Source organism: Eurosta solidaginis, chromosome X, assembly GCF_040869045.1.
Source record: "Eurosta solidaginis isolate ZX-2024a chromosome X, ASM4086904v1, whole genome shotgun sequence".
Taxonomy (NCBI): Eukaryota; Metazoa; Arthropoda; class Insecta; order Diptera; family Tephritidae; genus Eurosta; species Eurosta solidaginis.
Genome location: NC_090324.1, coordinates 90,130,930 through 90,252,825, shown reverse-complemented (window position 1 = coordinate 90,252,825; position 121,896 = coordinate 90,130,930). Strand labels below are relative to the sequence as shown.

At 31.0% G+C, this 121,896-nt stretch overlaps 14 pseudogenes; 13 read left to right on the top strand and 1 right to left on the bottom strand.

The window, feature by feature from the left end:
* Positions 1–13,182: 13,182 nt before the first annotated feature.
* LOC137235049 (NADH-ubiquinone oxidoreductase chain 2-like) lies at positions 13,183–15,208 on the top strand (annotated as a pseudogene).
* An 8,194-nt stretch (positions 15,209–23,402) lies between these two features.
* On the top strand, positions 23,403–27,058 carry LOC137234668 (ATP synthase subunit a-like; annotated as a pseudogene).
* Positions 27,059–28,341: 1,283 nt separating this feature from the next.
* Positions 28,342–35,894, top strand: LOC137235048 (NADH-ubiquinone oxidoreductase chain 2-like; annotated as a pseudogene).
* A 1,094-nt stretch (positions 35,895–36,988) lies between these two features.
* On the top strand, positions 36,989–48,106 carry LOC137235047 (NADH-ubiquinone oxidoreductase chain 2-like; annotated as a pseudogene).
* Positions 48,107–49,388: 1,282 nt separating this feature from the next.
* LOC137235046 (NADH-ubiquinone oxidoreductase chain 2-like) lies at positions 49,389–53,788 on the top strand (annotated as a pseudogene).
* A 1,282-nt stretch (positions 53,789–55,070) lies between these two features.
* Positions 55,071–59,461, top strand: LOC137235045 (NADH-ubiquinone oxidoreductase chain 2-like; annotated as a pseudogene).
* Positions 59,462–64,049: 4,588 nt separating this feature from the next.
* LOC137235044 (NADH-ubiquinone oxidoreductase chain 2-like) lies at positions 64,050–65,280 on the top strand (annotated as a pseudogene).
* Positions 65,281–67,877: 2,597 nt separating this feature from the next.
* LOC137235043 (NADH-ubiquinone oxidoreductase chain 2-like) lies at positions 67,878–68,976 on the top strand (annotated as a pseudogene).
* A 704-nt stretch (positions 68,977–69,680) lies between these two features.
* LOC137235042 (NADH-ubiquinone oxidoreductase chain 2-like) lies at positions 69,681–70,597 on the top strand (annotated as a pseudogene).
* A 774-nt stretch (positions 70,598–71,371) lies between these two features.
* LOC137235041 (NADH-ubiquinone oxidoreductase chain 2-like) lies at positions 71,372–74,277 on the top strand (annotated as a pseudogene).
* A 533-nt stretch (positions 74,278–74,810) lies between these two features.
* LOC137235040 (NADH-ubiquinone oxidoreductase chain 2-like) lies at positions 74,811–76,119 on the top strand (annotated as a pseudogene).
* A 5,714-nt stretch (positions 76,120–81,833) lies between these two features.
* LOC137234476 (NADH-ubiquinone oxidoreductase chain 2-like) lies at positions 81,834–90,292 on the top strand (annotated as a pseudogene).
* Positions 90,293–93,579: 3,287 nt separating this feature from the next.
* LOC137234475 (NADH-ubiquinone oxidoreductase chain 2-like) lies at positions 93,580–101,473 on the top strand (annotated as a pseudogene).
* A 9,824-nt stretch (positions 101,474–111,297) lies between these two features.
* On the bottom strand, positions 111,298–112,257 carry LOC137234473 (NADH-ubiquinone oxidoreductase chain 4-like; annotated as a pseudogene).
* Positions 112,258–121,896: the final 9,639 nt, after the last annotated feature.

Here is a 121,896-nt window from a genome sequence, read left to right as displayed (position 1 = left end):
GCTTATAAAAAAACTAAAGCTTTTGAATGGAAGAAGGAGCAAGAATTGGCTTTCCAAACATTGAAAGAGCGTTTGTGCACTGCCCCAATGTTGGCATATCCGATTCCAGGAGCAACGTTTATTCTAGATACAGATGCGAGCGGATATGCTATAGGAGGCGTTTTATCACAACTGTTCGATGGACAGCAGAAGGTAGTTGCCTATTACAGCCGATCAATTAGAAAACCAGAGAGGAACTATTGCGTTACACGGAGAGAGCTGTTGGCATTGGTAGAGTGCATTAAACCTTTTCACAAGTACCTCTACGTGCAGCGATTCCGCGTCAGGACAGACCACGCAGCGGTAAAATGGCTCTTGCAGTTCCGTAATCCAGAAGGACAATTGGCACGGTAGATCGAGCGACTACAAAGCTATGAGTTCTCCATTGAGCATCGAAAAGATAGTACCCATCGAAATGCTGATGCAATGTCACGAAGACCATGTAGTTTGGAATGCAAGCACTGTTCAAAGGCCGAGACTAAAGAATACATTATAGATGTCCGGCTAATGACTATAACATGTATGGATGAATGGGACAAGGAACACCTAAGGAAGTGTCAGCTAGAAGATACTGATCTGTCGCATGTTATGCAAGGGCTCGAACGAAACGAAAGACAAAATAGAGAGGAGATGTCAGCAGAGAGTCCTATTGCGAAGTCATATTGGGCACAGTGGAACAGTCTAGAATTGACATCCGGTTGCTTGCATCGAGTATGGGAGAGTGAGGATGGTCAATGCAAGAAGAAACTGATAGTTGTTCCCAGAAAGAGGATTCCTGACGGGCTCAGCGAGCTGCATCATGGTCCAAGCGGAGGTCATCTTGAATCACGAAGACGCTCGAGAAAATTAGACAGAAATCCTAAGGGTTGGGTGCGGTCACTGAGTGGATTGCGAACTGCGAGGTTTGCAACAGAGCGAAAGGACCCAAAACCCGAAGTCATGGCCAGATGAAGCAATATAACTCAGGTGCGGCCTTTGAAAGGATCGCTATGGATGTTGCAGGTCCATTTCCTACTAGCAACTGCGGAAACAATTATGTATTGCTGGTTATGGATTACTTCAGCAAATGGCCAGAGGTATACCCAATCCCAAACCAAGAAGCGGAAACAGTAGCAGAAGTGTTTATAAACAATTGGGTTGCAAGGTATGGGGTACCAATGGAGTTACACTCTGACCAAGGCAGGAATTTCGAATCAGCTGTGTTCCAGGAAATGTGTAAATCATTGGGCATTTGAAAACACGGACAACTGCATTGCATCCTCAGTCCGATGGTATGGTGGAACGATGCAATAGAACATTGGAGGAGCACTTAACGAAAGTAGTGGACAAGTTCCATAAAGAGTGGGATACCCGCATACCATTATTCTTGATGGCTTACCGATCAGCAGTGCATGAGACAACGAGCCAAACCCCTTCAAAAGTAATTTTTGTCAATGACCTTCGACTGCCAGCTGATTTGAAGTTTGTTATATATGCCGATGCGGAGATAAATTTCAAGAAATCCACTGGTGTTTTGGAAGAAGAGCTGAGAGAAATACACGATCTGATAAGGCAACGAACAAAGATTATGAGTGACAAGATGAAAGCCAGATACGATAAAGCAATTAATTCGGAAAGTTTTCAGGAAGGAGATTTGGTGCTCTTGTACAACCCACAACGGAAAAAAGGTTTGTCCCCGAAATTGCAGTGTAACTGGAAAGGCCCATACAAAGTTGTCAAACGGATCAACGATGTAGTTTACCGCATACAAACAATTGCTAAACCACGAACCAAAATGAAAGTGGTTCATCTGGAAAGGCTGACGGTGTTTTGATCAGGAAATTTGTGTGATCGGGACGATCAGACTTAGGTGGAGGGCAGCGTGACGAATATTAGCAACACTAGGGATACTATCATCTATTAGCCTATTCTAAGCAGTCACTTGTATCTACCTAAACAAATCAATCATTATGTCTACGCATATGTACATACAGCAGCGGAGAGGTACTCACAAAGGTATGCAATCATCAGCAAAGTAGTTCTCATATATACACATGCATATTTCTGAGATACTCACAAAAGTATGTATTTTTCCGCATACAAACAATTGCTAAACCACGAACCAAAATGAAAGTGGTTCATCTGGAAAGGCTGGTGGCGTTTTGAACAGGAAATTTGTGTGATCGGGACGATCAGACTTAGGTGGAGGGCAGTGTGACGAATATTATATTATTAGCCTATACTAAGCAGTCACTTGTATCTACATAAACAAATCAATCATTATGTCTACGCATATGTACATACAGCAGCGGAGAGATACTCACTAAAGTATGCAATCATCAGCAAAGTAGTTCACACACATACACATGCATATTTCTGAGATACTCAGAAAAGTATGCAATCTTTAGCGAACTAGTAAATTCTAGAAGGAGAAACGCCTAGAAACATGTGAACGAGGAAACCAAAGAGTATAAAAGCAGCACATGATCAATCAGTTTGGTTTAAGCACGCTATTGGTTGCGAAGTATAAGTGTTATTGTGAAGTACTTTAATAAATACCATTTTGCATTGTTGAATATTGGAGTTATTTACTCAACAGTTTATCGATACGAACGTTAGTAGAAGGTGTGAAATAAGCCGAGTTTCCCTAAATTCGTTACAATACGTTACTGTCACAATTAGATAACTGAACAAGTTTTTCATTTAGCTCATTTAAATTTATATGTTCATCAGTGTCATTGTCCCTAACGCCTATACTAATATCACGGATGTGCTTCCATGTTTATTTACACCCTATCGCAGCGCCAAACTTATACTCATAATATTTGAGTTTTTCTGATCTGATAGCTTTGGTGACCTCTCTTCTGTGAGCTTTGAAAACATTGTAAGTTTCTTCACAATTTAGCCGTTTCCACTTACGATATGCTTTGTTGTGTTTTTGAATAAAGCCTTTGATATAATGGTTAAACCCAGGGCACTTTTGAGTTTTACAGGGTTTTGTCACGATTGGTATGTATTTTCCATACAGTGCGCAAATATCGGCTTGGAGAAAATTTATTTGGTCATTTGCAGATGTCAAGTTATAAATCATCTCCAATGAATTGATATCTATAGCATCTTCAAGACGTACATAGTTTATACGCATAAAATCTCGATATGACTATGAAGTCGAAGTATATGAGAACTTGAAGTCATATGTCAGAAAAATTAGGTCGTGTTTGGAAAAACGCGGGACAGAGAGCTGATGAAAGAGCAGGATTTTTAAAAAGTCGTTTAGGAAAAAGACGTCCAAAAGAGTGTTGCTCGTTTGTGTAAAATACGTGGGGTATTATATGTACACTGAAAAAAGAGGGGGTTTGCATTCCAGAGGTAATTTATTTCCAATAAGCAGGTCACTGTTAAAATCACCGACTATCACGGTATTGTTAAACTCATGCTAAGATCATAAATGTTATCAATTAAACTGTCTAAAGCAGTGTGCTTATTCGATCTGTAAACGCATATTATGAGTATTTTCGAGAGCTGATTTATTTACTTTATTAAAGTCCACACAGACACAAAGCGGTCGACTACTGGATACAAGATACAATACAAATAACAAGGAAAAAAAAAACATAAGTGTGAAAACACAATTTTAAATAAAAACTAAAATAATAAAACATCAAATTAATTAAGTTAAATTTTAATTAATACATAAATCAAAATTAAGTATGGGAATAAAAATTTACATCTTATTCAAAAATCTTTGAAAAATATCATGCCAGACGTGAAAGTAGTTCGCCAGACGTGAGAATTTCAATGAAAATATACTCGATTAAGTTAGATGGCTCCGATGTGCGTTTGATTTTACAAGACAAACCATGTCTTACAAACACTGCGACTCCACCCCCATGCCCAGCTCTATCTGCGCGAAAAAGCTTATACCCATCAACATGCAGCAAAGTCTCACTATGCCAAGCAGAAAGCCGAGTCTCTGAGATACATACACCATCAACGTTGGACGATTCAAAAATATGTTTAAACTCATCTACTTTATTTGGTAGGCGCACCGCATTAAGGTCACATATTTTTAAACCATTTTTTTTACTTACCTGGTATTAGGATCATGTAATGTGCACTGTCATAAGCCTTAGAACAGACGTCGACAAATAGTGGTACAATTGTGCACACTCAATTCACACGTATTCTTATTCTCTTTAGTTTTGTAGTCGCTGAGCATTTGGCGCAGCAATATCGATTGTGTGCGTCGCTCGCAATGTTGACGAATGTTGTTAGCAAGCAACAAGCAAAGATTGTTTGTTAGATTTTTTCAATGCGCACAAGCTAAAAATATTTTATTTTGACCAACCCTTTTGCGCAAATACGATGTATTTTATTGTATAAACCTTTTGCTTACCATTGTGCGCATTAAAAAAAATAATAACAAACGATCTTGTCTTGTTGCTTTCTAATAAGCGAATGAACTACGCAAAACGATGCATCAAGTGATGTGCGCTATCATCGAGTCCTCACTAACACATCTGTATTTCCATTTTACCGACGTCTGCCTTAGAACGAATGCTGTTATAGCTCAGAACAATAACATAAGCACTGCGTTTTGATATAAAACAAGCGTACAAGTTATCGGCTGAAAATATTAATAACCGAAAAAAATATTTTTATTGGTCGAAAGACCTTTATTGTGAATCTAGATGTTAATGACTAACTTTACAATTTTTAAATCTTCCTTATTTATAACTTAAATTTACTTATGCTAGCATTATTTCTGTTTACCACTTTGGTAACTCATGCCGGATGTTTGTTTGGCCTATTTAGCTGACTTATGTTTTGTATTTAGTCGGCGCATGGCGGATGTTGTTGCACTATTTGCAATATCGGTAGTCAGCGTTTTTCCGCTGACTTTAGTTAACATTATTCTTGAACTTTTATTGCACTATTTGCAGTATCGATAGTCAGCATTATTCCGCTGACTTTAGTTAACATTATTGTTGCTAACTCCTCCGCCCTTAAAAACGGACGTCCTCGGTCGTTACAACCAAAATTTTGGTATGTTGCTTGATCTACTCGAGGGGATGGTTGTGGATGAGGCGGTTACTAATGGTTACTTTTCAAGGGGTATGCCCTCTTCATTGGTTACATATTTGCCTGTTAATCTCGGAATTATCATTGCCTTGGGTGCCAATATTATTACCAGTGCCAGGGCTGTCACAGATATCCAAAGATTTGTTGATGAGGCTATTGCAATTTTAGTTTCTATGGTTTCAATGTACTTTGTATTTTCTAGATGGAGCTCTTTCATCATTTCCAAGCTTAGTATTTCTTGTTCGACCGATTGCGTGGAGTTTAGTTGAAGTACAGCTGCAAGTGGTTTATTGCCAGAAACTTCGTTAAAAGCAAATACCTGATTATCTATTGTTACTGTGAAGTTGTGATATTCGATTGCATATGATCCTGTGAGTATAATTTCCTCTTCGTCGATAAGGATAGTTCCATTAAATTGATTTACTAGGATTATACCCGGAAGAATTTCTTCGATGGTAGGGTCATGTTGATTGTTCATCATAGCACAAGTTGATGGGTGGCTTTTGAGCAAATGTGGTAAACAGGATGAATTACTTATATCTATAATATTTTCCTTAGAGCAAATTTCGTTATTATTGTATTCTTTACATTTATTTTTTAATCCAAAAATATTACTATTACATAAAACCAAATTTTCATATGGTACTTTGAATACCTTATTACCCTTTTTTAATGGTTTAATTAACAATTTTTCGCAAATGTTCTTATTGGTAATTGGAATGTTAATTAAATATAAAATCATTGACCTATTAGAAGCTATTTTGACATTTTCAAATTGAAATGCTTCTTCTATATTATTGAAACGAATACTGTCGTTTTCGAAAATATTTTTTTTATATTAATTTCTGTGTTAGAGAAAAGGTATGAGTTTACGATGCCAACTTTGGCCCAATGTATTGCATTTAAAATTTCTTCTTTTATCATTTGCAACTTATATTTAATATTGACAGCGACATCATGTTGGATGTTGTCCTTATTACTATAAAGTGAAAGTATCTTATTTGAAATTTCTGTAATATTTTTCATTCTCTCATTAATTAGTTTATTAATTATAACTTGTTTATTATTATTTTCTAATACATCATTTATGCGATTTTCTAAAATTACGAAATCCTCGTGGTCAGGATTTCCTGCTAACCATTTCCAAGCTGTTCCAATTTCATTTATGGATCTTTTGTTAACTTTAGGTCTTATTATATTTAAATAATTTTGGGTTTGGGATAATTCTGTGTTTAGGAAAGGAAGGAAGGAATTGTTTGCTGTGATTTTCCGTCTTATTGTATCGTCTAATCCGTCTAATATTTTCTGATATGCGTCTATGTATATTGTGTGAATAATTCTGTAAGTTCCTCATTGTATTTTTGTAAATCCTGTATTGAAAGTCGCTATAGGCGAGTTCGTATAGTCGAGAATCCTGAACTCTGCATTTATTAGTGGTAAAAGGAGCCTGAAAATAAAAATTTGGGCTTAAGTCCTGTAATGTACCGTAACTTTGGTACAAATTACTTTTGTTAAAATAAATAGAACGATTGAGAAGGCACGTGTTTTATTTTAGTTCGTGTCTAGAACAATCTCCAATAATGTGTATATCAAAAGTGTGTACAATAAAACTGGTTGTGTAGTAATATGTATATATAGGAATGTGTATTGTGAATCGATTGTATGTGTGTTCCTCAACCGATGATAGGTTTGTTCCTGACATCCCTCCTTTCCAGCGGTACCTTGCGGGTGTTTTAATTACACGTCCAGAGCGAGTGCGTGGTGGATAATTGAGGCTAGTTGCATCCTGTGGTGTAGCGGGCGTGGCAGGTTCAGCTTCACGAGGCACGTCATCTGGCGAACACTGTTGTGTTGTGGTTTCTGTCGGTGGCTGTGTTGGACTCGAAGAACTTTGGTTTTTTGGTTCAACAGTAGGACGATCTGTGGACGAGTTAGGATCAACGTCGAGGGATGAAGTGGCTGGCTTAAGATGCCATGTGTTTCTTCTGTATATGGCGCCATCGACGGTTTGTACTCTGTACGAGCGGTGTCCTTCTGGTCTCACTATATAAGCTGGAACCCATTTATTTTGGCTTTGTCTAAGCAGTACTTTCTCTTGCGTTGAGTATTTTCTACTCTGTTTTTTATTATACTCAGTTGAGCAGCGCTCACACAGTATATTAAGTTTGATTGGATAACGGTTGGTTGTACATATATAAAGGAATCGAGATAGATATAGACTTCCAGATATCAAAATAATCAGGATCGAAAAAAAATTTGATTGAGCCATGTCCGTCCGTCCGTCCGTTAACACGATAACTTGAGTAAATTTTGAGGTATCTTGATGAAATTTGGTATGTAGGTTCCTGAGCACTCATCTCAGATCGCTATTTAAAATGAACGATATCGGACTATAACCATGCCCACTTTTTCGATATCGAAAATTTCGAAAAACCGAAAAAGTGCGATAATTCATTACAAAAGACAGCTAAAGCGACGAAACTTGGTAGATGAGTTGAACTTATGACGCAGAATAGAAAATTAGTAAAATTTTGGACAATGGGCGTGGCACCGCCCACTTTTAAAAGAAGGTAATTTAGAAGTTCTGCAAGCTGTAATTTGGCAGTCGTTGAAGATATCATGATGAAATTTGGCAGGAACGTTACACCTATTACTATATGTACGCTTAATAAAAATTAGCAAAATCGGAGAAGGACCATGCCCACTTTTAAAAAAAATTTTTTTTTGAAAGTCAAATTTTAACAAAAAATTTAATATCTTTACAGTATATAAGTAAATTATGTCAACATTCAACTCTAGTGGTACGAAAAAAGGGATGAAACATGGTAAGGTGATTGGATTGTTTTATTAACGCGAAATATAACTTTAGAAAAAACTTTATAAAATGGTTGTAACACCCACCATATTAAGTAGAAGAAAATGAAAAAGTTCTGCAGGGCGAAATAAAAAACCCTTAAAATCTTGGCAGGTATTACATATATAAATAAATTAGCGGTATCCAACAGATGATGTTCTGGGTCACCCTGGTCCACATTTTGGTCGATTTCTGGAAAACGCCTTCACACCACTCCCTTTTAAAACTCTCATTAATACCTTTAATTTGATACCCATATCGTACAAACTCATTCTAGAGTCACCCCTGGTCCACCTTTATGGCGATATCTCGAAAAGGCGGCCACCTATAGAACTAAGCCCCACGCCCTTTTAAAATACTCATTAACACCTTTCATTTGATACCCATATCGTACAAACATATTCTAAATCACCCCTGGTCCACCTTTATGGCGATATCTCGAAAAGGCGAACACCTATAGAACGAAGGCCTACTCCCTTTTAAGAATACTCATTAGCACCTTTCATTTGATACCCATATCGTACAAACAAAGTCTAGAGTCACCCCTGGTCCACCTTTATTGCGATACCTCGAAAAGGCGTCCACCTATAGAACTAAGGCCCACCCCCTTTTAAAATACTCATTAACACCTTTCATTTGATACCCATATCGTACAAACATATTCTAAATCACCCCTGGCCCACCTTTATGGCGATATCTCGAAACGGCGTCCACCTATGGAACTATGGATTACTCCCTTTTAAAATACTCATTAACACCTTTATTTTGGTACTCATATTGTACAATCAAATTCTAGGGCCACTCCTGCTCCACCTTTATGGCGATATCTCGAAACGGCGTCCACCGATGGAACTAAGGATTACTCCCTTTTAAAATACTCATTAACACCTTTCTTTTGATACCCATATTATACAAATAATTTCTAGGGTCATCTCGAAAATGCGACCACCTATACAACAACCACCACTCCCTTTTAAAACCCTCATTAATACCTTTAATTTGATACCCATATCGTACAAACACATTCTAGAGTCACCCCTGGTCCACCTTTATGGCGATATTTAGAAACGGCGTCCACCTATAGAACTAAGTCCCACTCCCTTTTAAAATACTCATTAACACCTCTCGTTTGATGCCCATATTGTACAAACAAATTTTAGGGTCACCCCTCCACCTTTATGGCGATATCTCAAAACGGCGTCCACCTATGGAACTAAGGATTACTCACTTTTAAAATGCTTATTAACACCTTTCTTTTGATACCCATATTGCACAAAGAAATTCTAGGGTCACCCCTGGTCCACCTTTATGGCGATATCTCGAAACGGCGTGCACCTATGGAACTAAGGATTACTCCCTTTTAAAATACTCATTAACACCTTTCATTTGATACCCATATCGTACAAACGCATTCTAGAGTCACCCCTGGCCCACCTTTGTGGCGATATCTCGAAAAGGCGACCACCTATACAACAACCACCACTCCCTTTTAAAACCCTCATTAATACCTTTAATTTGATACCCATATCGTACAAACACATTCTAGAGTCACCACTGGTCCACCTTTATGGCGATATTTCGAAACGGCATCCACCCATAGAACTAAGGCCCACTCCCTTTTAAAATACTCATTAACACCATTCGTTTGATGCCCATATTGTACAAACAAATTCTAGGGTCACCCCTGGTCCACCTTTGTGGCGATATCTCGAAACGGCGTCCACCTATGGAACTAAGGATTACTCCCTTTTAAAATACTCATTAACGCCTTACATTTGATACCCATAACGTACAAACGCATTCTAGAGTCAACCCTGATCCACCTTTATGGCTATATCCCTAAATGGCGTCCACCTATAGAACTATGGCCCACTCCCTCATAAAATACTCTTTAATGCCTTTCATTTGATACACATGTCATACAAACACATTCCAGGCTTTCCCTCGGTTCATTTTCCTACATGGTTATTTTCCCTTATGTTGTCACCATAGCTCTCAACTGAGTATGTAATGTTCGGTTACACCCGAACTTAACCTTCCTTACTTGTTTCTATCTGCTGTTCCTTTCTCACCTTCCTTGAGTTTTGTTAATTTTTTGCTTACGTTTTTTATTATTTTTGGATTGAGTAGCTTTTCATTGGTAGGTAATAGCGTTCTGGTTCTTCTGATAATTAATCGTTGAACTGGAGACCCTTGGTCGATGCGTGGAGTATTCCGATGATGTAGCAGCGCTAACTGTATGTCCGTGTTGTCCTCGAGGCACTTTTTCATCAGGTTTTTGGCATCTTGTACATAGCGTTCGGCTAGACCATTTGAACGTGGAAAATGAGGGCTCGAAATTCTATGTTCAAAGTTCCATTCTTTCTAAAAAGCCCTGAAATCGCTGCAACCAAATTGTTTACCACCATCTGATAATGGTACTTGCGGGATGCCGAAGGTAGCAAACCATGTCTTAAGTTCTTTAATGACGTTAAAGCTGGTGATATTGTTTAGTTGTTTAAAGTCAAAATATCCTGAGTAGCTGTCTGCAATGAGGATGTAATCCTTTCCCCTTAAGTGGAATATGTCCAAGCGACAATACTCCATGGCCGTTTCGGTGCTGCTTTTAAATTTATTTGTTCCATCTGATTATCTTTTTGTATTTTGCTGCATGCACTGCAAGTTTTTATGTACTCAGTTAAATCTTTGGTCATTGGTGGCCAGAATACACTGTCACGGGCCAGTTTTAGCGTCCCTTGTAGTCCTTTATGACTAAGGTGGCAATGTTTCATTACTAATGGCACCATTGAGTTTGGAACCAATACTCTGTGATCTTTAAAAATTATGTCCTCATAAACGCTGAGAGTCTCTCTGTAGTACCAATATTTTTTGAGATTTACCGGCAATTTATTGATGGTCTCTGGCCATCCTTTTAATATGGTTAACTTTAAATCATTAAGTTCTTTACTTTTTGAGGTCTCTGCTTTAAGTTCGTCTTTTCGCGTTTTCGTGAATGGCACAATAGCACATATTTGTAAATTTTCTGTATTTAAATCTTCACTATCTAAGTTTTCGCAGTCTCCACTAAGTAAATCTGCTACATACAATTCCGTACCTTTTTTATAAGTGACTTTTGGATTATAAGACAGGATTTGATACATGATTCTTTGCAATCTCGGTGGTGCATCTGTAATTGACTTTTTAAATATTGTCTCAAGAGGCTTATGGTCAGATTCGATCGTTAAATCTTTGCGACCCCAAATGTACATGTGAAATTTTTTTACATGCAACTAGAATGGCGTTTGCTTCTTTTTCTAATTGGTATAGCCCTGTTCGGTCTTTGTGAACGATTTCGCACAGTAAGCGATCGGCTTCTGTTTCTGTATTAGTACTCCGCCACATGCATAACTACTGGCATCTACTGACAGCAAAATTGGCGCTTTCGTGTCATAATACCCTAGTACTGGTGGATTCTTTAACAGATTTTTCAATTTATTGAATGCTTCATTGTGTTGCGTATCCCACACCCCCTCAATATCTTTTCGCAATAATTGTCTTAGTGGTTGGGTGATATCTGCCAAATTTTTATAAATTTCGACACGTATGTTACCATACCCAAGAATCTTTGCAACTCTTTCACGTTTTCCGGTTTCTTAATTTTCGTTATAATTTCTATTTTTTCGGGATCAGGTTTTACCCCTTCAGCGGAGACTATATGTCCCAGAAACTTTACTTCTTGTGTATTAAAAAGGCATTTTTCTTTATTAAGCTTAAGGCCTGCTTTTCTGAATTTGTCAAGTACCTCTTGAGTGATCCTCTCTAGTTCTAGTTTGCTGCTGGCATGCAAGGGAACATCATCCATAGACACCTCCGCGTTCTTTACGTCCGCTATCAACGAACTCATTACTTGTTGGACAACTTCCGGAGCCGATGCAAAGCCAAATGGCATTCTTAAGCAAGAGTATCTTCCGAATGGGGTACTGAATGTCAGATATTCTGAAGTACGGGGTGTTACTTGCAGTTGCCAAAATCCTTTTTTACAATCGAGTAACTTGAACCACTTACAGCCGTGGATGCGGGCTGTAATTTCTTCTAACGTAGTAAGTGGATAATAACGTCTTTTGAAATTTTTATTTCATCTTTAACCTGCTGTCTAATAGTATGCGGGATTTTTCGTGCAGGGCATATGCTTAGTTTCGGATTTTCTATTAAGTCTATGTCGTATTTGTATTGCTTAAAGCAACCAATTCCTTCAAACAAGTTTTCATCAACAGTTAAAGTTTCAATACGCTTCACTAATTTCAATTTCTCACATCTTGACTTACCAAGCACTGCTGTAACATCCGCTTTGACAACTTAGTATTTTATGGGTACCTCTTGTTTTTTAATAAGAGTGTCTATGACCACTTCACCCAGTACGGGAGTTTTATGGTTTGAAAACGATGTTAATTGCTTTGTTGGCGATGAACTGATGTGAACGTCTATTTTTTTATTATTTCGTAGTTTAAAACGTTGCACTGGCTACCTGTGTCAAGCTTAAACTTTACCATTACGTTTTTGGCCAGCGTAGCTTTTTCATACCAATCTTCGACGTCCACACTGTCTAAATCCGCACCTACCGTAGACACTACAAACCTGTAATCGTTGCTTTCTCGGACCAGTTCGTTGACCGTTTTGCTTTTGCAACATTTGGTAAGGTGGCCTTTTCTTTTGCATTTTTGGCAAACCTTTTTAAAGGCCGGACAGTTACGGCGACCGTGCATGGTATCACACCTATTGCAGTGAAAGGGTTCATCTTTTTTGTTAGTTTCTTTGATGTCTCTTTTAGTTTGCCTTTTGTTCCACGTAACTGCGTCAACTGTGGCCGCTTGCTTCATTGTTGTTACCTGCATCTTAACTTTCTCTGCAAAGTGACATATATATATTGCTTTTTCCAGGGTTAATTTGTTTTCCGCTAGTAGTTTTTCTCTTGTTGGGTCATTTATTATACCCACTACTCTGTCGCGAATTAAAGTGTCTTCTAACGTCCCGTAACCACAGTTTTTAATTTTGCTTATTAGATCTGTAACGAATTCATCAAATGTTTGACACTCCGATGGTGTTGAATGCATATCTTTCGTACGTTTCGTTGATTTGGGGTGTAAAATATTCTGTAAATCGCCTTTTGATTGTGCTGAGGTTTTTTTGTATCACTTTCTGTTAAATTAAAAGTATTGTAAATTACTGCTCCGTCATTTCCTACCGACGCCATGAATATTGCGACTTGCACTTCTGGTTTCTTGTATCCAGTTTGGCGCGATCGCGTACCACTCGAATTGTTGAAGCCACAATTTCCACTCGTTTGCCACATTTTGGTAATTGTTGATGACAAAACTTTTTGGTGGTCTAATATTGTGGTCCGGTTTTTCGCTATTAGTTGCTGATTCTGGCATTTTTTCGCTGTAATTCGGGTTTCAGCACCATGTTATGTACCTTAACTTTGGTACAAATTACTTTTGTTAAAATAAAGAGAACGATTTAGAAGGCATGTGTTTTATTATAGTTCGTGTCTAGAACAATCTCCAATAATGTGTATATTAAAAGTGTGTACAATAAAACTGGTTGTGTAGTAATATGTATATATAGGAATGTGTATTGTGAATCGATTGTATGTGTGTTCCTGAACCGATGATAGGTTTGTTCCTGACAAGTCCTAATGTTGCTTTTGTGTATATCGTCCTTTTTCCGTGATTACTACGCTGGATTTGTCCTCTCTTACTATTTCTTTCCTATATCTAGCTGTAAGTTTGGATCGTATGCGTTTATTTATCCTAATGTAAATTACATCACCAGTAATATATGTTTTCGTGGGTTGCCGTGTTTTGTTGTGATTTTCTAAGTCTTTCTCTTGTCTTTTCTTAAGGATGTCTATGTTTTCTCGTCGTGAATTTTCGTACTGTTCTGGGTCTATTGAAACTCGACTGCCGAAAAATGTCTCTATCGGTCGTTTTCCTATTGCGGAATGTATGGAATAGTTGTATTCATATGTAGGTCTGTCTAAAAGTTATTGGAGTGAGCGATGGGTCCGTTCTGTTTGTAGACAACGCATGATCTTTAATTTTAAAAAGATAATTTTACATTCTAAAAAATACAATAGAAATCCGTCTACTTTAACTTAATGAATTGCCTGAAAAAATAGTTATCTTGATAGGATAAATAATGTAATTTTATTACATTCATTATATTTAATAGAATTAAACTATTTCTAAAAGTATCAAAAACTTTTGTGCATCTTACACTAAAATATAAAAAGATAAGCTAATAAAGCTATTGGGTTCATAGCCCCATTTATAAAGGTTACAAATCCTTTTCTTCCTTTCCTAATTTTTAATAATTCTGCAAAAATTATATTCTTTTCGATATTATTAATAAGAACAATAATTACAATTTCATAAAATTTTTGATTAAGAGCTTGAATAGGTTTAGAAATTAATTTATTATCTTTTATCCCCCTAATAATAGATAGTAACAATAATAATCTAATATCTACAGAAGTTTCTTTAAAATATTTCTTAATTCAAACAATTGCATCAGCAATTCTATTATTTTGTATTATTATGATATACATACATAAATACTTTATTAATACAAAACGATTATTTATTTAGTAAATGAATTTTAATTTCTTCTTTATTATTAAAAAGAGGTACAGCTCCTTTACATTTTTGATTTCCAACAGTTATAGAAGGATTATCATGAAATAATAATTAAATTTTAATAACATGACAAAAAATTGCCCCTATAATATTAATTTCTTATTTAATTAATATTAATTTTATAAGTGTTGTTATTATTATATCAATTATTATTGGTTTCTTAGGAGGATTAAATCAAACCTCATTACGAAAATTAATAGCTTTTTCATCAATTACTCATTTAGGATGAATATTAGCAGCAATACAAATTAATGAGATATTATGAATTACATATTTCTGATTTTATTCATTTTTATCATTTAGTGTAATTTTTCTATTCAAAAACTTTGAAATTTATTATATAAATTCATTTTTTAATTTAAAAATTTTAAAATTTATTTTACTATTAAATCTACTATCTTTATGAGGATTACCTCCATTTATTGGATTCTTACCAAAATGATTAGTAATTCAACATTTAATTGTAAATAATCAATATTTAGTGGTAACGATTATAGTAACAATATCATTAATTACATTATTTTTCTATTTACGATTATGTTTTGCTTCATTCATATTAAATTATTATGAAAATAATTGAATATTTTTAATAAAATCAAATAATTTTTTCATTAAATGAATATTAATAATTTCCTTTATTTCAACATTTAGTTTAATTACAATTTCTATAATTCACCCACTATTCTACTAATATTTTTGAAGGTTTTAAGTTAAAAAAACTAATAGCCTTCAAAGCAATAAATATTAGTAGAGCCTTTTAAGCCTTAGTAATTTAATTACTCCTTTATTTTTGCAATCTAATGTCATTATTGACTATAAAACTTTAATTAAAAAGAAATATTCTTATAAATAGATTTACAATCTGCCGCCTAAAATTCAGCCATTTAATTATATCCCTTGAATCCATCCAAAAATAAGTCGCATTTAATCGCGACAATGGATATTTTCAACAAATCATAAAGATATTGGAACATTATATTTTATTTTTGGAGCTTGAGCAGGAATAATTGGAACTTCATTAAGAATTATTATTCGAGCTGAATTAGGACACCCAGGAAATTTAATTGGAAATGATCAAATCTATAATGTAATTGTTACATCTCATGCTTTTGTGATAATTTTCTTTATAGTTATACCAATTATAATTGGTGGATTTGGAAATTGACTAGTACCCCTTATACTAGGAGCCCCTGATATAGCATTTCCTCGAATAAATAATATAAGTTTTTGATTATTACCTCCATCCCTTACATTATTACTGATTAGCAGTATAGTATAAACCGGGGCTGGAACAGGTTGAACAGTTTACCCTCCTCTTTCATCTACTATTGCATATAGAGGGGCATCTGTTGATTTAGCCATTTTTCTTTACATTTAGCTGGAATCTCTTCTTTTTTAGGAGCAGTAAATTTTATTACTACTGTTATTAATATACGATCAACAGGTATTACATTTGATCGGATACCCCTATTTGTATGAGCAGTAATATTAGCTGCTCTTTTACTTCTTTAATCCTTACGAGTTCTAGCAGGAGCTATCACTATATTATTAACAGATCGAAATTTAAATACATAATTTTTTTATCCAGCAGGTGGTAGAGATCCTATTTTATATCAATATTTACTTTGATTTTTTGGTCATCCAGAAGTTTATATTTTAATTTTACCTGGATTTGGAATAATTTCTCATATTATTAGACAAGAATCAAGAAAAAAAGAAACCTTTCGTTCTTTAGGAATAATTTATGCTATAATAGCACTTGGATTATTAGGTTTTATTGTATGAGCTCATCACATATTTACAGTAGGAATACGTGTTGATACACGAACTTATTTCACTTCAGCAACTATAATTATTGCTGTCCATACAGGTATTAAAATTTTTAGTTGACTAGCAACATTACATGGAACTCAATTAATATATTCTCCAACAATATTATGATCTTTAGGATTTGTATTCTTATTTACTGTTGGAGGATTAACAGGAGTAGTATTAGCTAATTCATCAATTGATATTATTTTACATGACACTTATTATGTAGTTGCTCATTTCCACTATGTATTATCTATAGGAGCAGTTTTTGCTATTATAGCTGGACTCATCCATTGATACCCTTTATTTACAGGATTAACTTTAAATCCTATTTGATTAAAAACTCAATTTTTAATTATATTTTTAGGTGTAAATTTGACATTCTTCCCTCAACATTTTCTAGGTTTAGCAGGAATACCACGACGATACTCAAATTATCCAGATGCCTATACTACATGAAATATCACTTCTACAATTGGTTCATCTATTTCATTAATAGGGTGGTGGAGGCTGAGCTCAGGGCTCCACCGGGGTCACAAGGTGGCGGATCGTGAATGGCCTCTAGTAGGTTAGCTGCGAATAACCAATAAGCAGTCCCCGACCAAGAGCGACCATAGAGGAGGGAGTGGCGCAAAAGGCCACACATGCTCAATGAATCTTGGTGGCAGGGCGAGTGGATGCCGCCCTAAAACTTCAATAGGCATCCTCAGGATCGAGCCCAGTAAGATCCTGACGGCGACAACTGGAAAATGTTGAGGAAAAGATTGCTATGGGCTGGCGTGGACGGTATTCTACCATCTTAGTAGCCGAGGGTGACACCTCGTCGAAACGGCTTGTGGGCTAATATCGTCTTCGTCTCCGTCTCGTTAAAACCTTGGCAGGTCTCCAAGTACGTTCGAAGCCACGTCACCATTAAGTTGGTGGTGCAGGATCAGTTGAGACGACTCCTGACTTACGCCGGATTCTGGCTCTGAACACAGACTCTCATAAGGACCTGTGTCAACCCTCGCGTGGCCTCCCTGCACATGCAAAGATAACCACGGGAATCTAAAACGGCGACTGCACATCGGGCGGAGATAGCGGCTTGGAGCGGAGACCCAACCGAAAAGAAATGAACCAAACAATTGAAACGCGTAAAAGTAACGAGGTTAATGATAGCGGTGTAACCGCTTTTCAAAGGAGCAGCAAGGTGCTCCGATCGCCGGTGTTAAAAGCCGCTAGCAATGCGACAATAGCACCAGCAGAGAAACAAGTTGGCGGGTCAGCAATGGCCAGGGACACCCCACGACGAACGTAAGGGGGGACAAAAGCTAGGGAAATCAGTAGGAAAGTAGATGCCAACCCATCTACCCCTGGACAGCAGGGTGACGGCAATGACGGGGGGGAAACCTCCGTATGCGGTGCAACACCGGGGAGGACAAGTCAAGTTGACCTCCTCGAGTATGCAAGAGTTGTGCTGCGCAGCATGCAGGCTGCCGCGGCCAAACAGAAGAATGTGTCGATGGACATAAAGAACGGCATGGCACAACTTGAAGAGACACTGAGTCGCATGCGCTCTTTATTAGAGGGTAAAAGCGCAGAGTACACAGAACCGAAAGCGACTCGTGGGAACAAAAGAGCACGAACGAACTCTGGCTCGCAACCGGGGGCCTCGGAGGCCAAGAAAAAGTGCGATGAGGGTTCTGCGAAGACAATCTCGGGCGAGGCCTGGACGACCGTAAGGAACCGGAAAGCCAAACCACGCCCTGAGAAAGGACAAAGGACACCACCTGGGCAAGCCAAGAAGACAAAAAGAAAAGGCAAGCCCAGAAACAGACGGGCCGCAACTTTCGTAGTTAGACCAGCCCAGGGAAAGAACTACGCCGAAGTCGTAGGAGCCATCCGGGGCGAGCTTCGGCCTGAAGATACAGGGACCGTCATACGCTCCGTCCGAAAAACCAAATCCGGGAGTGTACTTATCGAAACTGCACGTTGCGGCGATAAATCAGCGTTCATCCAAGCGATAGGAAGCGCTGTTGGAGAAGCGGGCGAAACCAAGCAGCTTACACGGCGAATGCGGATAGAGGTGCTGGGCATGGACTGTCTGGCAACCGCCGAAGAAGTTGCCCAGGCTGTTAGGAAAGCTGCTGGCGGGGAAATGACGGGGCAGGTCCATGTGTCTATTTTCTCGGCAAACCAGCGTGAACAGAAGATGGCAGCCATTGAAGTGGACGAAGCTGTAGGCGTCCTTTTACTAGCCAAGGGCAAGATCTGTATCGGCTGGCTGCAATGCAGGCTTAGACAGAGGGTAGACGTGCAGCGATGCTTCAAGTGTCTAGGCTACGGACACCAAAAAGCAGACTGTAAAGGCCCTGATGGAAGCAGTGCTTGCTGGAAGTGCGGACAGAGTGGCCACCAGGCCTTGGCCTGCACGGAAACTCCAAAGTGCTTTTTATGCCAGTCAGAGAAGGTCGACCACCTTCCCGGGTCTGGAGCATGCAGCACCTTCAGGGAGGCACTCGCTGCCGCAAAGGCCAAACAGGCGCGCAAGTGACCAGGTTCATCCAAGGCAACCTGAACCGAAGCAGGTTAGCCGATAGCCTGCTGGACCAATTGGTTCTTGAAAGCAGAGCCAGCTATGCCATCATCAGCGAACCTTATAGAGTCAGGAGTGACTGGAACGTAGACTCAACAGGTGCTGCTGCGATCTGGATCCTAGACGCTGGCGCCCACGTACGAAGCCGTGTTGTCGGAAACGGCTACGTACGCGTAACAGTGGCGCACACCACACTAGTGAGCTGCTACCTGTCCCCAAACGATCCAATTCAAGGGTTTAAAGATAAGCTAGAACTACTCGAAGACGATTTGCGTGAGGAAACCGGTAACGTGGTCGTCGCTGGAGATTTCAATGCTAGGGCTGTTGAGTGGGGAATGCCCCAGACTAACTCCAGAGGAAGGCTAGTGCTAGAAATGGCTGCCCGACACGGATTGGTCATTCTGAGTACCGGCGCGACCCCGACATATCGGCGACCAGGCTTTGGACACTCTATCCCTGATATTACATTAGTATCGGAAAACCTGCTGTCAAAGGCGGCTGGATGGAGGGTGATGGAGGATCTCACGGGTAGTGACCATAACTACATCACCTTCCATCTTAATGACTCAGGGCAAAGTCGGACAGAGAGACCGCCCCGTATGGAAACAAAATGGGACGCCTCTAAGGTTGACGCTGCAAAGTTCTCCGCTGTTGTACAAGCGAGCGCACGACAGATAGTCGACAGTGCCGAAGCGGCGAACGCTACGGTAGAAGCCACCATGCGTTGCCTGAACAACGCATGCAAGACCTCAATGCCACGAAAAGGGCCTAGGAGAGGTAAAAAACAAGTGCACTGGTGGAGTAGCGAAATCGCCGAACTACGCAGGGTATGCCACAGAAAGCGAAGGCTGGCAACCCGCGCACGCAGCAGGCCTGACGCGCTAGAGCATGCGGAGGCATACAAAAGAGCAAACAAGGTTCTCTGTGCCGCCATAAAGCAAAGTAAACTTGATAGCTGGAAAAAGCTTTGCAAAGAAGTTGATCGTGATCCTTTGGGACAAGGGTATAAAATAGTAGTGGGGAAATTTCGTCCACCGAACCAAACGATGGATGAGGGAAAGGTGCGAAGTATAGTAGATGCTCTGTTCCTCACTCGTACAAGCAGAGAGGGTGACCACGTCACCAACGAAGGCCACGACGTGCAGCCGTTCAGAGAAGGTGAGCTAAAAGCGGCCCTACACAGAATGAAGCCCGGTAAAGCGCCAGGACCGGACGGGATACCAGCTGAAGCAATAAGACTGGCTGCTAAGAGCAGTCCCGAGTTGCTGTTGCACATGTATAACAAATGCCTGGAAGCCAGGATCTTTCCTACAAGGTGGAAGACAGCGCACCTCGTGCTAATCCCGAAAGGCAAGGGAGACCCGAACTCCCCGTCGTCTTTTCGACCATTATGCATGCTCGACACGGCCGGGAAAATGATGGAAAGCCTCCTTAAACAACGGCTGATAGCAGCCATTGACGATGGAGGTGGTCTGTCCCATCGGCAGCATGGGTTCCGGAAAGGTCACTCCACAATAGATGCCATAGCCGAGGTTATAAATGCGGTAAGGAAAGCCGAAACCGCGTGCCACCAAGTTAGGCCGGTTGTCTTACTGGTCACGCTGGACGTGAAAAATGCCTTCAATTCCGTCAGGTGGGACGATATGCTCGAGGCGCTGAAACACTCTTTCAAGATACCTCCTTATCTACAAGCCATATTAGGGGACTACCTAAGAGATCGCTGGCTGACGTGCGAAACAAACCAAGGTCAGAGAAAGGTGAGGATAGTAGGCGGAGCAGCCCAGGGATCGGTGTTAGGTCCCGACCTCTGGAATGCTTCGTATGACAGCCTCCTTCGTTTGCACATGCCAGAGAGTGCTTTTCTTGTCGCTTTCGCAGACGACGTGGCTGCCGTAATTACAGCACGGAGCTGCGAGCTGGCGCAGCTTAAATTAAACCAAGTAATGCGCGGTGTAAATAGATGGATGAGTGACCGTGGACTTCAGCTCGCGACAGCGAAAACTGAGATCGTAATCCCCACGAAGAGACGAATTCCCACCATTACGAATATGATGGTTGGAGAACAACAAGTACAAACACGCAGCTCCACGAAATACCTTGGGGTGAGGCTAGATAGCAAACTAACCTTCTCGGAACACTTTCAAGGAGCCTGTGAGAAAACTGCACGGACCATAGGATACTTAAGCCGATTAATGGCAAACACAGGCGGGCCAAGGCCATGTATAAGAAAGCTGCTTGCTTCCGCTTCGGATTCTATACTCTTGTACGGGGCAGAAATTTGGGCGGATGCAATGAAATTCCGAAAGTATCGAGCAGCTATTACTTCTGTCCAACGCAGAGGGGCGCTACGAATTGCCTCAGCTTACCGCACGGTATCCGCAGACGGAGTTCTTGTTATTGCGGGAACCATACCGATACATCTTCTCGCTGAGGAGAGGAAATCAATTTACCACCTCCGAGGAGAAGTACGTAGAGATGTTGCTGCCGCGCAGGCGCGAAAAGATTCTATCCGTCGCTGGCAACAGCAATGGAGCTGCAGCACTGCAGGCAAGTGGACCAGGGAACTGATTCCCGAGCTGGAGCCATGGTTAGAACGGCCACATGGAGAAGTCGACTTCTACCTGACACAGTTTTTAAGTGGCCACGGCTACTTCCGGGAATACCTCCACAGGATGGGCAAGGTTGAAAAACCGAATTGCTTATACTGTGGGCTCATAGACGACGTACGCCACACCTTTTTCGAATGCGATCACTTTGCACAGCAACGAAGAAGAGTGGAAGTAACACTAGGCGACTTATCCCCGGGCAGTGTCATCCATAAAATGACCTGCGGAAATGACAGATGGGACATGGTCAGCAGATATGCAAGGAATATTCTCCTCGCTAAACGGCAAGATGGTTGCTTAGCCCAATAACGTGAGAGTAACCAAAGAGCTCACGTAGCGCGCTTCCGTGCCCGAAGTTATGCTAAACGCGGTCCCAGGTGCGGAAAATGCGCGGGCCGTGGGAGGTTAGGTTTTAGTGGGTAGACCATGAAGAAAAAGAAAGGGAGTCCTACACTCGGAGAGGCTCGCTGCTACAGAGAGTAGCACCGAGGCTTAAAAACCCGGTTAGTGCATAAAGCATTTCCTCCTTCCACGTAACAACAAAAAAAAAAATTTCATTAATAGGAATATTATTATTTTTATTTATTATTTGAGAAAGTATAATTTCTAAACGAATTGTTTTATATCCTATACAATTTAGATCTTCAATTGAATGATTCCAAAGTACTTCTCCAGCAGAACACAGATATTCTGAATTACCTTTATTAATTAATTTATAATATGGCAGATTAGTGCAATGGATTTAAGCTTCATATATAAAGATTTTACTTTATTAGAAATTAAATGACAACATGAGCCACTTTTAGACTTCAAGATAGTGCATCACCTTTAATAGAACAATTAACTTTTTTCATGATCATACATTAATAATTCTAGTTATAATTACAACATTAGTTAGTTATTTAATATTTATATTATTATTTAATAAATATACAAATCGAAATTTATTACATGGACAAGCCATTGAAATAATTTGAACAATTCTTCCAACAATTATATTATTATTTATTGCTTTCCCATCACTTCGATTATTATATTTATTAGATGAAATTAATGAACCATCAATAACATTAAAAACTATTGGACATCAATGATACTGAAAACATGAATATTCAGATTTTTTAAATATTGAATTTGACTCATATATAATTCCAACAAATGAAATAATTAATAATAATTTTCGATTATTAGATGTAGATAATCGATTAATTTTACCTATAAATTCACAAATTCGAATTTTAGTTTCAGCAGCAGATGTTATTGATTCACGAACAATTCCTGCTCTTGGTGTAAAAATTGATTGAACACCAGGACGACTAAATCAAATTAATTTTATAATTAATCGTCCTGGATTATTCTTTGGACAATGTTCTGAAATTTGTGGAACTAATCATAGTTTTATACCTATTGTAATTGAAAGAATTTCTGTAAAAAATTGTATTAAATGAATTAATAATAATTCATCAATAGATGACTGAAAGCAAGTATTGGTCTCTTAAACCACTTAATAGTAAATTAGCAATTACTTCTAATGAATTTAGTAATAAAATTATTTTATAATAAAAAATTAGTTAAATTTATAACATTAGTATGTCAAACTAAAATTATTAATAAATTTTAATATTTTTTAATTCCACAAATAGCTCCCATTAGATGATTAATATTATTTTTTTTATTTTCAATTACATTTATTATATTTAGAATTATTAATTATTATTCATCAATTAATCAAACATCTAAATCTAATTATTTAAAAAATAAAATAATAAATTCATTAAACTGAAAATGATAACTAATTTATTTTCTGTATTTGATCCTTCATCAATAATTTTAAATTTATCATTAAATTGATTAAGTCCATTTATAGGACTATTAATTATTCCATCAACTTATTGATTAATTCCTCCTCGATGAAATATTATATGAAATTTTATCTTAACATCTTTACATAAAGAATTCAAAACTTTATTAGGACCAACAAGTTACTCAGGATCCACTTTTATTTTTATTTCATTATTTTCAATAATTTTATTGGATTATTCCCATATATTTTTACGAGAACTAGACATTTAATTTTTACATTAACAATAGCATTACCTTTATGAATATGTTTTATAATTTATGGATGAATCAATAATACTCAACATATATTTACTCGTAAAATGATTTTTCTCCAATTTCCTTTATTGACTACAAAATAAGTTTGTCAAATAAAAAACACACTGATACACTAACAACATATATTTTTTATTTGGCACAACAAATGCATTTCGGACAGACCTGCTGTCCATCATCAGCGACGCGCTACTAAAACAAAGGAGTCAAGAATATAAACAAAATAGAAAATATTAGCAATATTATATCAAATACAAAACAACGTACATATGTATGTATTAAACTAAAGAAAAAAGAGGGGAATTTATGTTCCCGTTGTCAGCATTCATAGCAATCTTGGTTTTTGTGATGTAGAGAGATTCGTAAGCGTCTAACTTTCTGTTGTTGTGCACCGCTTTTATTAAATGAAGACTCTCTTCTACAGTGCCGATGCTGTGCTTTGTTGAGCTGTCGTCATTTGTCGTGTGAATATGCGCTGCTACTGCAGACCGATGAATTTGTTTATTGTTGGCGTGCTTTTCGTGTTCTTTGAAACGAACAGAGATTTGCCTTCTAGTTTGTCCAACATATTTTGCATCGCAACCCAGGCAGCTAATTTGGTAAATGCCGCTACGCTCAAGCATTGGGACAGTATCTTTTGTGGAGCCCAAAATGTTTTTCAATTTGTTGTTGTTTGTATATACGATTTTCATTTCATTCTTTTCAAATATGTTCGTTAAATTATTGGTGATAGCAGGAAAATAACTAAATGGTATGCGTGCTAATTTGTTTGTTTTAATTTCTTTATTTTGAGCGAAGAGAGTAGTTAAATTGTTTTTGTAGTGTAAGTTGGAATGTTTTTTTATTAGTTTATCGATGAGTTTCTTGTCAAAGCCATTGGTAGTTGCGAGATCAATAATTTTTGTATACTCGTTTTTATAATTGATTACGGAGAGTGGTAAATTCACAAGGCGATAAACCAATGAATGAAATGCAGCTATTTTGGTTTGATAGGGGCAGAAAGAATCACTTGTGATTAAACGGTTAGTTGAGGTGGGTTTTCGATAAACCGCATAGTCAATTTTATTGTTCACTCTTGTGCATTTCAAGTCTAAGAAATTTATGGAGTTTTGTTCATCTTCCACTTCAACTGTGAATTTTATGCTGTCGTATTTGTTGTTTATTGTGTCCAATGTGTGTTGAAGTTCTTGCTTTTTAATTATGCAAAACACATCGTCGACGTATCTGATCCAAATTCGAGGTAAGACACCTTCTGCTTTCAAATCGTTTTCGAATTTGGTCATGAATGCTTCTGCAATTAGTGGTGACAGTGGGTTTCCCATGCTGGTACCGAAGTCATTAGAATAAAACTTATCTCTGAAGGCAAAACAATTGTGGGACATACAAATCTGGGATGCTTCAATTAAAACTTTTATTTCATCCGGGTTGGCCTGTTTGTTTTCCAGGTGTTTTCGAAGAGACTCTATAGCAATATCAACTGGGATGCTCGGAAACAATGCTGTTACATCGAAGGATGCAAAAATTTCGCCTTCATGGATTTCTATATCTTTGGTCCTGTTAACAAATTCGAAGGTGTTTTTTATGCTGGCACCCTCAAAATTTCCATATTTGCTCAACTCATTTACCAACCATTTTGCGACGCGAACCAACGGTGATGATGTATTGGAGACGATTTTCCGCATCTTTTCTCCTTCCTTGTGGACCTTTGGCAAACCGTACATTTTGGGTACACTAGGATTTGGCACCAAAAAGGCGTATTTATTGGTCTTAAAAACTTCGCAAATTTTTTTGATGATTAATTTGGCGTCATTAACCATACGATTAAGCGGGGATCGTTTTAAAAGGTGGAAACCATCTTCTTCGATAGAGAGATGCATTCGGCGGTCGTAGTCTTTTTTGTCCATAATAACGACTTTATTACCTTTATCGGACTTCATATAGTAGACGTCCTTCTCTTTCAAGTGTTTAATCGTATTGATTACTTCCGGTTTCTGACGCTTTTTATGTTTGAGTTTAGCATTTGTTATTGCTTTCATTGCTGTTTCACGAATTGTCTTTTGTGTACTTAACGGTTTGAACTGAATGGCGGATTCAATATCTACGATGGCATCTTCTACATTCCCGGACATTGTGTGGGGAGTAAAATTTAGACCTCTATTTAATAGATCTAGTTCTTCATCGTTGAACATGGCGGTAGATAGGTTCATTACGAGGTTTTTTACTGGGCGAATTTCGGGGCGGGCTTTTGGGTGTTGACTAAGTTGTTCCTCGATGAGTCTTTTTAATTTGCCATTCTGTATATTGCGCTTTTTCTTGAAGCTGTTATGGCATTGTTCGAAGAATTTTTGTTGGTTTTCCATGAAAATTGCAAACGAGATATTGTCCATTGAATTTGTTAACTCCAAATGTAAACTGTATAATTCAAGCTGCGTTGAGTCGAGACGGTTATATTGGTATTCGATTTCATACGTGATCCAGTTTTGTTTAGCTTGGGCCAAGACTCGATTCGTACGCGAATTTGAAACACTACACTTTATATGTGCGAATTTGGGTATTACTTTTAGTGACTTGCATTGTTTTAAAAAGAAAATGTCAGTTTTTATTCTTTCCCTCTTGTTTAACAAGCGAGTGTAACGGTTCAATTTTTGCTTGGACTGCATAATTACATAAACTGTGTGAGAACTATTTATTTATTAAAATAGCCGAACCTAAGGTTTGTAGTCTGACAACACGTAAAATGATTTTTCTCCAATTTCCTTTATTGACTACAAAATAAGTTTGTCAAATAAAAAACACACTGATACACTAACAACATATATTTTTTATTTGGCACAACAAATGCATTTCGGACAGACCTGCTGTCCATCATCAGCGACGCGCTACTAAAACAAAGGAGTCAAGAATATAAACAAAATAGAAAATATTAGCAATATTATATCAAATACAAAACAACGTACATATGTATGTATTAAACTAAAGAAAAAAGAGGGGAATTTATGTTCCCGTTGTCAGCATTCATAGCAATCTTGGTTTTTGTTCCTCAAGGAACACCTAAAATTCTAATACCATTTATAGTTTGCATTGAAACTATTAGTAATATTATTCGACCAATAACTTTAGCAGTGCGATTAACTGTTATATAATTGCTGGTCATTTATTATTAACTTTACTAGGTAATACAGGGCCTTCTATTAATAATGTATTTATATTATTAATATTAATTAGTCAAATTATACTATTAATACTTGAATCAGCAGTTGCAATTATTCAATCTTATGTATTTACAATATTAAGATCTTTATATTCTAGAGAAATCAATTAATTTATTTTATAAAATGAAAACACATGCAAATCATCCATTTCATTTAGTAGATTTTAGCCCTTGACCTTTAACAGGAGCTATTGGAGCAATAATTTCAATAGCAGGACTAGTAAAATGATTTCATCAATATGATATTTCATTATTTTTATTGGGTAATATTATTAAAATTTTAACTGTTTATCAATGATGCCGAGATATCTCACGAGAAGGAACATTCCAGGGACTTCATACATTACCTGTAACACTGGGATTACGATGAGGAATAATTTTATTTATTTTATCAGAAGTTTCATTTTTTTTATCATTTTTTTGAGCTTTTTTTCATAGAAGTTTAGCTCCATCGATTGAATTAGGTATTTCATGACCACCTATAGGAATTAAACCTTTTAACCCTTTCCAAATTCCTCTATTAAATACTATTATTTTATTAACATCAGGAGTAACAATTACATGAGCTCATCATAGATTAATAGAAAATAATTATTCACAAACAACACAAGGATTATTTTTTACAATTTTATTAGGAATTTACTTTAGAATTCTTCAAGCTTATGAATATATTGAAGCCCCATTTACAATTGCAGATTCTATTTATAGATCTACATTTTTTATAGCTACAGGATTCCATGGAATTCAGGTATTAATCGGAACAACTTTTTTATTAATTTGTTTAATTCGCCACTTAAATTATCATTTTTCAAAAAACCATCATTTCGGATTTGAAGCAGCTATATTGACATTTGACTACTATTATATTTCCCAATTTATTGATGAGGAAATGAATAATTTATTAATTAATATCTATATTATATAATTAAATTAATAAATCTATATAATATAATTGTATATTTTATTTCCAATCATAAAGACTACTAACGACAGTAGTATAGATAATTTATTTAATCTTAACAATAATAATATTAATTATAATTATTACAACAATCGAGAAAAAAGCTCACCATTCGAATGCGGATTTGACCCTAAATCATCATCACGATTACCTTTTTCTTTACGATTCTTTTTAATTACCATTATTTTCTTAATTTTTGATGTAGAAATTGCATTAATTTTACCTATAATCATAATTATCAAATTATCAAATATGTTTATATGAACTATTACTTCAATCACATTTATTTTTATTTTAATTATTGGACTCTATCATGAATGAAACCAAGGAATATTAAACTGATCAAAATAATTATATAATAAATAGGGTTGTAGTTAAAAATAACATTTGATTTGCATTCAAAAAATATTGATTATTCAATCTACCTTGAATAATGAAGCAATTTTATTGCATTTAGTTTCGACCTAACCTTAGGTAATATTTATACCCTTATTCAAAATAATTAATTGAAGCCAAAAAGAGGCTTATCATTGTTAATGATAAAAATGAGTTCATAAACTCCAATTATAGAAGTAAGATGATCAAGAAAAAGCTGCTAACTTTTATCTTTTAATGGTTTAATTCCATTAATACTTCTATAATTTATATAGTTTAATAAAAACATTACATTTTCATTGTAAAACTAAAAATTTTTTTTTATAAATTTAATTACTATTATTGCTATAATTTATTCACTACATATACACAAATATAAATTTATACACACACATATATATATATTCAAAAAATTTTTAATTACCCTAATAACTTCAATGTTATACTCTAAATTTAAGCTATTTGAATAAAACAATAATAATAATACAATTATCAATATAATAATTCATAAAATAAATAATGTTAAATACATTTTAAATTTTTATTATGAAAAACAAAAATTAATTGAGAATATTTAATTAAATTATTATATAAATTTTGACTACCCAAAAATTCAGATCAACCTTGATCAAAAGATTTATAAATTATATTTCCCAATACTAAAGGATAATTAATTAATCCATAAGTAGAAATATAAGGTATAAATCATATTGATCCAAAATAATTAATAATTAAATAATTATTTAAAGATTTATTAAAATAAAATAAAGAAACATTAGAAATTATATATCCCAATAATCCTCCTAAAATACAAATAAATAATGTTAAAAATTTTATATAAAAAGGTAAACAAATCATATAAGGAGTAACAAATAATAATCATCTCAATATTCTACCCCCTAAAATTCTTATAACTACTAATCCTATTATACCTCGAAGCATAATTCACCCCTCATCATTTAATATAATTAAAGACCCACAATTTAATTAACGTAACTAATTCTAATTTAATGAAAAATAACTACATTTTTTATAATAGGGTATCTAATCCTAGTTTAATAATAAAACTTCCAAGATTAAATAAAATTAAATTTAAAAACTATTATAAATTTAAAATTTCACTTAATAAATTTATATATATTTTTAGTTTATATCTTTCATCGAAAAATTTTTATTCGTACTATTTGTATAACCGCGAATGCTGGGACAAATTTAACCAATACTAAATAAAATTATAATTCCAATTTTAATTGATTAATAAAACTAATTACTGAGAATAAAATTTAAAATATCAATTATTAAAATAAATAATAACACACACAAAAATTTACATATAAAATAAATTTATAACAAAAAAATAAGCTAAAATAAAACTTTATATTAAAAAATAATATTTATAAAATATACAAAAATAATTAATAAATATTAGATAAAAATAATAAAAATAATTAATTAAAATTATAAAATTTAAAAAAAGATCAATAATTCTAAAATTTTAAATATTATAAAATTAATTAATTATTTTTAATTAAATAATTTAATGTAGTAATTTACTCCCCGAAATTTTTCCATAATTTAATTTAATAAAATATAAATTATAAAAATAATAAATAATTACAAAATTTTAGCCTCAAATAAATAATTAATCACATTAAATAAAATAAATAAAATATAATCAATAAATAAATTAAAAATAATAAATTAATTTATAATCAATTAATAAACAATTAATAAAAATTAAAAAAAATTATCAACAATTCTAAATATTAACCTTCAAATAAATAACTAATAATCAACCCCTAATTAATTATTAATTAATTATTAAATAAAATTAAAAATAATCAATAATTCTAAACTTTTTAATAAAAATCAATTTCATAATAAAATATAAAATGAAAATGATGTATAATTCAAAATCTAAAAAAAATATTTTTTTTAACAAAATAAAAAAATTTAATTGTAAATTTTAAAAATGTATTTATATTATTAATAAATAACTATATTTAGTAATTAAAATAAAATTTTTATTTTTTTTATTATTAATCATTTTCAAATAAATAGTCTAATATAGTACTTAACCTCCCGCAAAAATTTTTTCCATAGATTCATTTAATAATAAAAATGTGAACTATAAGAAAATGATCAATAATTCTAAAATTTTTAATGAAATAAATAATTAATAATCAACCCCTAATTAATTATTAATTAATTATTAAACAAAATTAAAAATGATCAATAATTCTAAAATTTTTAATAAAATAAATAACTAATAATCAACCCCTAATTAATTATTAATTAATTATTAAATAAAATTAAAAATGATCAATAATTCTAAAATTTTTAATAAAAATCAATTTCATAATAAAATATAAAATGAAAATGATCAATAATTCAAAATCTAAAAAAATTATTTTTCTTAACAAAATAAAATAATTTAATTGTAAATTTTAAAAATTTATATATATTATTAATAAATACCTATATTTAATAATTAAAATTCAATTTTTATTTTTTTTTTATTATTAATCATTTTCAAATAAAGTCTAATATACTTAACTTTCCACAAAAATTTTTTCCATAAATTCATTTAATAACAAAAATATAAACTTTACGAAAATGATCAATAATTCTAAAATTTTTAATATTGTAAATAACTAATAATCAACCCCTAGTTAATTATTAAATAAAATTAAAAATGACCAATACTTCTAAAATTTTTAATAAAACTCAATTTCATAATAAAATATAAAATGAAAATGATCAGTAATTCAAAATCTAAAAAAATTACTTTTTTTTTAAATTTATATATATTATTAATAAATAACTATATTTAATAATTAAAGTTAAATTTTTATTTTTTTTTATTATTAATCATTTTCAAATAAATAGTCTAATATAGTACTTAACTTCCCGCAAAAATTTTTTCCATAGATTCACTTAATAATAAAAATGTAAACTATAAGAAAATGATCAATAATTCTAAAATTTTAATAAAATAAATAATTAATAATCAACCCCTAATTAATTATTAATTAATTATTAAATAAAATTAAAAATGATCAATAATTCTAAAATGTTTAATAAAAATCAATTTCATAATAAAATATAAAATGAAAATGGTCAATAATTCAAAAATCTAAAAATTCCTGTTATAATAAAATAAAATAATTTAATTTTAAATTATAAAGATTTATATATAATACTAATAAATAATAAAATATAGTATATAAAAATTACATTAAATAACCAATAAAAATCAAACAAAAATTATAAATAAAATTTCAAAATTTTTAAATTTATTATAAAAATTTTTAATTTTTAACAAAATTTCAATTTTTTACAATATTAAAAATTTTAGAATTATTGATCATTTTCGTAATTTTTTTTATTTCAAAAAATTTCGAAATTTTTAAAAAAAATTTAAAATTTTGTTACTAATCAATTTTCTTTATACTAAGATAGATACGTTCCATCTAATTATTTTATATACATGACATTTTATTTAAAAATTATATTTTTTTCGTTATACTTAAGAGATATACTATAGAGATCAATAAATAACTATATATATATAAATATTTAATATATTAATAGATGCATATTAATCTTGTCCAAAAAAAACCCTAAAATTCAGAAATAGAGATTAGTTTTGTAATATTTGATTATTATTATTATAATCTATTATTAGAAACTTTTATAAATTAAAATATTCAAAATAAATAAACGATATACATCTATATATCTATATTAAAGTTGTGATTTTAACTCTTATACCTATATATATTAGAACTTTTTATTATTTAAATAAAAAAAATCAGTAATTTTTTAAATACTAATTTTAATTATTTGATATATTACATATTTAAAATGAATTTTACATAATTTTTTTTAAACTCTTGGTATTAAAAAAAAACCCCTATTTATTTTTATACTCAGTTCAGCAGAGCTCACAGAGTATATTAACTTTGGTTGGATAACGGTTGGTTGTACAGGTATAAAGGAATCGAGATAGATATAGACTTCCATATATCAAAATCATCAGTATCGAAAAAAAATTGATTGAGCCATGTCCGTCCGTCCGTCCGCCCGTCCGTCCGTCCGTCCGTCCGTCTGTCCCTTAACACGATAACTTGAGCAAATTTTGAGGTATCTTGATGAAATTTGGTATGTAGATTCCTGGGATCTATCTCAGATCTCTATTTAAAATGAACGATATCGGACTATAACCACGCCCATTTTTTCGATATCGAAAATTTCGAAAAACCGAAAAAATGGGATAATTCATTGCCAAAGGCGGATAAGGCTATGAAACTTGGTAGATGGGTTAACGTTATGACGCAGAATAGAAAATTAGTAAGATTTTGTACAATGGGCGTGGCACCGCCCACTTTTACAAGAAGGAAATTTAAAAGTTTTGCAAGATGTAATTTGGCAGTCGTTGAAGATATCATGATGAAATTTGGCAAGAACGTTACTACTATTACTATATATGTGCTAAATAAAAATTAGAAAATTGGATGAAGAACACGCCCACTTTTTAAAAAAAATTTTTTTTAATTCAAATTTTAACAAAAAATTTAATATCTTTACTGTATATAAGTAAATTAAGTCAAAATTCAACTCCAGCAATGATATGATGCAACAAAATACAAAAATAAAAGAAAATTTCAAAATGGGCGTGGCTCCGCCCATTTTCATTTAGTTTGTCTAGAATACTTTTAATGCCATAAGTCGAACAAAAATTTACCAATCCTTCTTAAATTTGGTAGGGGCATAGATTCTGTGACGGTAACTGTTTTCTGTGAAAATGGGCGAAATCGGTGGAAGCCACGCCCAGTTTTTATACACGGTCCACCGTCTGGCCTTCCGCTCGGCCGTTAACACCATAACTTGAGCAAAAACCGATATATCTTTACTAAACTTAGTCCACGTACTTATCTGAACTCACTTTATCTTGGTATAAAAAATGGCCGAAATCCGACCATAACCACGCCCACTTTATCGATATCGAAAATTACGAAAAATGAAAAAAATGCCAAAATTCTATACCAAATACGAAAAAAGGGATGAAACATGGTAATTGGATTGGTTTATTGACGAAAAATATAACTTTGGAAAAAACTTTGTAAAATGGGTGTGACACCTACCCTATTAAGTAGAAGAAAATGAAAAAGTTCTACAAGGCGAAATCAACAGCGTTTGGAATCTTGGCAGGAATACTGTTAATGGTATTGCATATATAAATAAATTAGCAGTACCCGATTTTCTGGATAACCTGGTCCACATTTTGGTCGATATCGCGAAAACGCCTTCACATATACATCTAAGGGCCACTCGCTTTTAAAACCCTCATTAATACCTTTAATTTGATATCCATATCGTACAAACACATTCTAGAGTCACCCCTGGCCCACCCTAATGGCGATATCTCGAAAAGGCGTCCACCTATAGACCTAATGCCCACTCCCTCTTAAAATGCTCAGTAACACCTTTCGTTATTTACCCATATCGTACAAACATTCTAGAGTCACCCCTGGCCCACCCTAATGGCGATATCTCAAAAAGGCGTCCACCTATAGTCCCAATGCCCACTCCCTCTTAAAATGCTCAGTAACACCTTTCGTTTGATACCCATATCGTACAAACATTCTAGAGTCACCACTGGCCCACCCTAATGGCGATATCTCGAAAAGGCGTCCACCTATAGACCTAATGCCCACTCCCTCCTAAAATGCTCAGTAACACCTTTCGTTTGATACCCATATCGTACAAACGTTCTAGAGTCACCCCTGCCCCACCCTAATGGCGATATCTCGAATAGGTGTCCATCTATAGACCTAATGCCCACTCCCTCTTAAAATGCTCAGTAACACCTTTCGTTTGATACCCATATCGTACAAACATTCTAGAGTCACCCTTGGTCCACCTTTATGGCGATATCTCGAAAGGGCGTCCACCTATAGAACTAAGGATTACTCCCTTTTAAAATACTCATTACCACCTTTCATTTGATACCCATATCGTACAAACACATTCTAGAGTCACCCTGGCCCACCCTAATGGCGATATCTCGAAAAGGCGTCCGCCTATAGACCTAATGCCCACTCCCTCTTAAAATGCTCAGTAACACCTTTCATTTGATACCCATATCGTACAAACAAATTCTAGAGTCAGCCCTGGTCCACCTTTATGGCGATATCCCTAAATGGCGTCCATCCATAGAACTATGGCCTACTCTCTCCTAAAATACTCTTTAATACCTTCCATTTGATACACATGTCATACAACCACATTCCAGGGTTACCCTAGGTTCATTTTCCTACATGGTGATTTTCCTTATTTTGTCTCCACAGCTCTCAACTGAGTATGTAATGTTCGGTTACACCCGAACTTAGCCTTCCTTACTTGTTTATAATGAATTTTAATCTTTAATTTTAAAAAAGATAATTTTACATTTTAAAAAATACAATAGAAATCCGTCTATTTTAACTTAATGAATTGCCTGAAAAAGGGTTATCTTGATAGGATAAATAATGTAATTTTATTACATTCATTATATTTAATAGAATTAAACTATTTCTAAAAGTATCAAAAACTTGTGTGCATCTTACACTAAAATATAAAAAGATAAGCTAATAAAGCTACTGGGTTCATACCCCATTTATAAAGGTTACAAATCCTTTTCTTTTCCATTTTTAATAATTCTGCAAAAATTATATTCTTTTCAATATTATTAATAAGAACAATAATTACAATTTCATCAAATTCTTGATTAAGAGCTTGAATAGGTTTAGAAATTAATATATTATCTTTTATCCCCCTAATAATAGATAGTAACAATAATAATCTAATATCTACAGAAGCTTCCTTAAAATATTTCTTAATTCAAACAATTGCATCAGCAATTCTATTATTTTGTATTATTATGATATACATAAATACTTTATTAATACAAAACGATTATTTATTTAGTAAATGAATTTTAATTTCTTCTTTATTATTAAAAAGAGGTACAGCTCCTTTACATTTTTGATTTCCAACAGTTATAGAAGGATTATCATGAAATAATAATTTAATTTTAATAACATGACAAAAAATTGCCCCTATAATATTAATTTCTTATTTAATTAATATTAATTTTATAAATGTTGTTATTATTACATCAATTATTATTGGTTCCTTAGGAGGATTAAATCAAACCTCATTAAGAAAATTAATAGCTTTTTCATCAATTACTCATTTAGGATGAATATTAGCAGCAATACAAATTAATGAGATATTATGTATTACATATTTCTGATTTTATTCATTTTTATCATTTAGTATAATTTTTCTATTCAAAAACTTTGAAATTTATTATATAAACCAATTATTCAATTAATTTTTTAATTTAAAAATGTTTAAATTTATTTTACTATTAAATCTACTATCTTTAGGAGGATTACCTCCATTTATTGGATTCTTACCAATATGATTAGTAATTCAACATTTAATTGTAAATAATCAATATTTATTGGTAACAATTATAGTAACAATATCATTAATTACATTATTTTTCTATTTATGATTATGTTTGCTTCATTCATATTAAATTATTATGAAAATAATTGAATATTTTTAATAAAATCAAATAATTTTTTCATTAAATGAATATTAATACTTTCCTTTATTTCAACATTTAGTTTAATTACAATTTCTATAATTCACCCACTATTCTACTAATATTTTTGAAGGTTTTAAGTTAAAAAAACTAATAGCCTTCAAAGCTATAAATATTAGTAGAGCCTTTTAAGCCTTAGTAATTTAATTACTCCTTTAGATTTGCAATCTAATGTGATTATTGACTATAAAACTTTAATTAAAAAGAAATATTTCTATAAATAATAATAAATATTAAATAAAATTTAAAATGATCAATCATTCTAAAATTTTTAATAAAATAAATAACTAATAATCAACCCCTAATTAATTATTAATTAATTATTAAATAAAATTAAAAATGATCAATAATTCTATAATTTTTAATAAAATAAATAACTAATAATCAACCCCTAATTAATTATTAATTAATTATTAAATAAAATTAAAAATGATCAATAATTCTAAAATTTTTAATAAAAATCAATTTCATAATAAAATATAAAATGAAAATGATCAATAATTCAAAATCTAAAAAAATTATTTTTATTAACAAAATAAAATAATTTAATTGTAAATTTTAAAAATTTATATATATTATTAATAAATAATAGAAATAGAGATTAGTTTTGTAAAATTTGATTATTATTATTATAATCTATTATTAGAAATTTTTATAAATTAAAATATTCAAAATAAATAAACGATATACATCTATATATCTATGTTAAAGTTGTGATTTTAACTCTTATATCTATATATATTAGAACTTTTTATTATTTATATAAAAAAAATCAGTAATTTTTTAAAAACTAATTTTAATTATTTGATATATTACATATTTAAAATGAATTTTATATAATTTTTTTTAAACTCTTGGTATTAAAAAAAAAAGCCTATTTATTATAAGCTTTTATTTAGTTTCACTTTTGTTGTCTGTAATGGAATCTTGCAAGTTAAATTTTTATAAGCTTTTATTTAGTTTCACTTTTGTTGTCTGTAATGGAATCTTGCAAGTTAAATTTGATACACTTCCCGGTGTCCGATTGAGCTGAAATTTTGCACACATGTATAACTCCGATGACAATGCAATGTTACTTTGTTATAATTCGATAAATTAATCGATAACACAGTTATCGGTAAAGATTTGTATTTACTTTGGCATAACAGCCTAAGTCCCATACAAACCCGCCGGTACCTATCCGTGGATTGTGATATTTGGACGTGGTGAATCACGCGTGTCACGCGTGGTGAATCTCAACGCTTGCGAAAAGCGGAGACACAACCCTCTGTTGTATTTCTGTGTATAACCAACATAGCTGAATTTTTAAGGCTGTTTAATACTGTTTTCACACAGACGGCTTATTGAATAATAAAGGCAGTTTTCTACATTAAGACGCTTATTGAGCTCAATCTTCCCAACAAAATTCGAATCTATTATTATTTCATTAGTAGCTAGTCGAATGCCTAATGAAGTCAAAAGCACAATGCAACTCTGTTGACAACGTTCCGCTTCCGTTTCCGCTTCTTAGTTTTAAAAGCAAATGTCATTGTCTGCATGGCGGAACGATACAAGGTGGCCGCATCGAACAGCTGATTATAACCTTGTTTATTTGATTTGATACATCAACTACCGGCGCAGTACGATTTTGACATTTGTCCATCGAATTTACAAGTACATGGAATTTTTTTGTTTGTAGGTATGTCACCATGCTCCCACCTTGTATCGTTCCGCCAGGATTGTCTGTCTCATCCTTCATACTAATCGAGCAGTTACTTCTGTGTGAAAGAAAAAAATTTACGATTTCATTAGCAGGTGAAATGAGATCATTAAGTTTCTGTGTGAAAACAGTATAACTCTGTAATCTTTTCTGTAATTTATTTTGCTTTTGGAAAAATTACGTATTTGAAAAAAACTGGCAGAAAAATATTGGCATAACAGCTTAAGTTAAATCAAGAATGGAAAAACTTGGAAAATTTGAGCAGATGTGGCAATTACGCGTGCCCGTTGAACGAAATATTGACAATCTATTGATAATCGCTAGGAAATTAGCGACATTCCATCAACTTAGCAGCACTTTAGCAATACTACTGTTATTACTTGGCCGCTCAAACACACCCATATTAATTGTGCATTAAATATAAAATATACAACTCAAAAGCTGAACTACCAGCGCTACCGCCATCAGCTCAGTGTCATCATTGCCAGTAGCGCCAATAACACCAAACTCGTGCCTGACACACAAAAGTCGTTTCACTCAATAGCGCAAGTGAAATGTACTACGCACTCACTACTAAGTAACGTCAAATATTCGATTGGAGTCATTTCGTCAATGAGCTACCATTGAGCTGGCACCGCATTGGCGCTGGCGCCATGCAATTTACATCACTAAAATTGCACGAATGTCCAGGCTCATGACTGCTAATCCAGATGGTGAAAACGAAGACTCAAAGGAATGCAACCTTGCAAACAACAGCCGTCATTTTCAAAGTGTAAAAATTCTGTGATACAACGAACGCTAACGCCGTTAGGCTGTTATCGGTAAGTGTTGCATACTTTTCTGCGCACTTGATTTTGTTTTACAGATTTTTGGCGATGGAATTTTAGCTAAGCGAAAGTAGAATTTTATTTTAAAACAGATTTAACCCACAGATGAGAGATCTGCAATAAGTAGTTGTAAACTGAACGCGGCATAGGCAAAGTTAAGTTATTTAAAACTGTTTGACATAATTTTATATGTGCTCTCTGTCAAAAAAGCTTCAACTAACTTAGTCATATTTTATTTCGATTATGAATATGCCCCAATATATTCGGAGTATGATATATTAAAATTAAAGAAAAAAATAAAATTAAAGAAAAAAAACTTTTTTAAAAATAAGCTTTTATTATTGGCTAATAAAATTAACTAAAAAGTAAGTTGATGCATTAAAAGAAATGGATAGAATGAGAAACGTTACAAATAACTAAGTAAAGATTACGTAACTAATTTAAACAATATTTTACCCTACTAAAAATTTAAAAAAATCCCTTTTTAAATTAAATTTAAGAAAAAGGCTTTTCTAAGAACAAGCTTCTATTACTTGTTAATAAAACGAACTAAAAAGTAAAAAATAAAATTAAATAAAAAAAAAACTTTTTTAAAAATAAGCTTTTATTATTGGTTAATAAAATTAACTAAAAAGTAAACAATAAATTGACTCTAAAGAAATATAACACTTTATAAGTTCATTGTAAGCTTTAACGATAATTAGGCTTTTTCGTCTGCGACAAAAGAATTCTATATTGTACATAATTATATATTTTTAACATTAAAACTTTACACCTAAATTATTAAACCTTACAGTTTATATCACAGTCCTAATTGTTCTAATAAAAGCGTGTTACATTGCGATAGCAAGAAAAGGAGATCCTAAATGTTCTTAATTATACCATCAAAATTCAACACGTTTTTTATTAAAACAATTAGAACTGTGATATAAACTGTAAGGTTTAATAATTTAGGTGTAAAGTTTTAATGTTAAAAATATATATTTATGTACAATATAGAATTCTTTTGTCGCAGACGAAAAAGCCTAATTATCGTTAAAGCTTACAATGAACTTATAAAGTGTTATATTTCTTTAGAGTCAATTTATTGTTTACTTTTTAGTTAATTTTATTAACCAATAATAAAAGCTTATTTTTAAAAAAGTTTTTTTTTCTTTAATTTTATTTTTATACTCAGTTGAGCAGATCTCACAGAGTATATTAACTTTGATTGGATAACGGTTGGTTGTACAGGTATAAAGGAATCGAGATAGATATAGACTTCCATATATCAAAATCATCAGTATCGAAAAAAAAATTGATTGAGCCATGTCCGTCCGTATGTCTGTCCCTTAACACGATAACTTGAGTAAATTTTGAGGTATCTTGATGAAATTTGGTATGTAGATTCCTGGGGACCCATCTCAGATCGCTATTTAAAATGAACGATATCGGACTATAACCACGCCCATTTTTTCGATATCGAAAATTTCGAAAAACCGAAAAAATGGGATAATTCATTGCCAAATGCGGATAAAGCTATGAAACTTGGTAGATGGGTTAACGTTATGACGAAGAATAGAAAATTAGTAAGATTTTGTACAATGGGCGTGGCACCGCCCACTTTTACAAGAAGGAAATTTAAAAGTTTTGCAAGCTGTAATTTGGCAGTCGTTGAAGATATTATGATGAAATTTGGCAGGAACGTTACTACTATTACTATATATGTGCCAAATAAAAATTAGCAAAATTGGATGAAGAATACGCCCACTTTTTAAAAAAAAATTTTTTCAAATTCAAATTTTAACAAAAAATTTAATATCTTTACTGTATATAAGTAAATTAAGTCAAAATTCAACTCCAGTAATGATATGATGCAACAAAATACAAAAATAAAAGAAAATTTCAAAATGGGCGTGGCTCCGCCCATTTTCGTTTAGTTTGTCTAGAATACTTTTAATACCATAAGTCGAACAAAAATTTACCAATCCTTCTTAAATTTGGTAGGGGCATAGATTCTATGACGGTAACTGTTTTCTGTGAAAATGGGCGAAATCGGTGGAAGCCACGCCCAGTTTTTGTACACAGTCCACCGTCTGGCCTTCCGCTCGGCCGTTAACACAATAACTTGAGCAAAAACCGATATATCTTTACTAAACTTAGTCCACGTACTTATCTGGACTCACTTTATCTTGGTATAAAAAATGGCCGAAATCCGACCATAACCACGCCCACTTTATCGATATCGAAAATTACGAAAAATGAAAAAAATGCCATAATTCTATACCAAATACGAAAAAAGGGATGAAACATGGTAATTGGATTGGTTTATTGACGCAAAATATAACTTTGGAAAAAACTTTGTAAAATGGGTGTGACACCTACCATATTAAGTCCCTCACTAGGGTAGGCACCTTGTCGTTGGTGTGAGGGCTTAGCCGAACTCCATAGCGCCCGACTATGAGGCGGAGCTGTTTAGGACTGACATCTACGCCGTTTCGCCTCATAGGAGGGCGGCGGGATGTCGGTGACCAAGAACTGCCAACCCCTAATCCAGGGTGTTATGCGGACCGTGCCTATTGAACGATTTGCAGCCAGGGGATAAATTCGGCTGTATTCGAACGGAGCCTTCCCGATACCGGGCCATCTCGGGAAGTATTTATGGCCTTACCGCAGTAAGGGGCGCTGCTGTGGCGGACGGTTCTTTCCCCGTATATAATACTGGACCGCTGAGCCCGCCTTGTCGGGCAGGTGGTCGTACGACCAAGATAAACAACTCATTACCTGAACGTAATAAGGAGGATGTAAAGAGGAGGACTGAGTCGCAATCCAGGGACGACAAATACGAATTAAGCGATGCGTCGGACTCGGGGAGCGAGAGTAGTGCTGATTCAATGAACTCCGTGTTGGAGAAGCACACAAATGAAAACGGAGTAGAAGAGTGGAGAAGGGTACGGAGCAGAGGAAGTAAAAGAGCTCTCTCGCAGTACCGTGCAGCACTAAGAATTGTACAACGCTTGGGAGCAGTGGTCGACCCAACAGAAGTGGAGATCGAGCGCTTGGAATGGGCCCATGAAGCGGTAGAAGTAGGTCGAAGGCAGTTCAAAAGGTTTGCTGCGAGAAACCCTCGGTTCTGCAACCGGTACGAGGAGGAAGAAGCGTCGAATGGCAGAATGAAGAGGCAACGTTCGGCAGAAGGCGACAAGCCTGCTTTCAAGAGGCAGAAAGGACCCAGTCCTAGAGCCGCGAGGCAGGGCAGTCGCATAGACAAGACAAGTAGGCCCAAAGCTGTAAGACAGATGGGTTCCAATAGCGAGGTAGCAACTACCTCGAAAGCTGCCAGTCAGAGGGAAGTTCCAACTACGGAAGTAGGAGATAAGCCAAAGGGAGATAACGCTAAGACTCCGGCTTTATCGGAGGCGCTAAAGGGAGTTAACGCGAAGACTCCGGTGTTCTCGGAGGTTCCAAAGGGAGATAACACTAAGACTCCTGCTTTTCCCGAGAAGATGAGTGATGTGGCAAAGCAGTCACTGACTGTGGCGCTGGTTGATCGTAGCAGTCCGTTCGGACAAATGACTACTGAAAGGTGGAGATCTGTGGAAAGGGAGCTTATTAGCTTAATGCTTAAGATGATGCGGGAACAACCAAGTAAGCCCCTTCCAACCTTTGATTCGGGGGGATGGTATAATGGTGTGAAGATGATAGCGTGCGACAACATCGCGAGCTTGCGGTGGCTGGAGGAAGTCGTTCCAAACCTCCAAAGGCAAGGCACGAACGCGCGGTTTGAGGTGCTGGATAAAGCGCAAATCCCCACGGTACCAAAAGTTAAGGTATGGATACCATGCGTGATGAAGTCGGAGGATACACTGCGACTTCTGCAGAATCAGAATCCGAACATACCGACACAGGATTGGAAGGTACTTACTGTATCTCGGCCTACCGAGGATGGTCAGTTCTACATCTTCCAAATAAACAAGCAGGCGGAGGATATTTTGTACACGCAGCTTGGCAAAATGTCCTTTGGCACTGGCAAAATTTACATGCGACTCAGGAAAAGAAGTCCCGAGGATAAAAATCCTAACACGCTGGAAGTGGGCGAAGTCGAAAAGGACCTCAGAAGCCTAAGGGAAAAAAGACAGGTGGAGGTCCCCGACGTCACCACGAACGTGCTAGAAGAGGACCAAACGCTAAATGGTGCTGTGACTCGCACAGAGGAACAAACGGCACAACATTCACGAGGGGCTGAAGGGCGCCTCGAATACTCTAAACCAAAAGGGCAAGAGGAGGACGACGACGTCAAGACGAAGGTGCTGGAGGGGGACAAACAGCCCAATGGTGCTGCGAGTCCTACAGATAAACCTCCAACACAGTAAAGTGGCGTCGAGCGAACTCCTCCTAACCCTTGAGGAGGGTTCGTTTAACGTGGCGCTGATCCAGGAGCCGTGGCTCTCATCGGGAGGAAAGGTTTCTGGACTTAGCGCGCGCGGGTTTGGCGTTTACTACGCACAAACGGAAGGAAGGGTGCGAGCTGTAGTAATGGTAAGGAAACAGCTGCATTCATATATGCTGCCTAATTACACCACCGAGGATCTCGTAGCGGTGGCCGTTGAGCAAAAGAATAAGCAGGCATTTATCCTGGCGTCCTGCTACATGGCCCATGCTGCGGAGGTTCCACCGATGGAGTGCAAAAGGCTAGTACAGGAGGAAGGGCGCAAAGGGCGGTTGGTCATAGGCGCAGATGCAAATGCGTACCACAATGCGTGGGGAGGAGCAGATACGAACGAGAGAGGCGAATCTCTATTTTGTTACATCCTGCAAACCAATTTGCAGATAGCCAACAGGGGAAATGTTCCTACATACATTGGTCCAACATCCAGCAATGTTCTGGATATTACATTGAGCTCCGAGCGTGATATATCAAGGTATGATTGGATGGTTCTCGATAGACCATCCTTCTCCGACCATGCGTATATAAGCTTCAGCATCCCACTAAAGAGGGTAGAGAAGGGAGGAACCCTTAGAAACCCTAGGGCAACGAATTGGACTAAATTCCAGAAACATGTAGAAACGAAACTGGGACAATCCAAAGAGGTTGCTAATGTAGAGGAACTGGAGGAGTCGAATGAATTCCTAACAAGGACGCTTATGACTGCGTATAACAAAGCTTGCCCTCTAAGAAGATTCAGAGGAAAAGCAAAGCCGCCATGGTGGAGCAATGAGCTGAGTCTTCTAAGAAGACAGGTAAAAGAAATGTTTAAACTCGCAAAGACCGCGGAAAGCGAAGCGTGTCGGGACGAGTACAGGGATCTACTGAGGATCTACAAGCGTGAAATTACCAGGGCGAAGAGAAACTCATGGAAAAGTTTCTGTACGGACATAGAGTGCTCCAGTGAAACAGCACGGTTGAAAAAAGTCCTAGCAAAGGGAAACATAGTCCAGGGACTAATAAAGAAAGAGAACGGGGAATGGTCACGTGATAGTGAGGAATCCCTTGAGGTGCTTCTCGATACACATTTCCCATCGGGAGACGGTTTAGAAGAACCAGCAGACATCACTCACACTTCGATCACGGAGCTAGTGGTGCCGGGCTTGGTCCACATTTTGGTCGATATCGCGAAACCGCCTTCACATATACATCTAAGGGCCATTCGCTTTTAAAACCCTCATTAATACCTTTAATTTGATATCCATATCGTACAAACACATTCTAGAGTCACCTCTGGCCCACCCTAATGGCGATATCTCGAAAAGGCGTCCACCTATAGACCTAATGCCCACTCCCTCTTAAAATGCTCAGTAACACCTTTCGTTATTTACCCATATCGTACAAACATTCTAGAGTCACCCCTGGCCCACCCTAATAGCGATATCTTTAAAAGGCGTCCACCTATAGACCCAATGCCCACTCCCTCTTAAAATGCTCAGTAACACCTTTCGTTTGATACCCATATCGTACAAACATTCTAGAGTCATCACTGGCCCACCCTAATGGCGATATCTCAAAAAGGTGTCCACCTATAGACCTAATGCCCACTCCCTCCTAAAATGCCCAGTAACACCTTTCGTTTGATACCCATATCGTACAAACGTTCTAGAGTCACCCCTGGCCCACCCTAATGGCGATATCTCGAAAAGGCGTCCACCTATAGACCTAATGCCCACTCCCTCTTAAAATGCTCAGTAACACCTTTCGTTATTTACCCATATCGTACAAACATTCTAGAGTCACCCCTGGCCCACCCTAATGGCGATATCTCAAAAAGGCGTCCACCTATAGACCCAATGCCCACTCCCTCTTAAAATGCTCAGTAACACCTTTCGTTTGATACCCATATCGTACAAACATTCTAGAGTCATCACTGGCCCACCCTAATGGCGATATCTCGAAAAGGCGTCCACCTATAGACCTAATGCCCACTCCCTCCTAAAATGCTCAGTAACACCTTTCGTTTGATACCCATATCGTACAAACGTTCTAGAGTCACCCCTGGCCCACCCTAATGGCGATATCTCGAATAGGTGTCCACCTATAGACCTAATGCCCACTCCCTCTTAAAATGCTCAGTAACACCTTTCGTTTGATACCCATATCGTACAAACATTCTAGAGTCACCCTTGGTCCACCTTTATGGCGATATCTCGAAAGGGCGTCCACCTATAGAACTAAGGATTACTCCCTTTTAAAATACTCATTACCACCTTTCATTTGATACCCATATCGTACAAACACATTCTAGAGTCACCCTGGCCCACCCTAATGGCGATATCTCGAAAAGGCGTCCGCCTATAGACCTAATGCCCACTCCCACACACTTTATCGATATCGAAAATTACGAAAAATGAAAAAAATGCCATAATTCTATACCAAATACGAAAAAAGGGATGAAACATGGTAATTGGATTGGTTTATTGACGCAAAATATAACTTTGGAAAAAACTTTGTAAAATGGGTGTGACACCTACCATATTAAGCAGAAGAAAATGAAAAAGTTCTACAAGGCGAAATCAACAGCGTTTGGAATCTTGGCAGGAATACTGTTAATAGTATTGCATATATAAATAAATTAGCAGTACCCGATTTTCTGGATAACCTGGTCCACATTTTGGTCGATATCGCGAAAACGCCTTCACATATACATCTAAGGGCCACTCGCTTTTAAAACCCTCATTAATACCTTTAATTTGATATCAATATCGTACAAACACATTCTAGAGTCACCCCTGACCCACCCTAATGGCGATATCTCGAAAAGTCCACCTATAGACCTAATGCCCGATCCCTCTTAAAATGCTCAGTAACACCTTTCGTTATTTACCCATATCGTACAAACATTCTAGAGTCACCCCTGGCCCACCCTAATGGCGATATCTCAAAAAGGCGTCCACCTATAGACCCAATGCCCACTCCCTCTTAAAATGCTCAGTAACACCTTTCGTTTGATACCCATATCATACAAACATTCTAGAGTCACCACTGGCCCACCCTAATGGCGATATCTCGAAAAGGACCTAATGCCCACTCCCTCCTAAAATGCTCAGTAACACCTTTCGTTTGATACCCATATCGTACAAACGTTCTAGAGTCACCCCTGGCCCACCCTAATGGCGATATCTCGAATAGGTGTCCACCTATAGACCTAATGCCCACTCCCTCTTAAAATGCTCAGTAACACCTTTCGTTTGATACCCATATCGTACAAACATTCTAGAGTCACCCTTGGTCCACCTTTATGGCGATATCTCGAAAGGGCGTCCACCTATAGAACTAAGGATTACTCCCTTTTAAAATACTCATTACCACCTTTCATTTGATACCCATATCGTACAAACACATTCTAGAGTCACCCTGGCCCACCCTAATGGCGATATCTCGAAAAGGCGTCCGCCTATAGACCTAATGCCCACTCCCTCTTAAAATGCTCAGTAACAACTTTCGTTTGATACCCATATCGTACAAACATTCTAGAGTCACCCTTGGTCCACCTTTATGGCGATATCTCGAAAAGCCGTCCACCTATAGAACTAAGGATTACTCCCTTTTAAAATACTCATTACCACCTTTCATTTGATACCCATATCGTACAAACACATTCTAGAGTCACCCCTGCCAACCCTAATGGCGATATCTCGAAAAGGCGTCTACCTATAGACCTAATGCCCACTCCCTCTTAAAATGCTCAGTAACACCTTTCGTTTGATACCCATATCGTACAAACACATTCTAGAGTCACCCCTGGCCCACCCTAATGGCGATATCTCGAAAAGGCGTCCACCTATAGACCTAATGCCCACTCCCTCTTAAAATGCTCAGTAACACCTTTCGTTTGATACCCATATCGTACAAACATTCTAGAGTCACCCTTGGTCCACCTTTATGGCGATATCTCGAAAAGGCGTCCACCTATAGACCTAATGCCCACTCCCTCTTAAAATGCTCAGTAACACCTTTCATTTGATTCCCATATCGTACAAACACATTCTAGAGTCAGATAATTTTACATTCTAAAAAATACAATAGAAATCCGTCTATTTTAACTTAATGAATTGCCTGAAAAAGGGTTATCTTGATAGGATAAATAATGTAATTTTATTACATTCATTATATTTAATAGAATTAAACTATTTCTAAAAAATCTAAAAAACTTTGGTGCGTCTTACACTAAAATATAAAAAGATAAGCTAATAAAGCTACTGGGTTCATACCCCATTTATAAAGGTTACAAATCCTTTTCTTTTCCATTTTTAATAATTCTGCAAAAATTATATTCTTTTCAATATTATTAATAAGAACAATAATTACAATTTCATCAAATTCTTGATTAAGAGCTTGAATAGGTTTAGAAATTAATTTATTATCTTTTATCCCCCTAATAATAGATAGTAACAATAATAATCTAATATCTACAGAAGCTTCTTTAAAATATTTCTTAATTCAAACAATTGCATCAGCAATTCTATTATTTTGTATTATTATGATATACATAAATACTTTATTAATACAAAACGATTATTTATTTAGTAAATGAATTTTAATTTCTTCTTTATTATTAAAAAGAGGTACAGCTCCTTTACATTTTTGATTTCCAATAGTTATAGAAGGATTATCATGAAATAATAATTTAATTTTAATAACATGACAAAAAATTGCCCCTATAATATTAATTTCTTATTTAATTAATATTAATTTTATAAATTTTGTTATTATTATATCAATTATTATTGGTTCCTTAGGAGGATTAAATCAAACCTCATTACGAAAATTAATAGCTTTTTCATCAATTACTCATTTAGGATGAATATTAGCAACAATACAAATTAATGAGGTATTATGAATTACATATTTCTGATTTTATTCATTTTTATCATTTAGTGTAATTTTTCTATTCAAAAACTTTGAAATTTATTATATAAACCAATTATTCAATTAATTTTTTAATTTAAAAATTTTAAAATTTATTTTACTATTAAATCTACTATCTTTAGGAGGATTACCTCCATTTATTGGATTCTTACCAAAATGATTAGTAATTCAACATTTAATTGTAAATAACCAATATTTATTGGTAACAATTATATTAAAAATATCATTAATTACATTATTGTTCTATTTATGATTATGTTTGCTTCATTCATATTAAATTATTATGAAAATAATTGAATATTTTTAATAAAATCAAATAATTTTTTCATTAAATGAATATTAATACTTTCCTTTATTTCAACATTTAGTTTAATTACAATTTCTATAATTCACACACTATTCTACTAATATTTTTGAAGGTTTTAAGTTAAAAAAACTAATAGCCTTCAAAGCTATAAATATTAGTAGAGCCTTTTAAGCCTTAGTAATTTAATTACTCCTTTAGATTTGCAATCTAATGTGATTATTGACTATAAAACTTTAATTAAAAAGAAATATTCTTATAAATAATAATAAATATTAAATAAAATTTAAAATGATCAATCATTCTAAAATTTTTAATAAAATAAATAACTAATAATCAACCCCTAATTAATTATTAATTAATTATTAAATAAAAAAAAAAATGATCAATAATTCTATAATTTTTAATAAAATAAATAACTAATAATCAACCCCTAATTATTTATTAATTAATTATTAAATAAAATTAAAAATGATCAATAATTCTAAAATTTTTAATAAAAATCAATTTCATAATAAAATATAAAATGAAAATGATCAATAATTCAAAATCTAAAAAATTATTTTTCTTAACAAAATAAAATAATTTAATTGTAAATTTTTAAAATTTATATATATTATTAATAAATAATAGAAATAGAGATTAGCTTTGTAAAATTTAATTATTATTATTATAATCTATTATTAGAAATTTTTATAAATTAAAATATTCAAAATAAATAAACGATATACATCTATATATCTATATTAAAGTTGTGATTTTAACTCTTATACCTATATATATTAGAACTTTTTATTATTTAAATAAAAAAATCAGTAATTTTTTAAAAACTAATTTTAATTATTTGATATATTACATATTTAAAATGAATTTTACATAATTTTTTTTAAACTCTTGGTATTAAAAAAAACCCTATTTATTTTTATACTTAGTTGAGCAGAGCTCACAGAGTATATTAACTTTGATTGGATAACGGTTGGTTGTACAGGTATAAAGGAATCGAGATAGATATGAACTTCCATATATCAAAATCATCAGTATCGAAAAAAAAATTGATTGAGCCATGCCCGTCCGTCCGTCTGTCCCTTAACACGATAACTGGAGTAAATTTTGAGGTATCTTGATGAAATTTAGTACGTAGATTCCTGGGGACCCATCTCAGATCGCTATTTAAAATGAACGATATCGGACTATAACCACGCCCATTTTTTCGATATCGAAAATTTCGAAAAACCGAAAAAATGGGATAATTCACTGCCAAATGCGGATAGAGCTATGAAACTTGGTAGGTGGGTTAACATTATGACGCAGAATAGAAAATTAGTAAGATTTTGTACAATGGGCGTGGCACCGCCCACTTTTACAAGAAGGAAATTTAAAAGTTTTGCAAGCTGTAATTTGGCAGTCGTTGAAGATATCATGATGAAATTTGGCAGGATCGTTACTACTATTACTATATATGTGCTAAATAAAAATTAGCAAAATTGGATGAAGAACACGCCCACTTTTTAAAAAAAATTTTTTTTTAATTCAAATTTTAACAAAAAATTTAATATCTTTACTGTATATAAGTAAATTAAGTCAAAATTCAACTCCAGTAATGATATGATGCAACAAAATACAAAAATAAAAGAAAATTTCAAAATGGGCGTGGCTCCGCCCATTTTCATTTAGTTTGTCTAGAATACTTTTAATGCCATAAGTCGAACAAAAATTTACCAATCCTTCTTAAATTTGGTAGGGGCATAGATTCTATGACGGTAACTGTTTTCTGTGAAAATGGGCGAAATCGGTGGAAGCCACGCCCAGTTTTTATACACAGTCCACCGTCTGGCCTTCCGCTCGGCCGTTAACACAATAACTTGAGCAAAAACCGATATATCTTTACTAAACTTAGTCCACGTACTTATCTGAACTCACTTTATCTTGGTGTAAAAAATGGCCGAAATCCGACCATAACCACGCCCACTTTATCGATATCGAAAATTACGAAAAATTAAAAAAATGCCATAATTCTATACCAAATACGAAAAAAGGGATGAAACATGGTAATTGGATTGGTTTATTGACGCAAAATATAACTTTGGAAAAAACTTTGTAAAATGGGTGTGACACCTACCATATTAAGTAGAAGAAAATGAAAAAGTTCTACAAGGCGAAATCAACAGCATTTGGAATCTTGGCAGGAATACTGTTAATGGTATTGCATATATAAATAAATTAGCAGTACCCGATTTTCTGGATAACCTGGTCCACATTTTGGTCGATATCGCGAAAACGCCTTCACATGTACATCTAAGGGCCACTCGCTTTTAAAACCCTCATTAATACCTTTAATTTGATATCCATATCGTACAAACACATTCTAGAGTCACCACTGGCCCACCCTAATGGCGATATCTCGAAAAGGCGTCCACCTATAGACCTAATGCCCACTCCCTCTTAAAATGCTCAGTAACACCTTTCGTTATTTACCCATATCGTACAAACATTCTAGAGTCACCCCTGGACCACCCTAATGGCGATATCTCAAAAAGGCGTCCACCTATAGACCCAATGCCCACTCCCTCTTAAAATGCTCAGTAACACCTTTCGTTTGATACCCATATCGTACAAACATTCTAGAGTCACCCTTGGTCCACCTTTATGGCGATATCTCGAAAGGGCGTCCACCTATAGAACTAAGGATTACTCCCTTTTAAAATACTCATTACCACCTTTCATTTGATACCCATATCGTACAAACACATTCTAGAGTCACCCTGGCCCACCCTAATGGCGATATCTCGAAAAGGCGTCCGCCTATAGACCTAATGCCCACTCCCACACACTTTATCGATATCGAAAATTACGAAAAATGAAAAAAATGGCATAATTCTATACCAAATACGAAAAAAGGGATGAAACATGGTAATTGGATTGGTTTATTGACGCAAAATATAACTTTGGAAAAATTTTGTAAAATGGGTGTGACACCTACCATATTAAGTAGAAGAAAATGAAAAAGTTCTACAAGGCGAAATCAACAGCGTTTGGAATCTCGGCAGGAATACTGTTAATGGTATTGCATATATAAATAAATTAGCAGTACCCGATTTTCTGGATAACCTGGTCCACATTTTGGTCGATATCGCGAAAACGCCTTCACATATACATCTAAGGGCCACTCGCTTTTAAAACCCTCATTAATACCTTTAATTTGATATCCATATCGTACAAACACATTCTAGAGTCACCCCTGACCCACCCTAATGGCGATATCTCGAAAAGTCCACCTATAGACCTAATGCCCGATCCCTCTTAAAATGCTCAGTAACACCTTTCGTTATTTACCCATATCGTACAAACATTCTAGAGTCACCCCTGGCCCACCCTAATGGCGATATCTCAAAAAGGCGTCCACCTATAGACCCAATGCCCACTCCCTCTTAAAATGCTCAGTAACACCTTTCGTTTGATACCCATATCATACAAACATTCTAGAGTCACCACTGGCCCACCCTAATGGCGATATCTCGAAAAGGACCTAATGCCCACTCCCTCCTAAAATGCTCAGTAACACCTTTCGTTTGATACCCATATCGTACAAACGTTCTAGAGTCACCCCTGGCCCACCCTAATGGCGATATCTCGAATAGGTGTCCACCTATAGACCTAATGCCCACTCCCTCTTAAAATGCTCAGTAACACCTTTCGTTTGATACCCATATCGTACAAACATTCTAGAGTCACCCTTGGTCCACCTTTATGGCGATATCTCGAAAGGGCGTCCACCTATAGAACTAAGGATTACTCCCTTTTAAAATACTCATTACCACCTTTCATTTGATACCCATATCGTACAAACACATTCTAGAGTCACCCTGGCCCACCCTAATGGCGATATCTCGAAAAGGCGTCCGCCTATAGACCTAATGCCCACTCCCTCTTAAAATGCTCAGTAACAACTTTCGTTTGATACCCATATCGTACAAACATTCTAGAGTCACCCTTGGTCCACCTTTATGGCGATATCTCGAAAAGCCGTCCACCTATAGAACTAAGGATTACTCCCTTTTAAAATACTCATTACCACCTTTCATTTGATACCCATATCGTACAAACACATTCTAGAGTCACCCCTGCCAACCCTAATGGCGATATCTCGAAAAGGCGTCTACCTATAGACCTAATGCCCACTCCCTCTTAAAATGCTCAGTAACACCTTTCGTTTGATACCCATATCGTACAAACACATTCTAGAGTCACCCCTGGCCCACCCTAATGGCGATATCTCGAAAAGGCGTCCACCTATAGACCTAATGCCCACTCCCTCTTAAAATGCTCAGTAACACCTTTCGTTTGATACCCATATCGTACAAACATTCTAGAGTCACCCTTGGTCCACCTTTATGGCGATATCTCGAAAAGGCGTCCACCTATAGACCTAATGCCCACTCCCTCTTAAAATGCTCAGTAACACCTTTCATTTGATTCCCATATCGTACAAACACATTCTAGAGTCAGATAATTTTACATTCTAAAAAATACAATAGAAATCCGTCTATTTTAACTTAATGAATTGCCTGAAAAAGGGTTATCTTGATAGGATAAATAATGTAATTTTATTACATTCATTATATTTAATAGAATTAAACTATTTCTAAAAAATCTAAAAAACTTTGGTGCGTCTTACACTAAAATATAAAAAGATAAGCTAATAAAGCTACTGGGTTCATACCCCATTTATAAAGGTTACAAATCCTTTTCTTTTCCATTTTTAATAATTCTGCAAAAATTATATTCTTTTCAATATTATTAATAAGAACAATAATTACAATTTCATCAAATTCTTGATTAAGAGCTTGAATAGGTTTAGAAATTAATTTATTATCTTTTATCCCCCTAATAATAGATAGTAACAATAATAATCTAATATCTACAGAAGCTTCTTTAAAATATTTCTTAATTCAAACAATTGCATCAGCAATTCTATTATTTTGTATTATTATGATATACATAAATACTTTATTAATACAAAACGATTATTTATTTAGTAAATGAATTTTAATTTCTTCTTTATTATTAAAAAGAGGTACAGCTCCTTTACATTTTTGATTTCCAATAGTTATAGAAGGATTATCATGAAATAATAATTTAATTTTAATAACATGACAAAAAATTGCCCCTATAATATTAATTTCTTATTTAATTAATATTAATTTTATAAATTTTGTTATTATTATATCAATTATTATTGGTTCCTTAGGAGGATTAAATCAAACCTCATTACGAAAATTAATAGCTTTTTCATCAATTACTCATTTAGGATGAATATTAGCAACAATACAAATTAATGAGGTATTATGAATTACATATTTCTGATTTTATTCATTTTTATCATTTAGTGTAATTTTTCTATTCAAAAACTTTGAAATTTATTATATAAACCAATTATTCAATTAATTTTTTAATTTAAAAATTTTAAAATTTATTTTACTATTAAATCTACTATCTTTAGGAGGATTACCTCCATTTATTGGATTCTTACCAAAATGATTAGTAATTCAACATTTAATTGTAAATAACCAATATTTATTGGTAACAATTATATTAAAAATATCATTAATTACATTATTGTTCTATTTATGATTATGTTTGCTTCATTCATATTAAATTATTATGAAAATAATTGAATATTTTTAATAAAATCAAATAATTTTTTCATTAAATGAATATTAATACTTTCCTTTATTTCAACATTTAGTTTAATTACAATTTCTATAATTCACACACTATTCTACTAATATTTTTGAAGGTTTTAAGTTAAAAAAACTAATAGCCTTCAAAGCTATAAATATTAGTAGAGCCTTTTAAGCCTTAGTAATTTAATTACTCCTTTAGATTTGCAATCTAATGTGATTATTGACTATAAAACTTTAATTAAAAAGAAATATTCTTATAAATAATAATAAATATTAAATAAAATTTAAAATGATCAATCATTCTAAAATTTTTAATAAAATAAATAACTAATAATCAACCCCTAATTAATTATTAATTAATTATTAAATAAAAAAAAAAAAGATCAATAATTCTATAATTTTTAATAAAATAAATAACTAATAATCAACCCCTAATTATTTATTAATTAATTATTAAATAAAATTAAAAATGATCAATAATTCTAAAATTTTTAATAAAAATCAATTTCATAATAAAATATAAAATGAAAATGATCAATAATTCAAAATCTAAAAAATTATTTTTCTTAACAAAATAAAATAATTTAATTGTAAATTTTTAAAATTTATATATATTATTAATAAATAATAGAAATAGAGATTAGCTTTGTAAAATTTAATTATTATTATTATAATCTATTATTAGAAATTTTTATAAATTAAAATATTCAAAATAAATAAACGATATACATCTATATATCTATATTAAAGTTGTGATTTTAACTCTTATACCTATATATATTAGAACTTTTTATTATTTAAATAAAAAAATCAGTAATTTTTTAAAAACTAATTTTAATTATTTGATATATTACATATTTAAAATGAATTTTACATAATTTTTTTTAAACTCTTGGTATTAAAAAAAACCCTATTTATTTTTATACTTAGTTGAGCAGAGCTCACAGAGTATATTAACTTTGATTGGATAACGGTTGGTTGTACAGGTATAAAGGAATCGAGATAGATATGAACTTCCATATATCAAAATCATCAGTATCGAAAAAAAAATTGATTGAGCCATGCCCGTCCGTCCGTCTGTCCCTTAACACGATAACTGGAGTAAATTTTGAGGTATCTTGATGAAATTTAGTACGTAGATTCCTGGGGACCCATCTCAGATCGCTATTTAAAATGAACGATATCGGACTATAACCACGCCCATTTTTTCGATATCGAAAATTTCGAAAAACCGAAAAAATGGGATAATTCACTGCCAAATGCGGATAGAGCTATGAAACTTGGTAGGTGGGTTAACATTATGACGCAGAATAGAAAATTAGTAAGATTTTGTACAATGGGCGTGGCACCGCCCACTTTTACAAGAAGGAAATTTAAAAGTTTTGCAAGCTGTAATTTGGCAGTCGTTGAAGATATCATGATGAAATTTGGCAGGATCGTTACTACTATTACTATATATGTGCTAAATAAAAATTAGCAAAATTGGATGAAGAACACGCCCACTTTTTAAAAAAAATTTTTTTTTAATTCAAATTTTAACAAAAAATTTAATATCTTTACTGTATATAAGTAAATTAAGTCAAAATTCAACTCCAGTAATGATATGATGCAACAAAATACAAAAATAAAAGAAAATTTCAAAATGGGCGTGGCTCCGCCCATTTTCATTTAGTTTGTCTAGAATACTTTTAATGCCATAAGTCGAACAAAAATTTACCAATCCTTCTTAAATTTGGTAGGGGCATAGATTCTATGACGGTAACTGTTTTCTGTGAAAATGGGCGAAATCGGTGGAAGCCACGCCCAGTTTTTATACACAGTCCACCGTCTGGCCTTCCGCTCGGCCGTTAACACAATAACTTGAGCAAAAACCGATATATCTTTACTAAACTTAGTCCACGTACTTATCTGAACTCACTTTATCTTGGTGTAAAAAATGGCCGAAATCCGACCATAACCACGCCCACTTTATCGATATCGAAAATTACGAAAAATTAAAAAAATGCCATAATTCTATACCAAATACGAAAAAAGGGATGAAACATGGTAATTGGATTGGTTTATTGACGCAAAATATAACTTTGGAAAAAACTTTGTAAAATGGGTGTGACACCTACCATATTAAGTAGAAGAAAATGAAAAAGTTCTACAAGGCGAAATCAACAGCATTTGGAATCTTGGCAGGAATACTGTTAATGGTATTGCATATATAAATAAATTAGCAGTACCCGATTTTCTGGATAACCTGGTCCACATTTTGGTCGATATCGCGAAAACGCCTTCACATGTACATCTAAGGGCCACTCGCTTTTAAAACCCTCATTAATACCTTTAATTTGATATCCATATCGTACAAACACATTCTAGAGTCACCACTGGCCCACCCTAATGGCGATATCTCGAAAAGGCGTCCACCTATAGACCTAATGCCCACTCCCTCTTAAAATGCTCAGTAACACCTTTCGTTATTTACCCATATCGTACAAACATTCTAGAGTCACCCCTGGACCACCCTAATGGCGATATCTCAAAAAGGCGTCCACCTATAGACCCAATGCCCACTCCCTCTTAAAATGCTCAGTAACACCTTTCGTTTGATACCCATATCGTACAAACATTCTAGAGTCACCCTTGGTCCACCTTTATGGCGATATCTCGAAAGGGCGTCCACCTATAGAACTAAGGATTACTCCCTTTTAAAATACTCATTACCACCTTTCATTTGATACCCATATCGTACAAACACATTCTAGAGTCACCCTGGCCCACCCTAATGGCGATATCTCGAAAAGGCGTCCGCCTATAGACCTAATGCCCACTCCCACACACTTTATCGATATCGAAAATTACGAAAAATGAAAAAAATGGCATAATTCTATACCAAATACGAAAAAAGGGATGAAACATGGTAATTGGATTGGTTTATTGACGCAAAATATAACTTTGGAAAAATTTTGTAAAATGGGTGTGACACCTACCATATTAAGTAGAAGAAAATGAAAAAGTTCTACAAGGCGAAATCAACAGCGTTTGGAATCTCGGCAGGAATACTGTTAATGGTATTGCATATATAAATAAATTAGCAGTACCCGATTTTCTGGATAACCTGGTCCACATTTTGGTCGATATCGCGAAAACGCCTTCACATATACATCTAAGGGCCACTCGCTTTTAAAACCCTCATTAATACCTTTAATTTGATATCCATATCGTACAAACACATTCTAGAGTCACCCCTGACCCACCCTAATGGCGATATCTCGAAAAGTCCACCTACAGACCTAATGCCCACTCCCTCTTAAAATGCTCAGTAACACCTTTCGTTATTTACCCATATCGTACAAACATTCTAGAGTCACCCCTGGCCCACCCTAATGGCGATATCTCAAAAAGGCGTCCACCTATAGACCCAATGCCCACTCCCTCTTAAAATGCTCAGTAACACCTTTCGTTTGATACCCATATCGTACAAACATTCTAGAGTCACCACTGGCCCACCCTAATGGCGATATCTCGAAAAGGACCTAATGCCCACTCCCTCCTAAAATGCTCAGTAACACCTTTCGTTTGATACCCATATCGTACAAACGTTCTAGAGTCACCCCTGGCCCACCCTAATGGCGATATCTCGAATAGGTGTCCACCTATAGACCTAATGCCCACTCCCTCTTAAAATGCTCAGTAACACCTTTCGTTTGATACCCATATCGTACAAACATTCTAGAGTCACCCTTGGTCCACCTTTATGGCGATATCTCGAAAGGGCGTCCACCTATAGAACTAAGGATTACTCCCTTTTAAAATACTCATTACCACCTTTCATTTGATACCCATATCGTACAAACACATTCTAGAGTCACCCTGGCCCACCCTAATGGCGATATCTCGAAAAGGCGTCCGCCTATAGACCTAATGCCCACTCCCTCTTAAAATGCTCAGTAACACCTTTCGTTTGATACCCATATCGTACAAACATTCTAGAGTCACCCTTGGTCCACCTTTATGGCGATATCTCGAAAAGCCGTCCACCTATAGAACTAAGGATTACTCCCTTTTAAAATACTCATTACCACCTTTCATTTGATACCCATATCGTACAAACACATTCTAGAGTCACCCCTGCCCACCCTAATGGCGATATCTCGAAAAGGCGTCCACCTATAGACCTAATGCCCACTCCCTCTTAAAATGCCCAGTAACACCTTTCGTTTGATACCCATATCGTACAAACATTCTAGAGTCACCCTTGGTCCACCTTTATGGCGATATCTCGAAAAGGCGTCCACCTATAGACCTAATGCCCACTCCCTCTTAAAATGCCCAGTAACACCTTTCGTTTGATACCCATATCGTACAAACATTCTAGAGTCACCCTTGGTCCACCTTTATGGCGATATCTCGAAAAGGCGTCCACCTATAGACCTAATGCCCACTCCCTCTTAAAATGCTCAGTAACACCTTTCATTTGATTCCCATATCGTACAAACACATTCTAGAGTCAGATAATTTTACATTCTAAAAAATACAATAGAAATCCGTCTATTTTAACTTAATGAATTGCCTGAAAAAGGGTTATCTTGATAGGATAAATAATGTAATTTTATTACATTCATTATATTTAATAGAATTAAACTATTTCTAAAAAATCTAAAAAACTTTGGTGCGTCTTACACTAAAATATAAAAAGATAAGCTAATAAAGCTACTGGGTTCATTTATAAAGGTTACAAATCCTTTTCTTTTCCATTTTTAATAATTCTGCAAAAATTATATTCTTTTCAATATTATTAATAAGAACAATAATTACAATTTCATCAAATTCTTGATTAAGAGCTTGAATAGGTTTAGAAATTAATTTATTATCTTTTATCCCCCTAATAATAGATAGTAACAATAATAATCTAATATCTACAGAAGCTTCTTTAAAATATTTCTTAATTCAAACAATTGCATCAGCAATTCTATTATTTTGTATTATTATGATATACATAAATACTTTATTAATACAAAACGATTATTTATTTAGTAAATGAATTTTAATTTCTTCTTTATTATTAAAAAGAGGTACAGCTCCTTTACATTTTTGATTTCCAACAGTTATAGAAGGATTATCATGAAATAATAATTTAATTTTAATAACATGACAAAAAATTGCCCCTATAATATTAATTTCTTATTTAATTAATATTAATTTTATAAATTTTGTTATTATTATATCAATTATTATTGGTTCCTTAGGAGGATTAAATCAAACCTCATTACGAAAATTAATAGCTTTTTCATCAATTACTCATTTAGGATAAATATTAGCAGCAATACAAATTAATGAGGTATTATGAATTACATATTTCTGATTTTATTCATTTTTATCATTTAGTGTAATTTTTCTATTCAAAAACTTTGAAATTTATTATATAAACCAATTATTCAATTAATTTTTTAATTTAAAAATTTTAAAATTTATTTTACTATTAAATCTACTATCTTTAGGAGGATTACCTCCATTTATTGGATTCTTACCAAAATGATTAGTAATTCAACATTTAATTGCAAATAACCAATATTTATTGGTAACAATTATATTAACAATATCATTAATTACATTATTTTTCTATTTATGATTATGTTTGCTTCATTCATATTAAATTATTATGAAAATAATTGAATATTTTTAATAAAATCAAATAATTTTTTCATTAAATGAATATTAATACTTTCCTTTATTTCAACATTTAGTTTAATTACAATTTCTATAATTCACCCACTATTCTACTAATATTTTTGAAGGTTTTAAGTTAAAAAAACTAATAGCCTTCAAAGCTATAAATATTAGTAGAGCCTTTTAAGCCTTAGTTATTTAATTACTCCTTTAGATTTGCAATCTAATGTGATTATTGACTATAAAACTTTAATTAAAAACAAATATTCTTATAAATAATAATAAATATTAAATAAAATTTAAAATGATCAATCATTCTAAAATTTTTAATAAAATAAATAACTAATAATCAACCCCTAATTAATTATTAATTAATTATTAAATAAAATTAAAAATGATCAATAATTCTATAATTTTTAATAAAATAAATAACTAATAATCAACCCCTAATTAATTATTAATTAATTATTAAATAAAATTAAAAATGATCAATAATTCTAAAATTTTTAATAAAAATCAATTTCATAATAAAATATAAAATGAAAATGATCAATAATTCAAAATCTAAAAAAAATTATTTTTCTTAACAAAATAAAATAATTTAATTGTAAATTTTAAAAATTTATATATATTATTAATAAATATTAGAAATAGAGATTAGCTTTGTAAAATTTGATTATTATTATTATAATCTATTATTAGAAATTTTTATAAATTAAAATATTCAAAATAAATAAACGATATACATCTATATATCTATATTAAAGTTGTGATTTTAACTCTTATACCTATATATATTAGAACTTTTTATTATTTAAATAAAAAAATCAGTAATTTTTTAAAAACTAATTTTAATTATTTGATATATTACATATTTAAAATGAATTTTACATAATTTTTTTTAAACTCTTGGTATTAAAAAAAAACCCTATTTATTTTTATACTTAGTTGAGCAGAGCTCACAGAGTATATTAACTTTGATTGGATAACGGTTGGTTGTACAGGTATAAAGGAATCGAGATAGATATGGACTTCCATATATCAAAATCATCAGTATCGAAAAAAAAAATTGATTGAGCCATGCCCGTCCGTCCGTCTGTCCCTTAACACGATAACTTGAGTAAATTTTGAGGTATCTTGATGAAATTTGGTATGTAGATTCCTGGGGACCCATCTCAGATCGCTATTTAAAATGAACGATATCGGACTATAACCACGCCCATTTTTTCGATATCGAAAATTTCGAAAAACCGAAAAAATGGGATAATTCATTGCCAAATGCGGATAGAGCTATGAAACTTGGTAGATAGGTTAACGTTATGACGCAGAATAGAAAATTAGTAAGATTTTGTACAATGGGCGTGGCACCGCCCACTTTTACAAGAAGGAAATTTAAAAGTTTTGCAAGCTGTAATTTGGCAGTCGTTGAAGATATCATGATGAAATTTGGCAGGATCGTTACTACTATTACTATATATGTGCTAAATAAAAATTAGCAAAATTGGATGAAGAACACGCCCACTTTTTAAAAAAAAATTTTTTTTAATTCAAATTTTAACAAAAAATTTAATATCTTTACTGTATATAAGTAAATTAAGTCAAAATTCAACTCCAGTAATCATATGATGCAACAAAATACAAAAATAAAAGAAAATTTCAAAATGGGCGTGGCTCCGCCCATTTTCATTTAGTTTGTCTAGAATACTTTTAATGCCATAAGTCGAACAAAAATTTACCAATCCTTCTTAAATTTGGTGGGAGCATAGATTCTATGACGGTAACTGTTTTCTGTGAAAATGGGCGAAATCGGTGGAAGCCACGCCCAGTTTTTATACACAGTCCACCGTCTGGCCTTCCGCTCGGCCGTTAACACAATAACTTGAGCAAAAACCGATATATCTTTACTAAACTTAGTCCACGTACTTATCTGAACTCACTTTATCTTGGTGTAAAAAATGGCCGAAATCCGACCATAACCACGCCCACTTTATCGATATCGAAAATTACGAAAAATGAAAAAAATGCCATAATTCTATACCAAATACGAAAAAAGGGATGAAACATGGTAATTGGATTGGTTTATTGACGCAAAATATAACTTTGGAAAAAACTTTGTAAAATGGGTGTGACACCTACCATATTAAGTAGAAGAAAATGAAAAAGTTCTACAAGGCGAAATCAACAGCGTTTGGAATCTTGGCAGGAATACTGTTAATGGTATTGCATATATAAATAAATTATCAGTACCCGATTTTCTGGATAACCTGGTCCACATTTTGGTCGATATCGTGAAAACGCCTTCACATATACATCTAAGGGCCACTCGCTTTTAAAACCCTCATTAATACCTTTAATTTGATATCCATATCCTACAAACACATTCTAGAGTCACCCCTGGCCCACCCTAATGGCGATATCTCGAAAAGGCGTCCACCTATAGACCTAATGCCCACTCCCTCTTAAAATGCTCAGTAACACCTGTCGTTTGATACCCATATCGTACAAACATTCTAGAGTCATCACTGGCCCACCCTAATGGCGATATCTCGAAAAGGCGTCTACCTATAGACCTAATGCCCACTCCCTCCTAAAATGCTCAGTAACACCTTTCGTTTGATACCCATATCGTACAAACGTTCTAGAGTCACCCCTGGCCCACCCTAATGGCGATATCTCGAATAGGTGTCCACCTATAGACCTAATGCCCACTCCCTCTTAAAATGCTCAGTAACACCTTTCGTTTGATACCCATATCGTACAAACATTCTAGAGTCACCCTTGGTCCACCCTTATGGCGATATCTCGAAAGGGCGTCCACCTATAGAACTAAGGATTACTCCCTTTTAAAATACTCATTACCACCTTTCATTTGATACCCATATCGTACAAACACATTCTAGAGTCACCCTGGCCCACCCTAATGGCGATATCTCGAAAAGGCGTCCGCCTATAGACCTAATGCCCACTCCCACACACTTTATCGATATCGAAAATTACGAAAAATGAAAAAAATGCCATAATTCTATACCAAATACGAAAAAAGGGATGAAACATGGTAATTGGATTGGTTTATTGACGCAAAATATAACTTTGGAAAAAACTTTGTAAAATGGGTGTGACACCTACCATATTAAGCAGAAGAAAATGAAAAAGTTCTACAAGGCGAAATCAACAGCGTTTGGAATCTTGGCAGGAATACTGTTAATAGTATTGCATATATAAATAAATTAGCAGTACCCGATTTTCTGGATAACCTGGTCCACATTTTGGTCGAAATCGCGAAAACGCCTTCACATATACATCTAAGGGCCACTCGCTTTTAAAACCCTCATTAATACCTTTAATTTGATATCCATATCGTACAAACACATTCTAGAGTCACCCCTGACCCACCCTAATGGCGATATCTCGAAAAGTCCACCTATAGACCTAATGCCCGATCCCTCTTAAAATGCTCAGTAACACCTTTCGTTATTTACCCATATCGTACAAACATTCTAGAGTCACCCCTGGCCCACCCTAATGGCGATATCTCAAAAAGGCGTCCACCTATAGACCCAATGCCCACTCCCTCTTAAAATGCTCAGTAACACCTTTCGTTTGATACCCATATCGTACAAACATTCTAGAGTCACCACTGGCCCACCCTAATGGCGATATCTCGAAAAGGACCTAATGCCCACTCCCTCCTAAAATGCTCAGTAACACCTTTGGTTTGATACCCATATCGTACAAACGTTCTAGAGTCACCCCTGGCCCACCCTAATGGCGATATCTCGAATAGGTGTCCACCTATAGACCTAATGTCCACTCCCTCTTAAAATGCTCAGTAACACCTCTCGTTTGATACCCATATCGTACAAACATTCTAGAGTCACCCTTGGTCCACCTTTATGGCGATATCTCGAAAAGCCGTCCACCTATAGAACTAAGGATTACTCCCTTTTAAAATACTCATTACCACCTTTCATTTGATACCCATATCGTACAAACACATTCTAGAGTCACCCTGGCCCACCCTAATGGCGATATCTCGAAAAGGCGTCCGCCTATAGACCTAATGCCCACTCCCTCTTAAAATGCTCAGTAACACCTTTCGTTTGATACCCATATCGTACAAACATTCTAGAGTCACCCTTGGTCCACCTTTATGGCGATATCTCGAAAAGCCGTCCACCTATAGAACTAAGGATTACTCCCTTTTAAAATACTCATTACCACCTTTCATTTGATACCCATATCGTACAAACACATTCTAGAGTCACCCCTGCCCACCCTAATGGCGATATCTCGAAAAGGCGTCTACCTATAGACCTAATGCCCACTCCCTCTTAAAATGCTCAGTAACACCTTTCGTTTGATACCCATATCGTACAAACACATTCTAGAGTCACCCCTGGCCCACCCTAATGGCGATATCTCGAAAAGGCGTCCACCTATAGACCTAATGCCCACTCCCTCTTAAAATGCTCAGTAACACCTTTCGTTTGATACCCATATCGTACAAACATTCTAGAGTCACCCTTGGTCCACCTTTATGGCGATATCTCGAAAAGGCGTCCACCTAAGGACCTAATGCCCACTCCCTCTTAAAATGCTCAGTAACACCTTTCATTTGATTCCCATATCGTACAACCACATTCTAGAGTCAGATAATTTTACATTCTAAAAAATACAATAGAAATCCGTCTATTTTAACTTAATGAATTGCCTGAAAAAGGGTTATCTTGATAGGATAAATAATGTAATTTTATTACATTCATTATATTTAATAGAATTAAACTATTTCTAAAAAATCTAAAAAACTTTGGTGCATCTTACACTAAAATATAAAAAGATAAGCTAATAAAGCTACTGGGTTCATACCCCATTTATAAAGGTTACAAATCCTTTTCTTTTCCATTTTTAATAATTCTGCAAAAATTATATTCTTTTCAATATTATTAATAAGAACAATAATTACAATTTCATCAAATTCTTGATTAAGAGCTTGATTAGGTTTAGAAATTAATTTATTATCTTTTATCCCCCTAATAATAGATAGTAACAATAATAATCTAATATCTACAGAAGCTTCTTTAAAATATTTCTTAATTCAAACAATTGCATCAGCAATTCTATTATTTTGTATTATTATGATATACATACATAAATACTTTATTAATACAAAACGATTATTTATTTAGTAAATGAATTTTAATTTCTTCTTTATTATTAAAAAGAGGTACAGCTCCTTTACATTTTTGATTTCCAACAGTTATAGAAGGATTATCATGAAATAATAATTTAATTTTAATAACATGACAAAAAATTGCCCCTATAATATTAATTTCTTATTTAATTAATATTAATTTTATAAATTTTGTTATTATTATATCAATTATTATTGGTTCCTTAGGAGGATTAAATCAAACCTCATTACGAAAATTAATAGCTTTTTCATCAATTACTCATTTAGGATGAATATTAGCAGCAATACAAATTAATGAGGTATTATGAATTACATATTTCTGATTTTATTCATTTTTATAATTTAGTGTAATTTTTTTATTCAAAAACTTTGAAATTTATTATATAAACCAATTATTCAATTAATTTTTTAATTTAAAAATTTTAAAATTTATTTTACTATTAAATCTACTATCTTTAGGAGGATTACCTCCATTTATTGGATTCTTACCAAAATGATTAGTAATTCAACATTTAATTGTAAATAACCAATATTTATTGGTAACAATTATATTAACAATATCATTAGTTACATTATTTTTCTATTTATGATTATGTTTGCTTCATTCATATTAAATTATTATGAAAATAATTGAATATTTTTAATAAAATCAAATAATTTTTTCATTAAATGAATATTAATACTTTCCTTTATTTCAACATTTAGTTTAATTACAATTTCTATAATTCACCCACTATTCTACTAATATTTTTGAAGGTTTTAAGTTAAAAAAACTAATAGCCTTCAAAGCTATAAATATTAGTAGAGCCTTTTAAGCCTTAGTAATTTAATTACTCCTTTAGATTTGCAATCTAATGTGATTATTGACTATAAAACTTTAATTAAAAAGAAATATTCTTATAAATAATAATAAATATTAAATAAAATTTAAAATGATCAATCATTCTAAAATTTTTAATAAAATAAATAACTAATAATCAACCCCTAATTAATTATTAATTAATTATTAAATGAAATTAAAAATGATCAATAATTCTATAATTTTTAATAAAATAAATAACTAATAATCAACCCCTAATTAATTATTAATTAATTATTAAATAAAATTAAAAATGATCAATAATTCTAAAATTTTTAATAAAAATCAACTTCATAATAAAATATAAAATGAAAATGATCAATAATTCAAAATCTAAAAAAATTATTTTTCTTAACAAAATAAAATAATTTAATTGTAAATTTTAAAAATTTATATATATTATTAATAAATAACTATATTTAATAATTAAAATTCAATTTTTATTTTTTTTTATTATTAATCATTTTCAAATAAAGTCTAATATACTTAACTTTCCACAAAAATTTTTTCCATTAATTCATTTAATAATAAAAATATAAACTTTACGAAAATGATCAATAATTCTAGAATTTTTAATATTGTAAATAACTAATAATCAACCCCTAATTAATTATTGAATAAAATTAAAAATGACCAATAATTCTAAAATTTTTAATAAAAATCAATTTCATAATAAAATATAAAATGAAAATGATCAATAATTCAAAATCTAAAAAAATTACCTTTTTAACAAAATAAAATAATTTAATTGTAAATTTTAAAAATTCATATATATTATTAATAAATAACTATATTTAATAATTAAAGTTAAATTTTTATTTTTTTTTTATTATTAATCATTTTCAAATAATAGTCTAATATAGTACTTAACTTCCCGCAAAAATTTTTTTCATAGATTCATTTAATAATAAAAATGTAAACTATAAGAAAATGATCAATAATTCTAAAATTTTAATAAAATAAATAATTAATAATCAACCTCTAATTAATTATTAATTAATTATTAATTAAAATGAAAAATGATCAATAATTCCAAATTTTTTAATAAAAATTAATTTCATAATAAAATATAAAATGAAAATTATCAATAAATCAAAAATCTAAAAAAAAATACTTTTTTTAAAAATTTATGTATATTATTAATAAATAACTATATTTAATAATTAAAGTTAAATTTTTATTTCTTTTTATTATTAATCATTTTCAAATAAATAGTCTAATATAGTACTTAACTTCCCGCAAAAATTTTTTCCATAGATTCATTTAATAATAAAAATATAAACTATAAGAAAATGATCAATAATTCTAAAATTTTAATAAAATAAATAATTAATAATCAACCCCTAATTAATTATTAATTAATTATTAAATAAAATTAAAAATGACCAATAATTCTAAAATTTTAATAAAAATCAATTTCATAATAAAATATAAAATGAAAATGATCAATAATTCAAAAATTTAAAAATTCCTTTTATAATAAAATAAAATAATTTAATTTTAAATTTTAAAGATTTATATATAATACTAATAAATAATAAAATATAGTATATAAAAATTACATTAAATAATCAATAAAAATCAAACAAAAATTATAAATAAAATTTCAAAATTTTTAAATTTATTATAAAATTTTAAATACTAAATTTCATAATTTAAAAAACAAATAATTTAAAAATTTTTAATTTTTAACAAAATTTCAATTTTTTACAATATTAAAAATTTTAGAATTTTTGATCATTTTCGCAATTTTTTTTTATTGCAAAAAATTTCGAAATTTTTAAAAAAATTTTTTAAATTTTGTTACTAATCTATTTTCTTTATACTAAGATAGATACGTTCCATCTAATTATTTTATATACATGACATTTTATTTAAAAATTATATTTTTTTCGTTATACTTAAGAGATATACTATAGAGATCAATAAATATCTATATATATATAAATATTTAATATATTAATAGATGCATATTAATCTTGTCCAAAAAAACCCTAAAATTCAGAAATAGAGATTAGTTTTGTAAAATTTGATTATTATTATTATAATCTATTGTTAGAAATTTTTATAAATTAAAATATTCAAAATAAATAAACGATATACATCTATATTAAAGTTGCGATTTTAACTCTTATACCTATATATATTAGAATTTTTTATTATTTAAATTAAAAAAATCAGTAATTTTTTAAAAACTAATTTTAATTATTTGATATATTACATATTTAAAATGAATTTTACATAATTTTTTTTTAAACTCTTGGTATTAAAAAAAAACCCCATTTATTTTATAATGAATTTTAATCTTTAATTTTAAAAAATATAATTTTACATTCTAAAAAATACAATAGAAATCCGTCTATTTTAACTTAATGGATTGCCTGAAAAAGGGTTATCTTGATAGGATAAAAAATGTAATTTTATTACATTCATTAGATTTAATATAATTAAACTATTTCTAAAAGTATCAAAAACTTTTGTGCATCTTACACTAAAATATAAAAAGATAAGCTAATAAAGCTACTGGGTTCATACCCCATTTATAAAGGTTACAAATCCTTTTCTTTTTAATTTTTAATAATTCTGCAAAAATTATACTCTTTTCAATAATTACAATTTCATCAAATTCTTGATTAAGAGCTTGAATAGGTTTAGAAATTAATTTATTATCTTTTATCCCCCTAATAATAGATAGTAACAATAATAATCTAATATCTACAGAAGCTTCTTTAAAATATTTCTTAATTCAAACAATTGCATCAGCAATTCTATTATTTTGTATTATTATGATATACATAAATACTTTATGAATACAAAACGATTATTTATTTAGTAAATCAATTTTAATTTCTTCTTTATTATTAAAAAGAGGTAAAGCTCCTTTACATTTTTGATTTCCAACAGTTATAGAAGGATTATCATGAAATAGTAATTTGATTTTAATAACATGACAAAAAATTGCCCCTATAATATTAATTTCTTATTTGATTAATATTAATTTTATAAATGTTGTTATTATTATATCAATTATTATTGGTTCCTTAGGAGGATTAAATCAAACCTCATTACGAAAATTAATAGCTTTTTCATCAATTACTCATTTAGGATGAATATTAGCATCAATACAAATTAATGAGATATTATGAATTACATATTTCTGATTTTATTCATTTTTATCATTTAGTGTAATTTTTCTATTCAAAAACTTTGAAATTTATTATATAAACCAATTACTCAATTCATTTTTTAATTTAAAAATTTTTAAATTTATTTTACTATTAAATCTACTATCTTTAGGAGGATTGTCTCCATTTATTGGATTCTTACCAAAATGATTAGTAATTCAACATTTAATTGTAAATAATCAATATTTATTGGTAACAATTATAGTAACAATATCATTAATTACATTATTTTTCTATTTATGATTATGTTTGCTTCATTCTATTTAATTATTATGAAAATAATTGAATATTTTTAATAAAATCAAATAATTTTTTCATTAAATGAATATTAATACATTCCTTTATTTCAACATTTAGTTTAATTACAATTTCTATAATTCACCCACTATTCTACTAATATTTTTGAAGGTTTTAAGTTAAAAAAAAACGAATAGCCTTCAAAGCTATAAATAAAATAAAATCTATTGTTAGAAATTTTTATAAATAAAAATATTCAAAATAAATAAACGATATACATCTATATATCTATATTAAAGTTGCGATTTTAACTCTTATACCTATATATTAGAATTTTTTATTATTTAAATAAAAAAAAATCAGTAATTTTTTAAAACCTAATTTTAATTATTTGATATATTACATATTTAAAATGAATTTTACATACTTTTTTTAAACTCTTGGTATTAAAAAAAAACCCCATTTATTTTATAATGGATTTTAATCTTTAATTTTAAAAAATATAATTTTACATTCTAAAAAATACAAGAGAAATCCGTCTATTTTAACTTAATGAATTGCCTGAAAAAGGGTTATCTTGATAGGATAAATAATGTAATTTTATTACATTCATTAGATTTAATAGAATTAAACTCTTTCTAAAAGTATCAAAAACTTTTGTGCATCTTACACTAAAATATAAAAAGATAAGCTAATAAAGCTACTGGGTTCATACCCCATTTATAAAGGTTACAAATCCCTTTCTTTTTAATTTTTAATAATTCTGCAAAAATTATATTCTTTTCAATATTATTAATAAGAACAATAATTACAATTTCATCAAATTCTTGATTAAGAGCTTGAATAGGTTTAGAAATTAATTTATTATCTTTTATCCCCCTAATAATAGATAGTAATAATAATAATCTAATATCTACAGAAGCTTCTTTAAAATATTTCTTAATTCAAACAATTGCATCAGCAATTCTATTATTTTGTATTATTATGATATACATAAATACGTTATTAATACAAAACGATTATTTATTTAGTAAATCAATTTTAATTTCTTCTTTATTATTAAAAAGAGGTAAAGCTGCTTTACATTTTTGATTTCCAACAGTTATAGAAGGATTATCATGAAATAATAATTTGATTTTAATAACATGACAAAAAATTGCCCCTATAATATTAATTTCTTATTTAATTAATATTAATTTTATAAATTTTGTTATTATTATATCAATTATTATTGGTTCCTTAGGAGGATTAAATCAAACCTCATTACGAAAATTAATAGCTTTTTCATCAATTACTCATTTAGGATGAATATTAGCAGCAATACAAATTAATGAGGTATTATGAATTACATATTTCTGATTTTATTCATTTTTATCATTTAGTGTAATTTTTCTATTCAAAAACTTTGAAATTTATTATATAAACCAATTATTCAATTAATTTTTTAATTTAAAAATTTTAAAATTTATTTTACTATTAAATGTACTATCTTTAGGAGGATTACCTCCATTTATTGGATTCTTACCAAAATGATTAGTAATTCAACATTTAATTGTAAATAATCAATATTTATTGGTAACAATTATAGTAACAATATCATTAATTACATTATTTTTCTATTTATGATTATGTTTGCTTCATTCATATTAAATTATTATGAAAATAATTGAATATTTTTAATAAAATCAAATAATTTTTTCATTAAATGAATATTAATACTTTCCTTTATTTCAACATTTAGTTTAATTACAATTTCTATAATTCACCCACTATTCTACTAATATTTTTGAAGGTTTTAAGTTAAAAAAACTATAGCCTTCAAAGCTATAAATATTGGTAGAGCCTTTTAAGCCTTAGTAATTTAATTACTCCTTTAGATTTGCAATCTAATGTGATTATTGACTATAAAACTTTAATTAAAAAGAAATATTCTTATAAATAATAATAAATATTAAAAAAAATTTAAAATGATCAATCATTCTAAAATTTTTAATAAAATAAATAACTAATAATCAACCCCTAATTAATTATTAATTAATTATTAAATAAAATTAAAAATGATCAATAATTCTATAATTTTTAATAAAATAAATAACTAATAATCAACCCCTATTTAATTATTAATTAATTATTAAATAATATTAAAAATGATCAATAATTCTAAAATTTTTAATAAAAATCAACTTCATAATAAAATATAAAATGAAAATGATCAATAATTCAAAATCTAAAAAAATTATTTTTCTTAACAAAATAAAATAATTTAATTGTAAATTTTAAAAATTTATATATATTATTAATAAATAACTATATTTAATAATTAAAATTCAATTTTTATTTTTTTTTATTATTAATCATTTTCAAATAAAGTCTAATATACTTAACTTTCCACAAAAATTTTTTCCATTAATTCATTTAATAATAAAAATATAAACTTTACGAAAATGATCAATAATTCTAGAATTTTTAATATTGTAAATAACTAATAATCAACCCCTAATTAATTATTGAATAAAATTAAAAATGGCCAATAATTCTAAAATTTTTAATAAAAATCAATTTCATAATAAAATATAAAATGAAAATGATCAATAATTCAAAATCTAAAAAAATTACCTTTTTAACAAAATAAAATAATTTAATTGTAAATTTTAAAAATTCATATATATTATTAATAAATAACTATATTTAATAATTAAAGTTAAATTTTTATTTTTTTTTTATTATTAATCATTTTCAAATAATAGTCTAATATAGTACTTAACTTCCCGCAAAAATTTTTTTCATAGATTCATTTAATAATAAAAATGTAAACTATAAGAAAATGATCAATAATTCTAAAATTTTAATAAAATAAATAATTAATAATCAACCCCTAATTAATTATTAATTAATTATTAAATAAAATTAAAAACGATCAATAATTCTAAATTTTTTAATAAAAATCAATTTCATAATAAAATATAAAATGAAAATTAAAAATAAATCAAAAATCTAAAAAAAAATTACGTTTTTTAAAAATTTATATATATTATTAATAAATAACTATATTTAATAATTAAAGTTAAATTTTTATTTCTTTTTATTATTAATCATTTTCAAATAAATAGTCTAATATAGTACTTAACTTCCCGCAAAAATTTTTTCCATAGATTCATTTAATAATAAAAATGTAAACTATAAGAAAATGATCAATAATTCTAAAATTTTAATAAAATAAATAATTAATAATCAACCCCTAATTAATTATTAATTAATTATTAAATAAAATTAAAAATGATCAATAATTCTAAAATTTTAATAAAAATCAATTTCATAATAAAATATAAAATGAAAATGATCAATAATTCAAAAATCTAAAAATTCCTTTTATAATAAAATAAAATAATTTAATTTTAAATTTTAAAGATTTATATATAATACTAATAAATAATAAAATATAGTATATAAAAATTACATTAAATAATCAATAAAAATCAAATAAAAATTATAAATAAAATTTCAAAATTTTTAAATTTATTATAAAATTTTAAATACTAAATTTTATAATTTAAAAAACAAATAATTTAAAACTTTTTAATTTTTAACAAAATTTCAATTTTTTACAATATTAAAAATTTTAGAATTTTTGATCATTTTCGCATTTTTTTTTATTGCAAAAATTTTTTTAAATTTTGTTACTAATCTATTTTCTTTATACTAAGATAGATACGTTCCATCTAATTATTTTATATACATGACATTTTATTTAAAAATTATATTTTTTTCGTTATACTTAAGAGATATACTATAGAGATCAATAAATATCTATATATATATAAATATTTAATATATTAATAGATGCATATTAATCTTGTCCAAAAAAACCCTAAAATTCAGAAATAGAGATTAGTTTTGTAAAATTTGATTATTATTATTATAATCTATTGTTAGAAATTTTTATAAATTAAAATATTCAAAATAAATAAACGATATACATCTATATTAAAGTTGCGATTTTAACTCTTATACCTATATATATTAGAATTTTTTATTATTTAAATAAAAAAAATCAGTAATTTTTTAAAAACTAATTTTAATTATTTGATATATTACATATTTAAAATGAATTTTACATAATTTTTTTTTAAACTCTTGGTATTAAAAAAAAACCCCCATTTATTTTATAATGAATTTTAATCTTTAATTTTAAAAAATATAATTTTACATTCTAAAAAATACAATAGAAATCCGTCTATTTTAACTTAATGAATTGCCTGAAAAAGGGTTATCTTGATAGGATAAATAATGTAATTTTATTACATTCATTAGATTTAATAGAATTAAACTATTTCTAAAAGTATCAAAAACTTTTGTGCATCTTACACTAAAATATAAAAAGATAAGCTAATAAAGCTACTGGGTTTATACCCCATTTATAAAGGTTACAAATCCTTTTCTTTCTAATTTTTAATAATTCTGCAAAAATTATATTCTTTTCAATATTATTAATAAGAACAATAATTACAATTTCATCAAATTCTTGATTAAGAGCTTGAATAGGTTTAGAAATTAATTTATTATCTTTTATCCCCCTAATAATAGATAGTAACAATAATAATCTAATATCTACAGAAGCTTCTTTAAAATATTTCTTAATTCAAACAATTGCATCAGCAATTCTATTATTTTGTATTATTATGATATACATAAATACTTTATTAATACAAAACGATTATTTATTTAGTAAATCAATTTTAATTTCTTCTTTATTATTAAAAAGAGGTAAAGCTCCTTTACATTTTTGATTTCCAACAGTTATAGAAGGATTATCATGAAATAATAATTTGATTTTAATAACATGACAAAAAATTGCCCCTATAATATTAATTTCTTATTTAATTAATATTAATTTTATAAATGTTGTTATTATTATATCAATTATTATTGGTTCCTTAGGAGGATTAAATCAAACCTCATTACGAAAATTAATAGCTTTTTTAGGATGAATATTAGCAGCAATACAAATTAATGAGATATTATGAATTACATATTTCTGATTTTATTCATTTTTATCATTTAGTGTAATTTTTCTATTCAAAAACTTTGAAATTTATTATATAAACCAATTATTCAATTCATTTTTTAATTTAAAAATTTTAAAATTTATTTTACTATTAAATCTACTATCTTTAGGAGGATTGTCTCCATTTATTGGATTCTTACCAAAATGATTAGTAATTCAACATTTAATTGTAAATAATCAATATTTATTGGTAACAATTATAGTAACAATATCATTAATTACATTATTTTTCTATTTATGATTATGTTTGCTCCATTCATATTAAATTATTATGAAAATAATTGAATATTTTTAATAAAATCAAATAATTTTTTCATTAAATGAATATTAATACATTCCTTTATTTCAACATTTAGTTTAATTACAATTTCTATAATTCACCCACTATTCTACTAATATTTTTGAAGGTTTTAAGTTAAAAAAAACTAATAGCCTTCAAAGCTATAAATAAAATAAAATCTATTGTTAGAAATTTTTATAAATTAAAATATTCAAAAAAATAAACGATATACATTTATATATCTATATTAACGTTGCGATTTTAACTCTTATACCTATATATTAGAATTTTTTATTATTTAAATAAAAAAAAATCAGTAATTTTTTAAAAACTAATTTTAATTATTTGATATATTACATATTTAAAATGAATTTTACATACTTTTTTTTAAACTCTTGGTATTAAAAAAAAAACCCCATTTATTTTATAATGAATTTTAATCTTTAATTTTAAAAAATATAATTTTACATTCTAAAAAATACAATAGAAATCCGTCTATTTTAACTTAATGAATTGCCTGAAAAAGGGTTATCTTGATATGATAAATAATGTAATTTTATTACATTCATTAGATTTAATAGAATTAAACTATTTCTAAAAGTATCAAAAACTTTTGTGCATCTTACACTAAAATATAAAAAGATAAGCTAATAAAGCTACTGGGTTCATACCCCATTTATAAAGGTTACAAATCCTTTTCTTTTTAATTTTTAATAATTCTGCAAAAATTATATTCTTTTCAATATTATTAATAAGAACAATAATTACAATTTCATCAAATTCTTGATTAAGAGCTTAAATAGGTTTAGAAATTAATTTATTATCTTTTATCCCCCTAATAATAGATAGTAATAATAATAATCTAATATCTACAGAAGCTTCTTTAAAATATTTCTTAATTCAAACAATTGCATCAGCAATTCTATTATTTTGTATTATTATGATATACATAAATACGTTATTAATACAAAACGATTATTTATTTAGTAAATCAATTTTAATTTCTTCTTTATTATTAAAAAGAGGTAAAGCTGCTTTACATTTTTGATTTCCAACAGTTATAGAAGGATTATCATGAAATAATAATTTGATTTTAATAACATGACAAAAAATTGCCCCTATAATATTAATTTCTTATTTAATTAATATTAATTTTATAAATGTTGTTATTATTATATCAATTATTATTGGTTCCTTAAGAGGATTAAATCAAACATCATTACGAAAATTAATAGCTTTTTCATCTGTTGGAGTTAACTATTATTCATTTTGTCTCTTAACAACACTATGCATGTAATCCTGTCATAATTTACAATGTCATTATAAACGTCATCACATATTACTTTTTAACTTCCTTTTTTTTGTCAAATAAAACTTCTTCTGGATTTATAACTCGTTTAGTAAGGTTCGTCTTTTTCTTTTGCATAAATAAAATACGATTATATTTCGGAAATCGCATCATCATCAATTACTCATTTAGGATGAATATTAGCAGCAATACAAATTAATGAGATATTATGAATTACATATTTCTGATTTTATTCATTTTTATCATTTGGTGTAATTTTTCTATTCAAAAACTTTGAAATTTATTATATAAACCAATTATTCAATTCATTTTTTAATTTAAAAATTTTTAAATTTATTTTACTATTAAATCTACTATCTTTAGGAGGATTGTCTCCATTTATTGGATCCTTACCAAAATGATTAGTAATTCAACATTTAATTGTAAATAATCAATATTTATTGGTAACAATTATAGTAACAATATCATTAATTACATTATTTTTCTATTTATGATTATGTTTGCTTCATTCATATTAAATTATTATGAAAATAATTGAATATTTTTAATAAAATCAAATAATTTTTTCATTAAATGAATATTAATACATTCCTTTATTTCAACATTTAGTTTAATTACAATTTCTATAATTCACCCACTATTCTACTAATATTTTTGAAGGTTTTAAGTTAAAAAAAAATAATAGCCTTCAAAGCTATAAATATTAGTAGAGCCTTTTAAGCCTTAGTAATTTAATTACTCCTTTAGATTTGCACTCTAATTTCATTTTTTTTTTTTTTTTTTTTTGTTACGTGGAAGGAGGAAATGCTTTATGCACTAACCGGGTTGTTAAGCCTCGGTGCTACTCCCTGTAGCAGCGAGCCTCTCCGAGTGTAGGACTCACTTTCTTTTTCTTCATGGTCTACCCACTAAAACCTAACCTCCCACGGCCCGCGCATTTTCCGCACCTGGGACCGCGTATAGCATAACTTCGGGCACGGAAGCGCGCTACGTGAGCTCTTTGGCTACTCTCACGTTATTGGGCTAAGCAACCATCTTGCCGTTTCGCGAGGAAAATATTCCTTGCATATCTGCTGACCATGTCCCATCTGTCATTTCCGCAGGTCATTTTATGGATGACACTGCCCGGGGATAGGTCGCCTAGTGTTACTTCCACTCTTCTTCATTGCTGTGCGAAGCGATCGCATTCGAAAAAGGTGTGGCGTACGTCGTCTATGAGCCCACAGTATAAGCAATTCGGATTTCAACCTTGCCCATCCTGTGGAGGTATTCCCGGAAGTGGCCGTGGCCACTTAAAAACTGTGTCAGGCAGAAGTCGACCTCTCCATGTGGCCGTTCTACCCATGGCTCCAGCTCGGGAATCAGTTCCCTGGTCCACTTGCCTGCAGTGCTGCAGCTCCATTGCTGTTGCCAGCGTCGGATAGAATCTTTTCGCGCCTGCGCGGCAGCAACATCTCTACGTACTTCTCCTCGGAGGTGGTAAATTGTTTTCCTCTCCTCAGCGAGAAGATGTATCGGTATGGTTCCCGCAATAACAAGAACTGCGTCTGCGGATACCGTGCGGTAAACTGAGGCAATTCGTAGCGCCCCTCTGCGTTGGACAGAAGTAATAGCTGCTCGATACTTTCGGAATTTCATTGCATCCGCCCAAATTTCTGCACCGTACAAGAGTATAGAATCCGAAGCGGAAGCAAGCAGCTTTCTTATACATGGCCTTGGCCCGCCTGTGTTTGCCATTAATCGACTTAAGTATCCTATGGTCCGTGCAGTTTTCTCACAGGCTCCTTGAAAGTGTTCCGAGAAGGTTAGTTTGCTATCTAGCCTCACCCCAAGGTATTTCGTGGAGCTGCGTGTTTGTACTTGTTGTTCTCCAACCATCATATTCGTAATGGTGGGAATTCGTCTCTTCGTGAGGATTACGATCTCAGTTTTCGCTGTCGCGAGCTGAAGTCCATGGTCACTCATCCATCTATTTACACTGCGCATTACTTGGTTTAATTTAAGCTGCGCCACCTCGCAGTTCCGTGCTGTAATTACGGCAGCCACGTCGTCTGCGAAAGCGACAAGAAAAGCACTCTCTGGCATGTGCAAACGAAGGAGGCTGTCATACGAAGCATTCCAGTGGTCGGGACCTTACACCGATCCCTGGGCTGCTCCGACTGTTATCCTCACCTTTCTATGACCTTGGTTTGTTTCGTACATGAGCCAGCGATCTTTTAGGTAGTCCCCTAATATGGCTAGTAGATAAGGAGGTACCTTGAAAGAGTGTTTCAGCGCATCGAGCATATCGTCCCACCTGACGGAATTGAAGGCATTTTTCACGTCCAGCGTGACCAGTAAGACAACCGGCCTAACTTGGTGGCACGCGGTTTCGGCTTTCCTTACCGCATTTATAACCTCGGCTATGGCATCTATTGTGGAGTGACCTTTCCGGAACCCATGCTGCCGATGGGACAGACCACCTCCATCGTCAATGGCTGCTATCAGCCGTTGTTTAAGGAGGCTTTCCATCATTTTCCCGGCCGTGTCGAGCATGCATAATGGTCGAAAAGACGACGGGGAGTTCGGGTCTCCCTTGCCTTTCGGGATTAGCACGAGGTGCGTTGTCTTCCACCTTGTAGGAAAGATCCTGGCTTCCAGGCATTTGTTATACATGTGCAACAGCAACTCAGGACTGCTCTTAGCAGCCAGTCTTATTGCTGCAGCTGGTATCCCATCCGGTCCTGGCGCTTTACCGGGCTTCATTCTGTGTAGGGCCGCTTTTAGCTCACCTTCACTGAACGGTTGCACGTCGTGGCCTACGTGGTCACCCTCTCTGCTTGTGCGAGTGAGGAACAGAGCATCTGCTATACTTCGCATCTTTCCCTCATCCATCGTTTGGTTCGGTGGGCGGAATTTCCCCATTACTATTTTATACCCTTGTCCCCAAAGATCACGATCAACTTCTTTGCAAAGCTTTTTCAAACTATCAAGTTTGCTTTACTTTATGGCGGCACAGAGAACCATTTTTGCTCTTTTGTATGCCTCCGCATGCTCTAGGGCGTCAGGCCTGCTGCGTGCGCGGGTTGCCAGCCTTCGCTTTCTGTGGCATACCCTGCGTAGTTCGGCGATTTCGCTGCTCCACCAGTGCACTTGTTTTTTACCTCTCCTAGGCCCTTTTCGTGGCATTGAGGTCTTGCATGCGTTGTTCAGGCCACGCATGGTGGCTTCTACCGTAGCGTTCGCCGCTTCGGCACTGTCGACTATCTGTCTTGCGCTCGCTTGTACAACAGCGGAGAACTTTGCAGCGTCAACCTTAGAGGCGTCCCATTTTGTTTTCATACGGGGCGGTCTCTCTGTCCGACTTTGCCCTGAGTCATTAAGATGGAAGGTGATGTAGTTATGGTCACTACCCATGAGATCCTCCATCACCCTCCATCCAGTCGCCTTTGACAGCAGGTTTTCCGATACTAATGTAATATCAGGGATAGAGTGTCCAAAGCCTGGCCGCCGATATGTCGGGGTCGTGCCGGTATTCAGAATGACCAATCCAAGTCAGGAAGCCATTTCTAGCACTAGCCTTCCTCTGGAGTTAGTCTGGGGCATTCCCCACTCAACAGCCCTAGCATTGAAATCTCCAGCGACGACCACGTTACCGGTTTCCTCACGCAAATCGTCTTCGAGTAGTTCTAGCTTATCTTTAAACCCTTGAACTGGATCGTTTGGGGACAGGTAGCAGCTCACTAGTGTGGTGTGCGCCACTGTTACGCGTACGTAGCCGTTTCCGACAACACGGCTTCGTACGTGGGTGCCAGCGTCTAGGATCCAGATCGCAGCAGCACCTGTTAAGTCTACGTGCCAGTCACTCCTGACTCTATAAGGTTCGTTGATGATGGCATAGCTGGCTCTGTTTTCAAGAACCAGTTGGTCCAGCAGACTATCGGCTAACCTGCTTCGGTTCAGGTTGCATTGGATGAACCTGGTCACTTGCGCGCCTGTTTGGCCTTTGCTGCAGCGAGTGCCTCCCTGAAGGTGCTGCATGCTCCAGACCCGGGAAGGTGGTCGACCTTCTCTGACTGGCATAAAAAGCACTTTGGAGTTTCCGTGCGGGCCGAGGCCTGGTTGCCACTCTGTCCGCACTTCCAGCAAGCACTGCTTCTATCAGGGCTTTTGCAGTCTGCTTTTTGGTGTCCGTAGCCTAGACACCTGAAGCATCGCTGCACGTCTACCCTCTGTCTTAGCTTGCATTGCAGCCAGCCGATACAGATCTTGCCCTTGGCTAGTAAAAGGACGCCAACAGCTTCGTCCACTTCAATGGCTGCCATCTTCTGTTCACGCTGGTTTGCCGAGAAAATAGAAACACGGACCTGCCCCGTCATTTCCCCGCCAGAAGCTTTCCTAACAGCCTGGGCAACTTCTTCGGCGGTTGCCAGACAGTCCATGCCCAGCACCTCTATTCGCATTCGCCGTGTAAGCTGCTTGGTTTCGCCCGCTTCTCCAACAACGCTTCCTATCGCTTGGATGAACGCTAATTTATCGCCACAACGTGCAGTTTCGATAAGTTCACTCCCGGATTTGGTTTTTCGGACTGAGCGTATGACGGTCCATGTATCTTCAGGCCGAAGCTCGCCCCGGATGGCTCCTAGGACTTCGGCGTAGTTATTTCCCTGGGCTGTTCTAACTACGAAAGTTGTGGCCCGTCTGTTTCTGGGCTTGCCTTTTCTTTTTGCCTTCTTGGCTTGCCCAGGTGGTGTCCTTTGTTCTTTCTCAGGGCGTGGTTTGGCTTTCCGGCTCCTTACGGTCGTCCAGGCCTCGCCCGAGATTGTCTTCGCAGAACCCTCATCGCACTTTTTCTTGGCCTCCGAGGCCCCCGGTTGCGAGCCAGAGTTCGTCCGTGCTCTTTTGTTCCCACGAGCCGCTTTCGGTTCTGTGTACTCTGCGCTTTTACCCTCTAATAAAGAGCGCATGCGACTCAGTGTCTCTTCAAGTTGTGCCATGCCGTTCTTTATGTCCATCGACACGTTTTTCTGTTTGGCCGCAGCAGCTATTAAATAAAATTAAAAATGATCAATCATTCTAAAATTTTTAATAAAATAAATAATTAATAATTAACCCCTAATTAATTATTAATTAATTATTAAATAAAATTAAAAATGATCAATAATTCTATAATTTTTAATAAAATAAAAAACTAATAATCAACCCCTAATTAATTATTAATTAATTATTAAATAAAATTAAAAATGATCAATAATTCTAAAATTTTTAATAAAAATCAATTTCATAATAAAATATAAAAGGAAAATGATCAATAATTCAAAATCTAAAAAAATTATTTTTCTTAACAAAATAAAATTATTTAATTGTGAATTTTAATAACTTATATATATTATTAATAAATAACTATATTTAATAATTATAATTCAATTTTTATTTTTTTTTTATTATTAATCATTTTCAAATAAAGTCTAATATACTTAACTTTCCACAAAAATTTTTTCCATAAATTCATTTAATAATAAAAATATAAACTTTACGAAAATGATCAATAATTCTAAAATTTCTAAAATTTAATCAACCCCTAATTAATTATTAAATAAAATTAAAAATGACCAATAATTCTAAAATTTTTAATAAAAATCAATTTCATAATAAAATATAAAATGAAAATGATCAATAATTCAAAATCTAAAAAAATTATTTTTTAACAAAATAAAATAATTGAATTGTAAATTTTAAAAATTCATATATATTATTAATAAATCACTATATTTAATAATTAAAGTTAAATTTTTATTTTTTTTTTATTATTAATCATTTTCAAATAAATAGTCTAATATAGTACTTAACTTCCCGCAAAAATTTTTTTCATAGATTCATTTAATAATAAAAATGTAAACTATAAGAAAATGATCAATAATTCTAAAATTTTAATAAAATAAATAATTAATAATCAACCCCTAATTAATTATTAATTAATTATTAAATAAAATTAAAAATGATCAATAATTGTTTCTCTGCTGGTGCTATTGTCGCATTGCTAGCGGCTTTTAACACCGGCGATCGGAGCACCTTGCTGCTCCTTTGAAAAGCGGTTACACCGCTATCATTAACCTCGTTACTTTTACGCGTTTCAATTGTTTGGTTCATTTCTTTTCGGTTGGGTCTCCGCTCCAAGCCGCTATCTCCGCCCGATGTGCAGTCGCCGTTTTAGATTCCCGTGGTTATCTTTGCATGTGCAGGGAGGCCACGCGAGGGTTGACACAGGTCATTATGAGAGTCTGTGGTCAGAGCCAGAATCCGGCGTGAGTCAGGAGTCATCTCAACTGAGCCTGCACCACCAACTTAATGGTGACGTGGCTTCGAACGTACTTGGAGACCTGCCAAGGTTTTAACGAGACGGAGACGAAGACGATATTAGCCCACCAGCCGTTTCGACGAGGTATCACCCTCGGCTACAAAGATTGTAGAATACCGTCCACGCCAGCCCATATCAATCTTTTCCTTAACATTTTCCAGTTGTCGCCGTCAGGATCTTACTAGGCTCGATCCTGAGTATGCTTATTGAAGTTTTAGGGCGGCACCCACTCGCCCTGCCACCAAGATTCATTGGGCATGTGTGGCCTTTTGCACCACGCCCTCCTCTATGGTCGCTCTTGGTCGGGGACTGCTTATTGGTTATTCGCAGCTAACCTACTAGAGGCCGTTCACGATCCGCCACCTCGTGACCCCGGTAGAGCCCTGAGCTGAGCCTCCACCAATCTAATCTAATGTCATTATTGACTATAAAACTTTAATTAAAAAGAAATATTCTTATAAATAATAATAAATATTAAATAAAATTAAAAATGATCAATCACTCTAAAATTTTTAATAAAATAAATAATTAATAATCAACCCCTAATTAATTATTAATTAATTATTAAATAAAATTAAAAATGATCAATAATTCAATAATTTTTAATAAAATAAATAACTAATAATCAACCCCTTATTAATTATTAACATTTAGTTTAATTGCAATTTCTATAATTCACCCACTATTCTACTAATATTTTTGAAGGTTTTAAGTTAAAAAAACTAATAGCCTTCAAAGCTATAAATATTAGTAGAGCCTTTTAAGCCTTAGTAATTTAATTACTCCTTTAGATTTGCAATCTAATGTCATTATTGACTATAAAACTTAAATTAAAAAGAAATATTCTTATAAATAATAATAAATATTAAATAAAATTAAAAATGATCAATCATTCTAAAATTTTTAATAAAATAAATAACTAATAATCAACCCCTAATTATTTATTATTAATTAATTATTAAATAAAATTAAAAATTATCAATAATTCTATAATTTTTAATAAAATAAAAAACTAATAATCAACCCCTAATTAATTATTAATTAATTATTAAATAAAATTAAAAATGATCAATAATTCTAAAATTTTTAATAAAAATAAATTTCATAATAAAATATAAAATGAAAATGATCAATAATTCAAAATCTAAAAAAATTGTTTTTCTTAACAAAATAAAATAATTTAATTGTAAATTTTAATAATTTATATATATTATTAATAAATAACTATATTTAATAATTAAAATTCAATTTTTATTTATTTTTTATTATTAATCATTTTCAAATAAAGTCTAATATACTTAACTTTCCACAAACATTTTTTCCATAAATTCATTTAATAATAAAAATATAAACTTTACGAAAATGATCAATAATTCTAAAATTTTTAATATTGTAAATAACTAATAATCAACCCCTAATTAATTATTAAATAAGATTAAAAATGACCAATAATTCTAAAATTTTTAATAAAAATCAATTTCATAATAAAATATAAAATGAAAATGATCAATAATTCAAAATCTAAAAAAATTACTTTTTTAACAAAATAAAATAATTTAATTGTAAATTTTAAAAATTCATATATATTATTTATAAATAAGTATATTTAATAATTAAATTTAAATTTTTATTTTTTTTTTTTTATTATTAATCATTTTCAAATAAATAGTCTAATATAGTACTTAACTTCCGGCAAAAATTTTTTTCATAGATTCATTTAATAATAAAAATGTAAACTATAAGAAAATGATCAATAATTCTAAAATTTTAATAAAATAAATAATTAATAATCAATCCCTAATTAATTATTAATTAATTATTAAATAAAATTAAAAATGATCAATAATTCTAAATTTTTTAATAAAAATCAATTTCATAATAAAATATAAAATGAAAATTATCAATAATTCAAAAATCTAAAAAAATTACTTTTTTTTAAAAATTATATATATTATTAATAAATAACTATATTTAATAATTAAAGTTAAATTTTTATTTTTTTTTATTATTAATCATTTTCAAATAAATAGTCTAATATAGTACTTAACTTCCCGCAAAAATTTTTTCCATAGATTCATTTAATAATAAAAATGTAAACTATAAGAAAATGATCAATAATTCTAAAATTTTAATAAAATAAATAATTAATAATCAACCCCTAATTAATTATTAAATAAAATTAAAAATGATCAATAATTCTAAAATTTTTAATAAAAATCTATTTCATAATAAAATATAAAATGAAAGTGATCAATAATTCAAAAATCTAAAAATTCCTTTTATAATAAAATAAAATAATTTAATTTTAAATTTAAAGATTTATATATAATACTAATAAATAATAAAATATAGTATATAAAAATTACATTAAATAATCAATAAAAATCAAACAAAAATTCTAAATAAAATTTCAACATTTTTAAATTTATTATAAAAATTTTAAATACTAAATTTTATAATTTAAAAAACAAATAATTTAAAAATTTTTAATTTTTAACAAAATTTCAATTTTTTACAATATTAAAAATTTTAGAATTTTTGATCATTTTCGTAATTTTTTTTTTATTGCAAAAAATTTCGAAATTTTTAAAAAAATGTTTTAAATTTTGTTACTAATCTATTTTCTTTATACTAAGATAGATACGTTCCATCTAATTATTTTATATACATGACATTTTATTTAAAAATTTTTTTTTTCGTTATACTTAAGAGATATACTATAGAGATCAATAAATATCTATATATATATAAATATTTAATATATTAATAGATGCATATTAATCTTGTCCAAAAAAACCCTAAAATTCAGAAATAGAGATTAGTTTTGTAAAATTTTCAAAATAAATAAACGATATACATCTATATATCTATATTAAAGTTGTGATTTTAACTCTTATACCTATATATATTAGAATTTTTTATTATTTAAATAAAAAAAATCTGTAATTTTTTAAAAACTAATTTTAATTATTTGATATATTACATATTTAAAATGAATTTTACATAATTTTTTTTAAACTCTTGGTATTAAAAAAAAACCCCATTTATTTTATAATGAATTTTAATCTTTAATTTTAAAAAAGATAATTTTACATTCTAAAAAATACAATAGAAATCCGTCTATTTTAACTTAATGAATTGCCTGAAAAATGGTTATCTTGATAGGATAAATAATGTAATTTTATTACATTCATTATATTTAATAGAATTAAACTATTTCTAAAAGTATCAAAAACTTTTGTGCATCTTACACTAAAATATAAAAAGATAAGCAAATAAAGCTACTGGGTGTATACCCCATTTATAAAGGTTACAAATCCTTTTCTTTTTAATTTTTAATAATTCTGCAAAAACTATATTCTTTTCAATATTATTAATAAGGACAATAACTACAATTTCATCAAATTCTTGATTAAGAGCTTGAATAGGATTAGAAATTGATTTATTATCTTTTATCCCCCTAATAATAGATATTAACAATAATAATCTAATATCTACAGAAGCTTCTTTAAAATATTTCTTAATTCAAACAATTGCATCAGCAATTCTATTATTTTGTATTATTATGATATACATAAATACTTTATTAATACAAAACGATTATTTATTTAGTAAATGAATTTTAATTTCTTCTTTATTATTAAAAAGAGGTACAGCTCCTTTACATTTTTGATTTCCAACAGTTATAGAAGGATTATCATGAAATAATAATTTAATTTTAATAACATGACAAAAAAGTGCCCCTATAATATTAATTTCTTATTTAATTAATATTAATTTTATAAATGTTGTTATTATTATATCAATTATTATTGGTTCCTTAGGAGGATTAAATCAAATCTCATTACGAAAATTAATAGCTTTTTCATCAATTACTCGTTTATGATGAATATTAGCAGCAATACAAATTAATGAGATATTATGAATTACATATTTCTGATTTTATTCATTTTTATCATTTAGTGTAATTTTTCTATTCCAAAACTTTGAAATTTATTATATAAACCAATTATTCAATTCATTTTTTAATTTAAAAATTTTAAAATTTATTTTACTATTAAATCTACTATCTTTAGGAGGATTACCTCCATTTATTGGATTCTTACGAAAATGATTAGTAATTCAACATTTAATTGTAAATAATCAATATTTATTGGTAACAATTATAGTAACAATATCATTAATTACATTATTTTTCTATTTATGATTATGTTTGCTTCATTCGTATTAAATTATTATGAAAATAATTGAATATTTTTAATAAAATCAAATAATTTTTTCATTAAATGAATATTAATACTTTCCTTTATTTCAACATTTAGTTTAATTACAATTTCTATAATTCACCCACTATTCTACTAATATTTTTGAAGGTTTTAAGTTAAAAAAACTAATAGCCTTCAAAGCTATAAATATTAGTAGAGCCTTTTAAGCCTTAGTAATTTAATTACTCCTTTAGATTTGCAATCTAATGTCATTATTGACTATAAAACTTTAATTAAAAAGAAATATTCTTATAAATAATAACAAATATTAAATAAAATTTTTAATAAAATAAATAACTAATAATCAACCCTTAATTAATTATTAATTAATTATTAAATAAAATTAAAAATGATCAATAATTCTATAATTTTTAATAAAATAAATAACTAATAATCAACCCCTAATTAATTATTAAATAAAATTAAAAATGACCAATAATTCTAAAATTTTTAATAAAAATCAATTTCATAATAAAATATAAAATGAAAATGATCAATAATTCAAAATCTAAAAAAATTACTTTTTTAACAAAATAAAATAATTTAATTGTAAATTTTAAAAATTCATATATATTATTAATAAATAAATATATTTAATAATTAAAGTTAACTTTTTATTTTTTTTTTATTCTTAATCATTTTCAAATAAATAGTCTAATATAGTACTTAACTTCCGGCAAAAATTTTTTTCATAGATTCATTTAATAATAAAAATGTAAACTATAAGAAAATGATCAATAATTCTAAAATTTTAAGAAAATAAATAATTAATAATCAATCCCTAATTAATTATTAATTAATTATTAAATAAAATTAAAAATGATCAATAATTCTAAATTTTTTAATAAAAATCAATTTCATAATAAAATATAAAATGAAAATTATCAATAATTCAAAAATCTAAAAAAATTACTTTTTTAAAAATTTATATATATTATTAATAAATAACTATATTTAATACTTAAAGCTAAATTTTTATTTTTTTTTTATTATTAATCATTTTCAAATAAATAGTCTAATATAGTACTTAACTTCCCGCAAAAATTTTTTCCATAGATTCATTAATAATAAAAATGTAAACTATAAGAAAATGATCAATAATTCTAAAATTTTAATAAAACAAATAATTAATAATCAACCCCTAATTAATTATTAATTAATTATTAAATAAAATTAAAAATGATCAATAATTCTAAAATTTTTAATAAAAATCAATTTCATAATAAAATATAAAATGAAAATGATCAATAATTCAAAAATCTAAAAATTCCTTTTTGTAATAAAATAAAATAATTAAATTTTAAATTTTAAAGATTTATACATATATAATACTAATAAATAATAAAATATAGTATATAAAAATTACATTAAATAATCAATAAGAATCAAACAAAAATTATAAATAAAATTTCAAAATTTTTAAATTTATTATAAAAATTTTAAATACTAAATTTTATAATTTAAAAAACAAGTAATTTAAAAATTTTTAATTTTTAACAAAATTTCAATTTTTTACAATATTAAAAATTTTAGAATTTTTGATCATTTTCGTAATTTTTTTTATTGCAAAAAATTTCGAAATTTAAAAAAAAATTTTTAAAATTTTGTTACTAATCTATTTTCTTTATACTAAGATAGATACGTTCCATCTAATTATTTTATATACATGACATTTTATTTAAAAATTATATTTTTTTCGTTATACTTAAGAGATATACTAGCCGTGTTTTTTAACACGCGCGTATACGTTTCGTTTGCGCGTGTTAAAAAACGCCTATCTTCGCTTAGATAATGCTTAGGAGACCCATCTAGCGGCTGTGGTAAAACAACTAGCTACAGCAACAGGGTGTACCGAAAAGCGGAGACGCAACGCTCTGATGGCCATAGGGTATAACATATAGCTGAATCAGTTGCGATGAATTGTGGACACACATATAATACATAGAATTAGTGTACAGGGTGAAACAAAGACACATATTTCAGTTACATCTGAGTATAATGCGTATTGAAATTTAGTAGGACAAAATTTATGCGCAGCAATTTCAGAGGTGTATTTATAGTTTGTCTCTTAGCAGTCAATATAAAGTTTAAGCGTAAACGGATATACGCGTGTTAAAAAACGTTTTTTAACACGCGCGTATACGTTTCGTTTGCGCGTGTTAAAAAACGCCTATCTTCGCTTAGATAATGCTTAGGAGACCCATCTAGCGGCTGTGGTAAAACAACTAGCTACAGCAACAGGGTGTACCGAAAAGCGGAGACGCAACGCTCTGATGGCCATAGAGTATAACATATAGCTGAATCAGTTGCGATGAATTGTGGACACACATATAATACATAGAATTAGTGTACAGGGTGAAACAAAGACACATATTTCAGTTACATCTGAGTATAATGCGTATTGAAATTTAGTAGGACAAAATTTATGCGCAGCAATTTCAGAGGTGTATTTATAGTTTGTCTCTTAGCAGTCAATATAAAGTTTAAGCGTAAACGGATATACGCGTGTTAAAAAACACGGCTACTATAGAGATCAATAAATATCTATATATAAATAAATATTTAATATATTAATAGATGCATATTAATCTTGTCCAAAAAACCCTAAAATTCAGAAATAGAGATTAGTTTTGTAAAATTTGATTATTATTATTATAATCTATTATTAGAAATTTTTATAAATTAAAATATTCAAAATAAATAAACGATATACATCTATATATCTATATTAAAGTTGTGATTTTAACTCTTATACCTATATATATATTAGAATTTTTTATTATTTAAATAAAAAAAATCAGTAATTTTTTAAAAACTAATTTTAATTATTTGATATATTACATATTTAAAATGAATTTTACATAATTTTTTTTTAAACTCTTGGTATTAAAAAAAAACCCATTTATTTTATAATGAATTGTAATCTTTAATTTTAAAAAAGATAATTTTACATTCTAAAAAATACAATAGAAAGCCGTTTTTTTTAACTTAATGAATTGCCTGAAAAAGGGTTATCTTGATAGGATAAATAATGTAATTTTATTACATTCATTATATTTAATAGAATTAAACTATTTCTAAAAGTATTAAAAACTTTTGTGCATCTTACACTAAAATATAAAAAGATAAGCTAATAAAGCTACTGGGTTAATACCCCATTTATGAAGGTTACAAATCCTTTTCTTTTTAATTTTTAATAATTCTGCAAAAATTATATTCTTTTCAATATTATTAATAAGAACAATAATTACAATTTAATCAAATTCTTGATTAAGAGCTTGAATAGGTTTAGAAATTAATTTATTATCTTTTATCCCCCTAATAATAGATAGTAACAATAATAATCTAATATCTACAGAAGCTTCTTTAAAATATTTCTTAATTCAAACAATTGCATCAGCAATTCTATTATTTTGTATTATTATGATATACATAAATAGTTTATTAATACAAAACGATTATTTATTTAGTAAATGAATTTTAATTTCTTCTTTATTATTAAAAAGAGGTACAGCTCCTTTACATTTTTGATTTCCAACAGTTATAGAAGGATTATCATGAAATAATAATTTAATTTTAATAACATGACAAAAAATTGCCCCTATAATATTAATTTCTTATTTAATTAATATTAATTTTATAAATGTTGTTATTATTATATCAATTATTATTGGTTCCTTAGGAGGATTAAATCAAACTTCATTACGAAAATTAATAGCTTTTTCATAAATTACTCATTTAGGATGAATATTAGCAGCAATACAAATTAATGAGATATTATGAATTACATATTTCTGATTTGATTCATTTTTATCATTTAGTGTAATTTTTCTATTCAAAAACTTTGAAATTTATTATATAAACCAATTATTCAATTCATTTTTTAATTTAAAAATTTTAAAATTTATTTTACTATTAAATCTACTATCTTTAGGAGGATTACCTCCATTTATTGGATTCTTACCAAAATGATTAGTAATTCAACATTTAATTGTAAATAATCAATATTTATTGGTAACAATTATAGTAACAATATCATTAATTACATTATTTTTCTATTTATGATTATGTTTGCTTCATTCGTATTAAGTTATTATGAAAATAATTGAATATTTTTAATAAAATCAAATAATTTTTTCATTAAATGAATATTAATACTTTCCTTTATTTCAACATTTAGTTTAATTACAATTTCTATAATTCACCCACTATTCTACTAATATTTTTGAAGGTTTTAAGTTAAAAAAACTAATAGCCTTCAAAGCTATAAATATTAGTAGAGCCTTTTAAGCCTTAGTAATTTAATTACTCCTTTAGATTTGCAATCTAATGTCATTATTGACTATAAAACTTTAATTAAAAAGAAATATTCTTATAAATAATAACAAATATTAAATAAAATTTTTAATAAAATAAATAACTAATAATCAACCCTTAATTAATTATTAATTAATTATTAAATAAAATTAAAAATGATTAATAATTCTATAATTTTTAATAAAATAAATAACTAATAATCAACCCCTAATTAATTATTAATTAATTGTTAAATAAAATTAAAAATGATCAATAATTCTAAAATTTTTAATAAAAATCAATTTCATAATAAAATATAAAATGCAAATGGTCAATAATTCAAAATTAAAAAAAAAATATTTTTCTTAACAAAATAAAATAATTTAATTGTAAATTTTAAAAATTCATATATATTATTAATAAATAAATATATTTAATAATTAAAGTTAAATTTTTATTTTTTTTTTATTCTTAATCATTTTCAAATGAATAGTCTAATATAGTGCTTAACTTCCCGCAAAAATTTTTTTCATAGATTCATTTAATAATAAAAATGTAAACTATAAGAAAATGATCAATAATTCTAAAATTTTAATAAAATAAATAATTAATAATCAACCCCTAATTAATTATTAATTAATTATTAAATAAAATTAAAAATGATCAATAATTCTAAATTTTTTAATAAAAATCAGTTTCATAATAAAATATAAAATGAAATTTATCAATAATTCAAAAATCTAAAAAAATTACTTTTTTAAAAATGTATATATATTATTAATAAATAACTATATTTAATACTTAAAGCTAAATTTTTATTTTTTTTTTTATTATTAATCATTTTCAAATAAATAGTCTAATATAGTACTTAACTTCCCGCAAAAATTTTTTCCATAGATTCATTAATAATAAAAATGTAAACTATAAGAAAATGATCAATAATTCTAAAATTTTAATAAAACAAATAATTAATAATAAACCCCTAATTAATTATTAATTAATTATTAAATAAAATTAAAAATGACCAATAATTCTAAAATTTTAATAAAAATCAATTTCATAATAAAATATAAAATGAAAATGATCAATAATTCAAAAATCTAAAAATTCCTTTTATAATAAAATAAAATAATTTAATTTTAAATTTTAAAGATTTATATATAATACTAATAAATAATAAAATATAGTATATAAAAATTACATTAAATAATCAATAAGAATCAAACAAAAATTATAAATAAAATTTCAAAATTTTTAAATTTATTATAAAAATTTTAAATACTAAATTTTATAATTTAAAAAACAAGTAATTTAAAAATTTTTAATTTTTAACAAAATTTCAATTTTTTACAATATTAAAAATTTTAGAATTTTTGATCATTTTCGTAATTTTTTTTATTGCAAAAAATTTCGAAATTTAAAAAAAAATTTTTTAAATTTTGTTACTAATCTATTTTCTTTATACTAAGATAGATACGTTCCATCTAATTATTTTATATACATGACATTTTATTTAAAAATTATATTTTTTTCGTTATACTTAAGAGATATACTATAGAGATCAATAAATATCTATATATATATACATAAATATTTAATATATTAATAGATGCATATTAATTGTGTCCAAAAAAACCCTAAAATTCAGAAATAGAGAATAGTTTTGGAAAATTTGATTATTATTAATATAATCTATTATTAGAAATTTTTATAAATTAAAATATTCAAAATAATAAACGATATACATCTATATATCTATATTAAAGTTGTGATTTTAACTCTTATACCTATATATGTATATTAGAATTTTTTTATTATTTAAATAAAAAAAAAATCAGTAATTCTTTAAAAACTAATTTTAATTATTTGATATATTACATATTTAAAATGAATTTTACATAATTTTTTTTAAACTCTTGGTATTAAAAAAAACCCCATTTATTTTATAATGAATTTTAATCTTTAATTTTAAAAAAGATAATTTTACATTCTAAAAAATACAATAGAAATCCGTCTGTTTTAACTTAATGAATTGCCTGAAAAAAAGGGTTATCTTGATAGGATAAATAATTTAATTTTATTACATTCATTATATTTAATAGAATTAAACTATTTCTAAAAGTATCAAAAACTTTTGTGCATCTTACACTAAAATATAAAAAGATAAGCTAATAAAGCTACTGGGTTCATAGCCCCATTTATAAAGGTTACAAATCCTTTTCTTTTTACTTTTTAATAATTCTGCACAAATTATATTCTTTTCAATATCATTAATGAGAACAATAATTACAATTTCATCAAATTCTTGATTAAGAGCTTGAATAGGTTTAGAAATTAATTTATTATCTTTTATCCCCCTAATAATAGATAGTAACAATAATAATCTAATATCTACAGAAGCTTCTTTGAAATTTCTTAATTCAAACAATTGCATCAGCAATTCTATTTTTTTTGTATTATTATGATATACATAAATATTTTATTAATACAAAACGATTATTTATTTAGTAAATCAATTTTAATTTCTTCTTTATTATTAAAAAGAGGTGCAGCTCCTTTACATTTTTGATTTCCAACAGTTATAGAAGGATTATCATGAAATAATATATTAATTTTAATAACATGACAAAAAATTGCCCCTATAATATTAATTTCTTATTTAATTAATATTAATTTTATAAATGTTGTTATTATTATATCAATTATTATTGGTTCCTTAGGAGGATTAAAATCAAACCTCATTACGAAAATTAATGGCTTTTTCATCAATTACTCATTTAGGATGAATATTAGCAGCAATACAAATTAATGAGATATTATGAATTACATATTTCTGATTTTATTCATTTTTATAATTTAGTGTAATTTTTCTATTCAAAAACTTTGAAATTTATTATATAAACCAATTATTCAATTCATTTTTTAATTTAAAAATTTTAAAATTTATTTTACTATTAAATCTACTATCCTTAGGAGGATTACCTCCATTTTTTGGATTCTTACCAAAATGATTAGTAATTCAACATTTAATTGTAAATAATCAATATTTATTGGTAACAATTATAGTAACAATATCATTAATTACATTATTTTTCTATTTATGATTATGTTTGCTTCATTCATATTAAATTATTATGAAAATAATTGAATATTTTTAATGAAATCAAATAATTTTATCATTAAATATATATTAATACTTTCCTTTATTTCAACATTTAGTTTAATTACAATTTCTATATGATATGATCAATAATTCTAAAATTTTAATAAAATAAATAACTAATAATCAACCCCTAATTAATTATTAATTAATTATTAAATAAAATTAAAAATGATCAATAATTCTAAAATTTTTAATAAAAATCAATTTCATAATAAAATATAAAATGAAAATGATCAATAATTCAAAATCTATAAAAATTATTTTTCTTATCAAAATAAAATAATTTAATTGTATATTTTAAAAATGTATATATATTATTAATAAATAACTATATTTAATAATTAAAAATAAATTTTTATTTTTTTTTATTATTAATCATTTTCAAATAAAGTCTAATATACTTAACTTTCCACAAAAATTTTTTCCATAAATTCATTTAATAACAAATATATAAACTTTACGAAAATGATCAATAATTCTAAAATTTTTAATATTGTAAATAACTAATAATCAACCCCTAATTAATTATTAAATAAAATTAAAATTGACCAATAATTCTAAAATTTTTAATACAAATCAATTTCATAATAAAATATAAAATGAAAATGATCAATAATTCAAAATCTAAAAAAATTACTTTTTTAACAAAATAAAATAATTCAATTGTAAATTTTAAAAATTCATATATATTATTAATAAATAACTATATTTAATAATTAAAGTTAAATTTTTATTTTTTTTTTATTATTAATCATTTTCAAATAAATAGTCTAATATAGTACTTAACTTCCCGCAAAAATTTTTTTCATAGATTCATTTAATAATAAAAATGTAAACTATAAGAAAACGATCAATAATTCTAAAATTTTAATAAAATAAATAATTAATAATCAACCCCTAATTAATTATTAAATAAAATTAAAAATGATCAATAATTCTAAATTTTTTAATAAAAATCAATTTCATAATAAAATATAAAATGAAAATTATCAATAATTAAAAAATCTAAAAAAATTACTTTTTTAAAAATGTATATATATTATTAATAAATAACTATATTAAATAATTAAAGTTAAATTTTTATTTTTTTTTATTATTAATCATTTTCAAATAAATAGTCTAATATAGTACTTAACTTCCCGCAAAAATTTTTTCCATAGATTCATTTAATAATAAAAATGTAAACTATGAAAATGATCAATAATTCTAAAATTTTAATAAAATAAATAATTAATAATCAACCCCTAATTAATTATTAAATAAAATTAAAAATGATCAATAATTCTAAAATTTTTAATAAAAATCAATTTCATAATAAAATATAAAATGATATAAATGATCAATAATTCAAAAATCTAAAAATTCCTTTTAAATTAAAATAAAATAATTTAATTTTAAATTTTAAAAATTTATATATAATAATAATAATAAATAATAAAATATAGTATATAAAAATTACATTAAATAATCAATAAAAATCAAACAAAATTTATAAATAAAATTTCAAAATTTTTAAATTTATTATAAAAATTTTAAATATTACATTTTATAATTTAAAAACAAATAATTTAAAAATTTTTATTTTTTAACAAAATTTCAATTTTTTACAATATCAAAATTTTTAGAATTATTGATCATTTTAAAAAAATTTTTAAAATTTTGTTACTAATCAATTTTCTTTATACTAAGATAGATACTTTCCATCTAATTATTTTATATACATGAAATTTTATTTGAAAATTATATTTTTTTCGTTATACTTAAGAGATATATTATAGAGATCAATAAATATCTATATATATATAAATATTTAATATATTAATAGATGCATATTAATCGTGTCCAAAAAACCCTAAAATTCAGAAATAGAGATTAGTTTTGTAAAATTTGATTATTATTATTATAATCTATTATTAGAAATTTTTATAAATTAAAATATTAAAAATAAATGAACGATATACATCTATATATATATATTAAAGTTGTGATTTTAACTCGCATACCTATATATATTAGAATTTTTTATTATTTAAATAAAAAAAAATCAGTATTTTTTTAAAAACTAATTTTAATTATTTGATATATTACATATTTAAAATGAATTTTACATAATTTTTTTTAAACTCTTGGTATTAAAAAAAAACCCATTTATTTTATAATGAATTTTAATCTTTAATATTAAAAAAGATAATTTTACATTCTAAAAAATACAATAGAAATCCGTCTATTTTAACTTAATTAATTGCCTGAAAAAAGGGTTATCTTGATAGGATAAATAATATAATTTTATTACATTCATTATATTTAATAGAATTAAAATATTTCTAAAAGTATCAAAAACTTTTGTGCATCTTACACTAAAATATAAAAAGATAAGCTAATAAAGCTACTAGGTTCATACCCCATTTATAAAGGTTACAAATCCTTTTCTTTTTAATTTTTAATAATTCTGCAAAAATTATATTCTTTTCAATATTATTAATAAGAACAATAATTATAATTTCATCAAATTCTTGATTAAGAGCTTGAATAGGTTTAGAAATTAATTTATTATCTTTTATCCCCCTAATAATAGTAACAATAATAATCTAATATCTACAGAAGCTTCTTTAAAATATTTCTTAATTCAAACAATTGCATCAGCAATTCTATTATTTTGTATTATTATGATATACATAAATACTTTATTAATACAAAACGATTATTTATTTAGTAAATGAATTTTAATTTCTTCTTTGTTATTAAAAAGAGGTACAGCTTCTTTACATTTTTGATTTCCACCAGTTATAGAAGGATTATCATTAAACGAGTTAGTCGCCTTCTTTTTTAAATCGGATATTTCAGCTGCAATCTCAACAGGTTATGGGCCCAGTTACCCAAAATAACCCTGCTGAAATTATTTCGATTGCGCGTAATGGTTAAAACCGAAAAAGAGGCGATTCCAAAAGAAGATTCAGAAATTATCCAACAGACACGTGGATCGACTCTTGAAAGTGCATCTGAGATGGCTGTGAATTCAGTGTCCAGCTCATCCAGAATTGAGCTTTTGTCCAAGGAGAACTTTGGCACTTGGAGTATGCAGGTAGAGGCGTTGCTTATTAAAAATGACTTATGGGATTACGTCAATGGTACGTGTGCTATGCCAACAGAGGGTGATGCTGCTGCTAAATCCTTATGGTTGAAAAATGATAAAAAGGCTAAGGCAGATTTAGTTCTTTCAATTCAGCCATCAGAATTGAAGCAAGTTGGTGGCTGCAACACTTCGCGGGACGTGTGGCTCAAATTGGAGTCAATTTATGCATCAAAAGGGCCGGCGCGCAAAGCAACTCTTTTGAAACAGCTGATGCTACAAAAATTAGATGAGGGCGGTAATGTTAACGAGCATATTGCTACGTTCTTTGATGCAGTTGATAAGTTGGAAAGCATGAGTGTACCAATAAATGGTGATTTATTATCAATTATGCTACTGTATAGTTTACCATCGTCGTACGAAAACTTTCGTTGTGCTATAGAGTCAAGAGACGAACTGCCCAAAGCTGATATATTGTAGATCAAGATTATTGAAGAGAGCGAGGCACGTAAGCAAGCTTTGGGAAGTGCGGTTATTGCAATGGCCGCTGGGGAGCGTATACATGCTCATAAGAAATTTACAAAAAGTGAAGAGAAGTTCACTCCTAAACAAAACTTTAAATGTTTTAAGTGTGGTGCATTTGGGCACAAGGCAAGCGCTTGTAAAGCACGAAAAGGTGATAGTGCGAATCGCGGAAAACAACAACATCAAGAAGTAAACAAATCGTATGCAGCTTGTTATACTGCTGCTGAGCATAGTTTCAGGTCGAAACATGATTGGGTTCTTGACAGTGGATGTACGGCGCATTTATGTGGCGATATTTCAAATTTTTCGTCGATTGACAAATCAACAAAGGTAAAACTGAATCTCGCTAGTCAAGCTTGTGCAGAAGTCAAGGGCAAGGGTAAAGTTAAGCTGGCAGTTGCTGGTTATGGTGGCGAACAACTCATTGAGTTCAACAATACATTATTTGTGCCGGACTTGCGCACAAACTTGATATCTGTTGCAAAGATCACCGACAAAGGGCATACAGTAACATTTGCCAAGAATGGAGCATATGTTAGTGACGAGTATGGCAAAACAATTCTAGTCGCTGATCGTAAAGGTGATTTGTTCTTTGTACGTGAAGGCAACGAATGCGCGATTGCTGAAGTCAATTGCTCTGAGTTATTTAAGTGGCATTGTCGTCTAGGTCATCTTAACTCCAAAGACTTAGTAAGATTAGTTAATCAGGGTGCACTTCCTAAAGTGAATGTTAGCGACAGTAGAGAACTTTTAAACTGTGAAACTTGTTTGAAGAGCAAAATGACGGCTTTACCGTTTGATAAAAGCCGTGAGCACTGCAAAGAGTTGTTAAAGATCGTGCACTCCGACGTCGTTGGCCCTTTCAGGGAAGAATCAATAGGCCGTGCCAGGTACTTCGTCACGTTTATAGACGATAGTTCACGATGGTGTGAAGTTTATTTCTTACGGCAAAAATCAGAAGTTTTCACTGCTTTCAAACTTCATCAAACTTGCATCGAGAGGCAGGCAGGACAGAAAATAAAGTGTCTACAATCAGACAATGGTCGTGAGTACTGTAATAACATTTTCGATCAGTATTTTTCAGATAACGGTATTTTGAGGAGGTTAAGTATTCCCAATACTCCTGAGCAGAATGAGCTCTCCGAAAGGATGAATCGGACGTTGTTGGACATGTCTAGGTGTCTTTTATCACAATCTGGCTTAGGGAAATCATTTTGGGCGGAAGCTGTTGCGACCTCGGCATACATTCGCAACAGGTGCCCATCGAGTAGTATAAATTGGAAAACACCCTACGAAAAGTTAAATGGCGACCAACCCCTGCTCAATCACATGAAAGTATTTGGATCAAAGGTAATGGTGCTCGATAAGGATCCAGGTAAAAATAAACTTGCTCCTAGATCCATAGAAGGTATATTTGTAGGATACCCACGGGATAGAAAGGGTTATCGTATATGGGTCCCCAATACTCATCAATTAATCTATGCTCGGGATGTTAAATTTTTAGAGATGAATCTACCACGGTCACCAACCACGGTGATTGTTGATGAGTTGTTATTGTCTGACAAAGAAGAAAACATCAATAATGACGAGCAAAGAGTGGTTGAGTTTTCTCCTCCGAAGTTGCAGGGAGATAATTCAGCAAGTACTGAAGGAGATCCTGTGAAAGATGTTGACCCTGTGAATGATATTAAACAGGTTGGAAATAGGGCACCTGGAAGACCACGACTCCTCCGCGGGCGTAGAGGGCGTCCGCGAAAGTTATTCCATTCTCGAAATTCAGAAGAAACATCACATGATTCCGATCCTCCAGATGTTCAGGCTGACGAACTTAGTGATGACGTATTTACTGGAATAGCCGAAATTGAAACTCGAAGTGCTTTGAAAGGTCCCGATTGTGATGAATGGAAAGTTGCTATTGAAAGTGAAGTTATTAGTATTCTTAAAAATGACACCTTTAAGATCGTGAAAACCGACGGTAACAAAAACATTATTGGCTGTCGATTTGTGCTTACCGACAAGTATGGAAACGAAGGAAAAATTGAGCGGCGTAAAGCACGACTTGTAGCTAAGGGTTATAGTCAAAAATACCGTGTGAATTACAATGAGACGTTCGCTCCTGTTGCGAGGTTGGAGACAGTCCGACTGATGTTGGCATTGGCCATTCATTTTAACTTTAAAATTTGGCAATTTGATGTCGTTACAGCTTATCTCAACGGCCCTTTAGATGAAGACGTATTCATGAAGGTTCCAGACATGTTACCTGAGATGCTGAAGCGTATCGTGTCAAAACGGAGCGATAATTGTCCGATTAGTATATGTGCTGGAAATATGCTCACAAATTTACATAATGGTGGTAACGCGTGTAAGCTTAATAAGGCTTTATATGGCCTAAAGCAATCTGGTCGCCAATGGTATATTAAACTTCGAACAAAGCTATCTGAAATGGGATTGAAGCCATTGAAAAATGAACCCTGTTTGTTTTCTGGTATAATCTGTGATGAGTTTTGCTTGTTATTGGTGTATGTCGACGATTTATTAACTTCAGCAAAAAGTTTGAAATGCATTGAATACGTAAAGAAGCAGCTCTTGCAAGAATTTGAGATCAAAGATTTGAGCAAGCGAAATATTGTTTGGGACTTGAAATAAGTCAATCTGCAGATTATATAGCTTTGCGACAAACAGGTTATGTAATGAATTTGTTGAAGCAATATGGTATGGAAGATTGCAATCCTGTAATGACGCCATCCGAAGTGAGTGTTAAGTTTCCAGATTCTAAAAATCTGTCCGAAGTAAATAATTATAGAGAATTAATTGGGAGTTTGATGTATTTGTCAGTGGCAACGAGACCTGACATAGCTAATACTGTATCGCGTTTAGCACAGTATATAACTAACCCATCTATGTGCCATTGGTTGGCTGTGAAGAGAGTTCTGAGATATCTTGCTGGCTCGGCACATAGGGGATTAGTGTTTCGTAAGACGAATGACCCACTGATTGGCTACGCGGATGCTGATTGGGGAGGTTGCACCGTAGACCGTCGTTCATATACCGGCTACGTATTTTTGATTAGCGGTGCTGCGATTACCTGGAAGTCGCAAAAGCAGCGCACGGTCGCACTATCATCGACGGAAGCATAGTACATTAGCTTGGCAGAAGCAACGAAAGAAGCAATATATTTACGAAGTTTGTTAACTGAGCTTGGTCTTCGAGAGTTTATCGACATAACAATTTTTGTTGATAATAAAGGAGCTCAATGTTTGGCTGGTGACCCTGTTTTTCATGCTCGCACGAAGCACATCGACATTAAGCATCACTTCATTCGTGAAACAGTCGCCGCTGGCCATTTGAAGCTACAACACATATCAACGCAAAACATGATTGCAGATGTTATGACGAAATCACTCCCAAAAGTTAGTCCCGAGAGATGCTTGGATGGACTTGGATTTTCCACTTAAGTTGACCTGCTTATTGAGGGGGCTTGTTGAGAATATTTCGCTACTTCTCTAATACAATATGCATGTCAGTATGGCATCTCTGTTCAAGTGTCAATATTCTATTATACTTTTTCTCTCTCTTTTGTTATTCACTCTTTTTGTACATTTTCTATTGATACATAAAAAAAAGTTATAACACTAAACGAGTAAGTCGCCTTCTTTTTTAAATCGGATATTTCAGCTGCAATCTCAACAATCATGAAATAATAATTTAATTTTAATAACATGACAAAAAATTGCCCCTATAATATTAATTTCTTACTTAATTAATATTAATTTTATAAATGTTGTTATTATTATATCAATTATTATTGGTTCCTTAGGAGGATTAAATCAAACCTCATTACGAAAATTAATAGCTTTTTCATCAATTACTCATTTAGGATGAATATTAGCAGCAATACAAATTAATGAGATATTATGAATTACATATTTCTGATTTTATTCATTTAGTGTAATTTTTCTATTCAAAAACTTTGAAATTTATTATATAAACCAATTATTCAATTCATTTTTTAATTTAAAAGTTTTAAAATTTATTTTACTATTAAATCGACTATCTTTAGGAGGATTACCTCCATTTATTGGATTTTTACCATAATGATTAGTAATTCAACATTTAATTGTAAATATTCAATATTTATTGGTAACAATTATAGTAACAATATCATTAATTACATTATTTTTCTATTTACGATTATGTTTTGCTTCATTCATATTAAATTATTATGAAAATAATTGAATATTTTTAATAAAATCAAATAATTTTTTTCATTAAATGAATATTAATACTTTCCTTTATTTCAACATTTAGTTTAATTACAATTTCTATAATTCACCCACTATTCTACTAATATTTTTGAAGGTTTTAAGTTAAAAAAAACGAATAACCTTCAAAGCTATAAATATTAGTAGAGCCTTTTAAGCCTTAGTAATTTAATTACTTCTTTAGATTTGCAATCTAATGTCATTATTGACTATAAAACTTTAATTAAAAAGAAATATTCTTATAAATCGAAAAATTATATTTGGTGGATTTGGAAATTGACTAGTACCCCTTATACTAGGAGCCCCTGATATAGCATTTCCTCCAATAAATAATATAAGTTTTTGATTATTACCTCCATCCCTTACATTATTACTGATTAGCAGTATAGTAGAAACCGGGGCTGGAACAAGTTGAACAGTTTACCCTCCTCTTTCATCTACTATTGCACATAGAGGGGCATCTGTTGATTTAGCCATTTTTTCTTTTCATTTAGCTGGAATCTCTTCTATTTTAGGAACAGTAAATTTTATTACTACTGTTATTAATATACGATCAACAGGTATTACATTTAATCGGACACCCCTATTTGTATGAGCAGTAATATTAACTGCTCTTTTACTTTTTTTATCCTTACCAGTTCTAGCAGGAGCTATCACTATATTATTAACAGATCGAAATTTAAATACATCATTTTTTGATCCAGGAGGTGGTGGAGATCCTATTTTATATCAACATTTACTTTGATTTTTTGGTTATCCAGAAGTTTATATTTTAATTTTACCTGGATTTGGAATAATTTCTCATATTATTAGACAAGAATCAAGAAAAAAAGAAACCTTTCGTTCTTTAGGAATAATTTATGCTATAATAGCACTTGGATTATTAGGTTTTATTGTATCAGCTCATCATATATTTACAGTAGGAATACATGTTGATACACGAGCTTATTTCACTTCAGCAACTATAATTATTGCTGTCCCTACAGGTATTAAAATTTTTAGTTGACTAGCAACATTACATGGAACTTAATTAATATATTCTCCAACAATATTATGATCTTTAGGATTTGTATTCTTATTTACTGTTGGAGGATTAACAGGAGTAGTATTAGCTAATTCATCAATTGATATTATTTTACATGACACTTATTATGTAGTTGCTCATTTACACTATGTATTATCTATAGGAGCAGTTTTTGCTATTATAGCTGGATTCATCCATTGATACCCTTTATTTACAGGATTAACTTTAAATCCTATTTGATTAAAAACTCAATTTTTAATTATATTTTTAGGTGTAAATTTGACATTCTTCCCTCAAAATTTTCTAGGTTTAGCAGTAATACCACGACGATACTCAAATTATCCAGATGCCTATACTACATGAAATATCACTTCTACAATTGGTTCATCTATTTCATTAATAGGAATCTTATTATTTTTATTTATTATTTGAGAAAGTATAATTTCTAAACGAATTGTTTTATATCCTATACAATTTAGATCTTCAATTGAATGATTCTAAAATACTCCTCCAGCAGAACACAGATATTCTGAATTACCTTTATTAATTAATTTCTAATATGGCAGATTAGTGCAATGTATTTAAGCTTCATATATAAAGATTTTACTTTTATTAGAAATTAAATGGCAACATGAGCCACTTTTAGACTTCAAGATAGTGCATCACCTTTAATAGAACAATTAACTTTTCTTCATGATCATACATTAATAATTCTAGTTACAATTACAACATTAGTTAGTTATTTAATATTTATATTATTATTTAATAAATATACAAATCGAAATTTATTAAATGGACAAACCATTGAAATAATTTGAACAATTCTTCCAACAATTATATTATTATTTATTGCTTTCCCATCACTTCGATTATTATATTTATTAGATGAAATTAATGAACCATCAATAACATTAAAACTATTGGGCATCAATGACACTGAAAATATGAATATTCAGATTTTTTAAATATTGAATTTGACTCATATATAATTCCAACAAATGAAATAATTAATAATAATTTTCGATTATTAGATGTAGATAATCGAGTAATTTTACCTATAAATTCACAAATTCGAATTTTAGTTTCAGCAGCAGATGTTATTGATTCACGAACAATTCCTGCTCTTGGTGTAAAAATTGATTGAACACCAGGACGGCTAAATCAAACTATTTTTATAATTAATCGTCCTGGATTATTCTTTGGACAATGTTCTGAAATTTGTGGAACTAATCATAGTTTTATACCTATTGTAATTGAAAGAATTTCTGTAAAAAATTGTATTAAATGAATTAATAATAATTCATCATTAGATGACTGAAAGCAAGTATTGGTCTCTTAAACCACTTAATAGTAAATTAGCAATTACTTCTAATGAATTTAATAATAAAATTATTTTATAATTTTAATAAAAATTAGTTAAATTTATAACATTAGTATGTCAAACTAAAATTATTAATAAATTTTAATATTTTTTAATTCCATAAATAGCTCCCATTAGATGTTTAATATTATTTTTTGTATTTTCAATTACATTTATTATATTTAGAATTATTAATTATTATTCATCAATTAATCAAACATCTAAATCTAATTATTTAAAAAATAAAATAATTAATTCATTCAACTGAAAATGATAACTAATTTATTTTCTGTATTTGATCCTTCATCAATACTTTTAAATTTATCATTAAATTGATTAAGTTCATTTATAGGACTATTAATTATTCCATCAACTTATTGATTAATTCCTTCTCGATGAAATATTATATGAAATTTTATCTTAACATCTTTACATAAAGAATTCAAAACTTTATTAGGACCAAAAAGTTACTCAGGATCCACTTTTATTTTTATTTCATTATTTTCAATAATTTTATTAAATGATTTTATAGGATTATTCCCATATATTTTTACGAGAACTAGACATTTAATTTTTACATTAACAATAGTATTACCTTTATGAATATGTTTTATAATTTATGGATGAATCAATAATACTCAACATGTATTTACGCATTTAGTTCCTCAAGGAACACCTAAACTTCTAATACCATTTATAGTTTGCATTGAAACTATTAGTAATATTATTCGACCAATAACTTTAGCAGTGCGATTAACTGCTAATATAATTGCTGGTCATTTATTATTAACTTTACTAGGTAATACAAGGCCTTCTATTAATAATGTAATTATATTATTATTAATAATTAGTCAAATTGCACTATTAATACTTGAATCAGCAGTTGCAATTATTCAATCTTATGTATTTACAGTATTAAGAACTTTATATTCTAGAGAAATCAATTAATTTATTTTATAAAATGAAAACACATGCAAATAATCCATTTCATTTAGTAGATTTTAGCCCTTGACCTTTAACAGGTGCTATTGGAGCAATAATTGCAATATCAGGACTAGTAAAATGATTTCATCAATATGATATTTCATTATTTTTATTGGGTAATATTATTACAATTTTAACTGTTTATCAATGATGACGAGATATCTCACGAGAAGGAACATTCCAGGAACTTCATACATTACCTGTAACACTAGGATTACGATGAGGAATAATTTTATTTATTTTATCAGAAGTTTTATTTTTTTATCATTTTTTTGAGCTTTTTTTCATAGAAGTTTAGCTCCATCAATTGAATTAGGTATTTCATGACCACCTATAGGAATTAAACCTTTTAACCCTTTCCAAATTCCTCTATTAAATACTATTATGTTATTAACATCAGGAGTAACAATTACATGAGCTCATCATAGATTAATAGAAAATAATTATTCACAAACAACACAAGGATTATTTTTTACAATTTTATTAGGAATTCACTTTAGAATTCTTGAAGCTTATGAATATATTGAAGCCCCATTTACAATTGCAGATTCTATTTATGGATCTAAATTTTTTATAGCTACAGTACAGCTTTCAGTAGCTACAGAATTCATGTATTAATCGGAACAACTTTTTTATTAATTTGTTTAATTCGCCACTTAAATTATCATTTTTCAAAAAACCATCATTTCGGATTTGAAGCAGCTGCCTGATATTGACATTTTGTAGATATTGTATGATTACTATTATATATCCCAATTTATTGATGAGGAAATTAATAATTTATTAATTAATATCTATATAATATAATTGTATATTTGACTTCCAATCATAAAGACTACTAACAACAGTAGTATAGATAATTTATTTAATCTTAACAATAATAATATTAATTATAATTTGTTGAAAAGTAACCAGTTCAGGATTACAACACGAATAGATCGTACCTTTAAATGCAACTCTACATCTTATTACTCCTTTGAGGTATTGTATTTCTTATGCACAATATTCTTTTAGTCTTTCAATAAACTCAATTATATTAAAACGTGTTTTATTAATTACGCTCCAAGGACCTATCCCCAACATTGGTTATGGGCCCAGGACACGGTCCGCGAAAGTAACTAAGACGTCTATAAATAAACTAAAACGGGTGTGTCGCGTTTTAAAGAAAGATATACGCAAAAATGAACTCGCTATATCAAATTGAGAAGCTCGATGAAAAGAATTTTGACTCATGGCGGGTACAAATGAAAAGCGTCCTAATACATGCCGGACTATGGCACATAGTGAGTGAAAAAGTTGTAAAGCCTGAAAATGATGCATCCGAGTGGGAAGCGCTTGATGAGAAGGCTTTGGCCACAATTACTCTTAGGTAAAAGCGTCGCAACTCAACCACATAAAGCAATGCAAAACATCAACTGAAGCGTGGAAGGCTCTCGAAAATTTGCATCAAACAAGTGGACCTGTACACAAGGTGTCGTTATATAAGAAGCTTCTCGGTATGAAGCTAAGTGACAGCGAAAATATGTCTAAATATTTAAATGACTTTACTTGCATTGTAGAAAAGTTAACCGAAGTCGGAATTGAAATGAAAGACGAATTAGTTACAATAATTCTACTGTCAAGTCTACCAAAGCAGTACGAACATTTTGTTGTTGCGATGGAGACAAGAGACACGTTGCCGACATTGAACAATTTGAAGGTTAAACTTCTAGAAGAGTTCGAGCGAAAGAAACAGACAAAACGCGGTTCAGCTGAATCTGAAGGGGAATCGCAAGCCTTTGCTTTGTGGTCAAAGAATGCAGAAAAAGGGGAAACTTCAACAATAAGAGAAATAGAAATATGCAAAATGTCAAATGCTATAAGTGTGGGCAGCGCGGCCATTACGCTGCAAACTGCAACATGAAATCCAATAAGAACGATCAGAAAGCAACGAAGAGAAATGAGCATTCATTTACGATGTTAGCAGCAGCAGAAGCTAGTGCGTTTGACAACTCGACTTGGCTTCTTGACAGCGGCGCGACAGCGCATATGTGTTGCAACAAAAATTTGTTTATTTCACTCAAACATCACAAAGAAAAAATTAGTCTAGCGGGAGACAATTTCATTTACGCAGAAGGTCTGGGTGAAGTGCGAATTAGATATCAAGAGAGTGATATTATTCTACACAATGTTTTGTTTGTGCCAAATATGGGCAGTAATTTTATATCCGTCGCTAGAGCTGTAGAAAATGGTCTACAAGTAATGTTTGATAAACATAGCGCAAAAATAATTAGCAAAAATGAAATAGTGTTGAGCGCCATGAAGGTAAATAAACTTTTTGTATTTCGATGCAGTAGCAAAATAAATAGCAACAAATGTTTTTATTCTTCAAATGAAAAAGCTATTTCGTGGCACGAGCGATATGGACATTTGAACTACGGTACTTTACAAGAATTAGTAAATAAAGACATGGTGCGCGGAATTGACAAAGTGACGTTTGCTAAAGACATTGAGTGCGAAGTATTTGCATGGTGCAAAATAAACGTGAAGCCTTTTCCGAAGAGTACGGAAAACCGAGCAAAAGAAGTTTTAGAATTAGTACACACAGATGTGTGTGGCCCATTTCGTACAAAATCGCTTGGTGGTGCGCGTTATTTCTTAAATTTCATAGACGATAAATCAAGGCGCATGTTTGTTTATTTTCTTAAGTCTAAAGAAGAAGTCTTAGAAAAATTTAAAATGTTTGCAAATTTGGTAGAGCGCCAGACTGGAAAAAGAATTAAAGTAATTCGAAGCGATAATGGACGTGAGTTCGTAAATAGAGAGTTTGATAAATATTTAAATGAGTGTGGCATAAAACGACAGCTGACAGTGCCGTATACGCCGCAGCAGAACGGGGTCGCTGAGAGGGCCAACCGTACCATAGTTGAGATGGCACGTACCATGTTGCTTCAGAGTGGGCTTCACGAGTGTTTATGGGCAGAGGCAGTTAATACGGCAGTATTTCTGCGAAACAGATCGCCTACAAAGGCATTAAATAATATGCCGCCTTACGAGGCTTTGTCTGGGCGAAAGCCAGCTGTAAATTTTTTAAGAGTGTTCGGCTCAGAAGCAATTGCGTTGAATCAAGTGAACAAAAGTAAATTCAAGCCTAAAGGAAAGAAGTACGTTATGGTAGGTTACTCACTAACGTCGAAAGCGTACCGCTTATATGATTCAGAGCAGCGCATTATAGTAGAGAAACGCGATGTAAAGTTTTTACCGATGAATAAAAATGAATTAGTAGATTTTTCTGACCTCTTATCCACTGAAAATTGTGAACACATTACTAAAGCGAAATCATCTAAAGTATTGAGTGAAGATGAAGCAAATGACAGCGACGATTTGTTTGAAGAGGTGAAGACGTCTGATTCAGACAGCGACTACCAAGATAGTTTTTGTGAAACTCCGACCAAGGAGGAAGAATCTCCTGTGCAAATTGGTTGAGGTAGTCCGAAGTTTGTACGTACTGGAAAGCCTGGGCGCCCACGAAAAGTATATAATTCGGTAAATATGATGCAAAGTGCGCGCGAAATTGAAATTCCTCAAACGGTGAAAGAAGCTGAAAGCTGCGAGCTTAAGGAAGAGTGGGCAAAGGCGATGAAAGTCGAATATGATGCTTTGGTGCGAAACCAAACGTGGGTGTTAGTCGATTTACCAACTGGCGAAAAGGCAATCGGGTGTAAATGGGTTTTCACCGTAAAGAACGACAAAAATGGTGGCGTTGAACGATTTAAGGCGCGTATAGTCGCAAAGGGCTGTAGCCAACAATTCGGTGTAAATTACACTGAGACATTTTCTCCGGTAGTACGTTACGCTACAATTCGTATGGTGTTGGCATTAGCGGCAGAGCTCAAAATGTACACTCATCAAATGGATGTTTGTAGCTTATACCTTAACAGCGAGCTTACTGACGTAGTATATATGCAGCAACCTGAATGTTTTATCGAAAAACAATTTCCTGATCGAGTATTGAAGCTCAATAAAGCCATATACGGACTGAAACAATCCGGAAGAGAGTGGAACCAAAAACTGGATGAAGTTTTAAAGAGAATTGGGTTCGAGGCATGTAATAATGAGCGCTGTTTATACAGAATGGGTAACCAAGGTGATTTAAGTCTCATTGATGTATATGTAGATGACTTGATCATTAGCTCCCAAAACAAAGATGATCTCTTGGCGATTAAATCACAGATATCAAGCAGTTTTGAGTGCGTCGATAAAGGTCCCATTTCGTATTTCTTAGGAATGGAGATCACTAGAGAAGGCGAGACGGGAAACATCTCAGTTGGGCAATCACTGTATGTGAGAGAGATTTTAGAAAAATACAGTATGATAAGCTGTCGAGTAGCGAAGACACCGTTAGACGCAGGTTTTCAAATAGGATGCACTAGTGAGTCGTGTGCTAAAGTAGATGTTACAAGTTACCAATCAGCAATCGGTGCATTAATGTATCTCGCTATTTGTACAAGGCCAGATATATTGCATTCAATTTCTAAGCTGGCACAACGAAATCAAAATCCGCATAAAGAGCACGAATCTGGTATCAAGCATATTTTAAGATACCTGGCAATGACTGAAGACTACAAACTAGTATACCGTTGTACTGGCAAACCTATAGAGGGATTCGTAGATGCCGATTGGGGCAGCAATACTATCGACCGAAAATCGTACACGGGGTATGTATTCTTCATGGGTGGTAGTGCAATCTCATGGGAAAGTAAGCGACAAAACAGCGTAGCCCTCAGCAGCACAGAGGCAGAGTACATCGCATTGGCATCAGCTGCAAAAGAAGCAGCGTATTTACGAAGTCTTATGAAAGATATTGGCGTATGTGGTTCTGGTAATCCAATTGTGGTTTACGGCGATAATTTAAGTGCACAGCAATTAGCGAAAAACCCGGTTTATCACTCACGAAGCAAGCACATAGATATTAAATATCATTTCGTTAGAGAAGCAATTACTAATAATCAAATCGAAGTTAAATATACTTGCACAAATGAGATGATTGCTGATGTGCTTACAAAGAATTTAAATAAAACTAAACATGAGAAGTTTGTAAAATTGTTAGGTTTGAGTTCAACGCATATGTAAACGACCTACTCGTGTTGAGGAAGAGTGTTGAAAAGTAACCGGTTCAGGATTATAACACGAATAGATCGTACCTTTAAATGCAACTCTACATCTTATTACTCCTTTGAGGTATTGCATTTCTTATGCACAATATTCTTTTAGTCTTTCAATAAACTCAATTATATTAAAACATGTTTTATTAATTACGCGCCAAGGACCTATCCCCAACATAATTATTACAACAATCATCATAATTATTGCATCTATTTTATCCAAAAAAACCTTAAGAGATCGAGAAAAATGCTCACCATTCGAATGCGGATTTGACCCTAAATCATCATCACGATTACCTTTTTCTTTACGATTCTTTTTAATTACCATTATTTTCTTAATTTTTGATGTAGAAATTGCATTAATTTTACCTATAATCATAATTATCAAATAACCAAATATTTTTATATGAACTATTACTTCAATCACATTTATTTTTATTTTAATTATTGGACTCTATCATGAATGAAACCAAGGAATATTAAACTGATCAAAATAATTATATAATAAATAGGGTTGTAGTTAAAAATAACATTTGATTTGCATTCAAAAAATATTGATTATTCAATCTACCTTGAATAATGAAGCAATTTTATTGCATTTAGTTTCGACCTAACCTTAGGTAATATTTATACCCTTATTCAAAATAATTAATTGAAGCCAAAAAGAGGCTTATCATTGTTAATGATAAAAATGAGTTCATAAACTCCAATTAAAGAAGTAAGATGATCAAGAAAAAGCTGCTAACTTTTATCTTTTAATGGTTTAATTCCATTTATACTTCTATAATTTATATAGTTTAATAAAAACATTACAATTTCATTGTAAAATTAAAAATTTTTTTATAAATTTAATTATTATTATTACTATAATTTATTCACTACATATACACAAATATAAATTTATCACATACATGTATAAATATATATATATATATATATATATATATTCAAAAATTTTTTAATTACCCTAATAACTTATAAGGAGTAAAAAATAATAATCATCTCAATATTCTACCCCCTAAAATTCTTATAATTACTAATCCTATTATACCTCGAAGCATAATTCACCCCTCATCATTTAATATATTTAAAGACCCACAATTTAATTCACCAACTATTGAATAATAAATTAAACGAAATGAATAACATGCAGTTAAACCAGTTGAAAAAAATACAAAAAATATCTAAAAAAATTAATATAATTTATAGAAACTATTTCTAAAATTATATCCTTAGAATAAAACCCAGCTAAAAAAGGTATTCCACATAAAGCTAAATTTGCAACATTAAAACAAGTTGAAGTAAAAGGTATAAAACTTCTTTGCTAAACAAAATAAACCAGATGAACAAAGACAATGAGCTATTATTAATACATAAGCACCAGATAACCCTCAATAATTTAATGTTAAAATACCTCTTAAAATAATTCTTATATGAGAAACAGATGAATAAGCAATTAAAGATTTCAAATCAGTTTGACGTAAACAAACTAAACTAATCAAAAATCCCCCAACTAATCTAATTCTAATAAAAATATAATTATATTTTAAACCACTAAATTGTAAAAATGAAAAAAATCGTAATAAACCATAACCCCCTAATTTTAATATAATTCCTGCTAAAATTATTGAACCTGAAACAGGAGCCTTCACATGAGCTTTAGGTAATCATAAATGAACTAAAAATATAGGTATTTTTACTAAAAAAGATATAATTAATGATAAATATAACAAATCATAATTAAATAGATATTTATATAAAAAATAAAAATTTAAATTTATATAAGTATTTTATAAATAAAAAATACTAATCAATATAGGTAAAGAAACAAATAAAGTATAAAATAATAAATAAATTCCAGCTTGTAAACGTTCAGGTTGATAACCTCAACCTAAAATTAAAAATAAATAAAATATAAATAAATTTATTGAACTAAAAGTTAAAATTAAAAATATTAATAAAACTAAATTATTTAATAAAAATAAATTTTTATAATTATCCAATTTATTAATAATATAACTAGCATTTAATATAAGAATACAAATCCAAACTCTTAATAAAATTAATCCATTTGAAAGAACATCTATACATATAAAATAAGAAATATTTATAAAATAATTTAAACTAGAATTAAATAAAATTATTATAAATATTATTAAAAATAATAATAACTGAACCATTCAATATAAATTTTTTATAAAACAAATAGGAAATATAAAAATTAACATAAAAATAAATTTTAACATTATAATAAATTAAAAGATTGAAAATAATCATTACCATAAGTTCGAGTTAATGAAACTAAAATTGAAAGACCTAATACTCCTTCACAAACTCTAAAAATTAAAAATTAAATTCTAAAAAATATTCTATAGTCTATTAAATTTAAATATATAAATAATATAAAAAATAAACTCAAAACAATATATTCCAATCTCAACAATATTGATAACAAATGTTTACGATTAGAAACAAAAACTAAACTCGCAATAAAAATTAAATAAAAGGTAATACTCAATATAAAATTATTAGCATTAGTTTTAATAGTTTAATAACAACATTGGTCTTGTAAATCAAAAATAAAAATCTTTTTTAAAACTTCAAGAAAAAAGAAACTTCTTTATCATTAATCTCCAAAATTAATATTTTCATAAACTATTCCTTGTATAATTCAATTATTTTTCTTATTACTATATTACTTTCTAGATTAATTTTTATTCAAATAAATCATCCATTAGCTATAGGACTAATATTACTCGAGCCCAGTAAGACCTGACGGCGACAACTGGAAAATGTTGAGGAAAAGATTGCTATGGGCTGGCGTGGACGGTATTCTACCATCTTAGTAGCCGAGGGTGACACCTCGTCGAAACGGCTGGTGGGCTAATATCGTCTTCGTCTCCGTCTCGTTAAAACCTTGGCAGGTCTCCAAGTACGTTCGAAGCCACGTCACCATTAAGTTGGTGGTGCAGGATCAGTTGAGATGACTCCTGACTTACGCCGGATTCTGGCTCTGAACACAGACTCTCATAAGGACCTGTGTCAACCCTCGCGTGGCCTCCCTGCACATGCAAAGATAACCACGGGAATCTAAAACGGCGACTGCACATCGGGCGGAGATAGCGGCTTGGAGCGGAGACCCAACCGAAAAGAAATGAACCAAATAATTGAAAAGCGTAAAAGTAACGAGGTTAATGATAGCGGTGTAACCGCTTTTCAAAGGAGCAGCAAGGTGCTCCGATCGCCGGTGTTAAAAGCCGCTAGCAATGCGACAATAGCACCAGCAGAGAAACAAGTTGGCGGGTCAGGAATGGCCAGGGACACCCCACGACGAACGCAAGGGGGGACAAAAGCTAGGGAAAACAGTAGGAAAGTAGATGCCACCCCATCTACCCCTGGACAGCAAGGTGACGGCAATGACGGGCGGGAAATCTCCGTATGCGGTGCAACACCGGGGAGGACAAGTCAAGTTGACCTCCTCGAGTATGCAAGAGTTGTGCTGCGCAGCATGCAGGCTGCCGCGGCCAAACAGAAAAATGTGTCGATGGACATAAAGAACGGCATGGCACAACTTGAAGAGACACTGAGTCGCATGCGCTCTTTATTAGAGGGTAAAAACGCAGAGTACACAGAACCGAAAGCGACTCGTGGGAACAAAAGAGCACGGACGAACTCTGGCTCGCAACCGGGGGCCTCGGAGGCCAAGAAAAAGTGCGATGAGGGTTCTGCGAAGACAATCTCGGGCGAGGCCTGGACGACCGTAAGGAACCGGAAAGCCAAACCACGCCCTGAGAAAAGACAAAGGACACCACCTGGGCAAGCCAAGAAGACAAAAAGAAAAGGCAAGCCCAGAAACAGACGGGCCGCAACTTTCGTAGTTAGACCAGCCCAGGGAAAGAACTACGCTGAAGTCGTAGGAGCCATCCGGGGCGAGCTTCGGCCTGAAGATACAGGGACCGTCATACGCTCCGTCCGAAAAACCAAATCCGGGAGTGTACTTATCGAAACTGCACGTTGCGGCGATAAATCAGCGTTCATCCAAGCGATAGGAAGCGCTGTTGGAGAAGCGGGCGAAACCAAGCAGCTTACACGGCGAACGCGGATAGAGGTGCTGGGCATGGACCGCCGAAGAAGTTGCCCAGGCTTTTAGGAAAGCTGCTGGCGGGGAAATGACGGGGCAGGTCCGTGTGTCTATTTTCTCGGCAAACCATCGTGAGCAGAAGATGGCAGCCATTGAAGTGGACGAAGCTGTAGGCGTCCGTTTACTAGCCAAGGGCAAGATCTGTATCGGCTGGCTGACAGACGTGCAGCGATGCTTCAGGTGTCTAGGCAACGGACACCAAAAAGCAGACTGCAAAGGCCCTGATAGAAGCAGTGCTTGCTGGAAGTGCGGACAGAGTGGCCACCAGGCCTCGACCTGCACGGAAACTCCAAAGTGCTTTTTATGCCTGTCAGAGAAGGTCGACCACCTTCCCGGGTCTGGAGCATGCAGCACCTTCAGGGAGGCACTCGCTGCCGCAAAGGCCAAACAGGCGCGCAAGTGACCAGGTTCATCCAAGGCAACCTGAACCGAAGCAGGTTAGCCGATAGCCTGCTGGACCAATTGGTTCTTGAAAGCAGAGCCAGCTATGCCATAATCAGCGAACCTTATAGAGTCAGGAGTGACTGGCACGTAGACTCAACAGGTGCTGCTGCGATCTGGATCCTAGACGCTGGCGCCCACGTACGAAGCCGTGTTGTCGGAAAAGGCTACGTACGCGTAACAGTGGCGCACACCACACTAGTGAGCTGCTACCTGTCCCCAAACGATCCAATTCAAGGGTTTAAAGATAAGCTAGAACTACTCGAAGACGATTTGCGTGAGGAAACCGGTAACGTGGTCGTCGCTGGAGATTTCAATGCTAGGGCTGTTGAGTGGGGAATGCCCCAGACTAACTCCAGAGGAAGGCTAGTGCTAGAAATGGCTGCCCGACTCGGATTGGTCATTCTGAATACCGGCACGACCCCGACATATCGGCGACCAGGCTTTGGACACTCTATCCCTGATATTACATTAGTATCGGAAAACCTGCTGTCAAAGGCGGCTGGATGGAGGGTGATGGAGGATCTCACGGGTAGTGACCATAACTACATCACCTTCCATCTTAATGACTCAGGGCAAAGTCGGACAGAGACACCGCCCCGTATGAAAACAAATTGGGACGCCTCTAAGGTTGACGCTGCAAAGTTCTCCGCTGTTGTACAAGCGAGCGCACGACAAATAGTCGACAGTGCCGAAGCGGCGAACGCTACGGTAGAAGCCACTATGCGTTGCCTGAACAACGCATGCAAGACCTCAATGCCACGAAAAGGGCCTAGGAGAGGTAAAAAACAAGTGCACTGGTGGAGTAGCGAAATCGCCGAACTACGCAGGGTATGCCACAGAAAGCGAAGGCTGGCAACCCGCGCACGCAGCAGGCCTGACGCGCTAGAGCATGCGGAGGCATACAAAAGAGCAAAAAAGGTTCTCTGTGCCGCCATAAAGCAAAGCAAACTTGATAGCTGGAAAAAGCTTTGCAAAGAAGTTGATCGTGATCCTTGGGGACAAGGGTATAAAATAGTAATGGGGAAATTTCGCCCACCGAACCAAACGATGGATGAGGGAAAGATGCGAAGTATAGTAGATGCTCTGTTCCTCACTCGCACAAGCAGAGAGGGTGACCACGTCACCAACGAAGGCCACGACGTGCAGCCGTTCAGTGAAGGTGAGCTAAAAGCGGCCCTACACAGAATGAAGCCCGGTAAAGCGCCAGGACCGGATGGGATACCAGCTGAAGCAATAAGACTGGCTGCTAAGAGTAGTCCTGAGTTGCAGTTGCACATGTATAACAAATGTCTGGAAGCCAGGATCTTTCCTACAAGGTGGAAGACAGCGCACCTCGTGCTAATCCCGAAAGGCAAGGGAGACCCGAACTCCCCGTCGTCTTTTCGACCATTATGCATGCTCGACACGGCCGGGAAAATGATGGAAAGCCTCCTTAAACAACGGCTGATAGCAGCCATTGACGATGGAGGTGGTCTGTCCCATCGGCAGCATGGGTTCCGGAAAGGTCACTCCACAATAGATGCCATAGCCGAGGTTATAAATGCGGTAAGGAAAGCCGAAACCGCGTGCCACCAAGTTAGGCCGGTTGTCTTACTGGTCACGCTGGACGTGAAAAATGCCTTCAATTCCGTCAGGTGGGACGATATGCTCGATGCGCTGAAACACTCTTTCAAGGTACCTCCATATCTACAAGCCATATTAGGGGACTACCTAAAAGATCGCTGGCTCACGTACGAAACAAACTAAGGTCAGAGAAAGGTGAGGATAACAGGCGGAGCAGCCCAGGGATCGGTGTTAGGTCCCGACCTCTGGAATGCTTCGTATGACAGCCTCCTTCGTTTGCACATGCCAGAGAGTGCTTTTCTTGTCGCTTTCGCAGACGACGTGGCTGCCGTAATTACAGCACGGAACTGCGAGCTGGCGCAGCTTAAATTAAACCAAGTAATGCGCAGTGTAAATAGATGGATGAGTGACCGTGGACTTCAGCTCGCGACAGCGAAAACTGAGATCGTAATCCTCACGAAGAGACGAATTCCCACCATTACGAATATGATGTTTGGAGAACAACAAGTGCAAACACGCAGCTCCACAAAATACCTTGGGGTGAGGCTAGATAGCAAACTAACCTTCTCGGAACGCTTTCAAGGAGCCTGTGAGAAAACTGCACGGACCATAGGATACTTAAGCCGATTAATGGCAAACACAGGCGGGCCAAGGCCATGTATAAGAAAGCTGCTTGCTTCCGCTTCGGATTCTATACTCTTGTACGGGGCAGAAATTTGGGCGGATGCAATGAAATTCCGAAAGTATCGAGCAGCTATTACTTCTGTCCAACGCAGAGGGGCGCTACGAATTGCCTCAGCTTACCGCACGGTATCCGCAGACGCAGTTCTTGTTATTGTGGGAGCCATACCGATACATCTTCTCGCTGAGGAGAGGAAATCAATTTACCACCTCCGAGGAGAAGTACGTAGAGATGTTGCTGCCGCGCAGGCACGCAAAGATTCTATCCGACGCTGGCAACAGCAATGGAGCTGCAGCACTGCAGGCAAGTGGACCAGGGAACTGATTCCCGAGCTGGAGCCATGGTTAGAACGGCCACATGGAGAGGTCGACTTCTACCTGACACAGTTTTTAAGTGGCCACGGCTACTTCCGGGAATACCTCCACAGGATGGGCAAGGTTGAAAATCCGAATTGCTTATACTGTGGGCTCATAGACGACGTACGCCACACCTTTTTCGAATGCGATCACTTCGCACAGCAACGAAGAAGAGTGGAAGTAACACTAGGCGACCTATCCCCGGGCAGTGTCATCCATAAAATGACCTGCGGAAATGACAGATGGGACATGGTCAGCAGATATGCAAGGAATATTCTCCTCGCTAAACGGCAAGATGGTTGCTTAGCCCAATAACGTGAGAGTAGCCAAAGAGCTCACGTAGCGCGCTTCCGTGCCCGAAGTTATGCTAAACGCGGTCCCAGGTGCGGAAAATGCGCGGGCCGTGGGAGGTTAGGTTTTAGTGGGTAGATCATGAAGAAAAAGAAAGGGAGTCCTACACTCGGAAAGGCTCGCTGCTACAGAGAGTAGCACCGAGGCTTAAAAACCCTGTTAGTGCATAAAGCATTTCCTCCTTCCACGTAATAAAAAAAAAAAAAAAAAAAAAAAAAAAAAAAAAAAATTACTTATACAAACATTACAAATTTGTATATTAACAGGAATACTATATAAAACATTCTGATTTTCTTATATTTTATTCCTAATTTTTTTAGGAGGAATATAAGTATTATTTATTTATATCACTTCATTAGCATCAAATGAAATATTTTCATTATCAATTAAAATAACAATTTCATGTATTATAATATTCATTATAATAATAATAATTTCAATTTTCTTAGATAAACCCTTTATATTAAATTACATAGAAAATAATGAAATAAAAACAATATATGATATGAAATCATACATACAAGAAAATTCTATTGTACTTAATAAATTATATAATTACCCAACAAATATAATAACTATTATATTAATAAACTATTTATTAATTACATTAATTGCCGTAGTAAAAATTACTAATATGTTTTATGGGCCACTACGAATTATAAACTAATGAACAAACCTTTTCGAAATCAACATCCTTTAATTAAAATTTCTAATAATGCTTTAATTGATTTACCAACACCTATTAATATCTCAACTTGATGAAATTTTGGTTCATTATTAGGGTTATGTTTAATTATTCAAATTATAACAGGGTTATTCCTAGCCATACATTACACCGCAAATATTAATTTAGCTTTTGACAGAGTAAATCATCTTTGTCGAGATGTAAACTACGGTTGATTGCTACGAACATTACACGCTAATGGTGCATCTTTTTTTTTATTTGTATTTATTTACATATTGGACGAGGAATTTACTATATATCTTATTTGTTTACACCTACATGATTAATTGGAATTTTAATTTTATTTTTAGTAATAGCAACAGCTTTTATAGGATATGTATTACCCTGAGGTCAAATATCTTTTTGAGGTGCAACAGTTATTACAAATTTACTATCAGCAATTCCTTATTTAGGAATAAATTTAGTCCAATGAATATGAGAAGGATTTGCAATTGATAATGCTACATTAACTCGATTCTTTACTTTCCATTTTATTTTACCTTTTATTGTACTAGCTATAACAATAATTCATTTATTATTCTTACACCAAACAAGATCAAATAATCCTATTGGATTAAATTCAAATATTGATAAAATTCCATTTCATCCTTATTTTTCCTACAAAGATATTATTGGATTCATTATTATAATTTCAATATTAATATTATTAACATTAATCCACCCATATTTACTAGGAGATCCAGATAATTTTTTTCCAGCAAATCCATTAGTAACTCCTATTCATATTCAACCAGAATGATATTTTTTATTTGCTTATGCAATTTTACGATCAATCCCTAATAAATTAGGAGGAGTTATAGCACTAATTATATCAATTGCAATTTTAACAATTCTTCCATTTTATAACTTAAGAAATTTCCGAGGAATTCAATTTTATCCTATAAATAAAATTTTATTCTGGGTTATAATTATCACAGTAATTTTATTAACATGAATTGGAGCACGACCAGTAGAAACTCCTTATATTATTGTAGGTCAAATTTTAACAATTATTTACTTTTTATATTATATTACAAATCCTATAATTAATAAATGATGAGATAATTTAATCAAATAGTTAATGAGCTTGAATAAGCATATGTTTTGAAAACATAATATAGAAAAATACTTTCTATTAACTTTACTTAACAAAATTAATTAAATAAAATTTAATAACAACAAGTTAAACCCAATAAAAAATAATAAATAATTCAAAGAAATTGGTAAAAAACATTTTCAAGCTAAATATGTTAATTTATCATAACGAAAACGAGCAAAGTACCACGAACTCAAATAAATATAAAAGAAATAAATCACAAAATTAAATAAATCACAACCTAAAAAAATAACTCTAAATAATATTCTTATAAATAAAATTCTAGAATATTCAGCTATAAAAACTAATGCAAATCCACCTCTTCTATATACAACATTAAACCCAGAGACTAATTAAGATTCACCTTCAGCAAAATCAAAAGGTGTTCGATTAGTTTCAGCTAAACAAATACAAAATAAAATTAAACTAAGAGGTAAAAAAATTTATAAAAATCAAAAATATTTTTGATAATAAAAAAATTTAAAAATACTATATCTTCCAATTAAAAAACAAAAGACAATAAAATTAAAACTATTCTAACTTCATAAGAAATTTTTTGAGCAACTGCCCGTAATCCCCCTAATAAAGCATAATAAGAATTTGATGATCAACCAGCAATTATGATTCTATAAACACCTAATCTAGCACAACTTAAAAAAAATAATAAACCTAAATTAAAAGAAAATAATTTTACAAACAAAGGTATACAAAATCAAACAACTAAAGAAAGAAATAAAGAAAAAATTGGAGAAAAATAATAAGAAATATAATTAGATAATAAAGGATAAGTTTGTTCTTTAGTAAATAATTTAATTGCATCACAAAAAGCCTGAGGAATTCCTAATAAACCAACCTTATTTGGACCTTTCCGAATTTGAATATATCCTAATACTTTACGCTCCAAAAGAGTCAAAAACGCAACTCTCACTAAAACACAAATAATCAAAATTAATGAACCAATTAAAGTCAAAAATAATTCTAAAATAAACAAGTACTATTTGTAATTAAAAATTACATCTATAAATTCTAAATTTAATGCACCAATCTGCCAAAATAGTTAATCAAATTATATTAATAAAATTCACATAAATAAAATATAATTATTTTAATAACTGGTCCTTTCGTACTAAGATATTATAGTATATTAAATTTGATAATTTTGATTGAGCTTTAGGCCAGATTATTGAATAAAACTTCTTTTTTAGTAGTATTCAAAATATATTTATTTTTCGATATTTCGACTTCAATCTGAAGTCATCATCAAGAATCTACGAAAAGAAAACAATTAACATTTTTAAACATACATTTCCGTAGCAAAAATACGACTTACACATATGGATATGTATGATCGACTGAACAGAAATTATGACAACATAATTTTAGTAAAAACAAAAGAGCGAAAAATATAAATAAAGATAAATCAAAAACTCCCGCGAATATAACCAATTTCATGTACCGCAAGTGTAAACAAAAAGCATATGTATACAATAAAAAATGTGTCAACAAAAGTTAAATATATATATATATATGTATGTATGTACGTATTTAATGTATGTTATGCTCTCAGCATTGCTAGAGTTATTGTTCCAGCTTAAGTTTAGTGAGTGTGCTTACCGGACAGCAGCGTGATGTTGTTGTTTTAAGACAAATCTGGATAGTGTCCCGTGTCTTTGCAATGCGCAGCCAATGCTGCCTTGTTTTATGGATTATTATTTCTCAATTTAATATTCGATTTGTGGGCGGAAAGCCTCGTCTTTAGTTTAAGTTTAGTTGTCCCTACATATACTTGTTCGCATACGTGGGACCCGTCGCCGTTGCATGGAATTTTGTACACCACGTTGGATTTCTCATGATTTGGTATTTTGTCCTTTAAATTACTATAAATTGGTCGTAGTGTTGTTGTAAGTAAACGCGATTTGGGGAGTGTCTGAAAGAATCAAGGGTTCAAATTTATATGACAAAGAGAAATATGAAATCGCGTTTACTTACAACAACATTCTACGACCAATTTATAGTAATTTAAAGGACAAAATACCAAATCATGAGAAATCCAACGTGGTGTACAAAATTCCATGCAACGGCGACGTGTCCCACGTATGCGAACAAGTATATGTAGAGACAACTAAACTTAAACTAAAGACGAGGCTTTCCGCCCACAAATCGAATATTAAATTGAGAAATAATAATCCAGAAAACAAGACAGCATTGGCTGCGCATTGCAAAGACACGGGACACTATCCAGATTTTGAAAACGTAACGATTCTGGAACATGAAAAACATTATAATAAGCGCTTCATTTTAGAAACCTTACACATTTTGAACACCCCTAATGATATAAAAATGAATTTTAAATCAGATGTAGACCATTGTGCACAAACCTTCAGAAATTTGGTCTTAAAACAACAACATCACGCTGCTGTCCGTTAAGCACACTCACTAAACTTAAGCTGGAACAATAACTCTAGCAATGCTGAGAGCATAACATACATTAAATATGTACATACATACATATATATATATATATATAT